General features: G+C 43.1%; 2 protein-coding genes and 1 pseudogene across 7 annotated transcripts; 2 read left to right on the top strand and 1 right to left on the bottom strand.

The window, feature by feature from the left end:
- The first annotated feature begins 21369 nt into the window (after window positions 1–21369).
- Window positions 21370–25188, top strand: LOC136497000 (uncharacterized). Of its 6 annotated transcripts, none has more exons than XM_066492783.1 (11): window positions 21370–21829; window positions 21949–22029; window positions 22534–22631; window positions 22713–22831; window positions 22918–23149; window positions 23249–23387; window positions 23499–23535; window positions 23962–24155; window positions 24554–24615; window positions 24705–24761; window positions 24877–25187. In XM_066492783.1, the coding sequence occupies exons 1-4, from the start codon at window positions 21525–21527 to the stop codon at window positions 22784–22786; spliced, it is 558 nt and encodes a 185-aa protein (XP_066348880.1). In that variant the 5' UTR covers window positions 21370–21524; the 3' UTR covers window positions 22787–22831; window positions 22918–23149; window positions 23249–23387; window positions 23499–23535; window positions 23962–24155; window positions 24554–24615; window positions 24705–24761; window positions 24877–25187. The 6 variants fall into 6 exon arrangements, with proteins under 6 accessions (XP_066348880.1, XP_066348882.1, XP_066348877.1 ...); XM_066492785.1 differs by having other exon boundaries at window positions 21370–21833; XM_066492780.1 differs by having other exon boundaries at window positions 21370–22025; window positions 23249–23415; window positions 24877–25188.
- A 19308-nt stretch (window positions 25189–44496) lies between these two features.
- On the bottom strand, window positions 44497–47708 carry LOC136495643 (zinc finger BED domain-containing protein RICESLEEPER 2-like). The gene is made up of 4 exons (XM_066491522.1): window positions 47422–47708; window positions 44918–46188; window positions 44679–44798; window positions 44497–44504 (listed from the first exon to the last, which is right to left on the bottom strand). The coding sequence occupies exons 1-4, from the start codon at window positions 47706–47708 to the stop codon at window positions 44497–44499; spliced, it is 1686 nt and encodes a 561-aa protein (XP_066347619.1).
- Window positions 47709–47820: 112 nt separating this feature from the next.
- Window positions 47821–55513, top strand: LOC136495642 (U-box domain-containing protein 33-like; annotated as a pseudogene).
- The last annotated feature ends 64928 nt before the right edge of the window (window positions 55514–120441 follow it).

Genomic DNA, 120441 nt, shown 5'->3' with positions numbered 1-120441 from the left:
TGCACCTCACTCTGTAGAGTTGTAGGCGCCGCCTTCAGCTCTAGGACACGGAACCCAACGAAGATATACGACAACCGCTACACTCCAAGAACGGATTTGCTATCTCCACGAACGACGGATACTCCGTCACCGCGCTGTGGACCCGAGGAAGCGGGGGGGGGCCCTCTTCCCGACCCCTCAGGTCCTCCAAGTCAGAGAGCCTTGGCCACGGCGCTACACCGGTCCCCGACCCCGAATTCTCCCAACAGGAATCATGGGAACCAGAAGGCGTGTGGAGCAAGGCTGGGGGAGGCCCCTAAGTCAAAACCACTGTACTACAGCCCATACCCTGGGGGGCAGCATGCTGTGACTGATCTGACATCCTACAGAGATATTGACGACGACATCATAAGCACTTATCTTCCTTCGCACTCATGAGAATGGAGGACCTGACCAGGTAGACATGAGCCACAAGGCTAAGTAGAGTACGCATCCTGGAGCTCTCACCCTTGTAAAGCCAGCCCCTTCATCTATAAAAGGGGAGGCATGTCCTCCATCAAACGGACGGGAAAAATAGGACCGAACAATAGAACGCACTCACACACATTCAAGCAGCTACGAAGCTCTTGACCACCTTTCAATCCTTCGATCAGAGACTTGGGACCAGTCCCTCTCTTGGCAGTTTGTATCCCTTACTACAGATCATCTACGGTGCTAATAACACAAGCAGCAACAAACTGGACGTAGGGACGTTCCGCCCGAACCAGTATAATTCCTGTGTCCTTTAGCGCACCATCCGAACCTAACGCGCATTACTATAAATTTACTTGCCGGTGCTTGTATGAAACACCGACAGTTACCATTGATCTAGTCTGCCTAGGTTTATGATAGGAATAAATTCCTAGCTGGTTGAAATCAACTCGAATCGCCGTCTCTCCCGGATAGTGAGACACTTGGCTAGCCCCAACATTGTAGTAATTGTATTATGGAATGTGATGGTTCGGATAAACATGGAATTACTAGACCTGCTATGGTTACTATTGTATGTTATCAAATGATATACCACATGTTTGGCACATGATAGTTGCTAATCTAGAGACGAATAGCTATAATTAACTTGATGACTGAACTATAATTGTATAACTGAGTTAATCGCCTTTTATGCAAAATGTTGTCAAGCTACCTCCACTTATAAAGCCTTGCGTAATCCTTGGAGTCAATTTTTTTCTGGTTTATGATGGGTAAGTCTAGCTGAGTACCTTCTCGTACTCACAGTTTTATTCCCATTGTTGCAGATGGTACAGTTTATCACGGCTATTGCAAGAACTGCTTCTATCCCGCCGTGGATGAGGAGTGAGCCTTAGGCAAGCATCTTTAATAATCCTCCTTATATGCTTTTGTGGATTGTGATCATGAGTTCGCACTATATTTGAACTAAGTTGGTAAATGCTAGTTTCGAACTTTAATTTGCTTCCGCTACTATCTATCGAACTTGGTTTGTAATAACCTTATTTCATACTCTGATGAATGGATTGTAATTGTGAACTTTATGTAATATGTGACATGTATGTTGAATCATGTACGATCTTGGTTGTATGTGGATTGTTTATCAAGACCCATCGTGGTACTCGATGGACTACCAGGTTTATATGGGCTCAAGTATGATAGTGCGACCACTTACGGGATGCCATTGTACTTGTGCTCTTATAAATTGGTCGGTTCTGCGACAAACGTGCATGAGTCTTCGTCATCAGCTTAATTCTAGATGTCTAGACAGCAACACCATCAGGCAGGCACCCCACTATTATAAACCCTACTTTGGATACTTATCAAGTTACATTATGAGTCATGCATTGCATGTAGTCTTGGATAATGATCACTCTTATACTACACCTAGAGTAGCCTAATAATCTGTAGAAGCCTCTCATCAAAACAATGGGATTAGGAACGCTTAATGCTTATTGCTTAGTTGCTTCGGCAATGGTAGAAGTCGAGCATGAGAAGGGAACTCATACTCACATGTGTAGGATGTTACACCTAGATAATTAACCACTAAAACCAATAAGGGTACAACTTGACTTACCTAACAAATCTGGCTAAGGATTAATATTCCTAATACGGTAATCTTGTTGATAACTTGGATATTTTGCTCATGCGAGGGGTAGGTTGTCGTGAGTGTGGGATCTTAGACGACGTAGCTCGTGGAGCAGTAAGGACCATGTATTGGGATACATAAGTCCGAGTAACCACCCTACAGACCACATGTCACGGATGGGCGGGAATAGTAGGATACCCCAAGTGAGAAGTGGTCTACCATAGTCGCCTTACGCGTAGTATATCTCGGCGGTAGAGTAGTTTGAGAGAACGTTAGTGATCCCTATCTCTCTTATCCTTAGAGGCCTATCTCATTTGTGCTCTCCAATTTCTCTAGAAGTCTAAGAATAGCCTATTATCCCTTGTCATGCCCTCAGAGGAAGTTTGGCTGAATCTCCCCAGTACCCCAATCTTATCATGCGGCACTAGAAGCAACTACAAGCAATTGAGAGTTATACAAGGTACAAATATCCACGAGAACTAGAACAATGAAGTACCGACCCAACGGTAAACACTAGTTACCACGAGCTCAACCATAGAGCAAAGGAAGTTTAGAGCATCCCAACCTCATCAGAGTAAGATTCTGCGATAGATAGCTGGCATCAAAGCAAGATTCAACATTAATTGTCACATGTGTATTTAAAACAAAGGTTTTTGTTTTCCAAAACCAGTTTCTAGCAACTAATAGCTATATAAATAGGTATTTGAAACCAAAAGTTGAAATCTAAAGTGTGCTAGTGATCATGTCCTTTATGCCCGGTTAAGGACTCTTAGGTGGCTATTTAAGTACTAACTTGGGGGGTTTTCAATTTCGTCGTCCATACGGCGTGCTATTGTATGGATGCCAATCACTTGAGTGGTAATGTATGGATTAAATACCTCTACGCCAGGTAAGAAGGTAAGTTGATGAGTGGCATGACCGCAAGATGTGAGCGTGCGGTCGGGGAGAGCTAGCTTTGATACGGCTGTGTATGCATGCTTGCATGTGTGTATGGTGCGTATTTAATTGTGGGTTATAAATTGTCATCAGGTAGCTTTGATACGGAAGTATATGTATGGGTATACATATATGGAAGTATTTAGATTACAACCTAGAGACTAGATTTACATTCTGCATATATAATTGTGGGGTTGGGCTGAAATGAAATTCTTGTGCAGGTACACCAATAGCGAAATGTGTAGCCTGACTAGCTACGCTATATATGAGAGAACATATGTATGCCACTATGTCTGTCGTTAGAAATAATTTTTCCTAAGTTTGTAAGGACGTACGGAACATGCATGCATCATGGTAAATCATTATTCAATACTTGCATTGTTCCTCCCCTTATAAATCTCTTACTCAGTTATGTAACTCTTATCCATTCTGACTTTGTCTCACGAGAATTGCACCTATTGTTGGTACAGATGGCAGCACCCACTAGAAGCGAGAGTTTCCTATTGATGTTCGGAACTCCTACTCTGCTTTGGAGAGTCTTGCACTATGCAGGGTATTATGAATCGCCCCTCTATTACTAGAATGAAGTATACCTGGAGGGACAACCGTGGTATAAAGTACGGCTAACCATACCAGCTCGTACTCAAGCACCCTTCTAGCAGGAATGGAAGGCGGAATCTTAAGGAAGAACTCCTTGGGAGGCTACCCAAGTAGTAGCCTTCGAGGTACTGAGTCAGTTTGTCAGCAACATGAGGATGAGCTTACCGGCAGTGCCACTGGTGCTTTTCCTTAGGTGGATCCGTCCACAATAGTATGGGCACAATGCAACCGCAATGCGTTGATCCGAGATCGGGATGAGCAGGCAGATAGTTCTATTCCTGCCATGAGCGCCATGTTTGTAGTAATGAAGATGTTCTACACTTGTCAGGACATTAGGGACTTCTGGTAGGAGTCCTATACCACTTGCATGGATAAGCTCATGAGAGCCGAAGCCACATAGCGTAAGCTCAAGAAGCGTGTGTGCAAGCACAGAAAGGTAGCAAGTGAGGCCCGATGGGAAACAGATCAAGCATATGTAGCTTTGGGAAACCTCCACACCCAAATGGAGTAGGTTGATCAGTAGAGAGCTACCACCCAAGACTCAAGAGCGGATGATCAAGCAATGTTAGTAGGACTGCGGGAGTAGTTGGAGGCCACCCATGTCAAGGCGTTCACAGCTACGCGCTAGCGTATCCTAGCAAACAACCGTGCAGCTATGGCAGAAGCAGAATGAGATAGGACCCATGCCATGAGCATCTAGCAGGACCGTGTTGAGAGGGACTTGCGCCAGCAGCTTGCATAGGCCTAGAATGTAGTGGTTGATCTTCAGCATGAGGTGCATTTTCGGAACAACCAACTACACCCTATCCTTGATGAGGAAGAAGAAGATCCGGAGATGTTAGTTGAAGATGATGGCTGGGACGAAGAAGTGCAGCCAAAGAATGAGGATGATCCTATCTCCGACCTCGACAGCGATCATAATGAAGATTAGAATTGCCTAGTGACTAGTTAAAGCGCTAGATGTATCCCTACTATTTATGTAATGAAGTTGTAGTTGAAATTGGTAATTGCGCTTCGACCTCCGTGTAATATTGGTACTTTGCATGTTATTTCACGTTGGGTTGAACGTTAATAAAATTCCAATTTCATCTTACTCGTGATTATGACTTGTATGTTCACGCGCTGCGAGCTCGATAAGTGATCAAATTGGTGATGTCATGTTGCGAGAATGAATTATTATATCTCTGTTTTATTGTATGAATTTAAGATTCTCTCTAGTAATTTTAGTTTGGCATGATTATACAATTCATCTGTAATCTCTTGACATCATCCAATAATCACTTATTGTTGCAACTTTGCAGATGACTCACACTCATGCTAGAGCAGTCAGCAGCCAAGAGGGCAATGCCAGTGACTTACCACCGCCGCCACCACCGTCTGCTAATGAGTTCTTTGCACAATTCCTAGGAAGTCAGAGAACTATGGAGGAAACCATGCGCCTCATTGTGCAAAACATGGCTCACGCCTGTCAGCAACAACAAGGGCCTAAGCTGAATTAGTACAGCTCTTTCAAGGATTTCCTAGACACCAAGCCTCCTATCTTCAAGGTGGCCGAAGAACCGCTCTAGGCGGATGAATGGCTCAACACTATTGAGCAAAAGTTCCATCTGTTGAGGGTCACAGAACCTCAAAAGGTAGAATATGCATCCCATCAGCTGTAGGGACAGGCTAGGATATGGTGGACCCATTTCCTATCCTCTTTTACCTACCAATGCATAGGTCACATGGGAGCAATTCAAGCTAGCCTTTAGGGGACACCACATTCCCCCAGGGCTAATGCACATGAAGGCAGCTGAGTTTATGTGACTCACATAAGGGACCAAGACCCTTACTGAGTACATGCATGCTTTCAACAATCTATCCCGTTATGCCCTAGGTTTTGTAGATACAGAAGAAAAGAAGATAGAAAGCTTCAAGAGAGGTCTTGGCACAAAACTGATGAAAACTATGGCCAACTCGAGGTGCACCACCTACAATGAGTTCATTAGTTATACCTTGACTTAGGAGAACCACAACAATCTGCATGCGGTAGCAAAAGGCTACAAGAGGACAGCTGAGGCAGGCACCTCAGGGTCTTCTCAGTCCAGAGCTCTAGTGGCAGCTAGGCCATAGTTTCGACCACCAGCACCCAAGTTCAGGCCTCCTCCACCAAAACCTCAGACCAACTAACCTTAGAAGGTGTTTTGTAAGGCGTTCACCATTGCCTTACCCAAGGGGAATGGAGGGCAAGGAAGCTCAGTAGGACCCAAGAGCAATCAACCATGCTTCAACTATAATCAAGTGGGTCACTAGGCCAAGGAATGCCCCCATCCTAAGAAGAACAACAATCAGAACTAGAACAATCAGAGACAGACAAATCCTAAAGCACGTCCTGGATACGTGCACTACACCGCTATTGAAGAGGTTACCGCAGGAGAGGTTATCACCGCAGGTATGTTTCTTATTAACAAACATCCCACCATTATTTTTTTGATTCAGGAGCTTCTCATTCATTTATGAGCCAAGCATTTGCATCTAGACATGATCAGAAAGTAATTGAGGTAAGCAAGGGTGGTTATAGTATAAGTTCAGCTGGGGCTACTATTTCTATAAACAAGATAGAAATGTGCTCATCTCTATACAAGAGAGGGAGTATATGATGAATTTGATAGTATTGCCTGGATTATCTATAGATGTGATCTTAGGCATGAGTTGGATGAGTGATCATGGTGTTCTCATTGACACTAGCACTCAAACCATTATGTTGAGAGAATCCAAGGGAGGTAATGCTTTTCTAGTACCACTTTCCTGAAATTTTGAACTCCAAAACTTGTCTTGTACTATCCAAGCCACTACCCTTTGTGATATTCCAGTGGTTTGTGAGTTTCTTGATGCTTTCCAAGATGAGTTACTAGGTTTACCACCTGATAGGGATGTGGAATTTAAGATTGAGTTAGTGCCAGGTATGGCACCTATCTCAAGGAGACCCTATAGGATGCCACCAAATGAGCTAGCTGAACTTAAAATTCAGCTACAAGAACTGTTGGACAAAGGCCTCATTCAACCTAGTTTGTCTCCATGGGGATGTCCAGCATTGTTTGTAAAGAAGGACAAGTCTTTGAGAATGTGTGTGGATTATAGGCCACTAAATGTTGTGACCATCAAAAACAAGTATCCTTTGCCTTGTATCGATATCTTGTTCGATTAGTTGGCAAAAGCAAAGGTATTCTCCAAGATTGACTTTAGGTCAAGCTATCATCAGATAAAGATCAGGCCAGAGGATATACCTAAAACCGCTTTCTCCACTAGGTATGGCTTATACGAGTATTTGGTCATGTCTTTTGGGCTAACGAATGCTCCTGCCTACTTCATGTACTTGATGAATTCGGTATTCATGCCTGAGCTCGACAAGTTTGTGGTTGTGTTTATCGATGATATCTTGATTTATTCGGAGAATGAGGCAGATCATGTAGAGCATCTGAGAATTGTTTTGTCCCAATTGAGGAAACATAAGTTATATGCCAAGTTTAGCAAATGTGAATTTTGGTTGAGCAAAGTACCTTTCTTGGGTCATATCTTATCTAGAGATGAAATTTCTGTAGACCCATCTAAAGTACAAGAGGTCATGGATTGGAAGGCCCCGACTTCGGTTCATGAAGTTCGAAGTTTTCTAGGGTTAGCAGGTTACTATTGTCATTTCATTCCGGATTTCTCCAAGATAGCTAAGCCCATGACTAGACTCCTTTAGAAAGATGAAAAGTTCAGTTGGACACCAGAGTGTGAAGCAGCTTTTCACACCCTAAGGACCCAGTTAACTATAGCTCCTATTTTAGCACAACCTGACATTGAAAAGCCTTTCGATGTGTTCTATGATGCATCGGGTATAGGTTTAGGGTGTGTGCTCATGCAAGAAGGAAGAGTTATTGCCTTTGCTTCTCAGTAGTTGAGAAAGCATGAAGTCAATTACCCTATGCATGATTTAGAGCTTACAACAGTTGTTCATGCATTAAAGATATGGAGACATTATTTGTTGGGCAACGTATGTCACATATACACTGACCACAAAAGTCTAAAGTACATCTTCACTCAACTTGAGCTGAATATGAGATAGCGAAGATGGTTAGAGCTGATCAAGGACTATAATTTGAAAGTGCATTATCATCCAGCAAAAGGCAATGTGTGTAGCAGATGCACTTAGTCAGAAATCTCATTGCAACACTTTGGAAGCATTGTTGGAAGATGGATTTAATTTATTACATGTTGTTGTGCTGCACAATATCACCATCAGTTGTTCACTTGAAAGCAAAATCATAGAACTGCAGAAGATAGATGTAGGTATATTTCACATCAAGAGAAAGATGCAAGAGCAAGAAACCAAGTATTTTAGATTAGATGAAAGAGGTGTGCTATGGTTTGAGGACTGACTTGTGGTACTGAAAGACTGTGAGCTTAGAAATCAAATTTTAGATGAAGCTCATTCATCCAAGTTGTCTATCCACTCGGGTAGCAGCAAAATGTGTTAAGATTTAAAAACCCGTTTTTGGTGGACCAAGATGAAGAAAGAGATCACCGCCTATGTCGCTAGGTGTGATAATTGCAGTAGAGTAAAAGCTGTTCATTTAAAATCTGCTGGATTACTTCAGCCATTGCCTATTCTAGGCTGGAAATGGAAAGAAATAAGTATGGACTTGATCACAGGCCATCTAATGACATAGCAAGGTCATGATTCCATATGGGTCATTGTAGATTGCCTCACCAAGTCAGCCCATTTTATACCAGTGAACACAAGATATCACGTGGGGAAGTACACTGAACTGTATGTTTCTCAAATCATGAGGCTACATGGAATACCCAGGACTATAATCTCAAATCGAGGACCACAGTTTATAGCTCATTTCTGAGAACACTTGCACCAAGCCTTGGGGACTAAACTAATCAGAAGTTCAGCATACCATCCACAAACTTTCGGATAGACTGAGTGGGTAAACCAGATCTTAGAAGATTTGCTTAGAGCTTATGTTATATCTTCCAAGGGTTCATGGGAGAAATGGCTACCTTTAGCCGAGTTCTCCTACAACAACAGTTATCAAACAAGCATCAAGATGGCTCCATTTGAAGCCTTGTACGGTTGGAAATGTAGAACTCCTTTGAATTGGATTGAGCCTGACGAAAAAAGATACTTTGGCATTGACTTTGTCACTAAAGCTGAAGAGCAGGTGCGCATTATCCAACAACATATGAAAGCAGCTCAGTCAAGACAAAAGAGTTATGCTGATAAAAGAAGAAGACCACTAACTTTTGAAGTGGGAGACTATGTATACTTAAAAGTGTCACCCATGAAAGGAGTACATAGATTTGGACTGAAAAGAAAGCTTGCGCCTAGATATGTAGGGCCATACAAGATTACTGAATAGAAAGGAACTGTCGCTTACAAGTTACAACTTCTCCCAGAGATGAGTGCTACACTTAGGATCACTAATAGAACAATGTTCATGTAGATCACTTTATCTAATTAAGCTCCTAAGTGATGACATGCTTGTTGACCTAGGAAATATTATGTGTAACCACTATATAAAGTGATGGTGGAACCTTAGGAATACCTTCAACATGTTTAGAATGTCACTAGGAACAACTTTGGTATTCATGACTAGGGCTAGTTTGGTCTCTAAGTCATATCTATAGTGTAACTTATCATTTGAAAGTGGTATGTTTGACCTAGGTTGAACTATAGCCTAGAGTGTTTGCATGGCAGTGCACCCTTAAGCAAAGTTGTAGTACTTGACTAGAGTAACAACTTTTATTTTTGGGCCAAGGTCTAATTTAGTGCATAGCATGCTCAAAAATAGCTCACAAGTAGCAAGAAAATATTGTTTTGGATTTAAAAATTTTGTCCAAGTCAAAAACGATGAATTCAGTCTGAAGTACAGCAATTTAGGGCTTTGTAGATCTCAAACTGTTGAGAATTTGGGAAATCTTTCTAAAGCAAATTTGTAGATCACATGTAGCTCTACAACTTTCACTAATATGATTTTCACTAACATGCCACGGATTAGGAGTATTAATTGCTCAAATTTGCTCCGTCAGTCAGGTTCCAAGGGCTTGATGCCGAACTGAGCCAGCTTCAGTGGCCGACCAGGGGCAGGCCAGGTGTGCTGCGTGGTGGCCGTATGCCAGCGCCGACCTGGTCGGTCGAGCTAGAGCAGGGGTGTTAAGGCATGCGACGCTGGTGCTTGCCTCACTTCACTCTTGTGTCTTGCCCTCTCTCATGTATGCTAGGACAGAGCGGAGCGCCGCGCTGTCGTCATCATTGCCATGCGCCACCGCATTCCCTCATGCTCCACCACCACACATTCGGCCACCACCGTGCACTTGCCACTCCGCCTTTGTCTGCTCCACCTCCCAGACTCACTCGCACAAGCATTCGAGTTGTGGTAAGCTTCATGCCATGTTCACCATCGCCGCGACCGCTACCAGAGCGCCTCCATGCTCGCACTCGCTATGGCCAAGCTCCACTGGGCCATCTTGCTCGCACCTTTCTTGTGTTAAAGATAGCCTAGAGTCACATCTAGCTCATGTCACTGACCGCTGGCCAATACCGACACAGTGGCGCCAGAACGCGGCCTTCCGCCGTCGTGCTCTCGCCGCCGTGGCACCATGTGCGCGGTCAAGCTCACTGGCGCCACCCATGTACCCTAACCTACATCCGTTAGCTTTACTAGATCACCACATAGATGTAGCAAGCCTCACCTGAGCTTATCGTGGCCAGAGCCCATCAGAGCGCCGCCGCGCAGCCCGCCGTCCGCCATGGCTACCGTCGAGCCTACTTCAACGAGCCTCCGAGCCAACCTTGTGTACCCATCGCTACAGGACGTCGAGGCAAAGCCGTCGGTGGTGACCTCGCTAGCGATGAGCTAGGGCCAGTCAGCGTCGTGCTCTGCTTTGGAGTGACTGACGGGTGGGCCCCATTGACCGCGAGCCCCGAATGTCAGTGTGTACACGCTTTGATTTTCTGATTTATTTCATAGATTTGAATGCCTGTTTCAAAAATCCATATCTAGAACTAGGAATGTCCAATTTTGGTGAACCAAATTTTGTTAGATTCCTTATGAAGTGTATATTTTATAAAAATATGAGATGCACTGTTTCTAGTACTTTTCTAGGTGAATAAAATATAGCTAGATAAGTGATTTTTGAATATTTACAATTTTGTAAAATGTGTAACTTGAGCTAGGAATGTGATAAAATTGTGATTCCAATTTTTATGGTCTTGTGTTGACATGCTCTAGCTAGGAAAAATAATAAACTTGCAGTAAACATGATTTAAATAGGGTCTTTCTATTTACCTATTAATAAATGGTGTTTTCTAGGAAAATGATAGGGATAAAAATAAGTAGCATATTGCCATGAAAATTTTTGTACAGTATTATGGCACTAGTAGGAAGCTAAGAAAAATATATAATCTATTGTTTGACACTTTTCTAGGGTCAACTATTTTTACTAAAATAAACCTTGCTAACTTGTCATTTTTGTAGAGGATGTTATACATGTCCAAATGGTATAAAATTTTCATAGTAGTCTATTGTGAGCACTAAGAAGCTACTATAATGTTATGAGAATTTATTGTGCACATTTGCATATGTTTGTTATTTCCCCTAATTATCTAATTAAATTAATAAAGGTATTTAAATAAATAAATTGTGCTTGACCATGATGTTTTCTATGGTACTTATGATGCATAGGAACTGTTGGTGTATTAGTAAGGCTTAGAAGCAATTGGTTGTATGCAACTAATTAATTATTGCTTTATAATTCAAATAGATGGCTGCATGTATAGTTTTGGTTGAGTGGATAATTTCATGTTGATAATGATCTTTTCTGTAAAACTTGTTAATAACAAAGCTGTAGATAACTTACTGATCTACCTTGTGTTAAATTTTCATGGTCATAGACCTTAGGGTTTAAGAGTTTTGGCTGTTGGAAGTTTGCTGCCCTAATTGTTTGCTCTCTAGACAGATTTGATTGACTGAATTGTTTGACCTAGATAACTGTTGAATAACAACAATGGTATTAAAATAAAGTTGTATACAATTTTATAAACTTTCCAGAATGTCCACAGCCATATTATTTTGATGTATATAACTCTAGTTGTGGTTAAAACAATTAGCTGTTATTTTATAGTTTAGAAAATAAATTGCAGAAGTGTTTGCTTAAGTAATAGAGAAGAGATATACACCTACTCAGTAGAATATGGTGCACTTGTTATTACCTCAATACCATGCTATTGAAAATAATTACGAGGATGCGTTCATCACGTTTTATCATATTATACATGTCATCGTACATGCATTCACGATATCTTATTCCATGCTCATGCATATAGGATCGACCGAGGAGATAACATTGCTAGAATTCAATGAAGAAGAGGAAGGGGATCAGCAGGAGACTCCTCAAGTCATAGGTCCAGGAGCAGAGTCCCGAAGAGCTCTCTGAATGCCTAGATCACGGACCCACCTCTTTCCTCAAAGGCAAGCCCCGGAGCATTCTAAGTCTCCCATGTTTTATAAAATACTACTTGAGTCCATTACGTTTGATGCATTAGGTTATAAGAGTTGATTGGAAACACTTGATGCATAGAACTACCTTGTCTAGTTGCATATACCTTTAACCCTATGTAGTTCCTGGATCGAATATATGCTTAGCCATGCTTAGACCGATAGAAGTCGGGTGATTTCCTGTCACCTGCAAGATATAGGTGGATATGAAGCACGGTTGGCTATATTTGGTATCGTGGAAAAGAACCATGGGGTAATGTAAATGGAGGCCGGGCGGTGTCTATGTGTAGATTGACTCATGTGATTTCGTTTGTGCCAATTAAGGACCATACCATTGTTGACACTTCTAACAAGATTGAACGCATGCCTATCACTTAGCTGGCTAGATAACTCGTTCTGACCATGAAGCCGAGTAGCTCAACTTAAGCTAGGCCCCGCTCTATTAGAGTGCGCACTCTAGATGGTAGTAAGGATGTGCGAGGAGCCAGACATGAGCCCAAGGGCAGGCTATGCCTGAACGTCCTGGCAGCTGGTTGTCCCTGATTGTGCGGCGCTAGGCGAACCCTTGAAATGTGGACTTGAGTTGTACCAAAGGTGACCTAAGGTGACCGTTGATCTGGTCTGCCTAGGTTTATGTTAGGAATAAATTCCCAGCTGGTGGAAATCGATTCAAATCGCCGTCTCTCCCGGATAGTGAGAAACTTGGCTAGCCCCAACATCGTAGTAATTATATTATGGAATGTGATGTGATGGTTTGTATAAACATGGAATTACTATACCTACTATGGTTACTATTATATGTTATCAAATAATATACCACATGTTTAGCATAGGATAGTTGCTAATCTAGAGATGAATAGCTATAATTAACTTGATGACTGAACTATAATTATATAACTGAGTTAATTGTTTTTTATACAAAATGTTGTCAAGCTACCTCCACTTATAAAGCCTTACATAATCCTTGAAGTCAATTTATTTCTGGTTTATGACGGGTAAGTCTAGCTGAGTACCTTCTCGTACTCAAGGTTTTATTCCCATTGTTACAGATGGTATAGTTTATCATGGCTATTGCAAGAACTACTATCCCGCCATGGTTGAGGAGTGAGCCTTGGGCAGGCATCTTTAATAATCATTCTTATATGCTTTTGTGGATTGTGATCATGATTTGGAACTATATTTGAACTATGTTGGCAAATGCTAGTTTCGAACTTTAATTTGCTTCCGCTACTATCTATCTAACTTGGTTTGTAATAACCTTATTTCGTACTCTGATGAATGGATTGTAATTGTGAACTTTATGTAATATGTGACATGTATGTTGAATCATGTATGATCTTGGTTGTATGTGGATCGTATATCGAGACCCTCCGTGCTACTCGATGGACTATCAGGTTTATATGGGCTCAAGTATGACAGTGCGACCGCTTGTGGGATGGCATTGTACTTGTGCTCTTATAAATTGGTCAGTTATGTGACAAACGTGCATGAGTCTTCATCGTCAGCTTCTAGATGTCTAGACAGCAACACCATCAGGCAGGGACCCCACTATTTTAAACCCTACTTTGGATACTTATCAAGTTGCATTATGAGTCATGCATCGCATGTAGTCTTGGATAATGATCACTCTTAACTACACCTAGAGTAGCCTAATAATTTGTAGAAGCCTTTCATCAAAACAATGGGAATGGGAACACTTAATGCTTATTGCTTAGTTGCTTGGGCAATGGTAAAAGTCGAGCATGAGAAGGGAACTCATACTCATGCGTGTAGGATGTTACACCTAGATAATTAACCACTAAAACCAATGAGGGTACAACTTGACTTACCTAACAAATCTGGCTAAGGATTAATATTCCTAATACGATAATCTTGTTGATAACTTGGATATTTTGCTCATGCGAGGGGTAGGTTGTCGTGAGTGTGGGATCTCAGACGACGTAGCTCATGGAGCAGTAAGGACCATGTATTGGGATACGTAAGTCCGAGTAACCACCCTACAAACCACATGTCACGGATGGGTAGGAATAGTAGGATACCCCAAGTGAGAAGTGGTCTACCATAGTCGCCTTACACATAGTATATCTCGGCGGTAGAGTAGTTTGAGAGAACGTTAGTGATCCCTATCTCTCTTATCCTTAGAGGCCTATCTCATTTGTGCTCTCCAATTTCTCTAGAAGTCTAAGAATAGCCTATTATCCCTTGTCATGCCCTCGGAGGAAGTTTGGCCGAATCTCCCCAGTACCCCAATCTTATCATGCGGCACTAGAAGCAACTACAAGCAATTGAGAGTAATACAAGGTACAAATATCCACGAGAACCAGAACAACGAAGTACCGACCCAATGGTAAACACCAGTTACCATGAGCTCAACCACAGAGCAAAGGAAGTTTAGAGCATCCCAACCTCGTCATGAAGGATGTGTCACTGACAAGTTACTTGTTTCTACCACAACATAGTACCAACATGAGTGCCCTCGGCACTAAGTCTTAAGAAGCAGCTAACAGAAAAGTTTGGTTCGGACACAACAGATAGAAACTAAGATCATCAGAGCCTCCCACTAATCTAGCAGACGGTAGTTGAGCGAAGCCATCAACCTTGAGCTTCACGGCGGCGAGAAGTGCCATGACCATGATTCCTACGCCGACCATGACAAACAATAGGCCCAATAAGGGAAGCACCTATTGAAAGCAGACGAGTAGTTTAGGCCAAAGGAATAGAAGTTCCACCCATAGAAGATAAGCCTTGAGACCTACTCAAGAATGTGGGATCTCTCGAAACATGGTAAATGGTATCGGCTGGAACCAAGAGGAATAGAAGACAAGAAGATTACCTACAGCAACAGAGCTAGAAGCCAAAGTGTCACCGTACATCCTTAGCAAAGGCGGCACCATTGCAAGCAGCATTGGACGACCATAGAGAATGACCTCAGATGGGACCAACCCTACACAAGCACTCATAAGCAATGAAAAGCCAAAAACATGGTTCCAAGTAAAGCTGAAATGAGGACCATATAGTGTAAAGGAAAGGTGAAAAGGAGGATATACCTGGAGAATGGAGCCTCAGAATCCATAGTGCCATTGGAGACAAAACTATTTGGTTGTTCTTTCTTTCTATACCCATGGTAGCATGAACAATGGACTATGAGCACTTTGTTATAATGATGAATACCTTTACTTCTATGTTGAGCATAGCATGTCATAATCTTAATGAACATCATGCTTTCCACACTTATACAAATGCCTAATAATCACCCCATGCATCCACCAAATACTATATGTTGGAATTAAGTCCTATTAGTACGCAATGTACTCATGGTGCAACTGTTAAGTTGTTTTGCAGGAACATTGTAGACCGATGGAGGTCGAGTCTCCATCACCGCTGCCTAGTAGCATCAGGGAAGGGCAAACCTGAGTATGCTACTTGTTAACTACGTAGTCTTATTCGAGTGACCTTGAGTGATTACTTTAGATTAGATTCTGGATCTTGTCCATTGGTTGGACCAGATCGCATATTTTATGTAAACTCTATCTTGTAAGCTTTTCAGTATAAGTTATTTGAGCATTATTCATTAGACTGTGTCAGTTTGGTATGTGAACTATTGTGTGCCACTCAACCTGATCCAGAAGAGGAGTTGCTTGGTGTGCTCCTAGGGCCGCGTGATGTTATTTTGCTTAAATTGAGCATGTCAAGTGGATGACACTCGATTCAGGTGAAGTATCACGACGAGCACCCCACAGGGGGCAACGTCAATCCTGGATCCTTGGATCAAACTGACCTTGAACAATGGCATAAATTTGATCTTTAAGGCAGTGGAGAACTAACGTAGCGAGGAGGGGTGTCAGGTGGGCCTCATAGGCCGGCCAGCCCCACATGTCAGCGTCGTGCACTCTGTTGCGGTGGTTTGCCTTCTAGAGTCTTCCTAAGTCGGTTTTGTCATGGATAAACGTGATTACATCTGATAATTAGGTCCACATTGATGGTTTTCTAGATAAACCCTGCTGAAAACATAGATTCATCAAAATTCATGGAATTTGTTAGTTTAAACCCCTAAACCTATGTTGGTGATCATATTCATGCATTTATACAAGTTATATTGATGGTTTATAATAGGTATTAACTACCGTCAACAAACTCCCCAAGTTTAACCTTGACTTGTCCCTGAGCAATGCTAAACTCAGCAATAGATTAGGAGTTGCTACGATGTTTTTCACTCCTCAAAAGTACACATGCGTTCAAACAAGAATTCTCCTCCGGATTAGAATAAATTGATCTAACTTTTAAACTTACCCATGTTACCTTCAATCATGGGGCTTCTTAGCCTTCACTTGGGTCTTGAGCAATTGAAAGATAGAAAGATGAAGTTAAGCACTATATCTTAAGTTCTTTGCTCAACCATTATTCTAGAGTTTTTATAAGTTTTCAAAAATAAAACTTAGAGCTTCCATTGTATGTCACTCTAAAGTCTCTCAATATATGTGGTATTTGTGGATCCTCACCAAGGCAATATTGATGTTATGTCTTTTTCTTCCTACAACTAAAACTTATGTGGAGTGCATAGGAGTGGAAATAGCATGAAAGAGCATACTTGCAATACATATATTGTAAAGTCAAACCTCAGATCCAAAGAGAGTTGAGTCATACAATCCAATCAAGATGTGCATGTGTTTGGATATATGTACGGTGACTAACCTAATTCTACTATGCTTCTTGGAAACATATCTTTCTTTTCAAACTTGGAAATGTTTTTGCAAGAAAACATGGGCTATCTTATTCATCTTTCTCTTCTCTTTTTCTTAGGCGGGCATCTAAATACCCATTGTTTTAGATATCTTGGACACTTGTCCATTTTTTTACTCTTTTTCTTTTTTTCTTTCTCTCTTTTTTTATGAATAACTTTTGCATAGCCCATGCATCTTCTCTGCAGAAAAACTTTTGAGAGATAGTAACAAAAACTTTGAGCATTTATTCAGTGGATGAAAAACATATCAAACATATTGTTGGTGTTTATTCCCAGTGTAGGAGTAAAATATTTTTGGGTGGATCTAAATGAAAAGCATATTTTTGCGCCTAGCCCCTATGTAGGAGTAGTGCATATTTGGGTGGTTTGTATATGATCTTGATTTTAAGAGCATGACAAACCTCTCATAAGGGTCAACAAAGCTTGACAAAACTTAATGGAAAACAAGCAACATATATGAGTGAAAGTTTTCCTAGCCTAAATAACATGTATGGCTCTGGTAGGAATTCAAGCTTTGCCATACAGAAACTTATCATATAGCATTTTTATGTTTTTCAAAAGATAAATCTCCAGTACTTTAGTATCACTTAGAATAAGATAAACAGCAGCTCAGACCTTCTCATATCATATCTCTCAATTACCTAGACCTGGATCAAGCATATGCTACCCACGAGTTTTAAGTTCAGAGTAAATCCTTATATCAAAACAATCTTATCCAAAACTCAAGAAAATTCAAGACTGAAAACTAAGTACTTGAGAGGAATTATAACATGGCATCTATTCATCAATTCTATTTAAGAGATTATATTCAGAGTCCTTTATTTTATTTTATCCGGCTCTTCAAAACAGAAACTAAAACAAACTTGACACACTCTTTTCATTTTGTTTTCATTTTTAGATCACACCTTATTACTTTTATATAAAGATAAATATTTTTATTTTGTTTTTAGTTATGCATCACTCTTTTTAGCAAACTTAAAATAATAAAACAAAAGGAAAACAAATACTTATATTAGATACATGGGGATGCCCTTCTCCCAAGCTAATTGTTGTCGTGGTTGCTCAAACTTTGTACTTATTCTTCTCAGAGCGGTTTCACCGGCAGATGTCCTTCTCGTCCATCGGGATACTAGGTTCCTCTTATGTAGAAGGTGCAGCGAGTCCAGTGGTTGGTTTATCCATGTTCATGTCGAAAGCCAGTTCTGGAGGATGTACTCCTGGTGGAGCAGGAAAAGACGATTGGGTAAACTTGCTCTTGATCTTGTGTATCATCCTACAAAAATGTCAACAAGAATAACAAAACTCGTGGAACGGATTAGAATAAAAGGGTTAGCGGTCAGCCGTCTAGGGTTTTAGTCATTCTTGGGGTTAGAAATATTTTTGAATTAGCAAAATTTTAGCAGGATGTCCATCTAATATTCTTGGATTTTATGATATAATGGAATATATCTAAATGTATGCATGGTATTTTTATTTTTATGCCACCACGGTAAATATTTTTGCAGGTTCTGACACACCATAGAAATTATTCGCTGGGGCTTAGGATTTTATAATGCAATGATGAACTTTTTTATTTTCTAAATGCAATGCTAATGCAGAAAAATAAATATGCTAAAAGTGAAAATAATTCATGTAATGCGAAAAAGTAAACATGGATAACTACCGATTTTACTTCCCGGCGAGGGTTCAGAATTTTTAGTCCGTCGAACAGGACTCCTCTAGTCTTGTTTGTTGTTTAGGTGTATTAATCGGCCCCAGAGATGGAGACCTTGACGACTGCACCTCTTGTGATGGTGACTCGAATGATGATGCCACCTTTTTCTTTCAAACCTGTTTAGTTTGTGGACTTGATTTTGGCGTAGAAGGTTCGTCTTTCTCAATTTCTCCTTTATTATTTGGGAGTTGATTCCTCCGATGTTGGGATGATCGACGTCTTCCTAAGTCGGTGTGGGCTACAAAGGACTCAACAAGAGTGTCACACTCAGCGATCTACCACATGGCCTGGAAGGGTGCATCTACAGGTAAACAATGTATAAGCACCACGCTTACACAGTGTCGACCACTCACCCTGTACGTACATAAGAGTGAGCGCTTTACGAACATATGCATAAACATAATGGTAACTCTAGCTATACTAAGCATATAATCAAAGTAGATAATGAACATGATAACTAAGAACATGAATAATATTAAGGGCAATGTCATAGCAAATGTAGCAAACATATGAACAATGAAAGATACAAGAGAGGATACAAAAGGCTTTACCAAGCCACGCTCTTGACAAGTTCAGGAATCCAAGCGAAGCTTGCCTCTCTTTAGATCTAACTTATCTAGCTATGCCTAAATATTTGTGAAGCTCTGAGGTTCTTCTATTCTCTTCTTCTGATGATGGATGATTATTTCTAGAGAGGATTATGCCTCAGGGGGTTCTGGGAGGATACTTATAGGGGAAACATCAATCCTGGACCCTCGGATTAAACCAACGTTGAGCAATGGTATAGATTTGATATTTAAGGTGGTGGAGAACCGACGTAGCGACGAGGGGCTGCCATGAGGGCCCCATAGGCCGGCTAGCCCCACATGTCAGCATCGTGCTCTCTATTGCGGTGGTTTGCCTTCTAGAGTGTTTTGGAGTCTTCCTAAGTCGGTTTCGTCGCGGATAAACGTGATTACATCTGACAATTAGGTCCACCTTGGCGGTTTTCTGGATAAACCCTGCTGAAAACATAGATTTACCAAAACTCGTGAAATTTGTTAGTTTAAACCCCTAAACCTATGTTGGTAATCATATTCATGCATTTATACAAGTTATATTGACGGTTTATAATAGGTGTTAACTACCGTCAACAACTGTGCTTGTTGTTGCTTAGGATCTAGGCTAAGAAACTGTACTCCACCACTTAATCCCTCATCGGTATGGATGGGCCATGCTGTCGTACTTGGAGCCAAGAGAATCCCCCAACTTCGGGTCAGGGACGGGGGTTGGGACGTCGCTCAGTCCCCCGCTAAGTTTGTCATTGGCTCATGATGCCATGTGTGCAACCAAGGTGCTTTTAAATGAGTGTCTGGCCTGAAGTCCCGAGTTTGTGGTTGACACACAGTGACATGGGTGCATCGTTGGGTAGCCTTCGTGCATGTCCCTGGGCTGAGTGTCACGCTAGTCACGACATATCCCCACTAGGTGGTGGGCCCTGATCACTGAGTTTGGGGCCATGAGCACCCGCCCTGCTTTTATAGCCCCCAAGTCTATCCTACCGACTCAGTGCCGCCTTTCTAGAAGTACAACTTTCTAGAAATTGATTTCTAGATACAGTTACTTCTAAAAATTTATTTCTATGGCCAGTCCGAAACATGGTCGGCCTCTAGAAGCCGATTTCTAGAAACAGCCCTGCTTTTATGTAGGTCCCAAGTCTGTCCTCCCGACCGTGCTGCCTTCCTAGAAGTACATCTTTTTAGAAATTGATTTCTAGATACAGTTAGTAATATCAACCATTTTTGAAAATTAATTTCTAGGGCCCGTCCAAAACATGGCCGCCTCTAGAAGCTGCTTTCTAGAAACAGATAGATAAGGCTGGTTCTTACGACCGTCTCAACAAATTAATTTTGACCACCTCTAGATATAAGCCAATTATTTGGTTGCTACCCGCATCTTTGGCACGGCAAACTTTTCAACTGACGTGGCACAGACTTCAAACTCAATTCTTACCCAAGATAGCTAAAAGGGTTGTGAGCTTTTTATGTGCTAAAATACTAAGGCCTCATTTGGTTATGCCAAATTCAACCGGGAACCAATTCAGATGATCAAATACTATATAAATTAGAATAGCATTCCGGCTAGGAATTAATACTGGGAACCGTTCTCTGTCAACCGAACGGGCCCTAAGGCACATCGATCAAATCATGACAATCTTTGGAAAGCAGACGAATAAAAAAATTAATTCGCCCAGAGAAAAAATGGGGTACATATGAAAACGGTTATTAGTGTGATTAATTAACAAAACTTTCCTCGCAACCGATTGTACTTGGGAGAAGTTTTACTGGCCCTCATTAATCAAAGATGTCATATAATATGCCGGTATATACCACCGTAAGTAAACGATGGACACTTTCTAGCCTCTTTCGTTTGGTTCATCCCCAGGGCGACGCTTCTTATCTACCCTACTAATGCACTATCTTTTCTTTCCTACATCCACACAAGAAAACGACCCCTCGCTGAGATGTCCTCTCTAAGTCCACCCCAAAAAGTATACCCAGAAAAACAACACATTTCAAACGAATCGTCCAAATGTACTCTAAGCCTTCTCTCTCCTTACTCATTACACAGACCTGGATTGAGTGTATCAAATCTCCTCATTCTCCCCCACACCCACGTCATGCAGTCCCCACCGAGTATTACGAACGCCACGCCGCCAAAAATCACGGAACTTCCCGGACACGCGCGGCTCACCCTCCCACGAGGCCCCCACGACTCTGACTCCTGTTCCGCTCCCCTCCCCTCTCTTCCCCACCGCGTCGCGCACCCCTCCATCTCTCCCGAGGCGGCGGCAGCGGGCGTAGGGCGACAGTGCCCTCGCCGGCGCGAGCCCGAGCCCCGGCGGCCCTCCTCCCTCACCCCCGATCCGCCCTAGATCCACCGCTGCCGATGCCCATCCTGAAGGTCCCCGCCGCCACCCGCACCACCCCAATGCCCACGGCCTCCGCCTGCGATGACGCCGTCCCCGACGCCCACGGCTATGGCCACTGCGGCACCCGCGACGTCCCCGTCCACCTCCCTCTGCCTCGGCTTCGGCTCCTCATCCACCGACGGGTGGCCGGCGGAGCCGGAGCAGCCTCCAGCCAGGTGCCGGTGGGGTACGTGCTGCGAGCTGCCGGTGGGGTACGTGCAGCTTCCCGTGGGCATCGCAGGCCCGCTCCTGCTCGACGGGTGCCAGCTCCCTTCCTCCTCAAGTAGGTGCGGCACATCCTCCTCTAGATCCAGGCACTGGAAATCTTCCTTTGTGCTGCGGAGGTCTGATCTGGATTTTTTTCCCTCTTTTATTGGCTGCTTGATTTTGGGGAGCATGAAGGAGACGCGGAGGATGGTGTTCCATGGAGGTCGTTGGTGTGACTTGCATGGCTCTGCAGCCATGGCCTGGGAACCGGAGTAGGTGCCAGCTATGACTTTTTATGTTGTGACTACATTCACCTTTTTACAGATTATGGTCTTATCGGTGATATATTGGTTATATTTAGTTATACGTAGACATCTCTTGAATTTAGTTATGTCAGACTTCTAGACTGCTCGAGTTGTTAGCTGAAATCAGGTGATTTGTGTGGTTGGCCACTGAGAATGAGAGGGACAACAGCCAATGAAATTGATGTCGGTACCTCAACAAGGAAATATTTAAACAAATTTGGACAGTGATAATTTGCTCATATTATTGTGAGTTATCTGTATGAGCTCTATGATCTCACACAAATATTTAGAGTGCTTTCTTCTTCAAAATATTCATGGTTACAGCTCATTTATTTTGCATGCATCGTCTTTTGCTTGTTTGATTTAAGGTATTACGGATGATATCCCTGTTTACAGTATAACAGATGCCGATGCCGCAAATTACCTTTTCGATCATTAGTTTTGCGATGATCAAGTTATATTGTTGTTCTTGCAGGTATTTAAGAACATGTATTAATGAGAATCCAGGCTGCCTTTTCATTACAACCAACCGTGATCCTACTAGGCTTATGACATCTGCCCAAGAATGGTCAGGTATTATAGTTGAGAAATTTATTGAATTTTTGGAGTTTCTATTTGTAGAACAATATAATCTGCAATTACTTACCTCATTAGGAGCTAGAAATATGGTTGCTGCAGTAAGCTGCTCATTACAGAGCAATGTGCTTAATAGTAAGATGGAAGGATAGTGGATGCATTCTTTGTTGATTTTCAATGCCACAATATCATAAAAGGTTTCCTAACTGAAACATGAGCGTTAGTTCACAAAACATATGCATATTTGTGCAGTCCTAAGTCCTAACTGTTGATGTGTTATTAGGTTTGAGAGGTTTGACTGGAAGTGCAACTACACCAGAGTAAAGATCTTGGGCACTCTGGTGTGCCTCAGCGGCTCAATGTGCGTGAGCTTCCTCAAGAACCCCACTCCCAGTGTATCTGTTTTCAGCGATGTTGAAGAGCTCTCAAATGGCAAAGGCAGGCAAGACTGGATGCTTTGATGTTTCTATCTTCTGACTGTGATCATAATCTTCGCCTGCAACACTGTTCTGCAAGTATATCTGAGTTTCATAGCCTTTAAGCTATAGTTACTGTTATGTAGAGTTTCAGAAGTTCTTCTAATTATATTCTAGCTGAATGTGGTGCTGCTCTAGGCTGCAGCTCTGAAGAGATTCCCTGCACCGTTGTCAATATGTTCCATCACCGCCATGATGGGGGTGATCTTCACCGCCAAGATGGGGTCTTGATGGAGGGGAAGCCATCACCAGGATCATTGGCGAATTTGTGCCTGTGGTACACATCTACTAAATTCAGACATTCGGTAGATGGTGCATGTTGCGTTCTTGTAACTTGAAGTACTGTAATGAAAGACTAAAGAAAGTGAAATGACTGCTTCTATTGTAGGGAGGTGTGGTGATTGGCTTTGTGCACAGCATTCCAGGTATCAAGCATTGGGTGCTCCCATAATGCTTAATGTGAACGATTTTAGTTTTTGAATCAAACAGACTAACTACTGCATTAGTTGACAATGGGACGAAAAAGTATGTTGGATATTGTACGTTTTTTTTTTTTAATTTTAAGGTGTTGCACAGTCTGAAACCTCTGGAAATTCTGTTTTGAGAAGAAGCTTGAAAACGCCCCTAAAGATGCTAGCAATATAAAATTTATGAATCCCATGTATTTGCCTATGCTTCACTTGTGATTCTACTTGCTGGAGAGATCTTGTCATGGTTCTAAATTGCCATGTATCATAAGTCTATTGCCATGATTCTAATTTTTTAGAAAATTATCGGTTTGCCAAATTCCTCCCTATTTTTCTGTTTGAATTTTCTCAAAATTGATGTCATTAGCCATACATAATATGCAGAATTCAACTTTTTTGGCAACGATTTCATGAACCTGAAGCTGCTATTCACAAGTCTTGGGTACTTCTGAAAAAAATGGGAAAGATCAGAAGGATCTGCTCCTTCTGTGGCTGGAGCAGATGCTAAAAAAAATTGGATATTATTGTGGTGGGTGGATGATTGCATGGCATGAGAAAAGGTTGAAAAAGGACTCCAGGTAAGAATAAACTCAGCTTTGTAAATAACTAATTTTTATATTTGTAAGTTTATCATGTACTCGGCTTCATACAATCTTATGTACTATTATGAGCCAATTCAACTTGACATGTTGCTAATTGTGGGTTTAAAAATAGAATTTCGCCTCGTGCTAACAAATGGAAAATTTCTATAAATCAATCAGCATATGTGTTTGTTTGTCTTATTTTGCTCAGTTTGTTTGACCACTGGATCACTGTTTTTTTTTCACTCATTGCCAACCTGCTTATTCGTCTGCCTCATTCTCTGATGGAACAAGACTATTATGTCATAATCTTTGTTACTTCTATCACTTTGCTGATTTGTCTTTGCTTATGAACTGAAATTATGAGTTGTGCTATTTTGTAATTGTTGTTGCAGGGGAAGGGAGGGGCTGAGCCGATTTTGACCGGTAAGCACCGGTAAGCGCAGGTTTGAGAAAGGTACGTAACAGTTTAAGCTGGATATTGCAACGAGGAGCAGTTGCTTTTTCATTTCCACTTATTTCAGCATTGAACAATTGTGATTTCAGATATAACATAGGTGCACATCAATTTGTTTTATTTCCACCGAGCAGCTGATCAATGCGGTATGTTATTCCCATCCTTGCTTGATTTCTTAGATATTAAATTTTGTTCTTGTTGGTCCTGAGCAAATAATAAGAGTTGGGATGAAAAATAATAGCTCATATTGGTCACTGACAGGAACCAGAAGAAATATTGCCTTTGATGGGTTAAGTTGCAGATGGTATATCGGTCATCTCATGCTTGCTAACTGCAGAGAAGATTTTGGTAGAAAGGTGTTTCGCACACACCTTGTTGAACCTTTGCCGCGACGATCACTGGCCCCAAGACATGCTTATTTAGGCCTCTATGTATTTTTAATATATCTAAGTATTGTTGTTGTTTAGTGAAACTTAAACATACCACATCTATGCTTTGTTACCAATGCATATATTATCTTTTGAAAGTTTAATTTATAAGGTCACCATAGCGTTAGTACGGGTAATATACTAGTAGAGTAATAATATGACACAAACGGTTGGAGGGTGACGTTGATACCAACACCATGCTGTTAAGATATATATAATTTTATACTGTCACTTATTCCAGCTGAAGCAACGAATTTGTTGCCGTGCACGTCCAGCTTGCCATCTACTAAGACCCGACTCAATCTATTCCTTGCCGGCCATGGTCTAAATCCTAAACCCTATATCCAATTTCATTTAATCATTATCCATTTCTTACCTTTTCTAATCTTACTTATACACATTGTATAATGATCAATTTTATCCTTACTCATTGCTTGAGTTGAACTACTGCCTTTTACTGCTCTCTGTCCTAGTTTCTATTCAAGTCCTATATATTATAAGACATGCTCTAGACGCACGTATATCAATGCAGTGATGCTATTTTTTTTTTGTCTTTAAATCAGAAGTAGTTACGTCTTATATATTAGGACGGAGGGAGTACTATTTTGTAGTATTATATATACATGTGAACTCTACGTCAAAGATGGACTGCTAGAATAAACTCGTTGCGTTGACACATAAAAGTTTAAGCAAAATCAATTAACAATTTTTAGAGATAACTTGGTATGGCAGTGAGCTACTTCATGCAAACTGGTGCAGCTAGCTACATCTAAACATGGATCCCACATCAAAAGTTGGATCTTAAAAATAAAAAAAACTAGTGTTCATAGGCTCCGTTCGCTTCGCTGAAAAAACAAGCCGAAACACTGTTCTGGCTAATTTGTTGTGAGAGAAAAATACTATTCTGGACGAAAAAACAAGTTGAAAAAAACGAATTATAAGAGAAGTGAACGGGACCACAAAATTATTTAAAATTAGTTGGAGATGATTCGGTATAACATGCTGCCACTCCGGGCAGATTGTTGTGTCAGGATGTTTTTGTGGGCCCAACGTCAAAAGTTGTGTACCCCTAAAATTAAAAATCCCATGTTCGCACCTTTAGATTTTATTAAAATTAACTAAAGTGTGTCGTAGATGACTCATTATAGCAGTCTTTACCTTGTGCAGATTACTACAACAAGATTAGAAGCCTCAAGCTAACACAGACTTTTTATTGTCTGATCCATGCATTTTCTACTAATATATGATGAATTGATTTAAATACCAATGGATAATCCACACCTCATATCCTACCCTATCCATTTCTATTGGATAAAAATATATTTAGCCAAATCCTACCCAAACGAATCGTGTAAAGATTTGAATATGGACAATGCTACCCGCCCAATGCTTCTACCCACCTGCCTTCCCAATACAAGATGAAAAAACAAGGCCATTATAGACTAAAACAAATCACAAAAATATTCACATATTAGCTACAAATCACAAAAATATTCACATATTAGACAAAAAGCAAGGGCATTTATTAACAGTTATCTTGACGCTAATAGTTCATAACTAATAGTCTAATACTCCCTATGTCTCTGAATAAATCAACTTCTAGAGTTATCTTAAGTCAAATTTTTTATGTTTGGCTAAGAATTATAGAAAAAAGTACAAATATTAGTGACACCAAATGAGCACATTATAAAAAAATAGTTAATTGGTGTCATAAATCTTGACACTCTTTTCTACAATTTTAATTAAACTTAAAAAATGACTTAAGACAACTTTAGAAATTGATTTATTCAAGGACGGAGGGTGTACTAGTTATGAACTATATTAGCTACTAGTGACCCAAACAGGTCATAATCATCATTTGACAACTTCGTTCCTAAGCATCCCATTCAAATTCAGTCGTCATTGACACCCAAGGAACGAATATCTGCCCAAGTTTCCCATCCAATTTCAGTTATGATTAATGAGAAATTTTATAATGGTTGAAAAAAATATGAACCATCTATTGAAGGAAATCGAACGGCATAGAAATACGAGGTACTAACTTAAAAGTCCTTGGAAGTATCAAAATAGGTGAGGATAGTACCAAGACAGGTGGCACTAATACCAAAATAGGTGAGCTAGATCAAGATTTTGTGTTTAGTTATTTTTTCGTTGAGGGTAAAAGAGTCGCTCTCCTCTCCGTCACTTTTTCCGTCGCCTTCTATCTATGCTCCACGGTGCCGGCCCTAGGGGTAGGGCATGAGGTGCGACGACCGAGGGCCCAAGCGGAGGAGGGCCCCAAGCCCAGGTATACAAATCCCCGTGTCCTATACTTCATTAGGCATTAGCAAACTAATGAGAAGAGAGACGTAGAACTGGCCAGACGGCCTAAAAAGACAACATTGGTATTTCTTTCCTAGTTTCCTTTCCCCACGGCCCTCGGGTAGAGATAAGGAGATGAGTCACACTACACACAGCACACTCGATCGTGAGTTCGCGACGTACGCCTTACACACGTGGAGCCGCGCGAGCCGCCCCGCCGCGAAGAGCTAGACTACCGAAGACACGAACACGGCGCACGAGGACGGCGACCAGGCAGGGCTCCACGACGACGACATCTTGATTCTTGGCTTCTTACGAATTGCGGTCACCGATCAGTTATTTAGGTCCAAAGTATTTTTTCCTTTTTATTTTTAATCCAAATTAATTATTTGTATAGTATTCCAGACTTCTAGTACTTTGTACCCGTATAGTCATATGTTTCTTCTAATTTAGATGTTAGAATTTTAGAATGTTCCCTAATAAACATTTATCATGGGTGAGAAAAGAAAACGAATATATTGTTTTTTTAATCTACGCTGTTCCTCGATAATTATTATACGTCTATAAATATATTGCTTAATCTATATTGTTCCTCGATAATTATCAGACATGTTAAATTAAAAATATGTTATTGAATTTGCTTTCATTTTGTAAGTAAAATTAGTGTATATATATTATAAGATTTTATCCTAGCTAAGATGGACCGTTGCGACGAGATCAGAAGAGGGGACCGACACTGATGCTCGAGCAGCCCCACCGGTCGATAGTTGCCTGGAGGCAAGCACGAGCACGGCGCCCGGGTCTGCGGGAGCGGCCGCGCCACCGAGGCAACACAAGCCAGGTGCGAGTGCGATGCAACCACTGCGTGCACCTCCACTGATGGGCACAGGCTCACAGCTCCAGTAGTGGCGCGGTGACGCCATGGATTGAAGGATAGCTCCGTGACCTGTTTGCCGGCCCAACGAAGACGACGCCGACGCGTCGAGCTAGCTCCCCATCGCCGTCGTGCTCTTCCTCGTAGTACTGCTCTACAGTGGCGTCTTGGTACTTCTGATAATCGGTGATGAGGTCGTTCATGTTGCTCTCTGCCTCGATGATCTCCATCCGTCCATACCCTCGCTGGTGTACGTACCAATGCAGGAAGGCCTTGCGCTGAAACATGGCCATGAACTGCTTGCTCACGCGGATGGAGGTGGGGTTGTCCATGAAGGTGGAGGGCTGGAGACCATGAACAGCCAAACGGGCGGGTGTTGCACACATTGGACTTTAGATTGTTGGGATCCACTCCATGAAGTAGTTCTTGTTCTGCATATTGACCGTATCCACTTCCACTCCATGAAATAGGAGTTCTTGTTCTTCACATTGACCATTTGCTTGTGGCGACCTCGTTGGTGCTCATCTTGCCCTGGAACATGGCGGATGTCCTCAGGTACCACATCATGTTCTTGGCATCCCACAAACCGCATCTGTTGCATGATTGCATCAGCTCCAGCACCATCAACGCACGGCACTACTGCGACCCGCTCGGTATAGCAGGCTAGCGGCACAAGCCCCACCATGAATAAGTACAGCCGCGCGACAACAGCCAAACGGGATCATGTTCACCGCCAGCTTCCGAAGGTTCGAGTTCAGTTGGCCTGGGAACCGCAGGCAGCACATCAAGCCGCTCACCGCAAGTACCAATATACCCTCAATAATAAAAAATAAATTTTATAAATTATAGGTGACTACAAATTTTAAAAGTGAAAGTACCTAGAAGTACCATGGTACTTTCCCAACTATTATAAAAAAGCTCATGATTAATATATTTCGTATAGCTGGCTCTATGTTTTCTATAAATGAACTGAAAGTCACAAATCCCGTTAGTAAATCATGAAAATTGACGAAATTACTGCAAAAGATTGACCACCCACACAGAACGACACCGATAGCTGCAGAGATGTTTCCTAATACGTATGGGAGCCACACCAGATAGTGACGTTACGCGCTTGATGATGCCATATATTGTACTCGCTACTATACTACTCCGTACTACCATAAGTACACGACATTTCAACCCTGATCTTTTATCTCGCTGTTCCCTGAACGGGAGCTCCCCTGGAAACAAAAGGGTCGAGGGAGACGCTGATGATACCAATACCGTGCCGTCGATGCAAAGTGGTACAGCACAAAAAGGTACTTTTTTCTTACAAAGATTCCTGCTGAATTGAAGCAGATGGCTACTAGAGCAGAATTTTCGTACAGTATATATTTGATGGCACATGTATGGGCTGCTGCGAATTTTCCAAGGGCGGCTATAGTTCTTGTGCACGTTCACTGGCCCTCCAAGTGGATGCCCTTCAGTAAGTTCTTTATGTAAACTTCTTCAGACAAATCTTTCTTTCCATTATATACACTGAAATTTCACAAACACCTGCGATTCGTCCTATACCGTCTGGATTAATGAATATATATGCTATCGAGTATACGAAGGATAAGAAAATTAAATAGTTTGTTATAACGACATTTTTTTTATGTTATAGAGGCATCGTAGCTTAAACGAAGTAAAAAATATATATACCACTTCGAAAATGCAGATAACATAGCTGCAAAACAATGATTAACATTAATATTAATATAATCGATAGATTTTTGCTGCTGTCAATTGTCATCATGAGATTATAAATAACTAATTTTCCCTATATAATAATAACTAAAACTACAGTAGGTGGAAGACTGCTATACAAGTTTGCCGACGAAATGGAAAAAGAGAGGCATAGAAGCAGAGAAATGGCAGCCACTACCGGAAACAGCAGATTTGCCGAGTGCAAAAATATTTGCCGAGTGTATTCTATCGGACACTCGGCAAATAAACTCTTTGTCAAGTGCTGCAAAAAACACACTCAGCAAATAAACTCTTTGCCGAGTGCTTAAAAAAACACACGGCAAACTAAGAAAAAATACTCGGCAAAATAGAGACACTCGGCAAAAAACCGTCATGTGAACATCCGTCAGTTAGTGCGCCGGCCGTTAGGAGTTTGCCGAGTGTCTGTCAGTGACACTTGGCAAAGAAATAAGTTTACCAAGTGTTTTTTTTCAGCACTCGACAAAGAAATAAGTTTGTCGAGTGTTTTTTTGTTTTGCACTCGGCAAATAAATAAGTTTTTTATCTTCTGACCTTGAAACTTTTTCTACTCTCTACATACAACATGTGGTACTCCATGTTAAGATTTGATATATTTCTGGATCTGTTCGTTATATTTAATTAATTTATTGCATTTCAAGGAATTTTTTGGTATAAGTCAAATTTGAACTGCAAGTGATTCAAATAATAGAATAAAATGAGTAGAAATATGATATTCATGTTATTGAGTCCAGTTTGAGTCCTTACAAGGGAAATGAAAAGAAATTTCGAACATCTTGTTTAGGAAACACGACCACGAACGTGTGGCCGAGTGGTTTTTAAATTCTAAAAAAAACAAACGAAGTCTGAAAATCATGAGATTTGTCAAGATCTCATGATATCATACATGGAGGCTATAGAAAAAAATTGAGAAGGTTTTGCACAATTTGTCATGTGCGATGTTTATAAACCGAAGTATCTCATAAGAAGATTCGTAGCGTTGATAAGGATTCAGTAAGATTTAGAGTTAAAGTGACGATCGAATTAGGGTTTGACTTCAAAACTTTTTGTATAGGCAATAGAGAACATAGATTGATTCATGTGTAATTTTAGTAATTTTTTGGATCTGTTTGATAGTTTTAATTTACTAAGTGCAATTATAGAATTTTAATTGATATAAATTGAATTTGAGCTATAATTGCATAAAATAAAAAGTTTTTTTTCTCTCCTAACCTTGAAACTTTTCTGCTCTCCACATACAACATGTGGTACTCCATGTTAAGATTTGGTATATTTCTGGATCTGTTTGCTATATTTAATTAATTTATTGCATTTTAAGGAATTTTTTTGTATAAGTCAAATTTGAACTGCAAGTGATTCAAATAATAGAATAAAATGAGTAGAAAAATGATATTCATGTTATTGAGTCCAGTGTGAGGCCTTATCCGGGAAATGAAAAGAAATTTCGAACATCTTATTCAGAAAACACGACCATGAATGTGTGGCCGAATGGTTTTTAAATTCTAAAAAAAGCAAACGAAGTCTAAAAATCATGAGATTTGTCAAGATCTCATGATATCATATGTGGAGGCTGTTGTAAAAAATTAAGAAGGTTTCGCATAATTTGTCATGTACGATGTTTACAAACTGAATCATCTTAGGAGAAGAATCGTAGCGTTGAAAATGATTCGGTAAGATTTAGAGTCAAAGTGACGGTCGAATTGGGGTTTGGCTTCTAAACTTTTTGTATAGGCAATAGAGAACATATATTGTTTCATGTGAAATTTTGGTAATTTTGTGGATTGGTTTGATAATTTTAATTTATTAAGTGTAATAATAGAATTTTAATTGATATAAATTGAATTTGAGTTATAGCCGCATGAAATAATGGAATAATATTTGTAGAAAAATCAAATATATATTTTTGAGTGAATTTGACTAGGTATTTTCAAAGTACATTGGAACAAATTTAGAAAAACACGTTATAGAAAAGAAGAAAAAGAAAAAAAAACTAGGTTTGCCGAGCGCCCCTAATCTAGCACTCGGCAAACCGGGTTTTGCCGCGTGTCAGGTCTGGGATACTCGGCACCGCCCCCCCCCCCCCCACCGGCCGCACACATGCATAGTGTGAAAATGAAAAAAATGGATTTGTTGAGTGCCCCTGATCTGGCACTCGGCAAAGCTAGGGTTTATCGAGTGTCACATCAGGGGCACTCGGCAAACCCCCCTCATATCCACCCCACCCGGGCCGGCCACACGCACACACGCACGTACGCACCTGGCCGCTTGCCGTGTGCCCGCCATCGGCCCCGCTCACGCGCCAGCGCCGCCTGCTCCGGGCCCACCGCCTGCCTCACCCCGCCGCCTGCCCCGCGCCAGCACCCCGCTGCCTGTTCCACGCCAGCCGGTGGCCCCACTCGCGCGCCAGTGCCACCTACTCCACGCCCACCATCGGCAACCGGCCCCCACCGCCTGCCCTACGCCCGCACCCCGTCGCCTGCTCTACGCCCGCCGTCGGTTCCTGGCCCGCGTCGCTTGCCCCGTGCTCGCACCCCGCCGCCTGCGCCGCGCCCACCGCCGGCACCCGCTGCCGGCTCCTGGCCCCCCGGTGGCCAGCGCCCTCCCCCCGACACCATCTCATCACTTGATAAGGTAAAAAAACACAATGTTAGTACTTGTATATATATATGAACTTTACCAGCTAGTTACAAATTACTTGATTATGTTTTTATCAGTTCCAATCACTGTTAAATTACCAAGACTAATGAGTATATATCTTGGCAATCGTGGAATTGAAATTTGAGTAAATTATATTACTGAAATGCTGATTAGTATTTCTAGTTTAGAAATAGATTAGTGTTTACTGATGCACATGCATGTGAGTACTACATTGACAATATGACGTGTCTCATTTTTGTGGATTGGTTGCAGGAAATGTAAATCAAAGTTATGCTTTGTTTTGTACCGTGGTATTATTAGGGCTGCTATTTTTTAGCCAGCTATAATTTGTACCATATTTTATATTGTGATTCATAGGAACAACAAAGTGTATGTTCACAGTGTCTGTTAGAATACATGTGAAAGTATTTGTGTATGTGGTTGTCGGCCATCGTGCCGTTGGTTTGTTGTAGGTTTTGGTTACCTTACCGTGTAGGGGAGGTGTTGCCAAAATTTACAATTGACACTATTATGTTCCTTTATTGTAGGAGAGGCTATCATTCCCCACCGTCCTCGACTTGTCACTTTGCAGGACAGCAAGGTAAGGCATACTACACCCCTCTTTCCATATGATGTGAAACATAGGATGTTCGTATATCACGTAACCTAGCTAGGTGTCTCTTGTTCGAAAGAGACACGGCTGGAAATATGCAAATCTTTGCATATCTATAACCGTATCTATTTCGAATTGTCCACGTTTTTTTGGATAGCCCGAGGATGTGTAGATGGGGTTAGTTTCCATGCTCTACTCTAATCCGAGATAGAGTTTCGGCAGCATCTCCCTGTTGTTCTCCAGATACACAATCTCCCTTCTAGGACGTGTATTTGGAGAACGACGGGAAGGCGCTGCTGAAATTCTATCTCGGATAGGAGTAGAGCATGGAAACTAATCCCATCTACACATCCTTGGGTGGGATTATGACCTATCTTCACCTATTAGACCACCACATAGGAACCTGTAGATGCAATTGATTTTTATATTACTTGCTGATATGTTAGAGGATGGATGACCGTGAGTGGATGTACACGGGCTGCTCTAGTCAAGGTTCATTCACCAATGAATGGATTGAGAAGACTGATACTTTCTTAGAACTAACATTTGCAAGGGTTAAAGGAGTGCGTGCCACTTGGTGTCCCTGCAGCATTTGTGCAAACACGCATCGACAAACAAAGGTGGTCATGGGTAAACATCTTTGCAAGAATGGATTTATGGCGGACTATACTTGGTGGATCTACCATGGTGAATCCGATTGTGTGAGAGACGAGGTCGTGAGACAACACATCAAGGATTATGATGCCGATGTCAGGGTAGGAGACATGTTAAATGACTATCATGAAGCACACTTCAATGAAGAACGTAGGGAGGAGGAGCTAGAGGCAACCGCAAAGGCGTATTACTATATGTTGTCTACAGCACAGCAACCCCTTCATGGGCATACCAAGGTTTCTCAACTGGATGTCATTGCACGCCTAATAGCTGTAAAGTCCCAATTTAGCTTGAGTCAAGAAGCCTTTGATGTTATGCTGACAATTTTTGGTAGCCTATTCTCGGATGGTCACATCCTGCCAAAGAGCATGTATGAGGCACAGAAACTCCTTCATGCACTTAAGATGCCATATGATCAGATACATACTTGTCCAAAGGGATGCATCTTATTTACGAAAGAACATGCGGAAGCAAAGTACTGTGTGAAGTGTAAATCATCTAGGTTCCTAGAGGTAGACTCTGGTGATGGTCAGAAGAGGCAGCTCGCTGTCCCCATGAAGATCCTACGATACCTTCCATTCATACCGAGGTTCCAATGGCTTTATATAATTGAGGAATTCGCAAAACAGATGACATGGCACAAATACGGACGGTGATACAATCCTAAGAAGCTGGTGCATCCATCCGATGGTGAAGCATGGACAAGGTTTGATATGATTCATTGTGAGAAAGCTCTAGAGGCTCATAATGTACGTGTTGCGCTGGCAACGGATGGGTTCAATCCTTATGGAATGGTGGCTGCCTCATACACTTGTTGGCCCATGTTCGTTATCCCTGTCAATCTCCCCCCGAGCGTCCTCTTTCAACAACAGAACATATTCTTGTCGTTGATAATTCCTGAACACCCGAGGAATGATATGAGTGTGTACATGGAGCCTCTGATTGATGATTTGGTCCGTGCTTGGGAGGAAGGGGTATGGACATACGACCGAGCTACAAAGACAAACTTCAAAATGCATGTTTAGTACTAGTACTCCCTACATGACTTTCCAGCATATGGGATATTCTATGGCTGGTGTGTTCATGGGAAGTTCTCATGCCTAGTATGCAAGGCGTCTTTGATGTTCATTTGGTTGACGAAGGGTGGCCAGTATTCTTCGTTCAACAAACATTGGCAATTCCTCCCTCTTGACCATCCATTCAGACTCGACATCAAGAACTTTACGAAAGATGTAGTAGTTGAAGGCCCTGCACCCTAGATGATGATTGGTGCTGCGGTTCGTGCTTAGTTAGACGCTCTCGAGGTCAATGACCAAGGAGATTGTTTTCTGGGATATGGTGAGCAACATGCATGGACTCACAAGTCATGCTTGTGGAACCTCCTGTATTTTGATGACCTTCTACTTCCACATAACATTGATGTAATGCACACTGAAAAGAATGTCGCCGAGGCAATTTTTGGTACAATCATGGACATTCCTGATAAGAAAGGATAATGTTAAGGCTAGAGTGGATCAAGTGAGATTATGGAATAGACCAAAGCTAGACATGGCGCCTCCCAGAGGTGGGAAGTCATGGAGAAAGCCTAAGGCCGATTTTGTTCTAACAAGGGCCCAAAGGAGGGAAGTACTAGAATGGTTCCAAGCGTTAATATTCTCTGATGGGTATGCAGCGAATCTGAAGAGGGGAGTGAACTTAGCTACTTTGCGAATCAACGGGCTCAAGAGTCATGACTACCACATATGGCTTGACGGGCTATTGTCGATGATGGTTTGAGGCTATGTCCCTGACCATGTCTGGATAGTGCTGGCGGAGTTGAGCAATTTCTTCCGCTAGCTTTATGCTAAGGAGTTATCTCGTACCGTGGTTGTAGACATGGAAAGAATGGCACCTATGTTGCTCTATAGGTTGGAGAAGATCTTTTCACCTGGCTTCTTCAATCTGATACAGCATTTGATTTTGCACCTCCCGTATGTGGCATGAATGGGGGGCCTGTGCAGGGCCGTTGGTGCTATTCAATTGAGAGATTTCAAAAGGTTCTTCAAACTAAATGTAAAAATAAATGCAAAATTGAAGCATCCATAGCAGAGGCATACATTCTGGAGGAGGTGTCAAACTTCATAACAAAATACTATGCTGACAACCTTTCTAGCGTGCATAATCCACCCCTCGTTACAATGCTGACGAAGATGAATCGAACCTTAGCATTTTCTGAGGGCAACTAGGAAGTGCAAGTGGTGCGACTAACAATACCTTGAAACATGAAGAGTGGCGCACTATTATGCTATATGTGTTGACCAACCTATCCAAAGTGGAGCCATACATGTTGTATGTTCTCAACAAACTTTTTCTCAAGTAGTCACAATTCTTTGTCCAACTCCCTTGTTTCTTGTTGGTACAGGGAATTTCATGAATAATTCTGGCGTGAATCATGGGAACCTACCTTGTAGGAAACTTCGACCCTTCTTAGAGAGGGTGCAGGAAATGAAATGCCCAATTTCATTTCTTGGTTCAAACAGAAGGTACTATCCAATTTGGATTGTACTTAGTTTGACATTACAAGTTGCTCATACGTGCGACTAATATAACGAACTACCCTACTTGAACTTGTAGGGACAAATAGATGTGTCTATGAGTGCCGAGTTGAGACATGTTGCCAATGGTTGTTCCTATAGGGTCAGGTCATTTACTAGTTATGACATGAATGGATATAGCTTTCACACAACAAGCCATGAGCAGAGTCGGCCCAATCGAAGAACCACAAATACCAAAGTTTTTATGCAAGGCTTAGATGGGGTTGAGTATTATGGAAGAATTGAAGAAATATATGAACTCATGTTTCATGGTTGCAAACCTCTTAATCCTGTTATATTCAAATGCCATTGGTTTGATCCTGAAGTAGTGAGATGGACCCCTAATCTTGGGCTAGTCGAAATTCAACAATCATCCGTCTTACCAGGAGACGATGTCTATATTATGGCTCAATAGGCCACGCAAGTTTATTATCTCTCATACCCATGCCAAACTATAGACCATCTTAAGGGTTGGAATGTTGTGTACAAGGTATAGCCACACGGTAAACTACATATCCCAAACAATCAAGATTACAACATAGACCCCAACACATATGACGGAGAGTTCTTTCAAGAAGATGGGCTCAAAGGGAGTTTTGAGATAGACTTAACCAAAGCTTAGGGTATGGAAGTAGATAATGAAAGTGGTGCTAACGAGGATGCCAGAGACAAGGTTCAGAATGTGAAGGACTTAGAATTACTTCAGCGATTACATCTAAGCAATGACGGTGATGACGACATTCCACCTTCGGAGCACGGGGATGATTATATCAACATGCGTGATAGTGATGATGAGACTTATGATCAAGCTAATCCCTATCATGATGATTATTTCTAATACATGTATGATCCATGCTAATTGATTTAATATTTGTCATACCATGTTATTTTCTAAGTATGTTTTGTTTATTTTGCATCTATTTTGATGTATTATCTGTGTTAATTGGTTTACTCTTTTTAATTGCAGGTCATTGAACAATGGTGGGCGGTATGAAGAGGATAACATTGCTTTACTCAAAACCGACAGCGATGCGTAAAGGGTCTAATGCAGCTGCTAGGTCCAATGCAACTGAGGGGTCTAGAAAGAGACCTCGGGGTAGACCCAGGGGTTGAGGGAAGGGTGGAGGCAAGACAAGGCCATCGTCATCTATACCTTCATCGCCGTCTGAGTTACCTTCTGCTCACTCATCCTCTGAGGAGGAGGTACATGTGGAGGAGGTATAGGTGGAGGAGGCAGGGGTGGAGGAGGAGACAGGGGGTATCTCTTCCTCTACTTCATCGTGTGTGTGGTTGCAAGGTCCCTCGACCCTCCCGAGGTGATCGATACCTCTTGAGAGACGCCCACTGATTTGACCCGATGGAGACAAGTACGTAACTTTAGATATTATCACTAATTTTTTGTTTGATATGTTCAAAATTATAATAGAAACTAATAATTTATCTTAATCACTTGGGCAAGGGTTGGAGGAAGGTCAGCGGGGGAGATCACGCACGCCATGTGAATGGCATCCTTGGTCTTTTGATCAAGGAAAAGTTCCCTAGCCTGGTGCAGTTTGGCAAAACTATCGAGCTGGCCTACACATGGGCCCACTATGCCATCGTCCCCGATGCCCCTGATCAGGATGGCAGGGTATTCACCGACAAGGCGCAGCGTGTCAAGGCCAAGCTTTGGGTAAGTCTTTCTCACACTACATTGCTCAATACATCACATTGATTGGACATTCTTGAAATAATGACTGAAAACATCACGTCTATATGCATTATTTCTTTAGATGCGAGGAGGGATATAAGGCCAAGGCGGATGTTGTGGCTGACAAAGCCGCCAAGAAACTCATCAAGGACATGCACTATGAGGCGCGCATCTAGGCCGTGATCCAATACCATGCGGAAATTCTTAGAGTGAGGCTCCTTAAAAGTGTGGCAAGAACCATGAGGCTGACCCTGGAACAATACCTGAAGATAAATATAGAACATTAATACTTATTTTTTTCTAAGATTAATTATGCTTAATTTCATCTTCTTATATGTCATATACTTGATGACGTAGGTGCCTCCATGGTGGTGCACCTATGATCTGCAGTGCTAGGCCTGGATGGTGGATAGGTGGTGCGACCCCGCGTGGGAGGAGAATCACAACGCTTGCCGAGAGCGGCGTTTGCTGATGCCGGGTGCACCACACCATCAAGCTAACCTCAACCTCTCAGAATACGTGGCTAGATAGGTACACGAATTTATTTCTTTATTTTAATGCTCAATTCTGCATAATTTCTAATCATATTACTTTTTTGTAGTCGGCGGCACATGGTGGCGAGCCTTGCTCCCAGTTCATGGCATATGCTTTGGCCCATAAGGGCAAGGCAAAGACCGACATCGCCTACAACCCAGAGGACCCACCCTCGACATACAACAATGAGTCCGTCCACAGCCGCCTCGATAGATACACATCGATGGCAAGGGTGGTCCATGGCCTAGAGTATGATCCGAGCGCCCATGACCTTGATGGAGAAGTGGTCATGAGGGCGGGAGGAGACAAGAAGCATGGCCAGTTCTGGATTGGCGACGGCACAATCGACACGGCCAGTACTCCCACTCTCTCCTAGATTCGAGCACGGAGCACGAGTTCTAGCCCGACGATACGCCCATGGCCAGACTCTACATGGTTCTAGATGACCGCACTCTAGGTTATTTCTATTTTATTTATCGTTCATTGATTTTTACATACTTTTGCATTGCATTATAACATTGGGATGAAATATTGTAGGCTCAGCTAGAACAAGAAACAAGGCGTCGGGAGGAGCTAGAGGCAAAGATGGAGGCAGAGCGGCAGAGGGCGGAGGTAGAGCGGTAGAGGATGGAGGCATAGCGGTCGAGGATGGAGGCAGAGTGGTTGTAGATGTTTGAATATATGAGGGGTGTTTACACTGCAAATCAGTCAACCTCCACCACCGATGCCAGTCCCTCCTCCTCAACCTGCTCAAAACACTATTTTAGGCACTATGAGTCACTTCACAACCTTATAATCATCGTTCCTAGTTTATACAGAATCAATCTTACAAAGATGCCCAGACACTAGAAACTAGAAACTAGAAATAAACTAGAAACTAGAAATAAATTAGAAACTAGAAACTAGAATGATTTATAGTTTACAAACTAGAAATAAACTAGAAACTAGAATTATTTATCTCTTTTCCTTTGTGCAGAATCAATCAGTGGCATCGAATGAGCCACATGACCCAGCGTGGTCATAGTGGTCACCGTGGCCTCCTCAGTGACTACTTGTGATTTAATTTGCATTTGCATTTGTGGATTACTTGTGACTACTCAGTGGACACCATTGCACTCAGTGAATTTTATTTGCATTTGTGGTTGTGAATGAACCTACTTATGGTTCTAAAGTTTATTTGCATTTATGTGTTGTCGATATATCTATATAAACTATCTGTGATGCTTATTGTGAACTATGTGTGATGCCTATAATGTTTATTTGAGTGGGTACGTTATGCGTGACCGAACCTTAAAAACTAAAAATATATGGTCGCTTTGCCGAGTGTTACACTCGGCAAAGAGGCCTTTTGCCGAGTGCTAAGGTAAAAACACTCGGCAAAGTAGACACGTGGCCAAAATCTGTACATTCCGGGACTAAAATGGCTTCTTTGCCAAGTGTCTGCGCTGTGACACTCGGCAAAGAAGCCAACATCTATACATTTTGGGCCAGTTTTTGCCAAGTGTCTGGGATTTGACACTCGGCAAAGCAGCCATGTTTGCTGAGTGTTCGGGATTTGACACTCGGCAAAGCAGCCGAGTGTCAGTGCCTGGACACTCGGCAAACGAGGGCATATTTGCCATGGCTGCTTTGCCGAGTGTCAAATCCCGGACACTCGGCAAACGCGTCGTCATGTTACTTTTTTTTGCCAAGCGTTGGTTTCAACTCTCAGCAAAGTATTTGCCGAGTGCCCGATAAAAAACACTCGTCAAAGAGACGTTTGCCAGCACTATAGATGTCGTGTGCTGTTTGACAAGTGTTACACTCGGCAAATCCTTTACCGAGTGTTTTTTGGGCTTTGCCGTGTGCCTGTGGCACATGGCAAAGCTACTATTTCCGGTAGTGAGCAATGGTCAATATGTTATCTAAGTACAAAAGTCTATGTGGTACAAGAAAGGTAACGCTATATTACCCTTATATTCATTTCAATTTCATATTGCAGTGGTTCTCGAGTTTATTAAAAAAAATTTTAAAAATTGTTCTACGTATATTCTATAAATTCCATAAAAGCCACTGAATATTATCCTTATTCCTTAAGAATCTCCAAGAGCTCATTAAAACAAATCCTTAATTCCATTTTTATAAAAAAATGTAAAATAGAAAACAGCCCACTGACAGTTTTATACGCGTTTTGCGCTTGCTATCCATCCAGCAGTTGAGGCTTGTTTGCCCTCATTTTGTTCATGATGGACTAGGAGCGACTGAATATCAAATCAATGCTTTCACCAGGAAGTTGCGAGAAATCCTTATACTCACGCCAGTGAGTCTCAAAGCGTGTCTTCACATGAGAAGAGCCCTCATGATATTTTTTTAGAGTCAACCAGATCTCATGAGCAGTCTAAAGAACCAACACACGCTCAGACTCTGAGAGGCAAAGAGAAGTAAACAAAGCATTTCTAGCTTTGTTGTTGGCCACATGTTGGTCATCTTGATCCTAACCATCCCGATCGAGCAGGCAAAACCACACAGTCATAATCCAAACAAATATCCCAAAAATGATAATTGAGACTCTGACGGTAAGCGAACATGCGAATATTTCAATAAGCATAATTGGTTCCATCGAAATATGTGGGCTTTCTGCTACTGCGCTCCATTGTCACCTTCGTGGATCACAAAGCCAGTTAAGGTGGTATGATCCTAAACCAACTATGATACCAATTGAAGGACCAAAAAATGGCGACCAAAGGGGGGTGAATGGGAGCCAATTAAAAATCTTCAAAAGAACTGGTCCTCTGTCCCAACCCTAAGGAAAAGCACTTTTCTTAGTCCTTCTAGGACTTACAAGTCAATACATGAAAGGATGAATGATGTGGACAAGGATAACTCAACCTCAACTATGATTCAACAGTTTGTTATAGTTGTACCTGCAAAACTAGGCCATGTTTCTGCATCCTTATTCCATATCAGCAGAAAGATATTGAAGTCTAGTTTCCAACGCAACAAACGGTGCATCTTTTGGACTTCCGAGCTAAGAGTTATGATCGTTTTAGTGGAAGGTGCACATGCAGCCTAGCACCTGCGCGAGAATTGAAGAGATTGCTTGAGTTCCCACTTCAGTTAGCCAAAAGTAAAGAGGACCTTTGGAATGGTTGTTAGCACCCAGATTAAGTGTCAACTTTTCGCATACTTTTCATCATTGTATAAATACCCATGTAATCCTTCTATGTAAGAGTCTCTTTTGGTTAAAATACAGCCACCTTGTGTGTGTGTGTTTCTCCTCTCATGGAGAGAATATTTGGAATCTTTGGTAAGGCATGAGTGCTTTACAACTTTCGTTCTTTCGACTCCTGAGGGAGTTGTAGAACACCGAACTTTGGTTCACCCAGTTCGTGCCTTCATGTCTATATGGCGTGATTGCGTGGACTGGTTTTGTCGGCGCATGGAAGGGTGGATGTCTCGGCAGTTCATCGCGGGTGCAAGATCTCGTGGTGCGCTACCTCTCCATCAGGTCATGCAACGATAGTTATCAAGTTTACTTATGCTCCACCATGAAGATTGGGCCATACAAGTTGCAGTCGTGTGTTCTCTACATGTTCACACATCATTTGGTATTCAGAGCCTTGGTTGTCATGGTGTGAGCTGATTATCCTTACAAGCTTCCTTCGCAGATTGGTATTCAATTCCTAGATAGTGTTGAGTCAAGTCAGAATGCTGATAGGGTGCCTTGAGAGATTTAAACATTGGTTTCCTCTCATTGCGTCGGGTCAATTCGATGGTTTGGTTCTCACTATATGGAGTTGTTCTCAGTTTGCGCTCGAGTTTGTAGTTATCTTGCATCGTCAAGTCTTGTTTTCTTTTGTTCTTTCTTGAGTCAAGTTTCCAATAAAGTTCGTCCAATGTTGATGCTACGAGCACGAGTCGAGGACGACTCGTTTCGAAGGGAGAGAGAATGATGTGGACAAGGATAACTCAACCTCAACTATGATTCAATAGTTTGTTACAGCTGTACCTACAAAACTAGGCCACGTTTCTGCATCCTTATTCCATATCAGCAGAAAGATATTGAAGTCTAGTTTCCAACGCAACAAACGGTGCATCTTTTGGACTTCCGAGCTAAGAGTTATGATCGTTTTAGTGGAAGGTGCACATGCAGCCCAGCACTTGCGCGAGAATTGAAGAGATTGCTTGAGTTCCCACTTCAGTTAGCCAAAAGTAACGAGGACCTTTGGAATGGTGGTTAGCACCCAGATTAAGTGTCAACTTTTTGCATACTTTTCATCATTGTATAAATACCCATGTAATCCTTCTATGTAAGAGTCTCTTTTGGTTAAAATACAGCCACCTTGTGTGTGTGTTTCTCCTCTCATGGAGAGAATATTTGGATTCTTTGGTAAGGCATGAGTGCTTTACAACTTTTGTTCTTTCGACTCCTGAGGGGGTTGTAGAACACCGAACTTCGGTTCACCCAGTTCGTGCCTTCATGTCTATATGGCGTGATTGCGTGGACTGGTTTTGTCGGCGCATGGAAGGGTGGATGTCTCGGCAGTTCGTCGCGGGTGCAAGATCTCGTGGTGCGCTACCTCTCCATCAGGTCATACAACGATAGTTATCAAGTTTACTTATGCTCCACCATGAAGATTGGGCCATACAAGTTGCAGTCGTGTGTTCTCTACACGTTCACACATCAATGAACCTAGAGGATACTAGCAGAAATTCAGAGAAATGTCAGAAGCAGAACTAAGGAAGATCTAATGACTATCATGGAGAATCTCAGACCACAGAGGCTTCGTGACTATGTGCGGAGGTGTTTCAGGACATGGAGTCTTCGCCCATGAGTGCGGAAGTTCCGTGTTCTATCAGAACCAAAATTGCAGGGCCGAACTTTGTGGAAAACATCAAAACTCGACCAAATCAAGTCAAAACTACACCAAACTTTACACACATCTCCACTAGGATACTATGAACTTATCCCCAAAAGATCTTTTTGAAAAGCTCAAAACGTGGGCATGAAAAAGGTTTTTTTCCTTCCTCAAATTAGGGTTTTCATAGTATTTCTAGAGAGTGGTCTTCTATAGGTGCTCGTGGGAAATTAGTAGAGGCATGGCCAAGACATGTTTTCCATGGGTCATGGCACCGAAGAAGCGATCATAACATGTTCCAAAATCTCAGTTCATAGGATTATCAAGAAAAAACCAAAAAGAGGGAGACTTGAAGAGTTTTGGGTCTTGGAACCACGAGCTTTGAAGTTGGCTTCAAGAAAAGATTTGAATAAGTTCCAAGGATCCAAGGACTCCCAAGGACTCAAAAAATGTGTCAAAAGATCAAGCAGCATGAAAATCTCCAAAAAGGCCATGAAAATCATCAAAAAGGAAAAACTGGAGAGGGGAAAAGATGAACTCGAGATTTTAGAGGTCAACTTGATTGAATTACTAAGAGATCCTCCCTCTAGAGATGAAAAACTAGAGCTAGAGGTGCTCATCCTCTCTACTTCTAATCTCCTCTAAACAAGATGCACTTAGCTAGCCTATGGAAATAAACATGAGGGGTGGGAGAGATGGCTATTGTTGGCAGCCACAACCGTTATTTATAGGGCTATTTGTACATCCAAGAGTGCCCCAAGGTTTAGCCTTAAACCACTTAGCCATCGGGGGTGAAATGGTGAAATTTGATTTCCATGCATTGGACATATGGATGGCAACGTGCACATTACCCGCGGGTAGAGGGTTTACAAACCCACACCCGCGACCCATCACGGGCACAAAATTGAACCCGCCCCGTCACCCATGGGCACAGTGTACCCATGGGCACATCCGTGCCCGCTAGCTAGAACACAAATTGATAGTTCACAATCATAAACCTATACAGATCATAGATCCAATGCACAACAGCACAAGTTCACAAATAATAGTTCACAACTATTGTTCAACATCTTAATAACAAGAGTACAAGCCAAATAAATATGGTTCAACAAGCACAAGTGACAAGTCTAGAACAGCACACACATGGCTCAAATCACACAAATATTGTTCACATAACAGATACAAATGAACAACAAGCTTCACAGAGTCGACGGTAGAGATGCAAGGTTCTTCCTTCATTTCTTCTTCAATGTCTTTAAGGCAGGACCAAAAGGTGTCAATCTTTCCATCATCTTGACCAACAAATGCACATTGGAATAAGAAAATAACATTAGTAAGCTGCTTCCATAAGATCATTAGAATGAGATGACAAAATTGACAAGCTGCTGGAATCAAAAGCATAATTCTTTACCTTTAAGATTGTGACGAAACCAACTTTGGCTGCACATCAAAGCTTCCAACATTTGGGGAGTAAGACGGCTGCGATGCTCACTTAGAACCATCCCACTAGTACTAAAAGAGGATTCAGAAGCTACTGTGGTTATGGGAATTGCCAAAATATCACGAGCAATCAACCTCAAAGTAGGGAAGCGAGTTCCAGCCTCCTTCCACCAACCCAAGACAGCAAAGTACTCATTCTCATCATGAGGAAGAGAATCTTCATCCAAGTACCGATCTAACTCACTCTTTGCTTTAACAAGACTTGAGGTCTTCTTAGTGGCAACAAGTGTTTTGAATATGGACAGAACAGCAACAACTCTAACAGTAGAGTTTGAAGCCCCATATGATGATGTACCCACAACCTCTTGATCAATTTGCACTTGGTACTCATCCATCAATTGAGTTAGCAATTCATAGCTCTTTTGACAATATCTATCAGCTTCTTTTTGACCCAAAAGAGCCATATAGCAAGCTTGCAGCATGATCATCTTAAGGCGTGGATCAAGAATAACAGCAACAGCCATGAGACCTTGGATATCATACCAATACTTATCATACTTCTCTATCATTGCAGTGGACATGTTTCTAATGATCTCATTTTCATCTTCTTTCCAAGAGTTAATTTTAAGTTTGATCTCACATACTTTAGGAAAGAAGATATTAGCTGTCACATACTTTGTTCCATAAAACAATTCAGTGAGCTGATAGAACAATTCTAATTTCTCACAAACAATAGCTGCAAATTTCCAATCATCATTTAGTGGGCAAACAAAGTGGTCAAGAGTGCCCAAACTATCAAAAGCCTTCCTATAAGGTATAGCAGTGCTAAGCATGACAAAAGTTGAATTCCATCTAGTTTTGCAATCAAGACACAGTTTTTTCTTCAATTCAACCTTCTGTTGTTGAGCTACTTTCACAAATTTTTCATACCTCTTTGGTGTAGCAATCCAATAAGCAATGCCCTCTCTGATTCTTGCAATAGATTTCTTGATCACTTCCAATCCATCTTGTACAATGTGGTTCAATATGTGCGCACAGCAATGGGTATGCAAGTGCTTTCCACCCAGCAACATATTACCCTCCCCAAGCCTTGATTCCATTAGACCAATTATGCTGTCATTGACACTGCAATTGTCAAGTGTCACAGTGGACACCCTGCAATGAAGATCCCAACTTTGGAGGCATTTAAGTAGTGCATCACAAATAACTTCAGCAGTATGGGGGCATGGCACATATACAAACCTAGAAAAGACAATTGAAATAAGTTGGAGTAAAAGACAAATAGGACAGCAACTAATTGAAGTAAAACACAAATAGGACAGCAAGTAATTGAAGTAGGATAGTAAGAAATCACCTCAAAATGCATCTTCTAAGGGTCCATGAGTCATCAATAAAATATCTAGTGATAGCCATATATCCTCTTTTCTGATTATCAATAGTCCACATGTCAGTTGTAATGGCTACAAGACAACTGAGCTTCTGAAGAAACATCCTAGCTTTTGTTTCCTCCACATCATAGCAGTTCAGGATGCCCTTCCTAATAGTGTTTCTAGTTCCTATCTTGAACAAGGGTTGCAAAGTACAAACAAATTGACGAAAACCAAGATGATCCACAATGGACAGAGGGTACTCATGTAGTGTAATCATTGTGTAAAGTGCTTTCCTAGCTACATATTGATCAAACATATAATTTTCAACAGCTACTGCACCCTTATCAGTGGATGCAAACCTCAAATTTGCTTGCACCTTCTCACCGGGCTTCTTCCTATAGATACATATTTTTAGATGAGTACATATATGGTTAGTACCATTTCTTGTTGTAGCTGAAAGCTTCTTGCCACAATGGTCGCACTTTGCCTTCCAAACTCCATCATCATCACAAACTCATGTGAATTCCTTCCATACAGCAAATGTGAGCTTCCTATGCGAACCCCATGAGTGAGTTATACCAGTAGTCCCATCTTTGACCTCATGATCATCAACTCCATCATCAATGGCGATAACCTGATTACCAGGGAGAGCTTTGTCAACAGGGATGGAAGCCTATGAGACCTGCTCAGGTTGGACACTACTCCTAGGAGTCTCCATCACCAATGCAATCTGTAGTCCAACAACATGGCACAAGTTAACTATGTATCACCAGAATTGAACCATCCAAATTGAACAAAAAAGCTACTGACAATCACAAAAATAGCTATTGACAATCATAAAATCATTCATTCAATCTTGACAGAACACTGCCTATCACCAGATCACAAAATCATTCATTCATTCTATCTACTGAACACTGCAACCACTGAACAAAATCACCAAATCATTCATTCGGTCACAAAATCGTTCATTCATTCTAGACAATCATAAAATCACAAACTAGACATGACATATCACCAGAATAGAGAATGAAGAAAAAGTGAGAGGACAGTGACTAACCTGGGGCAGCGACAGAAATACAGGCGCCAGGTCGAGCGGCCTTACTGGCAGTGGGCGCCAAAGCAGGCGGTGAGCGGCGGACCGGGTGGCAGCAGGGAGGTGGACGACTGGGCGGGCATTGGGTAGAGCGGTGGTGGTGGGGAGGTGGCGGTAGGGGGAGCGAGGGTGGGCAGAAAAACTGGCAGCGGGGAGCTGGTGGCCGGTGGGAAGGGATGGCTGAGGGCGGGCGGCGGGCGGAGGGGAACTAGCGGTTGTAGCCTGGGTGCGAGGCGTGTGAGGCTGGGAGCGGTCGAGCGGAAGCCGAGGGAGGCTGCGTCGCTGCGGCCTAGCATGTGGGAGGCCAAGATTGTGGCTATGCGGGGGAGGATTATGGGAACCCTAGAAAGTCCTTTATATACTTGTGCAGCAGGCCCACATGTCAGGCGGGTTCGTGGGTTTGCAGGCATGGGTAAGGTATTTTTATACCCGCAAATTTTTTACCCGTGGGCACAAAATCGAACCCACACCCGTGCCCGTGGGTACAAAATGGTACCCGTATCCTCACCCTAATGGGTTTTTACCCATGGGCACACGGGTAATTTGTACCCGTTGCCATCCATAATTGGACGGCCATGGGCCTTTCATGAAGTCGCATTTCCTTGACGCAAGCTCTCAGATGACACCACATGCCACCCCAAGATCCTCCCCAGGTTTCGAGGCCCAAACCCGGCAAACCTACTACCCATGGTTTTGAGGCCCAAAGCAGCAAACCCACTTGGAGTCATGTAACCACTACGTCTTCTCCATGATGTTGACATGTGTCCCACTCGTCCTCGACTAGCCAATCACCAAGTGCTCTCACACCCGTCTTGACTTGGTCCGATCGCTGTCTTGACTTAGGTCAACATCGTATCCTTCACCATCCTCACATGTACACTATGCTTGTCAACGTGTCCAAGTGCTAGCCGTCCACTGTCTATCCTATAGTCCTTGGTCCCTTGATCCAAGCGTTCACATCTACCCTTCACCATCGCACATGGACTTCTCGTTTGACCTTCTTCATTGTCGTCGACCGTCTCATGCTTAACACCTACACATCACAAAGCCAAGAGGACATGTTGCATGTTGACACCTAAAGTGGCAAACGGGTAAACCGCAAGCATATGGTAGTCAATGTAGCCTTCACCGGGAGTATTCCAGGTATCGTATTTTCATGGGGAATGTGAAGTGAACTAACTAGGGATCAAGACCGTCCTATGATGATACAAAAGAGCCTATGGAACATTGGGTAGAGAGGATCTAGATAGCAATGATACCTAGTAAAGATAGTAGTTATAAATGGTAGTTCACCCACCTTGCTTACAGGAGGCGATAGGCAAGACAATAGGGGATGAAACCCTATCCGAAGCCACTACCTTGTTACTAGGGCGCTACCTTTTAAGAACTTGCCTACAACATGTGGTGGAATGCAAAGGCTAGACATGGCTATCACCACCTGCTAGCTACCACTGACAATCCGTGTGACAAGCGGTCTACACAAGCAAGATATAGTCTAGACACCATGTCTACACTATACTTACTACTATAACCTCAGCCAACTAAGATCCCTTAGAAAGGCTAGAGCACTCTACTAAAGTAAAGTGGTGTATAGGTAAGAAGGCTTATATAACTACTAGCAGAGATAGAATATCAAATACTATAAAGAACTTGAATGTATTACTTACTAGAAGATAGCATCCGTTGAGGTACACCTTGGAGAAAACTCCTGACAGGCCTAGGGCTTTCTCCTGAAGACTTCCCTCACTCTCTCCCTAATTGCATAGCACTACAGCAGAGCTTCGCTAAAAGCTACTAGAGAGTGGTTTACTCTAATATGTCATAAATGAGAGTGAAGTCTAGGGGGTATTTATAGCCAGAGTGAGGGGTAGTGCCACATCATCGATCTAGGTGACATCTCCTCCTTGCCCTTGGATCCAACCGACCATGAACCAACCTTTGATCAGTGGTTCAGATCAAGGAGGATGCATGGTGGCATGCATAGAGGCGGTGGGTGCAATTTCAGGTCGGTTGGCTCCCTAGTGAGGTCACCCAACCTCTCAATGACCAGTGGGTCCTCCCTCTTTATTCTAGAATCATGTCCCACGTGTCATAGGGTGTGTATGATGCTTGTTCTGCACTTGTCACGTCGGGTTGCTTTTCATGTGGGCCCCTAGATCCATGTGATCACCTCTTTGGCCAATGAGAGAAGAGGCCCTTGGGATCCAAGAGTGGAGATTGCCTTTGGAGTGTATGGAAGGATCATGGAAGCTCGCAGTGGCTGATAGGCTCCTTGGGTAGGTCGCCCGACCTCCATATGGGGCCAAATCAGCCCATCTTCTGCAGCTGGCTTCTAGAAGCATTGTTCATCATGATGGCATGTGTGGATGGCTGGGTGGGCCCAAGTAGAAGTCGGCCTATCTCTAGGTGGAGCCTTCAGCCACCCAATTCTCATGTATTGTGTACCTACAAGCAAATAATGACATGTACATGTGGAACCAAGTTATTTGCACCTAAGTCACTATGTCTTTGCTTGTTAGCTCCCAGAAACAATGTTTTGTTGACGGTTTTGTTGGTGTAAAAACATGGTGAAATTACCGTCAACATTGCACACACAACTAATGCCATGGTTAGTCTCACGCACACTTAACTAAAGCTCCTATCACCTCTTGACAATCACTCATCACTCACACATGGGCACATATCAACCATGTGTTCGCAGGAAGAGAACACTATATTTGGAGAAGACAATCACACCCAGATAACCAGATATCAGGACTGGATGGTACCTCAAACCCACAATGATACTACATTGTGGAACAATCCTGGCCCAAGGTACAAACGACTTGTATTTCTTGGCATATCACTACTGGTTTGAGCCAAGAACATGGTGCGACGGTACTTAGAGGGAACACAATAAGTGAGGGACACCAATCTGGTGTGATGGTACCAAAAGAACTGCGTTATCATGCGCTCAATTATAGCACTAAGGCTTCCAACAAAAAAGAACTGATTCTGATGCTAAGGTCCAATTGGTTCTTCTGCAACCGGTTGTAATTTGCTGAGAGTAAAGGTCATTTCTATGGTAGTGCATAAACAATTCAAATTTTGATATTGTTGATAGCAAAAAGTGTACCACATGTGTGAAGGACTCCACCATGATGTTTTGGGATCAAGACAATAAAAACGACGCTCCAGGCTTGCTAGCCTTTGCTGGTGTGTGATCTGAGATTCAATTCAGTGTCAACAGATACATTTGGATCCCCCATATGCAATTTTAATGATCAGAGTGTACAGATGATCAAGTGAATATTTTATTGAACTAACACTCATATTATGAAAACAAGCCATATGGATGTACCCTTGGCTTTGTTTTGAGACAATTGAGCACTCGTATGACTAGGAATGCAAGCCCTGAGTTTCGTACCTAGGTAGGCAACCTCTCTACCGGAAGCTCTACCACTTAAGTTATTAGTATTACAATAGGCTCTTGAAAGGTAAACAGAGGACGGTATTACAGTATTTTTTTTTTTGAACTTTATTGTAGAAAACATGCTTCCTAAACTGGCATCTGTTGTTGCAGGTTCTTGCATATTACCTTACACACCATAACATTATCGCTGGTGTTGTGAACCTTGTTAAGAAGCTGAAAATTAAGAGAATTGTCATCGGTTCAAGGTTAGTACAAGACATATGTACTCATTCACAATACCAGACATCTTGACATGTACCTGTACACAGTTTGTACACATACGACTTCCTATCTTAGCATGAAAAAACTAAACTAAGAGATGTAGGAACATGACAATGCAAGATGTGCTTAGCCGATGCTGTCAGGTTTGGGTGGTGCTCAGTGGCAAACACATCTCCACTAGGTATCATTGAGATATTATACCAAGTCATCATTGGACTATGAATGATGATGACATACTTTCAGTAACATCTGAATCAAATCTGATAATGACTTGTTGGATAAAATCATTTGAAATACAGGAATGATCATGTGGAGCACAGTGGAAATTTTGGACATGGAGGGAGCTCAAGTTATTTTGGAACTATACAACAAAGAGCTCTGAAAGGCAAAGTAGGTGCTCAGTACTCCAAATTTATTTCCGATAGGAGGAAAAAGAAAAAACTACTCAAGTTAATATTGCTCTCTATAGTCAGCAGAAAGGATTTTAGGAAGCTGTCAAAATCAATTTTCACCAAAAAATTAGTATCTATGAGGATTCAAACTCAAAACCAACTACTCAGCCATAACACCTCCCTACCGCTACATCATACACTCATTTGTGATTACATATAGGATGCTGTCATTTTATATCAACATTTCATAATCTTGTATTGAATATTTTCTCTACTAATAAATAAACTCAAATAGAAAAGTTTCAACTACAAAGTTTTAAATCTTGTCAAGCACTATAGCTTAGATGTGTCTCCATCCAAGATTATTTGAAAAATTAAAAATTTTGAATCTCCCAAATATGTAAATTTAAAATAAATATTTGAGATACTAAATAACTTCAAATAAAAAATTATCAACAGCAAATATGTAGATCACGCCAACCACTACAACTTTGGTATTAACTATGTGAACAGTCAAGGTTGTTTGAAAATTCTAAATTTAGAATTTCAAAATCTATGGACTTAAAACACATATTTATGACTCTAAACAACTTCAAATAAACAACTTTTTGGTTTCGAAGCTATATATTATATTGAGAACTACAATATCTGTATAGACGTCAACGTCCAAGTTTTTTTGAAAATCTCAAAATCCAAGAACTTAAAACAACATTTTGGGACTCTAAATGTTTTAAATAAATAACTTCTCAACTACAAAGTTATACATCGCGTCAAGAACTACAGTTTTGATATAAAGTTTTTTTCATCTTGCTTCATGTGGAAAATTTATAAATTATTTTGGTGCAACTATTTTTAGAGACAGCCCCCCCCCCCCCCCCCCCCCCCCTATGACACCCATCTTTATCAATCAATTTTGAGAGATAGACCCTTAGAATGGCTGCCTCAGTCAATAGCAATTTTCAGAGATAGGTGTCCTAAGACAACCGTCTCTGTGAATCCATGGCTAAGAGAGGTAGACGCCTTTGGATGCCCACCTCTGTAATTCCATTTTCAGAGGCAGGCATATTTTTTAAGTGTCTTCTAAAATGTTTTAACTCCTAAAATTATTTACAGAGATGGTCGGATAAATGTGCCACCTCCTAAAATAAAAAACCTCTATCTCCTAAAATCATTTTTGTAGTAGTGTGAATTGTGGCATAATTTCTTAGATAGAATATAATAGTTTATCATACTATATGACAAGATAAATATATAGCTTGGTGATACAACTTCATAAAATTGTAGTTTATTATAGTAGTTGACAATATACAAAATTTGTGATATAACTCAGCTAGTTTTGTGATAGTTGTGTCACTTTTTACTTGCTTCAATGTATAAATATGGATGCAAATTAAGGACTCCATATTGCCTTTGGTAGGAAGAAATAGACAAGCTACTGAACAAACTGAAACGTCAGCAAGAAGAGGGCTATGGTAGTCATGGAGAAGACAAGTTATTACAAAGGAAAATTTCTGCTTCATTGAAGGAGAACTTCTCTAGTCCAGAGCATGTTGACCAGTTCACGATGTCGCAGATCAGGAAAGCGACCAGTAGGTTCAACTCAAAAAATCTCATAGGACAAGGAGGGTATGGCCCAGTGTATAAAGGAAACCTAGGTGGCATGCCGGTGGCTATCAAGTTATTGAGGCCTCGTGGTACTAAAGGTTTCCCAGAGTATCTACAAGAGGTAACTCTCAATTTAATGATTCCTATATCTCTAGTCATGAAGTGAAATTATTCACGAGATGAATGTTTCCATTGACACACACAATAATTTATTAATGTACATAAATAGCCATAGGCCATATTGAAGATGCTAAAACTAAGGCTACAATAAAAAGGGAGCTACTGCTACAAATGAAGATAATAATAAAGCAACAATGGGATACCCCGGGATAATAGATATATACACCTACTCTCTAACAGTTCCTTTTAAATGCATGACAAAAATATGTACACTGGGTACCCCGGGACATTCCAATGGCGTTCTTTTTCTTTAGACCAAAGGCACTTTGGCCCTGCTTATGTTGAAAGCAAAATATCTGCTGGGGAAACCAGCTTACAGTGACAGCGTTTGCTACTGAAACATAGAAAGAACTACCACACCTCTCCACCCTCTTAACCAACAGATCACAAAAGAAAAGAACAGTGCGCTCAAGAGAAACATGAAAATACAACCCTCCAAACTCTCGACATGCCAAGCCTAGCTAAACGAAGCGGAAAACTAAAAGATAAGAAAACAAGCTTTTTTCCACCGCCGGCTGCCCTCAGTCCTTCCTGCAGCTTCAGGATGATATCCTCCATCTGGGACCTGTTCTTCTCCTTCTGCATCTTCGTCCACTGAATAAGGAACCCAACAACTTTGTAAGCAATCAGTTTTGGGGATTTGATCAAAGCATTATTAAACACCCAATCATTTCTAGCTTTCCATACACTCCAAACAACAGCAGCTAGAATAACAAGAGCAAGATTTTTATCATGCACCACCTCTCCGATACCCATCATGTCTTGAAAGTGAGTGACCGAAATTGGTCTCTCAGCCCACCTCAAACTAATCCTAACCCAAACCCATATAACCTGAGAGATTTTACAATTGAAGAAAAGGTGGTTTCTTGTTTCTAAAGCCCCACAATACTTGCATTTTTCAGAACCTTTACCATTCCTCCTCTTAAGCTATTCCCCTTGATAGAACTCTTTCATGCCAGAGCATCCAGAGAAAAATATTGATGTTGAGTGGCAGCTTCTGCTCCAACACTTGCTTCATTCTTAAGTCTATTTCTCCACTGTTTGTCATCAATCTATATAAGGACTTATTAGTGAATTTTCCTGAGTTCCCTAAAGCCCATACTAAGGAGTCCTCATCCTCAGAAATGTGAACCACCTCTAATTCCTGCATGAGCTCGTTCCATTTTACCAACTCTTCTGGACCTAATCTTCTTCTCATGTCTAACTGCCAGCCTAAACCATGCATCTCAGCCACTGAGGCCTCCTGCTGTCTATAGATTCTGTACAACCTGGGGAAGCTTATCTTCAGGGGGCATTTGTGCAGCCATACGTCAAGCCAAAATTTACTCTCTTGCCATTGCCAATAATCCAGCTAGTACCCCTCTCATACCAACCTCTAACTCCCATCAGTCCTTGCCAAAATTGAGACCGTCCTCTAGGTTTGGTCTGGCAAAAACTCTGTCCATTCAAATATTTCCTTTCTTAACACCTCTAAAACCTGGCATCTAACTCAGATGCCATATGTATTTGCCCAAGTTTGCAACTATACAATATTAATTGTGTTTGGATTTCCAAGTCGCAGATGGTGGTGCTGAGCAGATTGGAGCACCCACACATTGTAAAACTGATTGGTGTTTGCCCGGAGTCATGCAGCCTCGTGTATGAGCACCTCCACAATGGCACGCTCCTGGACAGGCTCAGCATGGGGCTCCCATGGGAGGACCGTATCAGGATCCTCACGGAGCAGCGGTCTGCGCTGGTGTACCTCCACTCTAGCCGCCCTAACGTCATCATCCATGCCGATCTGAAGCTCAACAACATCCTACTCGACGCCGGCGACGTTAGTCGGCTGGGAGACTTCGGGACAGCGCGGGTGGTGCCCGTGAAGCCGCTGGAAGAGGAGACCATCATCCGGCGCACGATCCCGATGGGCACGATGGGATACATAGACCCCGTGTTCTTGATGACCGGCAAGCTCACCACGGCGTCAGACGTGTACGCGTTCGGCGTGGTCATCCTGCAGCTGCTCACGGGGCTTGACGACCTCAACATCGTCGAGCAGGTGCGAGTGGCGGTGAAGATGCATCCCGTGCACACTTTGCTGGACGTGTCTGCGGGGCCCTGGCCAAAGAAACCAGCTGAGCAACTGCTCAAGCTGGCGCTGTGATGCTGCAGTTTCGAGACGAAGCGGCGGCCGGCGATAACATCCAAGGCCAAGTGGAGATCGCTCCACGTCTTAAGGGCCATGACAATGCCGGCTAATAAAACCTGAAAATAAAATTGCTTTTATTTCAAGCTGGGTTGTTACCAGACGCTCCACTTGATGCACAACTACGCCTAGATGTGTATTATTGTCATTTGTAATAATAAATAGTAGAAGTAGCTGCTAGCACTACTGGAAACAGAGACTTTGCCGAGTGCAAAATTCTTTGTCGAGTGTCAAAAATCGGGCACTCGGCAAAGACCTTCCTTGCCGAGTGCCGCACTCGACAAAGAATTGCACTCGGCAAAGAGTTCTTTGCCGAGTGCCGGGCACTCGGCAAAGAAGGACACTCGGCAAAGGACTTATTTGCCGAGTGTCAGACTCTCGGTAAAATCTAGACACTCGGCAAAGGCTGCCCCGCGTAACGGTGTTCGGCCACGTCCTTCTTTGCCGAATGCCTGCTGTTAGGCACTCGGCAAAGATTTTTTTTTTAAATTTCTTTGCCGAGTGTCTCAGCTCTGGCACTCGGCAAAGATTAAAAAAAATTTAAATGTTAAGGCACTCGGCAAAGAGAAAATTTTTAAAAAAAATCAAAACCCTCTTTGCCGAGTGCCTTCTTCGTGGCACTCGGCAAAGACCCCTTTGCCAAGTGCCATGCCCCGGCACTCGGCAAAATTTTTTTTTTGCCTCCAAATTTTTTGTGCAGCCCTTTTAAGGCACCAGGAACTCCTAGTTAGAATTTGGGGAGTTTTTATGGCTTTTTTATATATTTAGTTACTTTATTTCTTTTACTTGAATTTTTTCGAAAAACATAATTTTGAACTGCACGTGGTACGAATACTGGAATTTAATGATTATATTTTTCGAAAAAATATTCATACCATGTGCAGTTCAAAATTATATTTTAAAAAAAATCAAGAAAAAAAATAAAGTAACTAAATATATCAAAAAGCCATAAAAATCCCCAAATTCTAACTATGAGTTTCTGGTGCCTTAAAAGGGCTGCACAAAAAATTTGGAGGCCAAAAAAAAAACTTTGCCGAGTGCTAGGGCATGGCACTCGACAAAGGGGGTCTTTACCGAGTGACACGAATAAGGCACTCGGCAAAGAGGGTTTTGAATTTTTTTTAATTTTCTCTTTGCCGAGTGTCTTCACGGGGCACTCGGCAAAGACATTTTTAAAAAAAAATTAAATCTTTGCCGAGTGCCGGGCTAGGGGCACTCGGCAAACTATTTTTTTTAAAAAAAAGACATTTTAAAAAAAATAAATCTTTGCCGAGTGCCGTGCCAGGAGCACTCGACAAAGTATTTTAAAAAAAATTTTGCCGAGTGCCAGATCTAGGACACTCGGCAAAGAAAATTTTTAAAAAAAATTATATCTTTGCCGAGTGCCTCCCTGATCCGGCACTCGGCAAAGGGCGGTTAAAAGACTTAGCGAATTCGGCCGGCCGGCCAATCGTCTGCCACCACGCCGCGCGCCGCGCCCACGCTGTCGTGCGCCCGCGCCGCCGCGCACCCGCGCCCTGCCCCCGGTCACGCCCTGCAGCCCGGCCGGCCGCGCTGCCTGTGCCCTGCCCCCGGCCGCCGGCGCTGCCCGCGCCCTGCCCCCGGCCGTTCGCGTGCTCGCGCCCTGCCCTCGGCCGGCTCTGCCCTCGGCCGGCCCTGCCCCCGGCCGCGCCCGTGCCCGACCCCGTTCCTGGCTCCGACGACCCCGACTCCGACCCCGACGCCGCCTGCCCCTACTCCCGGTGCCCGTCAGGTATGCCTTCTCTCTTGTTGTTGTCGTGGTAGTGATAGTTGTAGTAGTATTAGTTGTACTAGTAGTGCTAGTGGTAGTAGTAGTACCACTAGTGGTAGTAATAGTACCACTAGTGGTAGTAGTAGTAGTAGAATTAGTGGTAGTAGTAGTAGAAGTAGTGGTAGTAGTAGTAGTAGAACTAGTGGTAGTAGTTGTAGCAATAGTGGTGGTAGTTGTAGTAGAACTAGTGGTAGTAGTAGTAGCAATAGTGGAAGTAGTAGTAGAAGTAGCGGTACTACTTGGATATATTCTTCTGTATGGATTGATATCCAAATAACAAGGCTTCTCTTGAGACTACTGTGCTTGTCGGCCATCGTGCCATTGTTTTTTGCAGGTTTTGGAATGCTCACCGTACAGGGGAGGTTCTGCCGAATTTTTTTAAATGACAGTATTTTGTTCCATTTTTGTAGAGAAGAGCCCGTCGGAGCCGAGTCAGAGTTCCCGTCGCCATGCCGGTCTGCCTGCACCGCATTGCCTCGCCACTACACCGACCCACCATGGCCCCGCTAGCCTAACTCCACTGCCACCCTAGGTATAACCCCTCTTTCCGTATCATGGTCGTAGATCATGTAACCCAGTTAGGCGTCTCCCGTTCGAAAGAGATATGGTTGAAGGTATGTAGGTCTTTACATATCTATGACCGTATCTGTTTCGGACTGTCCACATTTTTTGGACAGCCCGCGGATGCGTAGATGGGTTAGTTTCCATGGTCTACTCTGGTCCGAGACAGAGTTTTGGCATCACCTCACTATTGTTCTCCGGATACGCACTCTTCTTAGGAAGGACGTGTATATGGAGAACAGTGGGGAGGTGCTGCCGAAATTCTGTCTTGGATAGGAGTAGAGCATGGAAACTAACCTCATCTACGCATCCGCGGGTGGGATTTGGACCTATCCTCACCTATTAGATAGTAGGAACACCATGTAGATGTAATTGATGGTTACATTACTCGCTGATACATATGTTAGAGGATGGAGGACCGTCAGTGGATGTACACGGGCTGGAGAAGTCAGAGTGATTACACCATAGAATGGATGAACAAGACCGATGCTTTCTTGAACAGTGCATTTGGTAAGGCTACTAAAGGACATTACCTAGTTTTGTGTCCCTACAACAAATGTGGAAACGGGAGGAGGGTAAACAAGGTGGAAATGGGTAAACATCTTGTGAAGAATGGATTTACGCCGGACTACACCCGGTGGGTCCACCATGGTGAAGCCCATCGTATGAGAGAGGAGGTGGTGAGACCATGGGTGGAGGCTTTTGATGCTGATGTCGGGGTACCAGACATGTTAGATGACTTTCACCAAGGACAGTTCGATGAGGGACGTGAGAAGGAGGAGATGCAGGCAGCCGCATAGGCGTTCTACGACATGATTGTGGCAGAACCTCCTAAGAAATCGGGCCCACATGCACCTATCGTTGTCTTAACAGACCTCGGATAGCGTACACGACTTCCCAACAACTCAATAGGTCTGTCGGGTGTCCTCGGGAAACCCGAATCATCCACGATTCTCTTTTCAAACAGGATCCCAATCACAGACATTGTAGATTACAACAGTTTATTCAAATATATACCAGAGTAAAAGATAGCGGAAGTCTTAAGATAACATAATTACAAACCAGTTGTTTTCAAACTTACAATACCATAAGTGTTATATAACCATAGTAGTAGGATAATATTACATTAACTTTATTTATCAAACAAACTAGTGCCTTGTCCAAAGGCCATTCATCATTCCTCATCGTCGTTGACTTCAAACATAGACATGCAGCAGGGACCAAAACAAGCCTGCGCATGCGACTCACCTGCAACAAGGGTTAACAAACCCTGAGTACAAAGGTACTCAACAAGACTAACCCGACGTAACGGGGTGTAAGACTTTAGAGATGCAAGGGTTTGGGGCAAGGTAAGGATGTAGCAAGATTCAAAAGTTCTTTGCCAAAAGCTTACTATTCTTCACTCTATTTTCAAGTTTTACCACTAAGTTCTTTTTGTTCATTATCTCAACTAAATATACATTTCCCATATTCCATTCCTTCTCATTCAATTCTTTTTCTCATATTTTAGTAATTCACTAGTCCTACATTGCTTCTATAATGAATCGAGTCTCCATATCCACGGAGCACCGGCAATTTGAATTGATTCAAGTCCCAGCTAGGGATTCCTTATCACACGACATATGTAGAACTTAATCTTGCATACATCAACCTCGCTACCAGATCCTCCTATACTAAGCCGTCTCCACGCCACCCGAGAGCACAGCACACCTCAAATCCGACCACATTCTAGCCACGAGGGTACACGCTACTCCCGCCATCTCTCCACTCCCAGTGCGTGGGCATTCGTCTTAGTATTGGTTTAGCCGAAGTAGGCTTACCGGAGTATGTGACCAGTACTACAAAGTGTCTCGTTCAGAAGATCCACAATGAGTGGCCTTTAAGCGACATAGTCGGCAACATTACCCAAAATTCAAGATAAGTCACCCGACTAGTCTCTAGTCCATTCAACCTTCTTTCTTTCTTTGGCCAGTATGCCATCTTTAATTGTATCAAAACTTTTACTTTGAAAGCCTACCATAAAGCATACTAAGCAATCTACGCCTTTGTAAATGAAAACATCTTCAAGGATGGTAAACAATTAACAAGGTAGGTAATGCATCAAGTAGGTAACATTTGAATTAATCAACTTAATGCAATAAGTAACATAGGTGATAAACTTTTCAAAGTAACAAGGTAATGGCTTAATGCTTAAACCGGGGCTTGCCTTCGTTGACGATCTTAGGTTCCGAATCAGTACCACAATTATCGAATCCCGTGACAACCGGGGATTCTTCCAGAACTTGCTCAACTAGAATCATTTCGTTCTCGGGTTCTACACAAAATGATAACATATGCTTTAACATGATGATAATGTAAACATGATGCTTTCACGGTACATGAAATGTAAAAACACCCACCAATGATTTTCCTTCACGGTACAGTTGCAAGCCAAACTAACCAAACCATATTCGTAATGGATGTGACCACTCCAGCACCGACCACTTCGGTGAGCTCTCTGACCACTTCGGCGAACTCTCTGACCACTACGGTGAACTCTATGACCACTACGGTGAACTCTCCGACCACTATGGTGAACTCTCCGACCACTATGATGAACTCTCCGACCACTATGGTGAACTCTCCGACCACTATGGTGAACTCTCTGACCACTATGATATTGAAACCCTACTGGTCACAAAACATGACCAAAACAAGATCAAACACTAATCAAACACTTAGGGTTTGCTTTTATTTATTTTTGAATTAATTTGGAAATAAGCCCAAAAATGAACTTGTTCCAAATGACCTCAAAATTTTATGTAAACTTACTCATGACAAATTAGTGTACCAAAACAAATTTCATAATTTTTGGAGTTATACAGTGGCCTACAAAAATCATGGAAATTGCATTTATTAATTAATGGACTGAATATTTGAACATTAAAAATTTATTCAAATTTCAAGTTTCAAATTTTTAAATCATACTAGAACATGTACAGAAGCTACACACAAAATTTCAGAATTTTTGGAGCTATCATGAATTTCCTACAAATTCCCAAAATTTTAGCACTATTCACAAATTCAGAAAATAAAAATCATCACTGTTCTTCTTCCTCACTCACACTGATAGGCTGACCCCACTGTCAGTGACTCAAAGCAATCACGGCGGCGCTACCCTCACTGACTGGCCGCAAAATACGCCAACGGTGACGCTCCGGCGAAGCCGACCTCACCAAAATGATCTACACCTTACTACAAACCCATCCCCGTCCTTGGAACGGCAGAAGGTACATCGGAGAAGACCCCACGCCGGCCATGGCGGCTCGAGCACGTCGGCTCACGGCGTAACCCCGACAAAACTGCGGTAGCATCAAAAGCGAAGTGAACTTCACGTTCAGTGGCTCACCATGGTCACGTCGGTGGGCTTGGTGAAGGTGGAGATGGTCTGGAACAGCCTAGCCACGTCGAGGCGATGGTGGCGGAGCTCCGGCTGGGCTCGGGGAAGAAGCAGTTGCGTCGGGCGACTCCGGCCAACCCAAGCGGCGTAGGCAAGACGCCAAGAAGCACAGGACCGAGACGATCGCGTAGGCGTAACTAGGCACGGCGGAAGCTGCTCGACGGAGGCTACGGCGAGCGGCGGAGCAGAGCAGAAGGCGAAAAACAGAAATGACGATGGCGTGCTCCTATTTATAGCAAGAAGGATGGCGTGCGGTGTTGATAGCACACGGGCGAACTCGCCACGGAGGTTTGGGCGTGTCACCGCGCGTGAAAGCGGCGAAATTCGATCGGCGGTGACCTCCACGTGGCGCCGGCGGCAAGCAGAGAGGTGGAGGTGATTTTTGAAATAATTACAGAACTGCCACTACATCCATTTTTCAAATTACTCAAAATTTTTCTAAAGAAGTTGAAAATCTCCAAAAATGAAAGTTGTTCAATTTTTCAAACTCTACAACTTTGCTTCTAGAAATATTTTCAAATTCTGCCTTCATTTTGAAATTTGAATTTGGGGTGCATTTGAGCATTTGAATCATTTCAAAATTACTCCAAATTTTATATATAAACTTGAAAAACTTTGAATACCAAAGTTGATCTACATAAAATAATCTCCAATGTTGCTTTTTGCCTCAACCCCAAATTCCACATGGATTTTGAATTAGTCAAAAGGGGCAAAAAGGACTTTTATAAGTTGAATACGAATTCAAATTTGATTTGTCTTTCTTTTACTTAAATTTTGATTTATGACCAGTAACATGGCCCATTAGGGTTACTTGAGTCAAATGACACATGACCTCACATGATCACATGAAATTTGACCCTTGTGGTCATGATCTATATTTAGGGTTTTTGAAACACATTACATGAAATAACAACATTATGAAATAAACCTTATTTAGTGAATGCATTCAAAACTTTATACTATATGAATGCTTTGCAATGCACATGATGACATGTCAAATTTTAGTGCAAGGTCAAAACACCAGAGGTGTTACAACCCTTCCCCCTTAAAGAAATCTCGTCCCGAGATTTAAAACTTAAGGCTAAGTAATGGAAATGGAAATGTGTCAAGCTAACACATCATAACTTTATTCAAAAGACTAGAGAGGGGGTTTTCCATTCTGTTGACAAACGAGACAAGTTACAATATAGACAAGGTATTGCAATTAGATAGAAGCAAAAAAGTCAGGAAAATTTTCATCGAAGTAATCCTCGGACTCCCAAGGAGCTTCATCTTCAGTGTGTTGATTCCATTGTACTTTGTAGAACTTGATCGTACGTCTCCAAGTGACTCGATCTTTCTGATCTAAGACTCTAATGGGGTACTCAGCATAAGTCAAATCAGGTTCCAGTTCTACATCACCAAAGTCGATCTCTTGGTTAGGTACTTGAAGGCACTTCTTTAACTGAGATACATGGAAGATATCATGCACCGCTGACATGTGATCTGGTAGCTTGATGCGATAGGCAATTGGTCCACATCGTTGTTGGATTTGAAAAGGACCTACATAACGGGGTTCCAACTTTCCCCGAATCCCAAAACGATGAACTCCTTTCATCGGTGATACCTTGAGGTAGACATAATCTCCCACTTTGAATTCTAGCGGTCGTTTCCTCTTATCAGCATAGCTTTTCTATCGGGATTGAGCTATCTTCATATTAGCTTGTATGAGTTTAACTTTCTCTTCAGCTTCCTTGACCACATCCGGTCCAAAGAACCAACGTTCTCTAGCTTCTGACCAATTTAAAGGTGTTTGGCAACTACGGCCATATAGTGCTTTGAATGGTGCCATTTTAATGCTCTCTTGATGACTATTGTTATACGAGAATTCAGCTAAGGGAAGGCATTCATCCCATTTAGCACCAAAGGAAAGGACACATGCTCTTAACATATCTTCAAGAATTTGATTTACCCTTTCAGTCTATCCATCTGTTTGCGGATGATAAGTAGAACTACGGATAAGTTTAGTTCCCAAAGACTCATGTAGACTTTTCCAAAACTTGGATATGAACAATGATCCTCTGTCAGAGACAATGGTCTTGGGTGCCCCATGCAGACTGAAGATTCTATCAAGATAAATCTTTACATACTGCTCTGCTCGATATTTATCTCTGACTGGTAGGAAATGAGCTATCTTGGTTAGACGATCAACAATAACCCATATTGAATTGTAGCCTGCAGATGTCCTAGGCAACCCTACTATGAAGTCCATATAGATATCTTCCCACTTCCAAGATGGAACTAGCAATGAATGTAATGGACCTGCAGTATTCATATGAACTGCTTTGACTCTCTAGCAAATATCACACTTGGCCACATATTGAGCCATTTCTATTTTCATTTTGGTCCACCAATATCTCTTTCTCAAATCATGATACATTTTGTTGCTACCTGGATGAATGGAGTATCTTGTAGAATGAGCTTCATCAAGAATCTGCTTTCGTAGCTCCAGATTTTTGGGGACTACCAATCTATCCTTGAACCTTATGACATCTGATTCATCAATCTTGAAACATGTTGGTTTTTCCAGATTTGACTTTATCCTTAATATGGGCTATGCCCTTACTTTTCTATTGAGCAGCAATGATCTGATCTTTGATAGTGGACTCAACTACGATATTGGACAGGGAACCTTGTTTTATGATTTGTAAATTCAGATGCCCCATCTCTTAACACAATGTTCGCTGCATCGGTTCTACAATCAGGCATTGACAATGACTCCTATGACTCAGGGCATCGGCAACCACATTAGCCTTGCCTGGATGATAGTGCACTTCTAAATCATAATCTTTAATAAGTTCCAACCATCTTCTTTGCCTCATATTCAACTCTGACTGAGTGAAGATGTATTTCAAACTTTTGTGATCCGTATAGATATGACAGATATTGCCCAATAAATAATGTCGCCAAATCTTGAGTGAATGGACAACAGCAGCTAATTCAAGATCATGGGTGGGATAATGTTCCCCATGCTTCTTGAGTTGTCTGGAAGCGTATGCTATGACTCTGCCTTCTTGCATAAGAACACAGCCAATACCAATTCTAGATGCATCACAATAGATATCAAATGGCCTCTCGATATCCGGTTGTGCTAATACTGGTGCAGTTGTCAACAACTTCTTCAATGTCTGAAAGGCCTCTTCACATTCTGTTGACCATATAAACTTAGTTTGATTTTTCAATAGTCCAGTAATTGGCTTCGCAATTCTAGAGAAGTCAGGGATAAACCGACGGTAATACCCTGCCAACCCTAGGAAACTACGAACTTGATGAACAGTTGTAGGTGCTTTCCAATTAAGCACTTCTTCTACCTTACTCGGATCAACAGCTATACCTTCAGCAGATAGCACATGACCTAGAAATTGTACTTCCTCTAACCAAAATGCACATTTACTGAATTTGGTATATAGTTGGTGATCTCTCAATCTTTGTAGAACAATACAGAGATGTTCTGCATGTTCCTCTTTGCTTTTAGAGTAGATAAGAATGTCATCAATGAACACCACGACAAACTTATCCAACTCAGGCATGAAAACTGAGTTCATTAGGTACATGAAATGAGCCGGGGCATTGGTTAGCCCAAAAGACATGACTAGATACTCATATAGACCATATCAGGTAGTAAATGCTGTCTTCGGCACATCTTCATGTCTGATCTTAATCTGGTGGTAGCCTGATCTTAGGTCTATCTTCGAGAATACCTTAGCTCCCGTAAGTTGATCAAAAAGCAAATCAATTCGGGGTAAGGGGTATTTGTTCTTGATGGTGACTTCATTTAATGGCCGATAGTCAACACATAACCTCAAGGTTTGGTCCTTCTTCTTCACGAAGATAGCAGGGCATCCCCAAGGTGATGAACTGGGTTGAACGAAACCCTTGTCTAACAACTCTTGTAGTTGCATTTTTAATTCTGCTAGTTCCTTGGGTGGCATCCTATATGCTCTTTTGGACACTGGTGCTGTCCCTGGTTTCAGATCAATTCTGAACTCTACGTCTTGGTCTGGTGGCAGACCAGGCAGATCATCGGGAAAGACATCCATAAACTCACACACCACTGAAATTTTCTCGACTCCTTCAACAATAGTTGCACAGACTGTTTCCACTGTACTCTTAGGAAAGGGAAGTTGGATGAGAAGTTTGGTTTTGCTGCTAGGTGCATTTATCCTTATGGTTCTACGCAGGACATCTATGATAGCCCCGTGCTAAGTTAACCAGTTCATACCAAGGATCACATCTATATCTTGATCCTTTAATATCAGCATATTGGTAGAGAATTCATAACCTCCCAAATCAATAGGTACATGCTGAACTACCTCCCTTGTACAGATTCGTCCCCCGGGCGACTGTATATGATAGGGTTCTTTTGTTTCCCCAATAGCTATCCCATGCTTCATAATAAATGTACGATTGATGAATATATGGGATGCACCAGAATCAAATAAGGTAATTGCAGGATGCTTAGCAATGGGAAACATACCCATCATAACTGGTTCTCCTTCTAGAATAGATTCCACTTGAGTATAGAAGACCCTTTTGGTTTTCTTCTCAGTCTGACCCTTCTGATTGATCTGAGCATTACCCTTGTACTGATTCTGAGCTTGATTAACAGGGGCTTTGGGTGCATCAAGATTGTTCTTCCTAGGATACGGACATTCTCGGGGAAAATGTCCGGGTTTACCACAATTATAACATGGAAAATTGTGATTTTGGGGAGTAGCATTGTGGTTTGCATTATTTATATTGTTCTGCTGCTGCGGTGCTTGATGAGTATAAGGCGTATTAGTTGTAGGGCGAATAAAAATATGCTGCCTGCTTTGGCCTTGTTGTGGGCGGAATGGTGCATGGCCATGATTCTGAGGATGGTATGCGATCTTCTGACGCTTTCCACTCGATGATCCGGAAGCAAATATTTTCTTCTTCTTCGCCTCCTTGTGTCGGCGGTAATTCTCCTCTAAAGTGATAGCAATGTTGATTGTCTCGTGGTAAGTTGCGTTACCACAAGTTGTCATCATGGTCTACAGTTTAGTGTTTAGGCCTCTAAGAAAATGATTCTTTTTCTTCCTTTCAGTATTCACATACTCAATAGCATACTGCGACAGGTGGTTGAAACGCCCAACATAATGCATCATCGGGTGCTCCCCTTTCTTAAGAGCCAAAAACTCTTCTAACTTCATGGTCATCACACCGTCTAGAATATAGTGTGCCCTGAAGGCATCCTTGAATTCCCTCTAGTTGATTTGGTGACCAGCAGGCTGTACTGCTACCAAATTTGCCCACCAGGCACCAGCAGCTCCTCGGAGTTGCTATGCCGCAAACCTAGGTTTCTGAACCTCGGTACAGTGAATCAGCTCGAACTTTTGCTCTATTATCCTAAGCTAATCGTCAGCTTCTAAAGGCTCTTCTGCCTTAGAGAACACAAGCAGACATGTGTTAGTAAAATCCACATAGGTTGACTCATTGCTTCCATTATTACGATGGCCATGATTAGGGTATGGTGCCTGCTGGTTCTATGCCAACTCCCTTAACAGCCTAGCATTTTCTGCCATTGCGTTGATGAGTGCAGCTATGGCATCTGCCATAGTCGAGGGCATTGGTGGAGGATTTGGGCACTCATCATCGTCATGCGAGCCACTAGCACCAGTTCGGGTGATAGGACGAGGCATCTGTTAGAGAAACACGTTTACTTACATTATTCTTTATTGAAAGCATTTAAAAGGTTTCATGCTACAAAGGGTCCTTATTTATATTACATGTCTTGTATCCCACAAGACAACCCTAGTTTTCTAGGAAAGCAGTAAAGGAACTACTTCTACTCCAAGCTCTCAGTCTTTGGCATCCGTGTCCATATCAGACGAAACCTCATCTTCATCTGAGAAGTACACCAACTCCTCAGGATCCTCCTCCTCTTCTTCATTCTCGACTTCTCCTGGAGCTACAATCATTTCTTCATTAGTAACTTCACCATCCCCATGAGGTGGATGAAGTTGAGCATACAACATGTGGACATTCTCATGAAGAATAGCATTGTCCATCTCCAGGTCCTCTACGTAGAACTCCAACTCATTGATGCGTTCATTGGCCGCATCCTCTCATGTCCAGGCTTCATTCCACAGCTCCATGGTCATGGTGATACCCCTTTGCATTTCCGCTAGCTCTTCTTGATCTTTGGCATGAGCTCGACGAAGAGTGTTGAGCTCCTTGTTAAGGTTCTCGACATTGGTGGGGTTGCTTGAAGATCCTTCCTCTCCTAGGTTCTTGGAACTTCCTTCACCAAGCTCGTGATTTCTTGGTGCCAATTGGTGATAAGGGACTCCATAAGGTCCGGTGGACTTGCGTGCGGTTTTCTTGGTCTTTGCCATAGCCTGTAGGATTTAAGGTAGGACTATAAGAATAGCTTGAGGATAATGGAGGTTAGCAAGAATGGGATTGACATTACTTACCCAACCACTATTAAGGGGAATTATTATGCAATGTGCTCAAGCATGATGCATGAATCAATCTTATGAATCTCAGTACAAAAGATTTATATAATCGTAAATACTAGATTTTTAATACATAGGACAAACCTAATCATATTATCCGCCACAAACTCTCAAATAAGACAAGATTGAGACTAGATCAAAGGTAAGAAGAAAGAAATTTGAACTTTAAAATATCAAGTTTACTTTCTTTGATCCAAATCATTTTGAAGGTTTTTCCAAAGTAACCTACAATGATCTTAGATAGGAACCGCTCTAATACCAGCTGTGGCAGAACCTCCTAAGAAATTGGGCCCACATGCACCTATCATTGTCTTAATAGACCTCGGATAGCGTACACGAGTTCCCAACAACTCAACAGGTCTGTCGGGTGTCCTCAGGAAACCCGAATCATCCACGATTCTCTTTTCAAATAGGATCCCAATCACAGACATTGCAGATTACAATAGTTTATTCAAATATATACTAAAGTAAAAGATAGCGGAAGTCTTAAGATAACATAATTACAAACCAATTGTTTTCAAACTTACAATACCATAAGTGTTATACAACCATAGTAGCGGGATAATATTACATTAACTTTATTTATCAAACAAACTAGTGCCTTGTCCAAAGGCCATTCATCATTCCTCATCGTCGTTGACTTCAAACACAGACATGCAGCAGGGACCAAAACAAGCCTGCGATGCGACTCACCTGCAACAAGGGTTAACAAACCCTAAGTACAAAGGTACTCAACAAGACTAACCCGACATAACGGGGTGTAAGACTTTAGAGATGCAAGGGTTTGGGGCAAGATAAGGATGTAGCAAGATTCAAAAGTTCTTTGCCAAAAGCTTACTATTCTTCACTCTATTTTCAAGTTTTATCACTAAGTTCTTTTTGTTCATTATCTCAACTAAATATACATTTCCCATATTCCATTCCTTCTCATTCAATTCTTTTTGTCATATTTTAGTAATTCACCAGTCCTACATTGCTTCTGTAATGAATTGAGTCTCCATATCCGCGGAGCACCGGCAATTCGAATTGATTCAAGTCCCAGCTGGGGATTCCTTATCACACGACATATGTAGAACTTAATCTTGCATACATCAACCTCGCTACCAGATCCTCCTATACTAAGCCATCTCCACGCCACCCGAGAGCACAGCACACCTCAAATCCGACCACATTCCAGCCACGAGGGTACACGCTACTCCCGCCATCTCTCCACTCCCAGTGCGTGGGCATTCGTCTTAGTATTGATTTAGCCGAAGTAGGCTTACCGAAGTATGTGACCAGTACTACAAAGTGTCTCATTCAGAAGATCCACAATGAGTGGCCTTTAAGCGACATAGTCGGCAACATTACCCAAAATTCAAGATAAGTCACCCGACTAGTCTCTAGTCTATTCAACCTTCTTTCTTTCTTTGGCCAGTATGCCATCTTTAATTGTATCGAAACTTTTACTTTGAAAGCCTACCATAAAGCATACTAAGCAATCTACGCCTTTGTAAATGAAAACATCTTCAAGGATGGTAAACAATTAACAAGGTAGGTAATGCATCAAGTAGGTAACATTTGAATTAATCAACTTAATGCAATAAGTAACATAGGTGATAAACTTTTCAAAGTAACAAGGTAATGGCTTAATGCTTAAACCAGGGCTTGCCTTCGTTGACGATCTCAGGTTCCGGATCAGTACCACAATTATCGAATCCCGTGACAACCGGGGATTCTTCCAGAACTTGCTCAACTAGAATCATTTCATTCTTGGGTTCTACACGAAATGATAACATATGCTTTAACATGATGATAATGTAAACATGATGCTTTCACGGTATATGAAATGTAAAAACACCCACAAATGATTTTCCTTCACGGTACAGTTGCAAGCCAAACTAACCAAACCATATTCGTAATGGATGTGACCACTCCAGCACCGACCACTTTGGTGAGCTCTCTGACCACTTCGGTGAACTCTCCGACTACTACGGTGAACTCTCCGACCACTACGGTGAACTCTACGACCACTACGGTGAACTCTCCGACCACTATGGTGAACTCTCCGACCACTATGATGAACTCTCCGACCACTATGGTGAACTCTCTGACCACTATGATGAACTCTCCGACCACTATGGTGAACTCTCCGACCACTATGATCTTAAAACCTTACTGGTCACAAAACATGACCAAAACAAGATCAAACACTAATCAAACACTTAGGGTTTGCTTTTATTTATTTTTGAATTAATTTGGAAATAAGCCCAAAAATGAACTTGTTCCAAATGACCTCAAAATTTTATGTAAGCTTACTCATGACAAATTAGTGTACCAAAACAAATTTCATAATTTTTGGAGTTATACAGTGGCCTACAAAAATCATGGAAATTGCATTTATTAATTAATGGACTCAATATTTGAACATTAAAAATTTATTCAAATTTCAAGTCTCAAATTTTTAAATCATACTAGAACATGTACAGAAGCTACACACAAAATTTCAGAATTTTTGGAGCTATCATGAATTTCCTACAAATTCCCAAAATTTTAGCACTATTCACAAATTCAGAAAATAAAAATCATCACTGTTCTTCTTCCTCACTCGCACTGACAAGCTGACCCCACTGTCAGTGACTCAAAGCAATCACGGCGGCGCTACCCTCACTGACCGGCCGCAAAATGCGCCGACGGTGACGCTCCGGTGAAGCCGACCTCACCAAAATGATCTACACCTTACTACGAACCCATCCCCGTCCTTGGAACGGCAGAAGGTACACTAGAGAAGACCCCACGCCGCCCATGGTGGCTCGAGCACGTCGGCTCACGGCGTAACCCCGGCAAAACTGCGGTAGCGTCAAAAGCGAAGTGAACTTCACGTTCAGTGGCTCACCACGGTCACGTCGGTGGGCTTGGTGAAGGCGGAGATGGTCTGGAACGGCCTAGCCACGTCGAGGCGATGGTGGCGGAGCTCCGACCGGGCTCGGGGAAGAAGCAGTTGCGCCAGGTGACTCTGGCCAACCCAAGCGGCGTAGGCAAGACGCCGAGAAGCGCAGGACCGAGATGATCACGTAGGCGTAACTGGGCACGGCGGAAGCTGCTCGATGGAGGCTACGGCGAGTGGCGGAGCAAGCTGGCGGCGGGGCAGAGCAGAAGGTGAAAAACAGAAATGACGACGGCGTGCTCCTATTTATAGCAAGAAGGATGGCGTCCGGTGTTGACAGCACATGGGCAAACTCACCACGGAGGTTTGGGCGTGTCACTACGCGTGAAAGTGGTGAAATCCGATCGGCGGTGACCTCCGCGTGGCGCCGGCGGCAAGCAGAGAGGTGGAGGTGATTTTTAAAATAATTACAGAACCGCCACTGCGTCCATTTTTTAAATTACTCAAAAATTTTCTAAAGAAGTTGAAAATCTCCAAAAATGAAAGTTGTTCAATTTTTCAAACTCTACAACTTTGCTTCTAGAAATATTTTCAAATTCTACCTTCATTTTGAAATTTGAATTTTGGGTGCATTTGAGCATTTGAATCATTTCAAAATTACTCCAAATTTTATATATAAACTTGAAAAACTTTGAATACCAAAGTTGATCTACATAAAATAATCTCCAACGTTGCTTTTTGCCTCAACCCCAAATTCCACATGGATTTTGAATTAGTCAAAAGGGGCAAAAAGGACTTTTATAAGTTGAATATGAATTCAAATTTGATTTGTCTTTCTTTTACTTAAATTTTGATTTATGACAAGTAACATGGCCCATTAGGGTTACTTGAGTCAAATGACACATGACCTCACATGATCACATGAAATTTGACCCTTGTGGTCATGATCTATATTTAGGGTTTTTGAAACACATTACATGAAATAACAACATTATGAAATAAACCTTATTTAGTGAATGCATTCAAAACTTTATACTATATGAATGCTTTGCAATGCACATGATGACATGTCAAATTTTAGTGCAAGGTCAAAACACCAGAGGTGTTACAATGATGGACTCGACACAGAAACCCCTTCACGATTGGTCAACGGTGTCTCAACTGGATGCCATTGGACGCTTAATGGGGTTGAAGTCCGAGTTAAACTTGAGTCGATCTGGCTTCGATAAGATGTTGGCCGTGATTGGCACCCTACTTCTGGAGGGCCACATCCTACCAGAGAGCATGTACGAGTCACAGAAACTCCTTCGAGCACTTAAGATGCCGTATGAGCAGATACATGCTTGTCCAAAGGGGTGCGTCCTATTTAGGAAAGAAAACGAGCATGCAAAGTTCTGTCCAAAGTGTAAATTCTCTAGGTATTTGGATGTAGACTCTGATGATGGCCAGAAGAGGGAACTTACGATCCCCATGAAAATCCTACGGTACCTTCTGTTCCTACCGAGGATCCAACGGCTATACATGACCGAGGAATCCACGAAACAGATGACATGGCACAAAAATGGCAAACGGTACAATCCTGACAAGATGGTACATCCATCCGATGGTGAAGCTTGGATCCGCTTTAATGACAAACATCGTGACAAAGCAAATGAGGCTCATAATGTACGTGTCGCGCTGGCAACAGATGGGTCCGTGAACACGATATACCAAAGACCACGCTGGCTATAGGAGGAGGCGGAGGGGGTGACGGAGGGATCAGATAGGAGGAGGAGGACTGCCAGATGTAGGAGGGGGCTGTCTCCTCCCATGCCGCGTGAGGAGGTGCCAGAGGAGGAGGTGGTGCTCGTGGACGAGTCGGACGATGAGCTGGTTCGATAGACGGGCGAGGAGGAGGGGCCGCACGAGGACAACGAGTTGGAGGCGGTAGGCACGGGTTCCGCTTCCTCCGACTCCTCTTCGAGTGTCTACTTGCATGGTCCCACGAGCCTTCCACATGTTCCGCTTCCTCACCAACGTTAGTGATTCGCCCCGAAGGGCAAAAGTAAGTAACTTTATATGTTATCACCACTACTTCATATGATATAATGAAAAAAACTAATATTTTTTCTTAATCACTTGTGTAGGAACTGGGTGGTTGTGTTGGGTGGTAATGCATGGCTAGTCAACGGCATCCTAGGTCTTCTGTGCAGGCAACACTTCCCCGGCATTGTCACGTATGCATCGAAGACGGAGCCGGCCTACTCGTTTGACCACTACACCGTCGCCACCGATGCGGAGTACCCCAACAAGGCGGCGCGGGTGAATGCAGAGCTTTGGGAAGTCTCCCTCGCACAACATTGCTCAATACGTCGCATTCATTGGACTTTTCTTAAAATAATGAATGGATACATCGCTTTTGTATGCAGACTTATTACAGATGCGAGGAGGGATTTGAGGCTAGGGTGGAGCAGGTGACTACCAAAGCCTATAAAAAACTCATCTCTGACATGCATCACGAGGTGCGCATCCAGGCCATCATAACCTACTACGGGTCAAAGCTTGGAGAGAGGAAAACCAAGAAAGACGCAAGAGAGATGCAGCTAACCCAGAAGCAGTACCTTGAGGTAAATGAAGAATATCAATATTGATTCGTTTTGAGATTAAGTTGGTTTAATTTGATCTTCTTATATGTCCAATACTTAATGACGTGTAGATGATTCCCTGGTGGTGCCAAGCGTATCCCGAGTGCTAGGCGATGATGGTGGACAGGTGGTTCACGGAGGACTACCTCAAGATGCATAGGGATGCCCTGAACCGTCGTTTGCAGATGCAAGGTCCAGCACACCATCAAGGCAGCCGCAACCTCGCCGGATACAAACAAGCATGGGTACGCGAATTCATTTATCTATTGTGAAGCTCAGTTCTGCCTGATTTCTAATCATCGTGCTGTCTTTCTCCTAGTCGGTGTCATATAGTGGTCAGGCTTGCTCGGACTTCCAAGCATGGTGTATGGCCCACAAGGGCAAGGCGACGTCCAACGTCTCCTTCAACCTGGAGGACCCGCTCGAGGCATACACAAACCCGAGCATCCACTCCTACATTAGTGATTACACTGAGGTGGTAAGGTCGCTCCATGGGTCAAACCATGATCCGAGCACCCAGGACTTCGATGGAGAGGCCGTCATGAGGGCGGGGCAAGGCAAGAAGTATGGACGGTTCTGGCTTGGCGACGGCATCATCGACATGGCCTCTACTCCCTCTCTGTCCTAGATCCAAGCACGGAGCACGAGCGAGAGCCCGGCCATTCGCACACGGCCGACCGCTGCACAGCACTGGGTCAACGCACTCAAGGTTATTCCTGTTTTACTCGTCACACATTGATCTTTACACACCTTAATTAGCTTTGCATTACTGAAACATTGGAGTGAAATATTGCAGTCCTGGCTGGAACAAGAAATGAGGCAACGTCTAGAGCTAGAGGCCGGGCACCAGAGGATGGTGGCCCAGCTGGAGGCCAAGTGGGCCGAGCGGGAGGCCGAGCAGCCGAGCGGTAGGCCCAGGCGCAGAGGCTGATGGACATTACGGAGTTCCTACAAGGACTTGGGCAATGTGTGGGCTTCTCTCTGCCACCTGGGCTGTTGGTTCCACCTCTACCTCCACGTCCTACGGCTACAGCTACTCCTGTGAGTATGAAAGTTTTTTACTTTCGCTTATGCTTTGCTTGTATGGCCTCTACCTTCCTAGATTAGCTATCCAAATAATCTTGTCTCACATGCAATCTTTTCTCCTTTGTGCAGTCTCCATCTGACGGTGGCTCGAATAATCCACCTCATGCACCTCCGAATGATGGAGCTAGTCCTTCACCACAGTCGTCTTGGTCGAGATGAGTGCATGTTGTATTTTTTTCATTTATTATTCACTTTGTGATATACTTGTGATGCACTTGTGGACTTTGATGGACTTGTGAATTTATTTGGATGGACTTGAGCAATTATTATTATATATGTGATATATATTGTGATGGATGTGATATGTGCGGATGGATGTGTGGATGGATGAGATATATATGTGATGGATGAGATATATATGTGATGGATGTTTGTATGAATTTATTTGTCATGATGGAATATAAAAAAATTAAAAATTGCAGTTTTGGGTCACTTTGCTGAGTGAAATGGGCACAACACTCGGCAAAGCTAGAAAAATGAGTTCCAGCTTTGCTGAGTGCTGTGACCATGGCACTCGGCAAAGAAATTTAAAAAAAATCAAACTTTGCCGAGTGCCGGACAGAGGGCACTCGGCAAAGAAATTTTTTAAAAAAAATTCAAACTTTGCCAAGTGCCGGACAGATGGCACTCGGCAAAGAAATTAAAAATAAAAATAAAAATCTTTGCCGAGTGCCGTACAGAGGGCACTCGGCAAAGAAATTTTTAAAAAAAATAAAAATCTTTGCCAAGTGTCGTATAGAGGGCACTCGGCAAAGATATTTTAAAAAAAATAAAAATCTTTGCCGAGTGCCTGAAGGTTGGCACTCGGCAAAGAAATTTTGTAAAAAAAAATATAAAAACTCTTTGCCGAGTGTCCGAAGGGTTGGCACTCGGCAAAGAAATTTAAAAAAAATAAAAAAGCTTTGCCGAGTGTCAGCAGGGTTGGCACTTGGCAAAGTGACCGTCAACGGGATCGGCACCGTGACGGTCACTTTTCTTCGACGAGTGTCCCCGGGGCACTTCGAGTGCCCGATAAAAGACACTCTGCAAAGAGTGTTTTGCTGATCAATTTTTTGCCTGTGTTCTTTGCCGAGTGCCGCTCAGCAAAGAGTGTCACTAAGCAAAGAACCTGAATCCAGTAGTGTAGATACTATACTAAACACGTTGGAGTAGAGCAGGAACGACAGATGAATGGAGAGTGTCACCAGAACATTCAGTTTATGCAAATATTAGATGGAGTGGCAGTCATGAAGTGATATCGAAGATAACCAATTTTCTTCTAACTCTTCCTGAACGGGCAAGAATTTTATTTTTTTAGAAAAGAGGTTAGCCCCGCTTCATTGATCATAAAGTGTCAACATTACAGTTCAAAAGTGTAACGGCGCGCTGGCCAAAGTAAGGCCTAAACGCTAGAAGTCACAGCAGTATTATTGTAACACCCTAAAATTTACATTGTTTTAAAATAGTAAATTTGATTTATTTATGTTATTTTGTGTGCATTCAAATATAGGAAAAATAATATTTTTGGTGAAATTAAAATGAATAATAAGGAATAGATACAAGTTGAGGCATTCATGCTGCTGCACATTGTTTTTGTAGTGATTAGCTTTGACTAAAATTTGAATTGAATTCAAATTTACCTTGAAAATGAGATTTGAAAACTTTATTTATAAAAAGAAATTTCTTTCTCTCCACTCCCTTCCTTGGTTTCGGCCTGCAGGCCCTTTCTTCCGCGGCCCGTTCACCCTCCTCTCCCCTTCCCCGCTCAGCCCAGCCGTCGCTCAGCCCAGCCGCCGCTCTCGGCCCAGCAGCCGCGCGCCTCGGCGTCGCCAGCCCAGCAGCCGCGCCTGCGCCCGCACCAGGCAACCGCCCACGCCCTGCGCCCAGCCGCTGACCGCCTGGGCCCGCTTGTCGGCGCCGTCTTCACCCCGCGCTCCTCGGAACCGCCCAGTCTGGCCGCATGCCGCAACCGCCCCACTCTGCATCATGGGAGCGTGCCCCCCTCGCGTCCGGCCACTTTAAATCGGCACCGAGCCGTCTCCGCCCCTCCCTGCTGCCCCCCGCTCTCATTTTCGCGTTTGCCGAGCACCGTGGAAGCCGCAGCCGTCGCCCCGGGATCTCCGAGCTCCGTCGACCGCCCCTCCGCGCGGACAGCCTCCTCCGAGCCGCCTCCGTCTCCATATCCCCCTTGGTGAGCTTCGCCGTCCTCCCCTCCATCTCCCGGTATCTTTTTTCTCGTTTTTGTTGGCTTCCCGAGCCTTGGCCGTGAGCTCCGCGGGCCATGGTCGCTGGCCATGGCGGCCACCGCGCTAGCCCCCGTTTCCGGCCGCCGCAACGGCATGGCCGCGACCCCCTTCTCCCCCCGAGCTCACGGGTGCCCTCGGTGGTCAATTTGGTGAACCGTAGGCCCTAATCCGCGCGCGACCGAGTCCTTCATGCCGCCGGCCATGGCGCCTGGCCGCCGGTGTTACTGTTCTGGCCGGCCGACCCCCCCAGGCCGATCGTAGCCGCCCATCGCGAGATCAACGGCCAGGAATAGAAGATACCCCTTCGCGGGTGATTTTGCATAAGAGTCCCCTAGACTTTCTATGTCTAACCCGCAGTCCAAAACGTATTTCCCCGAATGCGCAACCTCGATTAGAAGCGTAAACTCCACGGCTTAAAGTCAAAAGTACGCTTTCAGTATTTACAGAAATGCCATTCGAACTGTTTCGCTTATAAAATTGTCGTTTTAGCTCCGAATTGATCCATTCAAATCGCGTTAGCTTCGTAATTTCATAAGCTACATGTTGGAGCTACTGTTAGTCAAGTTTGGAACTTTTTAATTTCATGATTAGATTTAATTAAATATATGGCTATAGGAAAACCCGTTTTAATCATAACTTTCGTATTTTAGCTCTGTTTTTTGTGAACTTCGTGTTGACGTGATCGTAGCGAAACATAGATTAGTTTTACAAACATTTTATCTTGATTTCAATACTGTTGGTGTACTGTTCTAATGATAGGAATGTTTGCTTTGCATGAATGCTTTTGGAATGTTGTATGTTGTCGTGTTGGTCACGTTCAGACGGTGAGGAAAACGTTGGAGACCAAGAACTCTTCGACGACCAGCAGGACCAGCACGAGTTTGTGAACCAAGGCAAGTATAACATGGGCCTTCCTTGATGTCCTATTTCACTTTAATCAATTACTCATTTGCATGTGTCTAATTTTGATACCCGTAAGGACATCCTAGTGATTGTTATCCTGTTCCTTGTCTCCTAAATGCATATGGGTAGATTGCTAGTGCTCTAACTGAACTTAATATACATGTTGATGAATAATACTATGGAACAAAGTGAGTAACATGATTTATAACAACTGTTCCATAGGGCGAAAGTCCAAATGACCTTTGTTCATGTTACTCCCGACCCTCCATAAGGACTTATCTGTCGGCAAAAGCTGGGACTGACAGTGCAACCGGGAGAGTCATATGGCTCTGACTTTAGCTCAGTAATAGGATCTTTCCTAGCTGGTTAGAGGTTACCTTTTTGGCGCAAATGGGGCTTGCCACTTTGGGTATAGGGCTGCCTCTGTTCCTATGAGTATAGCCGCGATGGATTTGTGCCATAGGAAAGGGGGGTCCCTACATCTGCCTACCAAGGAAACCTAGCGGCCCTAACTTGTTAGGGAAACCTATGAAATGGCTTCATAGTGTACCCTGCCCGCTCACCTTGGTAGTGACATGGGAGTAATTAACCCGGGCATATGGGGATCACGACTCGCGGTGAATGTGCACCACCTCTAGCAGAGGGTAACAAACTGTTATAACAGCCGTGCTCACGGTTACGAGCTGGCCCGGAAAACTCACAGAATAACTGGTTAATTGTTGATGATCATTTAAAGTTGTTCAATGATGATATATGGTACACCTGACCCTGATATATGTTCTTATGGGAATTATATGGGAGCTTAAGCATAACTCGATTAATACTTGAGAATAAAAGCTTGACCTATTAAAAATGCTAACTGCAGTAAACCTAGAGTCTATCCTTTTTGAGCTTCATAACCCCATGTTAGCTTGCTAAGTACGGAATGTACTTACACTTGTTTATTTTCTTTACTTGGATAAAAAATCCCGGATGGATAACAGATGACAACGGGTATGAGGATTTCCCGGAGGATTATTAGGCTTGTGGTCAACCAGTTGACCTTCCCTGTGATGACGACCACGAGAGTTTTATTATCTTTTTATTATTCCGCTGTGATGTATAAGACTAAGTTTTATTATAACTCTGATGTATGAGACACCGTGATGATACTATTATGTAATTTGTCAGCTTGTGTGTGTGATTGATTCCTGGGCACACACGAGTTTTGTGCATTCAATTTTATCCTTAAAATTGGGTGTGACAAATTGGTATCAGAGCCGTGTTGACTGTAGGACGCAAGCCTAGTTAGAAAATGGTCGTTTTAGCATCTTTGCTCCTCTGGTTTCTTGCTTACTGACTTATTCTTGTTATTTTATTAAAACATTTATGCTTTTCATACCTTAATCTATTATTTAAAATTGTTGATTCTAATTCTATCTCACTTTAAATCTATAGATGTCTCATAATCCGAAGACTGCTCGACTCAGCACCGCCGGCTATCGTGCAATGTTCACCCCGCGTGCCCCACCGGCGGAGAGGGAGATTGTGATCATCTCCGATGACGAGGAGATGGCTACACCGACGCCTACACCTACTCCTACACCAGTCGCCGTGCCCGTCTACCCTGTGGTAGCTACACCTGAGGAGTCGATGGCTACTTCCCCTACACCTGCACCCTCCCCAGCTGCCCCCGTGGAGGACGAGGAGATTGGCTGGAAGTGCAAGTACTACTTCAAGCCAGCTCCAGAGACAGCCTACTACCACACTCTCCTCACCCACGTGCTGGACGACTACTTCCCCGACTTGCACGCCTCCATCAGCTACCACTGCGCCGAGTACAAGCACCCACTGGAGGCTACCTTCTGGAAGGTAGAGCTGGTGGTCACCGCATGGAATGATATCATTAATGGACATGAGGTGGAGACTGTCCACAGTGCCCCTGCCAGGAGAGCCCATGCTTTGGATGGCATGGAGGATGCAGCACAGAATGCCTACATCCACTACCATGGTCGTCGCTTTGAGGCCATGAGGGAGGATCGCTTCAGGTTCCTTCCTCGAAATGATCATGAGGGTGTTTGGCAGGTTTTGGCTCCACCAGAGAATGACCCAACTCTGGAGGCAACGGTGCAGCATGTCCACGCTATGCAGGGAGTGGATGATGAAGTCAAAGGAGAACTGCGTGCATCTCAGAGGGCGCAGAGACGTCTTCAGAAACAAGTGGATGAACTTCGAGCACAACTGGGACAGCCTTCCATCTACAAGAAGAAGCGCCGTTCCTTCACCATGATTGACACCGCTCCATAGGTGTTAGGTGCCTTGATCTAGATTACCACGTCGTTAGATTCGTGTTCTTAATTAGTCTTGTTGGTCTTGTGAACTTGGTTGATTAGATGTTTAATTGTGAACTTGGTTGATTTGGTATTTTGCTTGATTGCTGGAAGTTTGTGGGCATGTCCACAACTTCCTTAGATTGGAACTTTAAGTTTAGAATGAAATCTTAATGCAGATGTTTCATTTTATCTTATCTCTGCTGTGCTGATTCCTGGAGCAGCCTGTGTTCTTTATCTGGTATCTTGAAATCTGAGATGATAAAATTCTGAAATTTTTGTGGGGATAACTAGACCTCTGTATCTTTCAAGTGTCTTTGGAATCACGTCAATAGCTGTTCAGGTTTGGGAGATCTAGCTGACACAAGTTGATGTTCCTGCGCTGTCTGGAACTTAGAACAGTTTCGGTTTAGCTCTACTTTTGACTATGTGTGAGTTCGAATCTGTAAAAGTGGTCTAAATGAAAGTTGTAGCTGATGTCCTAAGCTTTCTAACGAATCTTGGTGCACCTCTGTTGGATCTCTGAAACTCGAGTTATAGCAGTTTTACTGAACTGCTGAATTTGAATCTTGTCCAGAAAATTCTCAGCATTGTTTCTTATCTTTTGTAAGCTCTCTATAATTGAAAAAAATCTCTAAATTTTGCACATTTGTTGGAAAACAGATGGCCGCAAGAGGAGGAAGAGGCAGAGGCCGTGGTCGTGGGCGTGATGCTCTTATAAATCCACCACCGCCACCTGTGACCATGGAACAGATATTGGGAATGCAAGCGCAGCTGATGCAAGCTATGATGCAGCGCTTGGACAATGAACCTGCAAGAGGGCCACCGCCTGTCTAGGTTAGAGATAAGCGTGGAGAGTTTATGAAAGGTCGTCCACCGGTGTTCACCCATGCCTCAGACCCTATGGAGGCCGATGATTGGTTGCGTGCTGTGGAGAAACAACTGAACATAGCACAATGCAACGACCTTGAAAAGGTGTTGTACGCTTCTGGGCAACTCCAAGGAGCTGCTCAGGATTGGTGGGAATCATTCCAGTTTGGACGTCCCAACAATGCTCCTTGCTATCACTTGGCAGGAATTAAGGACAGTTTCGGATCATACCATATTCCTGATGGACTAGTGGAACTGAAGCAGGAAGAATTCAGATCTCTCAAGCAAGGATCAATGACTGTGGCGGAATATCGGGACAAGTTCGCACAACTATCACGCTACGCTCCTAATGATGTAGCGGATGACAAGGATAAGCAACGCCGTTTCCTCAAGGGACTCTATGATGGACTGCAGCTCCAGCTGATGTCTAATACTTATCCTAACTTCCAGTCTTTGGTGAATCGCGCAATCGTGATTGATGATAAGCGCAAGGAGATGGAAGCTAAGAAGAGAAGGCTCCAAGGGCAAGCTTCTGGAAGCAACACTCGCCCACGTGCTTATCCCCAGCAAGGTTTCCAGTAGAGAAATCAAGGACCAACTCACCAGGGAAAACCGTGGTCAGTATCCCTCAGCGGAACCAGTTCCAGCAACGCCCTCAGTATCAGCAATAGTTTGGAAATCAGCGTCCCCCGCAACAGACTAGCAATCCTGCAACACGCCAGGGAGTGCCTAACAATGCTCCTAGTGAAGAGTGGTGCACCCAACAATCCCAATGCCTGTTACTGATGTGGAGAAGTAGGTCACTATGCTCATCAGTGTCCTAAGAAGCAGAACCAACAAGCACCTCAGAACCAGACCAACAATCAGAAGTTCAACGCCCGACCACCTCTCACAGCGAAGGTGAACTATGTGTCATCTGATGCAGCTCAGGAGACGCCTGAGGTCATGATTGGGTACGTTCAGCGTCAACTCTATTTCTGCTACCTGTACTTTTTGATTCTGGTGCTTCGCATTCTTTTATCTCCCAAGCTTTTGTTAGAATGCATAGCATACCTTTGTGTGCCATGAAAAACCCCATACTAGTGAATTCCCCGGGAGGTAGTATGCCCGCTTCTTATTGGAGCCCCTCAACTAGCATTTCCTTAAGGGGGGTAGACTTCAAAGGTGAAGCCTATTGTGTTGAGAACAGCGGGAATCGATCTTATTCTGGGAATGGATTGGATGAAACAACACCGGGCAGTGATTTAGTGTCAGGAGAAATCTGTGGTTGTGACATCACTCAATGGAGATAGGATCTGTGTAGAAGTGGTAGTGCAAGCTCAGCCTACAGCCATAGTGAATCAGCTAGAAGGTGAAGTCAATGAACAAGATCGTGTCGCGGAGGAGTTCCCGGATGTCTTCCTCGATGACTTGCCAGGTATGCCACCTGATCGAGACATTGAATTCATTATCGAATTATTACCTGGAACTGCACCAATAGCTAAACGTCCATATAGAATGGGAGTTAATGAATTAGAAGAGCTTAAGAAACAACTAAAAGAGTTGCAAGAAAAAGGTTTCATACGCCCCAGTTCTTCCCCATGGGGGGCACCTGTGATCTTTGTGGATAAGAAGGATGGTAGTCAACGGATGTGTGTGGATTACCGCTCACTTAATGAGGTTACCATCAAGAATAAATACCCTTTGCCTAGGATTGATGATTTGTTTGATCAGTTGAGAGGAGCCCATGTGTTCTCCAAGATTGATCTCCGATCTGGGTATCATCAGCTTAAGATTCGGAACTCGGACATACCCAAGACAGCATTCACTACACGGTATGGATTATATGAGTACACCGTTATGTCTTTTGGATTGACCAATGCACCCTGCATACTTCATGTATCTGATGAATAAGGTGTTCATGGAGTTTCTGGATAAATTTGTGGTAGTATTCATAGATGACATACTAATATTCTCCAAGACTGAAGAAGAACATGCGGAACACATAAGGATGGTCTTGCAAAAGCTTAGAGAACATAAGTTGTACTGCTACGTGGAAGCAAGTGTGAGTTTTGGTTAAAGGAAGTCTCTTTTCTGGGTCATGTTGTCTCAATGGTGGAATAGCAGTGGATCCAGGCAAAGTGCAGGATGTACTGAATTGGAAACCACCAACAACTGTAAGTGAGATTCGTAGCTTTTTGGGATTAGCTGGTTATTACCGAAGGTTCATTGAAGGTTTTTCCAAGCTAGCCAAGCCTATGACAGCTCTGTTGGAAAAGAATGCTAAGTATGTATGGTCGGATAAACGCTAGGCAAACTTTGAAGAGTTAAAGAAGAGATTGACTACAGCTCCAGTATTAATCTTGCCCGATTTAAGCAAGAACTTCTCTATATATTGTGATGCATCCCGTTTGGGTCTTGGATGTGTGCTTATGCAAGAAGGAAGAGTGGTTGCATATGCATCTAGACAACTAAGGAAGCATGAGTTGAATTATCCTACTCATGACTTGGAATTGGCAGCTGTGGTTCATGCTTTAAAGATCTGGAGACATTATCTGATTGGACATAAGAGTGATATCTATACTGATCATAAGAGTTTGAAGTATATCTTTACCCAATCAGATCTGAATCTAAGACAACATCGTTGGTTGGAATTGATCAAAGACTATGATTTGGAAGTGCATTATCACCCGGGAAAAGCAAACGTCGTAGCTGATGCACTTAGCAGAAAGAGCTATGCTAATGGAATTCAGATAACACCTATGTCAGCAGACTTGTGTGCTAAAATGGAGTATCTCAACTTGAGCCTAGTCACTAATGCAATGGAATTGGTGATAGAGCCTACATTGGAGCAGGAGATACGTAAAGGACAATTGGAGGATGAAAAACTTAAGGAGATAGCAGAGAATGTAGTGCTTGGAAAGGCACCTGGATTCAGAATGGATGAGAATGGAACTCTTTGGTTCGGGAAAAGGATATGTGTACCGGAAGTGAAAGCTATCCGAGATGCAATTCTGCAAGAGGCCCATGAGTCTGCTTATTCTATACATCCTGGAAGTACCAAGATGTACTTAGATCTCAAGGAGAAGTATTGGTGGTATGGTTTGAAGAGAGATGTGGCAGAATATGTGGCTTTGTGTGACACTTGTCAAAGAGTGAAAGCTGAGCATCAAAGACCTGCAGGGTTACAACAACCAATGAAGATCCCTGAATGGAAATGGGAAGAAGTTGGTATGGACTTTGTCGTAGGATTACCCCGCACTCAAAGAGGTTATGACTCTATGGGTAATAGTGGATCGACTCACCAAAGTTGCTCACTTTTTACCAGTCAAGACTTCCTATAATGGTGCAAGATTAGCAGAGTTGTACATGGAAAGAATAGTGTGCTTACATGGTGTTCCCAAGAAAATTGTGTCGGATAGAGGCACCCAATTTACATCGCAATTCTAGCATAAAGTACATAGATCTTTAGGAACAAAGTTGAATTTCAGTTCTGCTTACCACCCGCAAACTGATGGACAGACTGAAAGGATCAACCAGAATTTGGAAGATATGTTGAGAGCCTGTGCACTTCAGTATGGTGATAGTTGGGATAAGAGTCTGCCTTACGCAGAGTTCTCATACAACAACAGTTATCAAAAGAGCCTCAAGATGGCACCTTTCGTGGCGTTGTATGGACGTAAGTGTAGAACGCCTTTGTTCTGGAATCAGACTAGAGAAACTCAAGTGTTTGGTCCCGATGTCCTTAGAAACACGGAAGAACAAGTGAGAATGATTAGATACAATTTGAGAGTAGCTCAGTCCCGACAGAAGAGTTACGTGGATACCCGCAGAAGAGAGCTGACTTTCGAGATTGGTGATTATGTGTACTTGAAAGTGTCACCAATGAGAAGTGTGAGAAGATTCAATATGAAGGGAAAATTAGCACCAAGGTATATAGGACCTTTTAAGATCCTAGAGAGATGTGGAGAAGTAGCTTATCAGTTGGAACTGCCTGAGAGCTTGTCCGGTGTGCACGACGTGTTCCATGTTTCCCAGTTGAAAAAGTGTCTAAGGGTACCAGAAGAACAAATTCCTTTGGAAGAACTTGTTGTCAAGGAAGATCTTACTTATGAAGAGTATCCGATAAAGATTTTGGAAACTGCCGAAAGAGTTACGAGAAGCCGAACAGTAAAGATGTGCAAGGTGCAGTGGAATCGTTATACAGAGGATGAGGCTACTTGGAAAAGAGAAGAGGATCTGAGAAAGACTTATCCCCAACTGTTTGAGTAAGCAATCACCCGAATCTCGAGGACGAGATTCATCTTAAGGGGGGTAGAATTGTAACACCCTAAATTTGCATTTTCTAGAAATAGCCAAATTGATTTATTTAAGCAATTTTGGTGAGCATTGAAATATAGGAAACAAATAATTTTTATAAAACTAAAATCAAATATAGTTTAAGATTAGAAACTTTTGGATGCATACATGCTGCTGCAATATTTATTCATGGGATGATTGTTCTTGAATTAGAGTTCAATGAATTCAAATTTACCTTGAAAATGAGATTTGAAAATTTTTAAAAAAAAAAGAAATTTCTTCTCTCCACTCCCTTCCTCGGTTTCGGCCCAGGCCTTTTCCGTGGCCCGTCACCCTCCTCTCCCCTTCCCCGCTCAGCCCAGCGCCGCCGCCCCGCCCGCCAGCAGCCCGCGCCTCGGTGTCGCCAGCCCAGCAGCCGCGCCCAGCCCAGCCGCGCCGCCAGCAACAACGCCCAGCCCCGCCCAGCCGCTGACCGCCCGGCCCGCTTGTCGGCGCTTCACCCCGCGCTCCTCGGAACCGCCCCAGGCCGCATGCCGCAACCGCCCCACTCCGCGTCGTGGGAGCGTGCCCCCCTCCGCCCGGCCGCTTTTAAATCGGCACCGAGCCGTCTCCGCCCCTCCCTGCTGCCCCCCGCTCTCATTTCGCGTTTGCCGAGCACCGTGGAAGCCGCAGCCGTCGCCCCGGGATCTCCGAGCTCCGTCGACCGCCCCTCCGCGAGGACAGCCTCCTCGAGCCGCCTCCGTCTCCATATCCCCCTTGGTGAGCTTCGCCGTCCTCCCCTCCATCTCCCGGTATCTTTTTTTCTCGTTTTGTTGGCTTCCCGAGCCTTGGCCGTGAGCTCCGCGGGCCATGGTCGCTGGCCATGGCGGCCACCGCTGCTAGCCCCGTTTCCGGCCGCCGCAACGGCATGGCCGCGACCCCCTTCTCCCCCCGAGCTCACGGGTGCCCTCGGTGGTCAATTTGGTGAACCGTAGGCCCTAATCCGCGCGCGACCGAGTCCTTCATGCCGCCGGCCATGGCGCCTGGCCGCCGGTGTTACTGTTCTGGCCGGCCGACCCCCCCCAGGCCGATCGTAGCCGCCCATCGCGAGATCAACGGCCAGGAATAGAAGATACCCCTTCGCGGGTGATTTTGCATAAGAGCCCCTAGACTTTTCTATGTCCTAACCCGCAGTCCAAAACGTATTTCCCCGAATGCGCAACCTCGATTAGAAAGCGTAAACTCCACGGCTTAAGTCAAAAGTACGCTTTCAGTATTTACAGAAATGCCATTCGAACTGTTTCGCTTATAAAATTGTCGTTTTAGCTCCGAATTGATCCATTCAAATCGCGTTAGCTTCGTAATTTCATAAGCTACATGTTGGAGCTACTGTTAGTCAAGTTTGGAACTTTTTAATTCATGATTAGATTTAATTAAATATATGGCTATAGGAAAACCCGTTTAAATCATAACTTTCGCATTTTAGCTCCGTTTTTCGTGAACTTCGCGTTGACGTGATCGTAGCGAGACGTAGATTAGTTTTACAAACATTTTATCTTGATTTCAATACTGTTGGTGTACTGTTCTAATGATAGGAATGTTTGCTTTGCATGAATGCTTTTGGAATGTTGTATGTTGCTGTGTTGGTCGCGTTCAGACGGTGAGGAAAACGTTGGAGACCAAGAACTCTTCGACGACCAGCAGGACCAGCACGAGTTTGTGAACCAAGGCAAGTATAACATGGGCCTTCCTTGATGTCCTATTTCACTTTAATCAATTACTCATTTGCATGTGTCTAATTTTGATACCCGTAAGGACATCCTAGTGATTGTTATCCTGTTCCTTGTCTCCTATGGGTTAAATGCATATGGGTAGATTGCTAGTGCTCTAACTGAACTTGATATACATGTTGATGAATGATACTATGGAACAAAGTGAGTAACATGATTTATAACAACTGTTCCATAGGGCGAAAGTGCAAATGACCTTTGTTCATGTTGCTCCCGGCCCTCCATAAGGACTTATCTGTCGGCAAAAGCTGGGACTGACAGTGCAACCGGGAGAGTCATATGGCTCTGACTTTAGCTCAGTAATAGGATCTTTCCTAGCTGGTTAGAGGTTACCTTTTTGGCGCAAATGGGGCTTGCCACTTTGGGTATAGGGCTGCCTCTGTTCCTATGAGTATAGCCGCTGATGGATTTGTGCCATAGGAAAAGGGGGTCCCTACATCTGCCTGCCAAGGAAACCTAGCGGCCCTAACTTGTTAGGGAAACCTATGAAATGGCTTCATAGTGTACCCTGCCCGCTCACCTTGGTAGTGACATGGGAGTAATTAACCCGGGCATATGGGGATCACGACTCGCGGTGAATGTGCACCACCTCTACAGAGGGTAACAAACTGTTATAACAGCCGTGCTCACGGTTACGAGCGGCCCGGAAAACTCACAGAATAACTGGTTACTTGTTGATGATCATTTAAAGTTGTTCAATGATGATATATGGTACACCTTGACCCCGATATATGTTCTTATGGGAATTAAATGGGAGCTTAAGCATAACTTGATAATACTTGAGAATAAAAGCTTGACCTATTAAAAATGCTAACTGCAGTAAACCAGAGTCTATCCTTTTTGAGCTTCATAACCCTATGTTAGCTTGCTAAGTACGGAATGTACTTACACTTGTTTATTTTCTTTACTTGGATTTAAAAAAAATCCCGGATGGGTAACAGATGACAACGGGTATGAGGATTTCCCGGAGGATTATTAGGTTTGTGGTCAACCAGTTGACCTTCCCTGTGACGACGGCCACGAGAGTTTTATTATCTTTTTATTTTTCCGCTGTGATGTATAAGACTAAGTTTTATTATAACTCTGATGTATGAGACACCGTGATGATACTATATGTAATTTGTCAGCTTGTGTGTGTGATTGATTCCTGGGCACACACGAGTTTTGTGCATTCAATTTTATCCTTAAAATTGGGTGTGACAAATTAGTATCAGAGCCGTGTTGACTGTAGGACGTAAGCCTAGTTAGAAAATAGGTCGTTTTAGCATCTTTGCTCCTCTGGTTTCTTGCTTACTGTACTTATTCTTGTTATTTTATTAAAACATTTATGCTTTTCATACCTTAATCTATTATTTAAAATTGTTGATTCTAATTCTATCTCACTTTAAATCTATAGATGTCTCATAATCCGAAGACTGCTCGACTCAGCACCGCCGGCTATCGTGCCATGTTCACCCCGCGTGCCCCACCGGCGGAGAGGGAGATTGTGATCATCTCCGACGACGAGGAGATGGCTACACCGACGCCTACACCTACTCCTACACCAGTCGCCGTGCCCGTCTACCCTGTGGTAGCTACACCTGAGGAGTCGACGGCTACTTCCCCTACACCTGCACCCTCCCCAGCTGCCCCCATGGAGGACGAGGAGATTGGCTGGAAGTGCAAGTACTACTTCAAGCCAGCTCCAGAGACAGCCTACTACCACACTCTCCTCACCCACGTGCTGGACGACTACTTCCCCGACTTGCACGCCTCCATCAGCTACCACTGCGCCGAGTACAAGCACCCACTGGAGGCTACCTTCTGGAAGGTAGAGCTGGTGGTCACCGCATGGAATGATATCATTAATGGACATGAGGTGGAGACTGTCCACATGTGCCCCTGCCAGGAGAGCCCATGCTTTGGATGGCATGGAGGATGCAGCACAGAATGCCTACATCCACTACCATGGTCGTCGCTTTGAGGCCATGAGGGAGGATCGCTTTAGGTTCCTTCCTCGAAATGATCATGAGGGTGTTTGGCAGGTTTTGGCTCCACCAGAGAATGACCCAACTCTGGAGGCAACGGTGCAGCATGTCCACGCTATGCAGGGAGTGGATGATGAAGTCAAAGGAGAACTGCGTGCATCTCAGAGGGCGCAGAGACGTCTTCAGAAACAAGTGGATGAACTTCGAGCACAACTGGGACAGCCTTCCATCTACAAGAAGAAGCGCCGTTCCTTCACCATGATTGACACCGCTCCATAGGTGTTAGGTGCCTTGATCTAGATTACCACGTCGATTAGATTCGTGTTCTTAATTAGTCTTGTTGGTCTTGTGAACTTGGTTGATTAGATGTTTAATTTGTGAACTTGGTTGATTTGGTATTTTGCTTGATTGCTGGAAGTTTGTAGGCATGTCCACAACTTCCTTAGATTGGAACTTTAAGTTTAGAATGAAATCTTAATGCAGATGTTTCAGTTTTATCTTATCTCTGCTGTGCTGATTTCTGGAGCAGCCTGTGTTCTTTATCTGGTATCTCGAAATCTGGGATGATAAAATTCTGAAATTTTTGTGGAAATAACTAGACCTCTGTATCTTTCAAGTGTCTTTGGAATCACGTCAATAGCTGTTCAGGTTTGGGAGATCTAGCTGACACAAGTTGATGTTCCTGCGCTGTCTGGAACTCAGAACAGTTTCGGTTTAGCTCTACTTTTGACTATGTGCGAGTTCGAATCTGTAAAAGTGGTCTAAATGAAAGTTGTAGCTGATGTCCTAAGCTTTCTAACGAATCTTGGTGCACCTCTGTTGGATCTCTGAAACTCGAGTTATAACAGTTTTACTGAACTGCTGAATTTGAATCTTGTCCCAGAAAATTCTCAGCATTGTTTCTTATCTTTTGTAAGCTCTCTATAATTGGAAAAAATCTCTAAATTTTGCACATTTGTTGGAAAACAGATGGCCGCAAGAGGAGGAAGAGGCAGAGGCCGTGGTCGTGGGCGTGATGCTCTTATAAATCCACCACCGCCACCTGTGACCATGGAACAGATATTGGGAATGCAAGCGCAGCTGATGCAAGCTATGATGCAGCGCTTGGACAATGAACCTGCAAGAGGGCCACCGCCTGTCCAGGTTAGAGATAAGCGTGGAGAGTTTATGAAAGGTCGTCCACCGGTGTTCACCCATGCCATCAGACCCTATGGAGGCCGATGATTGGTTGCGTGCTGTGGAGAAACAACTGAACATAGCACAATGCAACGACCTTGAGAAGGTGTTGTACGCTTCCGGACAACTCCAAGGAGCTGCTCAGGATTGGTGGGAATCATTCCAGTTTGGACGTCCCAACAATGCTCCTGCTATCACTTGGCAGGAATTCAAGGACAGTTTCTGATCATACCATATTCCTGATGGACTAGTGGAACTGAAGCAGGAAGAATTCAGATCTCTCAAGCAAGGATCAATGACTGTGGCGGAATATCGGGATAAGTTCGCACAACTATCTCGCTACGCTCCTAATGATGTGGCAGATGACAAGGATAAGCAACGCCGTTTCCTCAAGGGACTCTATGATGGACTGCAGCTCCAGCTGATGTCTAATACTTATCCTAACTTCTAGTCTTTGGTGAATCGCGCAATCGTGATTGATGATAAGCGCAAGGAGATGGAAGCTAAGAAGAGAAGGCTCCAAGGGCAAGCTTCTAGAAGCAATACTCGCCCACGTGCTTATCCCCAGCAAGGTTTCTAGCAGAGGAATCAAGGACCAACTCATCAGGGAAACCATGGTCAGTATCCTCAGAGGAACCAGTTCCAACAACGCCCTCAGTATCAGCAACAGTTTGGAAATCAGCGTCCCCCGCAACAGACTAGCAATCCTGCAACACGCTAGGGAGTGCCTAACAATGCTCATGTGAAGAGTGGTGCACCCAACAATCCCAATGCCTGTTACTGATGTGGAGAAGTAGGGCACTATGCTCATCAGTGTCCTAAGAAGCAGAACCAACAAGCACCTCAGAACTAGACCAACAATCAGAAGTTCAACGCCCAACCACCTTTCACAGCGAAGGTGAACTATGTGTCATCTGATGTAGCTCAGGAGACGCCTAAGGTCATGTTGGGTACATTTAGTGTCAACTCTAATTCTGCTACCGTACTTTTTAATTCTGGTGCTTCGCATTCTTTTATCTCCCAAGCTTTTATTAGAATGCATAGCGTACCTTTGTGTGCCATGAAAAACCCAATACTAGTGAATTCCCCGGGAGGTAGTATGCCCGCTTCTTATTGGAGCCCCTCAACTAGCATTTCCTTAAGGGGGGTAGACTTCAAGGTGAAGCCTATTGTGTTGAGAACAGCGGGAATTGACCTTATCCTGGGAATGGATTGGATGAAACAACACCGGGCAGTGATACAGTGTTAGGAGAAATCTGTGGTTGTGACATCACTCAATGGGGATAGAATCTATGTAGAAGTAGTAGTGCAAGCTCAGCCTACAGCCACAGTGAACTAGCTAGATGGTGAAGTCAATGAACAAGATCATGTCGTGGAGGAGTTCCCGGATATCTTCCCCGATGACTTGCCAGGTATGCCACCTGACCGAGACATTGAATTCATTATTGAATTATTACCTGGAACTGCACCAATAGCTAAATGCCCATATAGAATGGGAGTTAATGAATTAGAAGAGCTTAAGAAACAACTAAAAGAGTTGCAAGAAAAAGGTTTCATACGCCCCAGTTCTTCCCCATGGGGGGCACCTGTGATCTTTGTGGATAAGAAGGATGGTAGTCAACGGATGTGTGTGGATTACCGCTCACTTAATGAGGTTACCATCAAGAATAAATACCCTTTGCCTAGGATAGATGATTTGTTTGATCAGTTGAGAGGAGCTCATGTGTTCTCCAAGATTGATCTCCGATCTGGTTATCATCAGCTTAAGATTCGGAACTCGGATATACCCAAGACAGCATTCACTACATGGTATGGATTGTATGAGTACACCGTTATGTCTTTTGGATTGACCAATGCACCTACATACTTCATGTATTTGATGAATAAGGTGTTCATGGAGTTTCTGGATAAATTTGTGGTAGTATTCATATATGACATACTAATATTCTCCAAGACTGAAGAAGAACATGCGGAACACATAAGGATGGTCTTGCAAAAGCTTAGAGAGCATAAGTTGTACGCTAAGCGGAGCAAGTGTGAGTTTTGGTTAAAGGAAGTCTCTTTTCTGGGTCATGTTGTCTCCAATGGTGGAATAGCGGTGGATCCAGGCAAAGTGCAAGATGTACTAAATTGGAAACCACCAACAACTGTAAGTGAGATCCGTAGCTTTTTGGGATTAGCTGGTTATTACCGAAGGTTCATTGAAGGTTTTTCCAAGCTAGCCAAGCCCATGACAGCTCTGTTGGAAAAGAGTGCTAAGTATGTATGGTCGGATAAATGCCAGGCAAACTTTGAAGAGTTAAAGAAGAGATTGACTACTGCTCCAGCATTAATTTTGCTCGACTTAAGCAAGAACTTCTCTATATATTGTGATGCATCCCGTTTGGGTCTTGGTTGTGTGCTTATGCAAGAAGGAAGGGTGGTTGCATATGCATCTAGACAACTAAGGAAGCATGAGTTGAATTATCCTACTCATGACTTGGAATTGGCAGCTGTGGTTCATGCTTTGAAGATCTAGAGACATTATCTGATTGGACATAAGAGTGATATCTATACTGACCATAAGAGTTTGAAATATATCTTCACCCAATCAGATCTGAATCTAAGACAACATCGTTGGTTGGAATTGATCAAAGACTATGATTTGGAAGTGCATTATCACCCGGAAAAGGCAAACGTCGTAGCTGATGCACTTAGCAGAAAGAGCTATGCCAATGGACTTCAGATAACATCTATGTCAGCAGAGTTGTGTGCTGAAATGGAGTATCTCAACTTGAGCCTGGTCACTAATGCAATGGAATTGGTGATAGAGCCTACATTGGAGCAGGAGATACACAAAGGTCAATTGGAGGATGAAAAACTTAAAGAGATAGCAGAGAATGTAGTGCTTGGAAAGGCACCCGGATTCAGAATGGATGAGAATGGTACCCTTTGGTTCGGAAAACGGATATGTGTACCAGAAGTGAAAGCTATCTGTGATACAATTCTGCAAGAGGCCCATGAGTCTGCTTATTCTATACATCCCGGAAGTACCAAGATGTACTTGGATCTCAAAAAAAAGTATTGGTGATATGGTTTGAAGAGAGATGTGGCAGAATATGTGGCTTTGTGTGACACTTGTCAAAGAGTGAAAGCTGAGCATCAAAGACCTGTAGGGTTACTACAACCAATGAAGATCCCTAAATGGAAATAGGAAGAAGTTGGTATGGATTTTATTGTAGGATTACCCCGCACTCAAAGAGGTTATGATTCAATATGGGTAATAGTGGATCGACTCACCAAGGTCGCTCACTTTTTACCAGTCAAGACTACTTATAATGGTGCAAGATTAGCAGAGTTATACATGGAACGAATAGTGTGCTTACATGGTGTTCCCAAGAAAATTGTGTCGGATAGAGGCACCCAATTTACATCGCAATTCTGGCATAAAGTACATAGATCTTTGGGAACAAAGTTGAATTTCAGTTCTGCTTACCACCCGCAAACTGATGGACAGACAGAAAGGATCAACCAGATTTTGGAAGATATGTTGAGAGCCTGTGCACTTCAGTATGGTGATAGTTGGGATAAGAGTCTGCCTTACGCAGAGTTCTCGTACAACAACAGTTATCAAAAGAGCCTCAAGATGGCACCTTTCGAGGCATTGTATGGACGTAAGTGTAGAACGCCTTTGTTCTGGAATCAGACTAGAGAAACTCAAGTGTTTGGTCCCGATGTCCTTAGAGACGCGGAAGAACAAGTGAGAATGATTAGAGACAATTTGAGAGTACCTCAGTCTCGACAGAAGAGTTACGCTAATACCCACAGAAGAGAGCTGACTTTCGAGATTGGTGATTATGTGTACCTGAAAGTGTCACCAATGAGAAGTGTGAGAAGATTCAATATGAAAGGAAAGTTAGCCCTAAGGTATATAGGACCTTTTAAGATCCTAGAGAGACGAGGAGAAGTAGCTTATCAGTTGGAACTGCCTGAGAGCTTGTCCGGTGTGCACGACGTGTTCCATGTTTCTCAGTTGAAAAAGTGTCTGAGGGTACCAGAAGAACAAATTCCTTTGGAAGAACTTGTTGTCAAGGAAGATCTTACTTATGAAGAGTATCCGATAAAGATCTTGGAAACTGCCAAAAGAGTTACAAGGAGCCGAACAGTAAAGATGTGCAAGGTACAATGGAATCGTTATACAGAGGATGAGGCTACTTGGGAAAGAGAAGAGGATCTGAGAAAGACTTATCCCCAACTGTTTGAGTAAGCAATCACCCGAATCTCGAGGACGAGATTCATCTTAAGGGGGGTAGAATTGTAACACCCTAAAATTTACATTGTTTTAAAATAGTAAATTTGATTTATTTATGTTATTTTGTGTGCATTCAAATATAGGAAAAATAATATTTTTGGTGAAATTAAAATGATTAATAAGGAATAGATACAAGTTGAGGCATTCATGCTGCTGCACATTGTTTTTGTAGTGATTAGCTTTGACTAAAATTTGAATTGAATTCAAATTTACCTTGAAAATGAGATTTGAAAAATTTATTAATAAAAAGAAAAAAAGAAATTTCTTTCTCTCCACTCCCTTCCTCGGTTTCGGCCTACAGGCCCTTTCTTCCGTGGCCCGTTCACCCTCCTCTCCCCTTCCCCGCTCAGCCCAGCCGCCGCTCAGCCCAACCGCTGCTCTCGGCCCAGCAGCCTCGCGCCTCGGTGTCGCCAGCCCAGCAGCCGCGCCCAGCCCAGTAGCCGCGCCTACGCCAGCAATAGGCAATCGCCCATGCCCTGCGCCCAGCCGCTGACCGCCCGAGCCCGCTTGTCGGCGCTATCTTCACCCCGCGCTCCTTGGAACCGCCAGGCCAGGCCGCATGCCGCAACCGCCCCACTCCGCATCGTGGGAGCGTGCCCCCCCCCCCTCGTGCCCGGCCGCTTTAAATCGGCACTGAGCCATCTCCGCCCCTCCCTGCTGCCCCCCGCTCTCAATTCCGCGTTTGCCGAGCACCGTGGAAGCCGCAGCCGTCGCCCCGGGATCTCCAAGCTCCGTTGACCGCCCCTCCGCGCAGACAACCTCCTCTGAGCCACCTCCGTCTCCATATCCTCCTTGGTGAGCTTCGCCGTCCTCCCCTCCATCTCCCGGTATCTTTTTTTCTCATTTTTGTTGGCTTCCCGAGCCTTGGCCGCGAGCTCCGCGGGCCATGGTCGCCGGCCATGGCAGCCACCGTGCTAGCCCCTGTTTCCGGCCGCCGCAACGGCATGGCCGTGACCCCCTTCTCCCCCCGAGCTCATGGGTGCCCTCGGTGGTCAATTTGGTGAACTGTAGGCCCTAATCCGCACGCGACCGAGTCCTTCATGCCACCGGCCATGGCGCCTGGCCACCGGTGTTACTGTTCCGGTCGGTCGACCCCCCCCCCAGGCCGATCCTAGCCGCCCATCGCGAGATCAACGGCCAGGAATAGAAGATACCCCTTCGCGGGTGATTTTGCATAAGAGCCCCTGGACTTTTCTAAGTCCTAACCCGTAGTCCAAAATGTATTTCCCCGAATGTGCAACCTCGATTAGAAAGCGTAAACTCCACGGCTTAAGTCAAAAGTACGCTTTCAGTATTTACAGAAATGCCATTCGAACTGTTTCGCTTATAAAATTGTCGTTTTAGCTCTGAATTGATCCATTCAAATCGCGTTAGCTTCGTAATTTCATAAGCTACATGTTGGAGCTACTATTAGTCAAGTTTGGAACTTTTTAATTTCATGATTAGATTTAATTAAATATAGGGCTATAGGAAAACCCGTTTTAATCATAACTTTCGTATTTTAGCTCCGTTTTTCGTGAACTTCGTGTTGACGTGATCGTAGCGAAACGTAGATTAGTTTTACAAACATTTTATCTTGATTTCAATACTATTGGTGTACTATTCTAATGATAGGAATGTTTGCTTTGCATGAATGCTTTTGGAATGTTGTATGTTGCCATGTTGGTCGCGTTCAGACGGTGAGGAAAACGTTGGAGACCAAGAACTCTTCGACGACCAGCAGGACTAGCACGAGTTTGTGAACCAAGGCAAGTATAACATGGGCCTTCCTTGATGTCCTATTTCACTTTAATCAATTACTCATTTGCATGTGTCTAATTTTGATACCCGTAAGGACATCCTAGTGATTGTTATCCTGTTCCTTGTCTCCTATGGGTTAAATGCATATGGGTAGATTGCTAGTGCTCTAACTGAACTTAATATACATGTTGATGAATAATACTATGGAACAAAGTGAGTAACATGATTTATAACAACTGTTCCATAGGGCAAAAGTGCAAATGACCTTTGTTCATGTTGCTCCCGACCCTCCATAAGGACTTATCTGTCAGCAAAAGCTGGGACTGACAGTGCAACCAGGAGAGTCATATGGCTCTGACTTTAGCTCAGTAATAGGATCTTTCCTAGCTGGTTAGAGGTTACCTTTTTGGCACAAATGGGGCTTGCCACTTTGGGTATAGGGCTGCCTCTGTTTCTATGAGTATAGCTGTGATGGATTTGTGCCATAGGAAAGGGGGGTCCCTACATCTGCCTGCCAAGGAAACCTAGCGGCCCTAACTTGTTAGGGAAACCTATGAAATGGCTTCATAGTGTACCCTGCCCGCTCACCTTGGTAGTGACATGGGAGTAATTAACCCGGGCATATGGGGATCACGACTCGCGGTGAATGTGCACCACCTCTACAGAGGGTAACAAACTGTTATAACAGCCGTGCTCGCGGTTACGGCAGCCCGTTAAACTCACAGAATAACTGGTTAATTGTTGATGATCATTTAAAGTTGTTCAATGATGATATATGGTACACCTGACCCCGATATTTGTTCTTATGGGAATTATATGGGAGCTTAAGCAAAACTCGATTATACTTGAGAATAAAAGTTTGACCTATTAAAAATGCTAACTGCAGTAAACCAGAGTCTATCCTTTTTGAGCTTCATAACCCCATGTTAGCTTGCTAAGTACGGAATGTACTTACACTTGTTTATTTTCTTTACTTGGATAAAAATCCCGGATGGGTAACAGATGACAACGGGTATGAGGATTTCCCAGAGGATTATTAGGCTTGTGGTCAACCAGTTGACCTTCCCTGTGATGACGACCATGAGAGTTTATTATCTTTTTATTATTCTGCTGTGATGTATAAGACTAAGTTTTATTATAACTCTGATGTATGAGACACCGTGATGATACTATTTGTAATTTGTCAGCTTATGTGTGTGATTGATTCCTGGGCACACATGAGTTTTGTGCATTCAATTTTATCCTTAAAATTGGGTGTGACAATTATACTGTATTACAAATCCAAAACTCTGCTGATTCACAGCGATGTAATCCGTCACCAAAGGCTGCAACACCAATACTTGAGAATTTGATGGACTCCAGCCGATTCCAGGTGGTCTGTTCGCTTCCAGCTCCATCTTTCTAATGATCCAACTCTTCCTCCATCACCGCACTGAGAATTGGTTTCCACCTCCTTAAAGTTCTTGAGATCCATAGCAGCACCTTCTTCGTCCCTATCCACACATCTTCATGAAAACAAATTTTATTTTGCAATTTCTATAGACACCAAATGTCATAATCTTTTCCAGGAGGGGCCGGTTAGGGGAGGCTAGGGCAGGGAGGGAGGTGGCGAAGAGGGCTGGACGGCGGCGGTGGCTGGCCGCAACAGCTGCTGCTGGAGGAGGTGGCGGCATCGGCTAGGGCAGGGAGAGGGGGTGGCGGCACTAGAGCTAGAGGACGAGGGAGATTTGTTTTAGCAGCAATGCTCTATTCCCTTCTTGAATTGAAATAGTTACAATGCTCATATATTTATAGTCCCTATTGGACTTGACCCTAAGTAGTCTAAACTTAACCTTGAAGAAACTAGGAGTCCTTTGATCATCTCCATGAGTAGCCAATAATCCTTCCCGGTCCATGATTTTTGGAAAGAATGAAAAAAAATCCATCTCTAACAACTCCTAAACTCACCTCCCAGTCTTTTGGCACTTAGTAAAAATCCCCCTTTGCGCGTAAAGATGCGCAGACTCTAGGTTGTGCGTATCTTCTCCTGCGACAATCCAAATGCTCGTATACTTTGGCCAATCTAAAGCTGGAAGGGCGAGGAAAGAATAAAGAGTAAAAAAAGGTTACTGATGCAAATATACAAAAGAAAGAATATATAAAAGTGGTTAGGATAATTTAGATATAATATAGGATTCCTTATGTAAAATTATCTTCTATATTTATATTTTAGAAGTGAGTTATTGAAAACTGTTGGAGATGATCTTATTTATTCTTCCCAATATTTTTTGACGAGTTGGAAAACTCCATGGTTTCAGGAAGAAATTCTTAGGAACTCTGGAGATGCTCTTATAGATTTGGACTTCCTCTTTACAAGCAAAAACTATTTATTTTTTAATAAATCTTGATCTATTTTTTCTAAGCAAATCTTTATTTATTTTTATACTTTTTCTAACTTTCCTTTTCATTCTGGATCTCCTCAGATATCGAGAGATTTGAGGGTCAGTGGTTAGTCCACTTGATTATCTCAATTATCCAAAAAGGGACCTTATGCAAATGTTCCATGATCTTCGCTCTGGAACCTTGCTTCTTTTTAGCCTTAATTTTGGCATCATAACCCTAATCCCTAAAGTCTAAGAAGCAAATAGAATTCAATAGTATATGCCAATATGCTTGTTAAATGTTAGCTTTAAAAATTTCACTAAAGTGGACACTATTAGAATCAAGTCCGTAGCCGACCATATAGTTGGCCCAACTCAAACCGCTTTTATGCGAGGACGTAACATACTTGAGGGAGGGACTTATCATCTTGCATGAGGCAGTTCATGAGTTGCATCATAAAAAGCAAAGTGGGGTTATTTTTAAAATAGATTTCAAACATGCAAATAATAAAGTGAGATGGCCTTTCTTACTGTAAACATTGTGGATGGAAGTTTTTTCTCCTAAGTGGATCTCTTGGGTGCAAGCTTTTATATCAGGTGGGAGTGTGGCAATCAATGTTAACAATACTAGGAATATCCACTTCTAGGACGAAAATCTTAATGACAAATCTGAAACCATCATAGAAGATCGCTTTATATGACGAATATTTCAGTTTCGTCATAGATCAGTGATGATGATCCTCCAACCCTCCCTATATATGACTAAATCAGGCATTGTCACAAAAACATCATAGAAGAGCACAGTGTTTCATCGCACATCACTCGCGCGACCCATCTATGACGATCTCCTTTAATACTATGACGAATAGGGCTTCGTCATTGAACTAATTACACATTTGTGATGAACAATATTCGATCTTTAACAAATAATGCTTCATCATAGATGTCCACACAATACTTTCTCCATCTAACATGTACATGTGGGACCTGCAGTTACTCATCTGTGATGCTTGCAATTCGTCATAAAAGTCTCCGCTCGATCCTTTCTCCATGCGACATGTACATGTGGAACCCTTCTCCATCCGACGTGTACCTGTGGGACCTACAGTTACTCATCCGTGACGCTTGCATATCATCATAGAAGTCTCCGCTCGGTCCTTTCTCCATCTGATGTGTACCTGCGAGACCCTTCAGCATCTGACCTGTGGGACCTAACGGCTTATGTGTCATGTGTACCTGTGGGACCGTTCTCCATCTCCATCTGACCAGTGGGACCCAATAGCTTACGTGTCACGTGTACCTATGGGGCCGTTCTCCATCTCCATCTGACCTGTGGGACCCAATAGGCCCATCTCCATCCGACCTGTGAGACCCAACGGCTTGCGTTTCACTTGACGCTTGCAATTCATCATAAAAGTCTCCCGCTTAGTCCTGCATCTGACCTGTGGGACCCAATGGCTTATGTGTCATGTGTACCTGTAAGACCTTTCTCCATGTCCATCTGACCTGTGGGGCCTAATGGTTTGCATGTCACTTGTACCATGTGTGCCGTCGAGGTTTAATTTCTCAAAAAAAAGGTCTGATACCTAGGAGTTGAACCTAGGATCTGGACCAAGAAATGGAGCATCTTTACCATTGCGCTAGACGCCTAGCTGTGTTGACATCTCTTTAGAGTAGCTATAGTATCCTATTGGCTATGTAGATGCCCTACAGGTTGACCTAAATTGGATATCCCCTACAAGTGATAACAAATCTGTGCCTACTGGACTTGCAGCGGCGGAGGCAGAGGATCCTCGGTCTGCTATGGTGGCTCAGGCGTCCTTTTGGTGGCATGGTAGGGCTCTCCCGGTGGAGCGTGGCGACATTGGTGTCCGCGTGATCAGGTGTGTGCCGCGGCAGAGGCAGCTTGTAGCCAAGCCATGGCAGTTCATAGAACAAAGGTATGAGTACCTTCTTCTATGATTATAGGACTACATTTTCTATACACGATAAAGTAAAGTACACATAAAGAAAGTCTATTGTGTATGAATTTCAATTGAAATCAATGCTTTTGTCAAACAAAAATAGAAAACCATACTGTCCCATCGTATGATATGAACAAATGCACAGATTAGTGCTTTTAAACATTGTATGCTTTGTTCTAATGCTAGTTTTGCCATTGTCCACCCAATGGTCTAAACTCTAATGAACTTTGCATACTTTTGCTACAACAGATGGACAGATTCTGGATTCCTAATGGGAGACCATTCTCGTCGATGTTCATCGTAGGAGTTGAAGAGTTCATGGATACAGTTAAACAAAGATACCCAGGGCAAAAGATCCCTTGCCTGTGTACACATTGTCTTAACTAGGTGGTTAAAATTTGGCAGCACGTGAACGATGACTTACTTTTATATAGAATGTCACCCACATACACCACATGGATTCATCATGGGGAAGAGGGAGGAGGTACTAACATTATAGAGCCATCAGATGTGCATGGATCTCATCATGATGGTTGGATTGCGAAGGAGGAGCAAGAGGACGGTGATGATAACATATTACAAGATTTTGATGATTTAGTTCAAAACCTGTTGACATCTGAAGAGCGTGCTAGAAGAGTCCCAAAGTTTGAAAGAGTATTGGATGAGTTAAAGCAATTAGTTTCTTCTAGATCTACCTTCTCAAGATTCTCCTTCCTTGTAGGTTTCTCTATATCAAGTCCCACTATCGAGTTAGCAACAACTATTTTGATGCACTATTGGTGTTGCTGTAAGATGCATTCCCTAGTAGCAACATACCAAAATCATGTGAGGAGGCATGCAAATATATTCAAGAATTGGGACAAGGTTATGAAAGTATCCATGTGTGCAAGAACAACTGTGTGCTTTTTTGGGGTGATCATGAGGAATTGCAAGCGTGCCTAAAATGCAAAGAGTCTATAAGGTTTTGAGGCATTTTCCTCTAATACCGAGGTTGCAAAGGATCTTTGTTGCTCGAGGAACAACAGCGGACGCCGAATGGCACGAGACTAAGTGAGAGAAGAATACCGGTGAAATGAGCCATTCAGCAGATGGGGAGGCATGGCAGGACTTTGATAGAAAGCACAAAACTTTTGTAGATGATCCAAGGAACTTGAGGCTTGCCGTCACCATAGATGGTTTCAATCCATTTGACAACTTTAGCTCGACATATAGTATGTGGCATGTTCTTGTAACGCCTCTGAAGCTGCCACCATGGGAATGTGTGAACCCATCGAATTACTTTATGTCTCTACTGATCCCGAGCCCAACCTCTCTAGGAAAGGATTTTGATGTATTCTTAGAGCCTCTTATAGATGAACTGCAAAAACTTTGGAAGGGTGTCAACACTTTTCATGTACTACATCAAGATAAAGGCTTCACTCTGCGCACTGCCATGCTTTGGTGCATACACAATTTTCCCGCATTGAGCACCTTGTTAGGCCGAACTACAAAAGGTTATTATGCATGTATTTATTGCGACAAAAATCCATTGTCAAGGAGCCTAAGAAAGAAGCTAGGCTACCTTGGACACCGTCATTACCTTCCTAGGGATCACCCTTGGAGGAAGAGCTTAGATTTTGATGGAGAAATTGATAATCGAGATGCACCAAAAAAGTTCACCTTACAGGAGATCCTTGAGGAACTCGAGAAGGTGAAACATGTCTGCCTAGGTAAGTATGGTGGAAAAAGGAAATGAAAGCTTGAAAAGCCAGTGATTTATAATCGAAAATCTGCTTGGTGGGGGCTGCCGTATTGGAAGGACCTGTTGCTGCCACATGTTGACACCTATGGTAGCACATAGAGACAAAATCCGCAAGCGCATGGGTATCGAAGTAGTTTTCACCCGGTGTATTATCAAGTATCATATTCATAGGGAAACGTGTGTGTTGTCTAATAACTAGTTTGTCCTGGGATATCAATCAAGGTTTAAGGTATGAGTAGAGAGGATTCATATGGTTATGACCCTATGCAAAGCAAGGCTTATGATTCTAGTGTTCACTTTGGGACGCCGCTTAGACGATAAAGCACCGCTAATAGATAACCCTACTAACGTGACTATGATCCTACTAATTCAAGAACCTGCTCAATTCGGTGTGGGCTACAAAGGATAGATGGGGCTATCACCTTCTGCTGCTACCACACAACCAAGAAACAGGGAGAAAACATAGGTAGCTGATAGCCTAAGCACCATGCTTATGCTAACGATTACTACTCTAATCTAGAGATCTAACAAGGACTAGAGCACTCAAAAGAACTGTGAACCCATGAACAAAAGAGCACAAAACTTACTTTACACAGAAATTAATTACCAGAGGTATCTCAGATGTAGACTTGGAGAAGCCTAGATCCACCAAAGTATGAGCCGTAGAGATAGCACCGACAGGCTGGTACTTCCTCCAAACTCTTCCCTAACTCTCTCTCTCTATTAGTGTACAAAGAATAGATCCTAGCTAGAGGGCTAATCTCTCTTGAATGCGATGCCCTGATCCTGAGATGAGGATATGAATTAGGGTTTCAGGATGGCTCCAGAGAGGGGGGTAGGGGCTGGTATATATAGGTCGAAGCATCAATTCTAAGCCCTCGGATCAAACCAACTTGAAAGGACGATGTAGATGCAATCTAGAAGGCGGTGGAGAATAGACATTCGAAGGAGACACTGAGCCATGGGTCCCACAGGCTGGCCGGCCTATAGGTGGGGCCGGCCAACACCACTTGGTAGCCCCTCGTGGTCTTCTTTGGTGTGGTGTCCTCTGGAACCTTCTGGAGTTGTTTATGCCGCGATTAAGCTTACTTTGATGAATAGGTCCACCTTGATGGTTTTCTACATAAACCCTCCTAAAAACACAGATTCACCAAAACTCATAGAATTTGTTAGTTTAAACCCCTAAACCTATATTGGTGATCATTTGTATGCATTTATACAAGTTATGTGGATGGTTTATGATTAATGTTAACGACCATCAACACCACACAATCTTGATGTCATGCACATTGAGAAGAACATATGTGAAAACATTCTTTGGACATTGCTGAAAGTGGAGGGCAAGACAAAGGACACAACAAACGCTAGGCTAGATTTGCATGATATGAACATAAGGCCTCAATATCATGGCGTGCAGCAAGGCACCTCAGTTAAATTCCTGGAAGCTCACTATGTCATGACAGAAAAATACAGAGCAGAATTTTGTAAGTTCCTTAAAGGTGTTAGGTTTCCATATGGTTATGCCGCCAACCTAGCAAAATCCACAAGTGCAGATGGTACCAAGGTAGTTGGCAAGTTGAAAATGCATACTTGTCAAGTCCTTCTCCAAAGGATCATACCTACAGGCTTAAGAGGTTTTGTTCCCAAAGATGTATATGAAGTTGTTTTAGAACTTGGGAACTTCTTCAGGCAACTGTGCAGCAAAATTCTAGGAAAGAAGTCATGGAAAAGCTAAAACAGGACATCCCACTCATCTTATGCAAGCTTGAGAAGATTTTTCCACCGGCCTTTTTTGATGTTATGGTGCACTTGGCTGTCCATCTACCTAACGAGGCACTTCTTAGAGGGCCTGTACAGTATGGTTGGATGTACCCAATAGGACGGTGGCTGGGCATGTTGAAGAATTTATTAAGGAACAGGGCCAAGACTAAAGGATCAATTGTGGAGGCTTACTTAGAAAGTGAGACATTGGCATTTTAGGAGAGGTTCATGTATGATATTAAAACAAGATATAACCGGAATGACAATATGTCACATGATGGCCCAGCACATGGTGAGACCTCTGTTTTCATGCATGGTGTCAAGCCCGTTGGCCAGATTAGGGTAAAGGACATCAAGGATAAAGCCAAAATCAATAAGCTAGCTTGGTATGTGCTTAATAACTGTGATGAGGTTGGACCATATTTGCAGTAAGTATGATTTTTTATATGCTGATTTGCTATTTCCTATATTACATATAAAATGTTACCAATAATAATGCTTATATGTGCTATAGAATATACAGACAAATTTTAGATGAACAAGGGGCAAGTGATGATGTTGATAGTAGGCTAGCAACAGAGTTTCCAGCGTGGTTTAAGTCTCATGTACGTGATTAGCATATTTTAGTTCTGTTAGGCCTATCATTGGCAAAATTATACGACAACTTAGTGGTGATGGTGGTTTCATGTTTGTGTGCAGATCAAGGAGCTCCGTAGAGAGAAACCAACAGAGGTCAATGAAGGTTTGTATGCACTATCATGTGGTCCTGATACCCGAGTCCGGGTCTGTGCAGCTTGTAGTATTAATGGAGTCAGGTATAGCACTGTTGACTGCGAGAAATCACTGCATACACAGAACAGTGGTGTCATGACCGCCATCACACATGAAGGCCAATCAGTGGAATTTTATGGTGTCCTTAGAGAAGTTATTCAGTTGATGTATAACTCCAATGTACAAAGCCATAGGACGGTGGTTCTTCTGCGCTATGATTGGTACGATCAAGATGGCACTACGAAGTCTATAGGCATTGATGATGACGGACATTATAGATCTATCAACATTAAATCATTCTGGTATAAGGATAACCCTTTCATTCGCCTGACCAGGCAAGGAAGATTTTTTATCTACAGGACACCTCCTTGGGCAAAGATTGGCGGGTCATGCAGAAGTTCGAACATAGGTATATGTATGACATGAATGAAATAGAGCCTATAGTGCACCAAGATGATCATTGTTCTGACAACAAGCATGAAGTCCTGCTGGGTGATGGTGATCAGGTTATGCATGAAGCTAGTCATGATGGAGAAGGCACTATCATTGAAGTCAATTTAGAAGACCTTCTAAGAGATAAGAGGGAAGTAGTTTGTATACTTGAAAGCAGCGAGGATGAAGATGATACTGGAAATTAGTATTGCAGTGACGACAGTAACTATGGCAGCAGAGATCACATGTCTAGAGATGACGATGACTTGTAGGAGATTTCATGTATAATCTCTAGGAAAACATGTATTCTAAAACTGCACTTTGCTTTGGATTTCTGGCTTTGTATTCTGAACATGTTTGATATGCTCAATTGTTATAAACTTCTGCTTTCAGCGGACACATAGGCTTTGTCCATCAAGGTCCGTACTGCACTATGCAAACTATCTATTATGTACATGACTATTCCATTCAATTGTGACTAGTACTTGTTATAGGTTCATATACACTTCATAAGCCATTGACATAAAGCTTTCCTTTCACACAACATGCTTCAACCACTATGGCGAGATCATTAATCAGTTCAACCAGTGTTGGGTAGTCATGTAGATGATCATCGTCGGAGTTTGTTGTGATGTTTCCCGGAGAGCCCTCGAACTCACCCACGGCCTTGATGGACAGCGAGTGAGACCACACTGAGGCCACAGTGGTGAGAGCGAAGTGACGAGTTAGGTTCAACACAGATCAAAGCCACTCATGAGTACTAATACCACTACTGATACATGTTTGGTTCACTAAACCAAGGCACAAAGCAACCCTTGCGTGGTTGGATTGAGATATGTCTAGCCTGCTCAGGTTTACAATGCTTGGACTATCACGTGCGCAGAAAGATAATGGTAAATGATACTTTGTGAACCAAAATGTCCACACAAATGCGCACATTACATGCATAATAAGAGGATATCAGTGCTACTAGATAGAAAGAGAACGGCAAACCAGACTTCATATATATGTGGATTACAGCAATGATACGAGTTAAGCCTATATAACCGTGCCTTCATCTGCCATAATAATAAGAGGGGATCCCACTACTCAAAGTCATCCAACTACTACCTAGACATACTATTTCTAACTACAGATGATTAACATGACTTCATACTAATTCTAATGTTACCTGGCAACACACTAGTCCTAACTATATATGTTGACATGACTTGATACTACTAATGAGGAGTGCCATCCTACACCTCTACGCAAGTCATGCAATAAGGGCACCAACAGGTGCGAACAAAATCCAACACCTACAAGGTAAACCGACCTCGATTGAAGCCAACAAACCTCTCCACCACAATGAACCAGCGCGGCCGGACGATCCTTTTAGGCCATCCAACATTGGTTCCTTGCCAGGGCGTGATGGCGGGCAACGTTCTTGTTGTTGGTGTTATGGATGGCAACGGCCACATTACCCATGGGTAGAGGGTTTACAAACCCGCACCCGCAAGGCAAATCCTGTGCCCGCACCTGTGCCCATGACCCATCACCCGTGGGCATAGTGTACCCGTGGGCACATCCATGCCTGCCAGCCAAAACACAAATTCATAGTTCACAATCACAAACCTGTATAGATCATAGATGCAATGCACAATAGCACAAGTTCACAAATAATAGTTCACAACTATTGTTCAACATCTTAATAACAAGAGTACAAGCCAAATAAATATGGTTCAACAAGCACAAGTAATAAGTCTAGAACAGCACGCACATGGCTCAAATCACACAAATATTATTCACAAAACAGATACAAATGAACAACAAGCTTAATCAGATTCGATGCCAGAGATGCAAGGTTCTTCCTTCATTTCTTCTTCAATGCCTTCAAGGCAAGACCAAAAGGACAAATGCACATTGGAATAAGAAGACAACATTAGTAAGCTACTACCATAAGATCATTAGAATGAGATGACAAAATTGCGAGAAATCCTTATACTCACGCCAGTGAGTCTCAAAGCTTGTCTTCACATGAGAAGAGCCCTCATGATATTTTTTAGAGTCAACCAGATCTCATGAGCAGTCTAAAGAACCAACACACGCTCAGACTCTGAGAGGCAAAGAGAAGTAAACAAAGCATTTCTAGCTTTGTTGTTGGCCACATGTTGGTCATCTTGATCCTAACCATCCCGATCGAGCAGGCAAAACCACACAGTCTTAATCCAAACAAATATCCCAAAAATGATAATTGAGACTCTGACGGTAAGCGAACATGCAAATATTTCAATAAGCATAATTGGTTCCATCGAAAAATGTGGGCTTTCTGCTACTACGCTCCATTGTCACCTTCATGGATCACAAAGCCAGTTAAGGTGGTATGATCCTTAACCCACTCTAATACCAATTGACGGACCTAAAAACAGCAACCAAAGGGGGGGTGAATGGGAGCCAATTAAAAATCTTCAAAAGAACTTGTCCTTTGTCCCAACCCTAACGAAAAGCACTTTTCTCAGTCCTTCTAGGACTTACAAGTCAATACGTGAAAGGATGAACCTAGAGGATACCAGCAGAAATTTAGAGAAATGTCAAAAGCAAAACTAAGGAAGATCTAGTGACTATCACGGAGAATCCTAGACCACAGAGGCTCTGTGACTATGTGCGGAGGTGTTTCGAGATGTGGAGTCTTCGCCCATGAGTGCGGAAGTTCCGCATTCTATCAGAACCGAAATTACAGGGCCAAACTTTGTGGAAAACTTCAAAACTCAACCAAATCAAGTTGAAACTGCACCAAATTTTACATACATCTCTACTAGGATACTATGAACTTATCCCCAAAACAACTTTTTGAAAAGCTCAAAATTTGGGCATGAAAAAGGTTTTTTTCTTTCCTCAAATTAGGGGTTTTCATAGTATTTCTAGAGAGTGGTCTTCTATAGGTGCTCGTGGGAAATCAGTAGAGGCATGGCCAAGACATGTTTTCCATGGGTCATGGCACTGAAGAAGAGATCATAACATGTTCCAAAATCTCAGTTCATAGGATTATCAAGAAAAAACTAAAAAGAGGGAGACTTGAAGAGTTTTTGGTCTTGGAACCACGAGCTTTGAAGTTGGCTTCAAGAAAAGATTTGAATAAGTTCCAAGGATCCAAGGACTCTCGAGGACTCAAAAATGTGTCAAAAGATCAGCCAAACAAGCAGCATGAAAATCTCCAAAAAGGCCACAAAAATCATCAAAAAGGGAAAACTAGAGAGGGGAAAAGATGAACTCGAGATTTCAGAGGTCAACTTGATTGAATTACTAAGAGATCATCTTTACAAGATCAGGTCTAGCCTCCTCCCTTCATCCTCCCTCTAGAGATAAAAAACTAGAGCTAGAGGTGCTCATCCTCTCTACTTCTAATCTCCTCTAAATAAGATGCACTTAGCTAGCCTATGGAAATAAACATGAGGGGTGACAGCGATGGCTATTGTTGGCAGCCACAACCGTTATTTATAGGGCTATTTGTACATCCAAGAGTGCCCCTAGGTTTAGCCTTAAACTACTTAGCCATCCGGGGTGAAATGGTCCAATTTGGTTTCCATGCACTGGACATGTGGATGGCAACGGGCACATTACCCACAGGTAGAGGATTTACAAACCCGCACCCACGAGGCAAACCCTGTGCCCGCACCCGCGCCTACGACCCATCACGGGCACAAAATTGAACCTGCACCCATACCCATGGGCACATCCATGCCCGCCAGCCAGAACACAAATTCATAGTTCACAACCACAAACCTGTACAGATCATAGATCAAATGCACAACAGCATAAGTTCACAAATAATAGTTCATAACTATTGTTCAACATCTTAATAACAAGAGTACAAGCCAAATAAATATGGTTCAACAAGCACAAGTGACAATTATAGAACAGTACACACATGGCTCAAATCACACAAATATTGTTCACATAACAGATACAAATAAACAGCAAGGTTAATCAGAGTCGACAGTAGAGATGCAAGTTTCTTCCTTCATTTCTTCTTCAATGTCTTTATGGCAGGACCAAAATGTGTCAATCTTTCCATCATCTTGACCAACAAATGCACATTGGAATAAGAAAACGATATTAGTAAGTTGCTGCCATAAGATCATTAGAATGAGATGACAAAATTGACAAGATGAAGGAATCAAAAGCATAATTCTTTACCTTTAAGATTGTGACGAAACCAACTTTGGTTGCACATCAAAGCTTCCAACATTTGTGGAGTAAGACAGCTGCAATGCTCACTTAGAACCCTCCCACTAGTGCTAAAAGAGGATTCAGAAGCTACTGTGGTTATGGAAATTGCCAAAATATCACAAGCAATCAACATCAAAGTAGGGAAGCGAGTTCCAGCCACCTTCCACCAACCCAAGACAGCAAAGTACTCATTCTCATCATGAGGAAGAGGATCTTCATCCAAGTACCGATCTAACTCACTCTTTGCTTTAACAAGACTAGAGGTCTTCTTAGTGGCAACAAGTGTTTTGAATATGGACAGAACAGCAGTAGCTCTAACAGTAGAGTTTGAAGCCCCATATGATGAAGTACCCACAACCTCTTGATCAATTTGCACTTGGTACTCATCCATCAATTGAGTTAGTAATTCATAGCTCTTTTGACAATATCTATCAGCTTCTTTTTGACCCAAAAGAGCCATATAGCAAGCTTGTAGCATGATCATCTTAAGGCGTGGATCAAGAATAACAACAACAGCCATGAGACCTTGGATATCATACCAATACTTATCATACTTCTCTATCATTGCAGTGGACATGTTTCTAATGATCTCATTTTCATCTTCTTTCCAAGAGTTAATTTTAAGTTTGATCTCACATACTAAAGGAAAGAAGATATTAGCTGTCACATACTTTGTTCCATAAAACAAATTAGTGACCTAATGGAACAATTATAATTTCTCACAAACAATAGCTACAAATTTACAATCATCATTTAGTGCGCAAACAAAGTGTTGGTCAAGAGTGCCCAAACTATCAAAAACCTTCCGATAAGGTATAGCAGTGCTAAGCATGACAAAAGTTGAATTCCATCTAGTTTTGCAATCAAGACACAGTTTTTTCTTCAATTCAACCTTCTGTTGTTGAGCTTCTTTCACAAATTTTTCATACCTCTTTGGTGCAGCAATCCAATAAGCAATGCCCTCTCTGATTCTTGCAATAGATTTCTTGATCACTTCCAATCCATCTTGTACAATGAGGTTCAATATGTGCGCACAGCAACGGGTATGCAAGTGCTTTCCACCCAGCAACATATTACCCACCCCAAGCCTTGATTCCATTAGACCAATCATGTCGTGATTGACACTGCAATTGTCAAGTGTCACAGTGGACACCCTGCAATGAAGATCCCAACTCTGGAGGCATTTAAGTAGTGCATCACAAATAACTTTAGCAGTATGGGGGCATGGCACATATACAAACCTAGAAAAGACAATTGAAATAAGTTGGAGTAAAAGAAAAATAGGACAGCAACTAATTGAAGTGAAACACAAATAGGACAATAAGTAATTGAAGTAGGACAGCAAGAAATCACGTCAAAATGCAGCTTCTAAGGGTCCATGAGTCATCAATAAAATGTCCAGTGACAGCCATATATCCTCTTTTCTGATTATCAGCAGTCCATAGGTCCGTTGTAATGGCTACACGACAACTAAGCTTCTGAAGAAACATCCTAGCTTTTCTTTTCTCCACATCATAGCAGTTCAGGATGCCCTTCCTAATAGTGTTTCTAGTTACTATCTTGAACAAGGGTTGCAAAGCACTAACAAATTAATGAAAACCAAGATGATCCACAATGGACAGAACTCATGCAGTGTAATCATTGTGTAAAGTGCTTTCCTAGCCACATCTTGATCAAACATATAATTTTCAATAGCTACTGCACCCTTGTCAGTGGATGCAAACCTCAAATTTGCTTGCACTTTCTCACCGGGCTTCTTCCTATAGATGTAGATTTTCAGATGAGTACACAGATGGTTAGTACCATTTCTTGTTGTAGCTGAAAGCTTCTTGCCACAGTGGTCGCACTTTGCCTTCCAAACTCCATCATCATCACAAACTCATGTGAATTCCTTCCATACAGTAGATGTGAGCTTCCTATGTGAACCCCCGTGAGTGAGTTATACCAGCAGTCCCATCCTTGGCCTCACGATCAACAACTCCATCATCAATGGCGATAACCTGATTACTAGGGAGAGCTTTGTCAATAGGGGTGGAAGCCTGCGTGACCTGCTCAGGTTGGACACTGCTTCTAGGAGTCTCCATCACCAATGCAATCTACAGTCCAACAACATGGCACAAGTTAACAACATATCACCAGAATTGAACCATCCAAATTGAACAAAAAAGCTACTGACAATCACAAAAATAGCTACTGACAATCACAAAATCATTCATTCAATCTAGACAGAACACTGCCTATCACTAGATCACAAAATCATTCATTCATTTTATCTACTGAACACTACAACCACTGAACAAAATCACCAAATCATTCATTCAGTCACAAAATTGTTCATTCATTCTAGACAATCACAAAATCACAAACTAGACATGACATATCACCAGATCTAGCATTAATCAATGGCAAGGCAGAAGTGTAGTTCATGGATCTATCATTCTACTAAATAGAGAATGAAGAAAAAGTGAGAGGACAGTGACTGACTTAGGGCGGCGATAGGAATACAGGCGCTAGGCAGAGCGGCCTTGCTAGCAGCGAGCGCCAGAGCAGGTGGCTGGCGACGAAGCAGGTGTCAGCGGGGAGGTGGGCGACTAGGCGGGCACCGAGCAGAGCAGTGGCGGTGGGGAGGTGGTGGCGGGGGAGAGAGGGTGAGCAGAAAAAGTGGCGGCGGGGAGGTGGCGGCCGACGGGAAGGGATGGCTGAGGGCGGGTGGTGGCCGAAGGGGAACTATCGGCTGCTGCCTAGGCGCGAGGCGTGGGAGGCTAGGAGCGATCGAGCAGAAGATGAGGGAGGCAGCGCCGCTACAACCTAGCATGTGGGAGGCCGGGATTGTGGCTATGCGGGGGAGGATAAGGGGAACCCAAAAATTCCTTTATATACTTGTGTAGCAAGCCCACATGTCAGGCAGGTTCATGGGTTTGCAGGCACGGGTAAGGTATTTTCATACCCGCAATTTTTTTGCCCGCGGGCACAAAATCAAACCCGCACCCATGCCTGTGGGTACAAAATGGTACCCGTATCCTCACCCTAACGGGTTTTTACCCGCTGGCATGTGGGTAATTTGTACCCATTGCCATCCATAGTTGGTGTAGGTGCCATCTAGGGGGCGTGTTCCCTCGCCGGCACATGCACCCTAGCATTGGCCTTGCTCCAACCATGGGCCTTATGGTTGGGGCAGACGAGGCACACCAGACCACCATATGGGCTAAATCGCAAGAATAGATTCAAGCCTAGGAGAACAGGCGTTGTGTAGCCATGCAGATGACAATCCTCTGAGTCTGTCGTGACATAGCCCAAAGAGTCGTCGGACTCAGCCTCAGCCTCAGCCAAGATGTCGGCCACGGCCTCGGCCTCGGCCAAGATGTCGACCTCATCGTCGGCCTCGACGGATGGCGAGGGGGACCATGAGGGTGCAGGTGACCCACCCACATGAGGAGTGGATCCAACGATGGTGAGCGAATCTAGTGACAGCGAGCAGGACCACATCGGGGCTCATGGTGGTGAGTGAACCACTAGTGCTGGTGGCATCAGCATCGTCACTAAGGGCAATAGGGAGAGTAGAAGCCTAGGAGATGGCGTGAGTCTCGGTGACAAGAACGCTGATCTATGCTGACAATAGTCAGCTCTACCTGCCCAAAGTGGAGCCGAGGAGTTTCACAGTGATCCTAAAGAAGTACCACCTCAAAGCGAAGTATTTGGTGAGCACTCAAATGAAACACAGAACGTACCGATGTCGCAAGTTACCAGTTTTGTCTTTCTCATCAATCGTTTTTTGTGCGAGGCAAAGAATGTGCCAGTGGACTTTGAGGTAGCACATGGTTACTAGTAGTAGCAAGCTATTAAGCTTCCAATGGCTAGGCAGTCCTGGTTTGTGGCCTTAGAGAGAACCCACACGAACAACAAAGTGCACACGTCGTTCAAGTACGGGTGGGACGAGTTCTGTGCAAACAACCACCTCAACATCGATGACACCTGCTTCTTTAGCATGATCTACAAGGCCACCTACAGCGATGACAAGGATGAGGAATGGGAGGATGAGCAGGAGTACGATGAAGCTAAGCTCAAGGTGGAGGTGAGCAAGACGAACGGTGGATGGTTGTTGTGAACTCGACGTAAGAGTTGACATGATCTGTATTTTGTTGTTTCATCAGAACTATTATTGGCCTATCAAGATTTCCTAGTATCAAACTGTCTTAGACCCTGTTTGGATGGACTATGACTAGTTAGCCATGGCTAAAAAAGCAAACCAATTGTTGAGTTCTATAGACTAGAACTAGTTGTCAGCCCCTGATAGTTGGGTTCTATGGACTAGTTGGATAGCCCCTAGTAGTTGCCAGCACTGTATTTCATTATTCATCGACTCGCAGTGATCCGGATGCACAGGTTGACCACCTGATGAGGTGGGCATTTGAGATTTTGCCCCAGAAAATACTTGACCTCCTACAGGGTGAGTTCCCTAGAAAAGATTGGCAGGGTGCTCTGTGCAGGTGATTCTTAACAGTAGATTGCGATGACAAGATGGATGCCATTCGTCGATAGGCTCATTGTACCATGCTTGGCATCCCAGTTCATTGCCATTAGTGTTGTCCCATCGAATGAAGGGTACAACATGTTCCACATGCTCATCGCTAGGTGGAAGCCGATCGTGTCACCGAAGTTGATGATGAAGAAGGTCCTGAAGTGCTTCATGGAGAAATGGACCGACGGGATGTGCCACTGGATGTTCAATGTGCAACCCACAAAGCAGGAAGCCGTGGCCTGGTGCTAGGAATGGATGTGGCTCTTGACGTCGGATCTGCTTGCCATCAACAGTGAAATGCACAATGGCCTCCAATAGATCCACGAAACATATGAAATATCGTAGGTAACTTGTAACTTATTAGTGTATTTCTATTCTAAATGCTTGCACCTACGTCGTCAGGCATTGTAAATGCTAATCGTTGGCACAATGTGTATTACTCTTTTCTGAATGCACAAGTGAGAAAGTCTAAAACCTACATGATTGTAACGTGCTAGACAATGACTGAATGCTTTCACCTGCATCAGTCATTGTATAAATGTTAATCATTGGCACAATGTGTACTACTCTTTTCTGAATGCACACGTGAGAAAGCCCAATACTATGTGACTGTAACATGCCAGACAATATCTATTACTCTTTTTCTGATTGCACCCATTGCAACCTATTGCTTGGAAATCCATAGCAATTAAATCTATATTAAATTTTCATGAAACCCAGAGAGCCCAGTGTGCCTGGTTGTAACACCTCGGGTGTTTTAAATACTAAAATCTGTCGTGTCATCATATGCATACACATTATTCATGTGTTAGTGAAAATTTTGATATGCATCCACTAAAACAAGTTTACTTGTATGTTATATGTGTTGACTTGTATGGTTGGATCGAGTCGAAATCGTTGTGTTGAATTAAATTTCCGAAAACCCTGATTTTCAGTATTTAAATTCTACCCTGAAAACCCATTTCAAAATCTAAGCACATTTTGTGGTTGAGCCTTAAAGCAAAAGTGTAGAGCTTGTCGAGTTGTACAAAGTTAGTTTTTGGAGTTTTCAAAGTTGTTTTATAAAATTTGAAGTAATTTGAAAAGGTGTAATTCTTTAAATGTTCCCTTTTTGAATTCAAATTTGCATTTCAAAATGTAGACCAAATTAGGGGGTGGTTATAAAAGCAAAGTTGTAGAACTTTAAATTTTGAACAACTTTTATTTTTGGAGATTTTTGAGTTGTTACATAAAATTGGGAGTAATTTGGATTTTTAAATCGAATGGCAGTTTGGTAATTTTGGTGAACAGTAACCATGGAAGCCAACTCACCGTCTGCGATCTTCCTTCTGCTTCTAGCCGCCCTTGGCTTCGCGCTGGCATGGTGAAGGGCGTGTCGTGGCTTCCTCTTGCTTCCTGGCCGTCATATATAGCTTGTGCCATCGTCGTTCGTCTCCTTTCTCCTCTATTTTCCAGCCGCCATTGCTGCCGCTCCGTTGAGTTTTTGCCATCGATTCAGTGCCGTTGCCGTCTTGGCAAAGCCTGTCCTAGCTTCGCTAGTTCCTTGCGCACCCAGCCAGCCAGTTCTGGTCACTTGATTTCACCGGGAACCCCCGTTCGTTGCTCTTCTTCCTCGCGGCCAGCAGCACCGCCGTCACGAGCGCATCGCCGTGGCCAGAGCTCTTTGGTGTGTATTTGTCCTTGCTCAGCGTAGCTCCAGCTTCGCCTTGATCCCATGATGCTCTATGACCGATTGTTTGATCCTTTTGACCACCGCAGTCGCCGAAACGGCGCCACCGATGACTGTTGCTCCGCCATGGGTGCTATGCACGTCAAACCACTCATCCGTTGCTCTTTCGATCCAGCTTTATGCTCTAGTGCGTTCGGGGTGAGCTCTTGGTTGTTCCCGAGTTATTTGTGTGAGCTCCTGGTTCTTCCCAAGTTGTTTGTGTGAGCTCCTGGTTCTTCCCGAGTTGTTTGTGTGAGCTCCTAGTTCTTCCCGAGTTGTTTGTGTGAGCTCCTAGTTCTTCCCAAGTTGTTTGTGTGAGCTCCTGGTTCTTCCTGAGTTGTTTGTGTGAGCGGGTGATTTGAAAATGAATTTTTCCTTTTTCAGAAATGATTAAATAGTGCTGTAATTTGTTATTTTTGTGTAGATTTATTTAGAGGTCCAAAAATTATAAAAATTTTTGTGTGACCTCTCTGTGATGTATATTATTTAGAAAAATATAAAATGTTACTTTTCAGTAATTTATGAATGTGATAAAATTGCTCAATTAATTAATAAATGAGTTTCCCTGATTTTTCTAGGTTTAAATAATTATCCAAAAATTATGAAAATTGTTTTGCCACTTAGTTATCATGTGATGAACCTTTACAAAAATTTTGAGCTCAATTGGAACAAATTGATTTATTTCATAAATTTGAATTAAATAATTAATTCATAAAAGCAAATAGTAACATTTAATGATTTAAGTTTTGATTGAATTTTGGATTGAGTGATGACCTTGGGTCATTAGTTGGTAATGATCCTTGGCAATTGAAATAAGTTTTATGAAAATGTTTAATTAGTTATTGGCTTGCAACTGTACCGCGAAGGAAAGTTGTGTTCAAGTTGTTAATTTTGCATCCATCATCGAGCATCATATTTTGTATCTCGCATCATGTTAAACATGGCATTGTTACTACGTGTAGTGAACGAAGGTGAGCACGTGGTAGTTAATCAAGTTGTGGAGGAAGTTAATCCGCCTGTTGAGGTCAGATTTGATATTTATGGAACGTCTCCTGAACCGAACTTTTCCGTCAACGAAGGCAAGCCCCGGATATATTTAAACCTACCTTGTGTTTTACAAATTGATTTCACGTTTGCTTTTCTTTACTGCATTAAGTGATTAGGAGTTAAGTGAAAACCTAATTGGTGCATTACCAACCTTATTTTTCCATATCTACCTTGTTACCAGTTTTACTTCGTAAATGCCTAGTTATGCTTAGACTGATAAAAGTCGGGTGATTACCTGTCACCTGCGAGTTTTAAATGGATCTTTGGTTATGCTTGGTTACTTATGTTATCATGAGATATGAGCATGTGGAGTAATAAATCTAGACCGAGCGAACTCGGTGTATGGGAGCCACAAGACATGGAGGTCTTATGAGCGTGTTCTTTCCGCCTGTGTCGATTAAGACACGTCCGTTGTTGAATTGCATGAGGTGAGACTTTGTAGTACTAACCACATACTCTGGTAAGCCTTAACTTGGCTATTCTATTACGAGAATGGCTACTCGTGCACTGGGAGTGGAGAGATGGTGGGAATAGCGTGTACCCACGTGGCAATGGGCTAGATTGGTGGAGTACTGTATTCTCGGGTGGCGCGGACCCGTTCTTTTTTTAGAGGATCTGAGGGTAGGTTGATATATGTAGGTCGGGGACCTGCATATGTCGTGTGGTCTGGAATTCCCAGCTAGGTTATAATCGGTTCGAATCATCGTTGCTCCTCGGTTATGGAGACTCAACTCACTGTTCATCATCGTAGTTTAATAAATAAAACTTGAGCTAGATTTGAGAAAGAGTTTGATATGAAGTTCATGATCTCATTATGGATCATGGCAGATTCATATGTGGTTCTTATAAAGTTTTACATGTTAAAATAAAGAATTTTGTTAAAGAGCTTTTACGCAAAAGAACTTTGATTATTGCTAAAGCCATACCTTGAATCCCTGAGCCTGCATTCCTGAGTTCTATCAGTTTCTATTTCGGTTAAGTCTTGTTGAGTACTTTTGTACTCAGGGTTCGTTGGCCCTTGTTGTAGGTGAGCCTCATGAGTAGGTCTATTTTGGGCCATGCTGCATGACTGTCGTTTGATCCGATGACGAGATGTAAATGTGTGGCCCTTAGGCAGGGCAGTTTAATTGTGTGTTTTGTATTATGTTATAATGCCACTCCACTACTACTATGGTTTGTAATATTTACCAAACTTAGTTTGAAAAGTTTGAAACAACTGGTTTGTAAACTAAGTTATTATAAGACTTCCGCTAATTTACTCTGGTGTAGATATTTGAATAAATATTGTAATACTGCAATAACTCTGTAATGTGATCCTGCTCGGAAATCGTGGATGATTTAGGGTTCCCTAGGGACACCCGACGGTCTTCTTAAGTTACCGGGAACATATGCATAGTCATCAGAGGTCATTGGACAATGACAGGTGCATGTGGGTCCTATAATTTAGGAGGTTCTACCACACTGGTTTATCCATAAATCTATGAGAGAGGTACTAGAGCGAGGCAACCTCTCTTCACTATCTTCCTATCATACTCCTTCGCCTTCTCTCTAGCCTCGAGCGAGTCACATCTTCGGCCGGAGTGATGGACTATGGGAAGCGCCCAGCGGAGAACCCTCCAGAGGGGAGCGGTCCTCCGCCATGTATCCACTCTCATTTGTGGTGCCTTGGGTAAGGCAGTCTTATTCTTAGTTGCCGGAGTCATTCTATTCTAATCTCCTTAATCTTTTAAGGGTCATTTCTCACGCCACGATGCTAGAGGTCAGGCGGTTCTCCAGTGCCGCCCGCTCTCCAGATGCACGCCCTGCGGAACTAGAGGGGTCTTCTCCCCTCGGTCGCTAGGAAGTCCACAAGCCCCTCTGTGATCGGGATGTGGCTCGCGACCCACGCTTCGACCCCAGGCATGAGGTTAGTCGGCTTGCGCTCTACCTCGATGTCGTCTAGACTACCCTTGCCACCTGGGAGCAGGAGACTATTGATGCCTGGGCTACAGCGGGCAATGCTTAGGCCAAGACAATTGGTAAGGTTTCCTTCATCGAGAAGCTCTATCCAAATGTCCATGGCCTTATTTTGATAGTTTTTCGTGTTGTCAGCCCTAGAGGAGGAGTTGGCCGCTCTTCGAGAGGCGGCCCTCGTCGCCATCAATGATGTGAACACAGGGGGTCTCCTACCTAAGGACTGTCTACGGGCCATGCCAGCTCATGTTAGGATGGTGGCCCTTCATGGGGTATGCCATGGGGCTGCCTTAGCCCTAGCCATGGTGCAGCTGAAAGATCCTAATGGCTAGAGGGGGGGTGAATAGCCTATTAAAAATTTCTACAACAACACTAAAACAAGTGATTAGTCAATAAGATGGCGAAGCAAATTTTGTGCTAGCACTAGACTTGGGGTTGTAAGCCACCTACCCAATTCTAATTTCTATGATCTCTAGTATGTCACACAGAGCTATGTCACTAAATTACACCTTGGTGAACAAAGCTAGCTAGATAACTACAACTAAAGAGCTACACAAGCTACAAGCACTACACAAGGTGAATACAAAGTAATAAGGGAGATGGGTAGACGTGATATACTACCATGGCAAGTGATCGATCAATGAATATCAATGAATACCGAGGAGACAATCAAGACACAATGATTTTTCCTCTAAGGTTCACTTGCTTGCCAGCAAGCTAGTTACCATTGTGGCGATTCACTCACTTAGAGGTTCACGTGCTAATAGGCATCACACGCCTAACCCACAACCCACACATCGGGGAAGGCACAAGAACCCCTCACAATCATAATGATCAGAGCTGGAGACAATCACCTTCCTCCGCTCGACGATCCACCAATCACCGGGCCATCTAGGTGTTAGCAAACACCAAGAGTAACAAGATCTCCACCAGCCCAAATCGCCCAACTACTACCACAAGATGCTAGAACACTAAGCAATACACTAGAGGCTCTCCAATCTCACTCAAGATGATGAAATCAAGTGTGCAAGTGAGTGGAGTGGTGTGCTCAGCTCTCAAAGGGTGTATGCAACTGTTAGAAGTGTCAAGAGAGTGGCCAAGGCCGGCCACTAGCTCTATTTGTAAGCCCACAAGCAAATAGAGCTGTTACCACTTTGGGAAGTAGCTTTCTGTGAGGGCATCAGACATGGCGGTGCCCCTCCCAACGGTCACTTTCCAATGCCTAAAAACTAGCCGTTGGGGCACCGGACAGGGTGACAGTGGCTGCCCAGCCATTTGCCCGAATACCCCCTTCTCTAGACTTTTATGGTGGTGCACCGCCATCAGGGTGGTGGTGCCCACAGTGGAGCCCAGCAGCCCTTCCCCTGCTCTTCGAATAAAAGAGGCGGTGCCACCACCCCACCAATGGCGATGACCAGGCGGTGAACACCAGACACACTGGTGCCCATGCCTCCATTGCTGCTCTTGGCCAGAGTCTAGGTGGGCACTACCCGAGGGGTGGTGGTGCCACCGGATAGGGTGGCGGTGCCACTAGGGCAACCCGCTGCTCTTGGGCTCCTAGCCGGTCACTGCCACAGGGGTGGCGGTGCCCTAGTGGTAGCACCCCAAGCCGAGTTTCACCTCTGTTTCTTCACCTTTCTCACCACCTTTGCAAATGTACTAACACTCTAAGTGTTTCACCATCACGTGCAAGTGTGTTAGCATTTTCACAATCAGTTTTCAAAGGTTAAACACTTCTCACCGATTGTGCACTAGGCCTAAATTGCAATGCAAGTATTTCAACACCTAGTGGCACTAGATGATCGAGTTGTCTGATAAGAGCTCCCCTCTTAATAGTATGACCATCTATCCTAAATGTGATCACACTCTCTATAGTGTCTTGATCACCAAAACAAAAAGGGCCCTATTGATATCACCTTTGCCTTGAGTCCATTTTGTTTTTCTCTTTCTTCTTTTCCAAGTCTTGGAGCTTGATCATCATCACATGTCCACACCACCACCATGGACTTTATTTCATGTGACCATCTTCATCCATGAGTGCCACCTAGCTCCTCCACTTGGATTGGACTATCTTATCTAATCACACACTTAGATGCAAAGATTAGTCCA

Source organism: Miscanthus floridulus, chromosome 12 (genome assembly GCF_019320115.1).
Source record: "Miscanthus floridulus cultivar M001 chromosome 12, ASM1932011v1, whole genome shotgun sequence".
Taxonomy (NCBI): domain Eukaryota; kingdom Viridiplantae; phylum Streptophyta; class Magnoliopsida; order Poales; family Poaceae; genus Miscanthus; species Miscanthus floridulus.
This window is presented reverse-complemented; position numbering and strand designations above follow the sequence as displayed.

Bases quoted from the DNA above. Each gene is read 5' to 3' on its own strand.
- LOC136495643 (XM_066491522.1), bottom strand. From the start codon at position 47,708: ATGCTAGGCCGCAGCGACGCAGCCTCCCTCGGCTTCCGCTCGACCGCT. The intron at 46,189-47,421 runs GTAAGGCCGCTC...TGTCTTTTCTAG, and splicing joins TGCTTTGGCGCCCACTGCCA to GTTTGTATATGTGCCATGCC. The intron at 44,799-44,917 runs GTAAAGAATTAT...TTGTTGGTCAAG, and splicing joins GTTTCGTCACAATCTTAAAG to ATGATGGAAAGATTGACACC.
- LOC136497000 (XM_066492780.1), top strand. From the start codon at position 21,589: ATGACGCCGTCCCCGACGCCCACGGCTATGGCCACTGCGGCACCCGCG. The intron at 22,026-22,533 runs GTAGGTGCCAGC...TTGTTCTTGCAG, and splicing joins GCCATGGCCTGGGAACCGGA to GTATTTAAGAACATGTATTA. The intron at 22,632-22,712 runs GTATTATAGTTG...TTACCTCATTAG, and splicing joins ATCTGCCCAAGAATGGTCAG to GAGCTAGAAATATGGTTGCT.